General features: G+C 36.1%; 8 protein-coding genes and 1 pseudogene across 16 annotated transcripts; 5 read left to right on the top strand and 4 right to left on the bottom strand.

The window, feature by feature from the left end:
- Positions 1-1,136: 1,136 nt before the first annotated feature.
- On the top strand, positions 1,137-2,687 carry LOC135674398 (protein SRC2-like). The gene is made up of 2 exons (XM_065184210.1): positions 1,137-2,122; positions 2,301-2,687. Exon 1 carries the CDS (start codon positions 1,253-1,255, stop codon positions 2,120-2,122), a length of 870 nt encoding a protein of 289 aa, XP_065040282.1. The 5' UTR covers positions 1,137-1,252; the 3' UTR covers positions 2,301-2,687.
- A 10,269-nt stretch (positions 2,688-12,956) lies between these two features.
- On the top strand, positions 12,957-33,327 carry LOC135674397 (OVARIAN TUMOR DOMAIN-containing deubiquitinating enzyme 1-like). 2 transcript variants are annotated; one of them, XM_065184209.1, is made up of 9 exons: positions 12,957-13,334; positions 16,297-16,362; positions 16,477-16,560; positions 16,686-16,808; positions 31,610-31,662; positions 31,782-31,831; positions 31,909-32,009; positions 32,652-32,914; positions 33,004-33,327. In XM_065184209.1, the coding sequence occupies exons 1-8, from the start codon at positions 13,056-13,058 to the stop codon at positions 32,904-32,906; spliced, it is 1,011 nt and encodes a 336-aa protein (XP_065040281.1). In that variant the 5' UTR covers positions 12,957-13,055; the 3' UTR covers positions 32,907-32,914; positions 33,004-33,327. The 2 variants fall into 2 exon arrangements, with proteins under 2 accessions (XP_065040281.1, XP_065040280.1); XM_065184208.1 differs by having other exon boundaries at positions 32,998-33,327.
- Positions 33,328-34,195: 868 nt separating this feature from the next.
- LOC135584711 (uncharacterized) lies at positions 34,196-39,696 on the top strand. Of its 4 annotated transcripts, none has more exons than XM_065184205.1 (13): positions 34,196-34,641; positions 36,634-36,771; positions 36,932-37,013; positions 37,327-37,403; positions 37,730-37,842; positions 38,023-38,134; positions 38,233-38,349; positions 38,429-38,520; positions 38,614-38,680; positions 38,768-38,846; positions 38,934-39,025; positions 39,143-39,286; positions 39,399-39,696. In XM_065184205.1, exons 1-13 carry the CDS (start codon positions 34,411-34,413, stop codon positions 39,456-39,458), a joined length of 1,404 nt encoding a protein of 467 aa, XP_065040277.1. In that variant the 5' UTR covers positions 34,196-34,410; the 3' UTR covers positions 39,459-39,696. The 4 variants fall into 4 exon arrangements, with proteins under 4 accessions (XP_065040277.1, XP_065040276.1, XP_065040278.1 ...); XM_065184204.1 differs by having other exon boundaries at positions 36,914-37,013; XM_065184206.1 differs by lacking the exon at positions 34,196-34,641 and having other exon boundaries at positions 36,648-36,771; positions 36,851-37,013.
- A 2,989-nt stretch (positions 39,697-42,685) lies between these two features.
- Positions 42,686-50,081, bottom strand: LOC135674396 (DNA replication complex GINS protein SLD5-like). Of its 2 annotated transcripts, XM_065184203.1 has the most exons (8): positions 49,632-50,081; positions 48,317-48,439; positions 48,151-48,230; positions 47,947-48,056; positions 45,973-46,048; positions 45,728-45,891; positions 44,646-44,777; positions 42,686-42,966 (listed from the first exon to the last, which is right to left on the bottom strand). In XM_065184203.1, the coding sequence occupies exons 1-6, from the start codon at positions 49,797-49,799 to the stop codon at positions 45,792-45,794; spliced, it is 657 nt and encodes a 218-aa protein (XP_065040275.1). In that variant the 5' UTR covers positions 49,800-50,081; the 3' UTR covers positions 42,686-42,966; positions 44,646-44,777; positions 45,728-45,791. The 2 variants fall into 2 exon arrangements, with proteins under 2 accessions (XP_065040275.1, XP_065040274.1); XM_065184202.1 differs by lacking the exon at positions 44,646-44,777 and having other exon boundaries at positions 49,632-50,080.
- Positions 50,082-56,793: 6,712 nt separating this feature from the next.
- Positions 56,794-58,242, top strand: LOC135673984 (pentatricopeptide repeat-containing protein At1g59720, chloroplastic/mitochondrial-like). The gene has a single exon (XM_065183390.1). The coding sequence runs from the start codon at positions 56,794-56,796 to the stop codon at positions 58,240-58,242; it is 1,449 nt and encodes a 482-aa protein (XP_065039462.1).
- Positions 58,243-60,570: 2,328 nt separating this feature from the next.
- LOC135674395 (chitin elicitor receptor kinase 1-like) lies at positions 60,571-77,863 on the top strand. 4 transcript variants are annotated; one of them, XM_065184201.1, is made up of 11 exons: positions 60,571-61,259; positions 62,366-62,392; positions 62,618-62,788; positions 66,277-66,431; positions 67,395-67,484; positions 72,614-72,707; positions 72,810-72,961; positions 73,031-73,119; positions 76,954-77,092; positions 77,372-77,470; positions 77,552-77,863. In XM_065184201.1, exons 1-11 carry the CDS (start codon positions 60,587-60,589, stop codon positions 77,711-77,713), a joined length of 1,851 nt encoding a protein of 616 aa, XP_065040273.1. In that variant the 5' UTR covers positions 60,571-60,586; the 3' UTR covers positions 77,714-77,863. The 4 variants fall into 4 exon arrangements, with proteins under 4 accessions (XP_065040273.1, XP_065040271.1, XP_065040270.1 ...); XM_065184199.1 differs by having other exon boundaries at positions 61,119-61,259; positions 62,366-62,399; positions 62,630-62,764; positions 66,241-66,431; XM_065184198.1 differs by having other exon boundaries at positions 61,119-61,259; positions 62,366-62,399; positions 62,546-62,764; positions 66,241-66,431.
- A 1,024-nt stretch (positions 77,864-78,887) lies between these two features.
- LOC135674394 (cytochrome b-c1 complex subunit Rieske-4, mitochondrial-like) lies at positions 78,888-84,918 on the bottom strand. Its single transcript, XM_065184196.1, has 2 exons — positions 84,633-84,918; positions 78,888-79,738 (listed from the first exon to the last, which is right to left on the bottom strand). Exons 1-2 carry the CDS (start codon positions 84,817-84,819, stop codon positions 79,095-79,097), a joined length of 831 nt encoding a protein of 276 aa, XP_065040268.1. The 5' UTR covers positions 84,820-84,918; the 3' UTR covers positions 78,888-79,094.
- A 3,329-nt stretch (positions 84,919-88,247) lies between these two features.
- On the bottom strand, positions 88,248-89,581 carry LOC103985910 (S-adenosylmethionine synthase-like; annotated as a pseudogene).
- A 1,745-nt stretch (positions 89,582-91,326) lies between these two features.
- Positions 91,327-109,023, bottom strand: LOC135674393 (uncharacterized). Its single transcript, XM_065184195.1, has 5 exons — positions 108,679-109,023; positions 106,669-107,032; positions 104,708-104,778; positions 91,716-91,814; positions 91,327-91,625 (listed from the first exon to the last, which is right to left on the bottom strand). The coding sequence occupies exons 1-5, from the start codon at positions 108,991-108,993 to the stop codon at positions 91,530-91,532; spliced, it is 945 nt and encodes a 314-aa protein (XP_065040267.1). The 5' UTR covers positions 108,994-109,023; the 3' UTR covers positions 91,327-91,529.
- Between the last annotated feature and the right edge of the window lie 1,363 nt (positions 109,024-110,386).

Below are 110,386 nucleotides of genomic sequence, written 5' to 3'. Positions count from 1 at the left end.
AAACACCAAGATTTGTGCCTAGTTATAATACTTTTGTATTATTCAAAATAAGTATAAAATTTTAGCTAACCTTTGAATTGGTGTCAGATGGACAATTTTTTTTTTTTTTGAATAAATTCTACTTTTTAAGGGTTAACATCAGTAAAAAAAATATTTTAAAGACTTAAAAATAAAAAAAAAGGTCATATAGATCTTTTAAATTTAGTTTAAATATTTTTAAAGATTTAATTTTTTTTTATATTTTTTTTAAATATATAAATATTTTATTATTACATTATTATTTTTTATAATACTTATGTTATTTATATCTATTTATTTTTTAAATTTAAAATATTTTTTAATTAATTTATTATTTATATTAATATAAATTGATATACAAATTATTAAATATTATTTATTTTAAATCGATCTAAGTTTTGGATTGGTTCAACTAAGTTCAATTAAGTGGTTTGGTTATATTTGAAAAGGGGACAGAGGACAAACTTTTTTTAGGAAAAATATAAAATGTGATCGAAGGTTACCTTTGTCATTTTTAAATTTTAAAATTTTTAAAATATTTTTGAGAAAAAAAAGATGCTAATTAAAATTTTAATAAAATAAGAAACTTTTTTCTAAAAAATATTTTTTAATTTTAAAATAAGTACAAACAAGAGAAGTAGATGTGATAGGGACGATTTGCTGTGCGGACCAAACCAAGAGATGCTCTTGAATCAACGGTGGCCCTTTGGGCAACATCCGTTGAAGCATCACTTTGTGCCGACGAATAATATCACATCTTTTTTCTAGCAAAAGATCATCGCATCTTTTGTGAATGGCATATTATTGCATGGGTACAAGTCATCCAATAGTTTTGCCCCACCTTTCCCCTTCACCCGTCACCGCCGGTGCAAATTAGCCACGTGGTCCGTGGCGACACTTCAACATTTCCGATACTACCCTTCCTCCTGCTGACGTTTCCCTGTGGTCATAACTAGCCGCCAACGAGTGTGCTCCGCCAGATCGACACGTAATGTCACGTGGTTGCGTTCTGTAAGAGTCCAAGAAAAGTGACACGAGTATCCTGGTAATTTCAAGGATGCCATCGCTATGAAACTCGCACGCTTTTGTTGCAACCGCACCTATAAATGCCTTCTAGCAGCGTCTTCGACTGTCGCGCTCCCAATCCCCAATCGCATCGCTCCTCCGTCACTGATCCTCAAACCGTTAAAAGTAAGAAGGAAACCTCTCCGATTGTCGGTTCTCGAACTCGGACATGGCGTACCGGACGCTTGAGATCACCTTGATCTCCGCCAAGGGCCTCAAGGACGTCAACCTCTTCTCCAAGATGGCCGTCTACGCCGTCGTCTGCCTCTCCGGCGACCCTCGCACGCGGCAGAGCACGCCGCCCGACCGCGAGGGCGGTTGCAACCCTTCCTGGAACTCCACCTTTCGCCTTACCGTCCCCACGGACGCCAACCTCGCCCGTGTCCACTTCCTCCGGATCCTCCTCCGCACCGAGCGCGCCCTCGGCGACCGCGACGTCGGTGATGTCCGGATTCCCCTAACGGAGCTGATCTCCCGGGCCGGCGACGGCCCGCAGCCCGTGCAGTTCGTCAGCTACCAGGTCCGCAGGACGACCTCCGGCAAGCCCAAGGGCGTCCTCAACTTCTCCTACAAGCTCGGCGAGCGCGTCGCCGCGCCAGCGGCCCCCGCACCGTCTGCTGCCCCGCCCGCAGGCTACCCGCCCTCGGTCACGGCGTACCCCGCGTCGGCTGCTGCCCCGTACCCTTTTCCGCCCTCGTCAAAGGCGGATGAGCCCGTGATGGCGTACCCCTTGGGGACGAGCTACGGGGCGGCGCAGCCGTGCCCGCCGCCATCGGTCTACCATCAACCGCCGCCGCCGCCGACCTACCAGCAACGGCCGCCGTATGGTTACGGGTACGGGTACGGGTACGGGTACGGGGCGGCGCAGCCTCCAGTGGCGCAGCCGCAGAGGAAGAACAATTTCGGGATGGGATTGGGTGCGGGGTTACTGGGCGGCGCGCTTGGCGGGCTTCTGGTCGGGGATATGGTATCTGATGCTGCGGCCTACGACGACGGGTACGACGCCGGATTCGACGATGCCGCCGACTTCGATTTTTAGGCGAGTCTTCTCCCTCTTTCTTTCTTATCTCTTAGATATGTGTGTGAAAATAGAACAGTTCGATAATTAGGCAATCTCGGAACTTTTAGCTGTTGTTGTGATTTGTGCTTATGGATGATGATTGTACATGACAAAATTTACTTGCTCGGGTTAATGTTATTCCCTCTCTGAGTTCTAGGTAGAGTGGTTGTGCGCCGAATTTGGCTTCGACAGTATACATAGTGCTAAAAGAATCTGTTCGACAATAGAAAAGAAAAATCCAAGGAAACAAAGAGAGAGATGGCTGAAGAAAAGCTGCTTTTAACAAACTGGAGAAAGTCATCTTGTTTAGTAAATTATTGAGAATATTCTTTCTTCAATTGGGGATGAGAGTATTCTTCCTTCCCTCTGGTGCTTTTCGTTTTTGTATTTAAAGTGTATCTAGAAAAGTAAATAAAATTTGTAATATATACGAGTGGTGCTGAAGTTGATAGTTTATTACCCTTTCAATTTGAAAGAGTGAGGAACTTCGAATCTTGCTTTTCTGCCCACTTTGGTGAAATGATAAAAGTTTCTTTGCTTTTGATATGCTATTCCCATGGTGGACCTTCTAAGAACCAAGTCTTCAAATTATTTTTATACAAAGTGACTCTGTGATAAACATAAGAAATTCTCTGTATTGGACTGTAGGAGCTTTTTTAACCTCTTAAGATTAACAATTATTTTTTGATATGATAGTTAATTTTAACGAATTTACCTGCATTTTGAAATACTATAATACTTGGATCTACTTATGTTGGTGGATATAATTAATTATTTTGAGAACACATAAATTGGTATGCATTTTGAAGTCATATGTAAGGATTATCCTTTCCTGTATTTTATGTTTTAATTTGCATTGCTTGTTGGTGTTTTGTAGTTCTGGTTTTGTAAATGTTGGCATTGAAGTCAGAATGCCCCTTCATGTCTGACCAGATTAGCATTTAGATGTCACCTGAATTAGGCCATTGGATTTTCGAGTAACAGGTTTTTTTGTGTATCCTTCAATTTGACGACTGATAAAGACTCATTGACGCAAGCATATACTCCTGCACAGGTTCCTTGATTAATACTTAATCGTGCATATAATTAAAATATTACTAGTGGCACATAAAAAATGCCTTGGGCTAGTGACTTTAACCAAAGTTGGAATACTGAATAACAAGTGCAATTAAGCTGGATTTGAGCCCCTGGTTTATGCCCTATCAAACCGATTTCTCTCGAACATAGACTTGCAAGCCAAACTTAAAACTATCACACCATTCTCTCACAAGAGTACTTTATGCATATAAATTTAAATTGAACTTACCTAGAAACTGAACTGTCTTTTCTCAAATTGTCTATAATATGAATTTTTATAAATTTTGAGCTTCATATTAAGTCTATATTATATTCAATAAAATAATTAAATAGTGGAGTTAATTACATATTGCATCCTATAATTAGACTCTATTAGTATTGTGATCCATGTATTTCAAAAATTTACATTGGATTACTATAATTTTAAAAATAAAATAAATAATCATATTTGTCCTAACATCATTAGCTACATTAACGAAAAACACATATAACACTACTTGCTAGATTGGTGTGAAAATGATGAGCAAAAAGATAATTTTAACATCCTTTCAGTTTTCAGCATGTGGAATGTTGAAATTATTTTTTTGTCCATCACTTTTACATCGATCCAACACGTGATATTATGTATTGTGTTTTCCATCAATACAATTGATAGCGTTAGGGCAAATGGCGTTATTTAGTTCATTTTTAGAACTATAGAGGGACCAATATTCATTTTAGTACAAGGATCGCGATACTAATAGGGTCTAAGTATAGGAGCTAATATGTAATTAGTTTGACTTAAAACATTTATATTTAAATCCCTATAATTATGAAAGTGAAACATTTAGTTCCATCTACTCTAATATCATCAATTTTATCAACGAAAATATAAGAAAAAAGGTAAAAAGATAATTTTAATATTCCAATTGATGGTGGCGAACGATGGTACCATTGGGGGTTGTAGGTGACTATTGTGGATTGTTGGGACTATTTCGGCACTAAAAGGGGGAGGTGAATTAGTATTTTCGTAAAAATATCGGTTTAAAAATTTTTGTTCGATGAAACCATATCGAAAATACGTTTAAACTTAGAGAGCAAATGAGAATAGTAAATAATTGAATAAATAAGTAATGATAATGAAAAGAACATTTTTGCATTTTCTTGAGATTTCAAGCTAGCAATTATCGGTGATGTTCAAGATAGCAATTTTTTCTCTTTTGAGAAGTGTAATTTTTGCTTTCGTCTTGAATTGTGCAAGCTAGCTAGTTTGCCTCTTTTTATGATGTCCACGCTAAAAATTTTTACTCCCCCTTTGTCATTATAAAAAAGAAGGGAAGACCTTTATATCAATTTTCAAAATAATGACAAAGGTAAGTATCAATCTTATCATTATATTTTTAAATTAAAACATGCATATTTTCAAAACCATACATTTCATTTTTCATGCATGATATAAATAAATCAATCATCATTATGAGCATATCATACATGATACTCAAACATTAAAATTTTTAAGCATTTATCAACATGTTGATCATGATATCAAACATTCATCATTTAAAACATTCATGATACACATCATATGCGATACATCATGTACATCATTATCATAAGTATTGCATGCATCATTACAAATTCATGAATATTTCATCATGCATCATACCAAATCATAAAATATAAAATCATTATTAATGCATGATTCCAAATCATCATTTATTTCACATCATGATGGTACCAATTTTATCAAATTACGTCCTACCATGCATGATCAAAACTTCTTATCAAAACAAATTAATGAATATTTCATGTATTCATATCATCGCATAAGGAATATCAAGAAGAATTATTAGGTGATGAGATGTATTTCATTCATTCAAAGAATTTTACATAACAAAATTCAAGTCATAAGCCTTAAAAGATGTCATGAGAAAACATATAAACAATCTTGATTTATAAAATCAATACTCAAGTTATAATTTTGAGAAATCAAGAGAAATCGTGATTCATTTTAGCAAATCTCCTTTTAAATAAATAACATAAATAATTCTTAGAAGATCATGAAAATGATAGAGTTCATTCAATCTTGTAAGAGAACAAGATATTAATTGATGCATATAAAATCTTGATTTAAGCATAAGAAATCTCAATTTATAAATTTCAAAAAATCAAGATAAAGCTCATTTAAATCATCAAATTAAGATCAATAGATTTTCAAAAATGAATTATTAGGATCAAGAAAATCCGAAAATAAAATTTAACACATTCGGATATGGTTTTGCTAAAGATTTTCAAACACAATCATGAAGATAAAACATGCTCATGATCATGAAAATTTTTGTATCCAAAACACAAAATTTCCAACATGTTATTAAGGCATGCAATAGTGTAAAATTCTCATTATAGCAATTATATCCTACAATGCATGATCAAAATTTCTCCTCATTTTATCATTGTAAACAAGAAAGAAGAGGAGAAGAATAAAATAGTATAAAATATTTTAATCATTTCAAGACATACAAGCTATAAATACAATCACATCATCTCACGAAAGATAAAATCTTAAGGATCATATAAATACCAAAAGACATGATTCATTTAAATAATTTCTTTAATAAAATGCAAGAAGTCATGGTGAACAATCTTGATTTACATAAAGTTTCAAAACATAATTATCAAGATCATGATTAGTTTTATAGATCTCCTTTTTAGGAAATGATAAAAGGAAATGTAGGAGATATAAGATTTTGATTCATAAAGAAGATCTCAAGTAATTCCAATAAACTAAGATCATAATTAGGATAAAAATTTATTCAAATTCAAATCATCAAATCAAAATCATTTTCAAGAAATTCATAAAAAGATGATCAAATAGATTCATCACAGTCAATAAAATAGAGAAAAAGAATTTTCAAGAAACATGCTTTTCTCTTTTTAGCCATTTCAATTAATATGATTTATTTCATAGAAGCATGCCTTCTTCATTTATGAAAACATGCATCAACGTTTAGGATCGAAAAATGAATTTCATCATAAAACCATCAAGATCAATAAACCACAAAAATCATCATGTATAACTTTAAAATCTCATGCACAAAATCGTCAAATCATGGTGTCAAAATTTTAATATTTTCATTACAACTTTATGTATTACTTCAAATCAAACATGATTTCATTAAAAATCGAGAAATAACAATGGAAATAAATATGATAAACATTATTACTTCTTAACCATGATTTCATATTTTCAATCAAAATCATTTTGTTTGTTTATCATAAAATATGTAATATTATCATTTTCAAAATTACTAGCATGATCATAATTTTTGTATTTTTATTTTCAAACATGTAATTTTTAAGAAAATTAATTCTAAACGAAAAAAGAAAATACATCATGAAAGCATCAAGTAATTTAAAAATAAATTAGGGAGATTTCGATTACCTCATCATTGAAAGCGGTTAAGGCGTAGTTTAGCACCTCGTCTTTCTTAATTTTCTTCTCATCTTTGGAGGAACTCGATTCATCCCACTTTGTGTTCTTCTTCTTTGGTCTCTTCCTCCGTTCAAGTTCATTATTTATTTTAGATTTTTATTTAATAAACTTATTAAGATTTAGTATTCGAAGTTCAAGTTCATCATTGTCCTCATCACTTGAGTCATCGCTCAAGTAGTATTTATTTGTCTGAAGTTCCAAATCCTTCATGTTCTTTGGAAGGTTGTTTTGTTCATCATGTGTATTGTGCACCATTTCATATGTCATTAACGAACCAATTAGTTCTTCAAGTGGAAAAATATTTAAATCTTTTGTTTCTTGTATTGCGGTTATTTTAGGATCCCACATTTTTGGAAGGGACCTTAAGATTTTGCTTACGAGATCAAAATTTGAAAAAGATTTACCAAGAACTCTTAGATTATTGATGACATCCGTGAAATGGGTGTATATGTCGCCTATTGTCTCGCTTAGTTGCATTTGAAAAAGCTCAAAATTATGCAATAAAATGTTAACTTTCAAGTCTTTGACTCTACTAGTTCCCTCGTGCGTGATTTCAAATGTTCGCCAAATATCAAAAGCCATTTCGCACGTAGAAATCTAATTGAACTCATTTTTGTCCAAAGCACAAAATAAGACATTCATAGCCTTTGCGTTTAAAGAAAAATACTTCTTCTCCAAATCCGACCATTTGTTCATCGGTTTAGAGGGAAGTTGAAAACCGTTTTCAACATTATTCCATAAATCCAAATTCATAGAAATCATGAAAACTCTCATTCTAGTTTTTCAATAAGTGTAGTCCAATCCGTTAAACAACGGTGGACGAACAACCGAAAAGCCCTCTTGAAAGCCATGAAGAGCCATTTCTCTCAGGTGTAAATCCGAAATGAGAAAAACCGGGCTCTGATACCAATTGTTAGGATCAAGAGCACTAAGAGAGTGGGGGGGGGGGGGGCGGGGGGTGGGGGTGAATTAGTGCAGCGGATAAAAACGTCAACTTCGTTAAATCTCTCGTACGATAAAAATCGTTTCCGACGTAAAACCAATTTCGGAAACTTAGCTTGAAAGCATACGTAAATGTATTGAAGGCAGTAAGCTATTGAAGGAGTTTGCAGTAAGGTAATAGCAGGAAATAAAATGCAAACCAGAGAAGATGCGAGTTTATAGTGGTTCGGTCAATCGTGACCTACATCCACTCCTCCGATTCCTTTTCCATTGAGGCCACCGGCATCCACTAACGATCTTCCTTTACTAGGCGAAGATCAACCTCTTTCTTACACCCCTCTTCTCCTTTTACCGGGTTTAGGAGACAACCCTTACAAGCACTCACTCTCCTCTCTAAAATAGAATTCTAACACTTAAGCTAGAGGAGGGATTTCTGATTTCTATAGTGTTTCTTTCCTTTTTTGCTCTCTGTGCTTATGTGTATTAACCATGGATGAGAGGGGTATTTATAGGCTCCAAACTAGTTTGAATTTGGAGCTCAAAAATGTCATCTCCCAGATTTTCGGGGTCCTAGCAGTACCACCTCCTGACTGGGGTGGCACAACCGCTTGACAGCTCGGAGACTGAGCCTTTGGGCGGTGCCACCGCCTGACAAGGGCGGTTGCACCACCCAGTCTCGCTCGGAGACTGAGCCCTGGTAGTGCCATCGCCTGACTGGGGCGGTTGCACCGCTTGACAGAGCTCGGAGACCGAGCTCAGGCAGTTCCACCGCCTGTCAGGGGCTGTTGCACCACCTAGTCTCGCTCGGAGACTTAGCCCAAGCGGTGCCACCGCCCAGCTTACCTGGGAGACCCTCTCCTGGGCGGTGCCACCACCGACCCTGGCGGTGCCATCGCCTATCAGGAATTCTGGTCCGAATGGGTTGATCCATTCGGCCCAATTTGGGTCTGTCAAGGGCCCAATTACCCCCAGATTAAGTTAATGAGATCACTTCCCATTCCTAACTTAATCTACATGCTAACTACGACATTTCTTAAGACATTTACTACAACTTGCTCCGGTGCGTCAATCGCTTCTTCCGGCGAGCTTCCAACGAACTTCCGGCGAACATCCAACGAACCTTTGGCGATGCTCCAACGGACTTCCGGCAAACTCCTAGACTTGCGACGATCCACTTGGCGAGTTCCGACGAGCTTCTTTTGGCAAGCTCCTGGACTTCTCGGATTTGTTCCCGTAGAACCTCCGATGACCGTCCAGACTTCCATCGAACTCTCGAACTCCCAATGTGATCATAGTCTTGACTCTGGCGCAACTCCTACTGCATGTCTTACTTTCATCGTAGTTAATCCTGCACATGTAAAACAAAACTTCGATCGAGACAATTAATCTTAAGCAATTAACCAAGTTGTCCGGCATGTCATTGGTCCCTCGACGCTTCGTCCGATTCTTCGGCACATCATCCTCTCTTGCGGCCTATTGCCCAATCGGCCAGTTGACTCCGCAACTCTGATATCCTTGGCACGATACTCGCTCTTCTTAGCCCGATGCCCGAGTCCACGGCCTGAAGCCTTCTGTCGATACGTCGACCGATCCACCGGCCCGACGTCCAATCTTTTGACATGTTCCTCCGGCACAACATGGTTTTTCCTGTTTTAATTGTCTCATCCTGATCGAAGCATCCTGCGTTACTAAAAATGCAGATTAAAACATAAACATATATCAAGTGGTTTCATCATCAAAATACGAGATTCAATACTTTCGAAGGTGGTTCTCAAGTTCTTTATATGCATTGCACGTCATTTCATAGGTCATTAGAGACCCGATAAGTTCTTCGATCAAAAAAGTTTTTAAACTTTTTTATTCTTGTATAGCCGTTATTTTTGAATCCCAATTCTTAGAAAGCGAGCGTAAAATTTTGTTAACGAGTTCAAAATTAGAAAAGCATTTGCCAAGAGCTTTTAAACCATTGACAACATCCGTAAAACGGGTGTACATGTCAACAACGGTTTCACTTGGCTTCATTCGAAAATGTTCAAAATCGTGCATTAAAAGATTTATTTTAGAATCTTTTACTCTATTAGTGCTTTCGTATGTGATTTCGAGAGTGTGTCATATATCAAAAGTCGTTTCGCAAGTAGAAGCCTGATTATACTTGTTTTTATATAAGGCACAAAATAAAGCGTTCATAGCTCTAGCATTTAAAGAAAATGTCTTCTTCTCCAAATCATTCTAATGGTTCATTAGAAGAGAAGACCTTTGAAAACCATTTTCAACAATGTTTCATGAGTTCAAATCCAAAGAAAGTAAGAAAACTCTCATTCGAGTTTTCCAATATGTGCAGTCCATCCCATTGAAAAAGGGAGGATGAATGAGAGAGTAACCCTCTTGAAAGCCGAAAAGAATTATTTCTCTTAGGTGTTAAACCAAATGAGAAATACAAGGCTCTAATACCAATTGTTAGGAAAAGAGTTGGCACTAAGAGGGGGGTGAATTAGTACAGCGGTAAAAATCACATCGGTTCAAAACTTCATTGCGATTAAATCTGTTTCTAACGAAAAACTGTTTCGTAAAGGTATTAACTTTGAAAGAGTACAAAAGAGCGTAGTGGATGGAAAGCAAGTAAAGTGATTTGTAGGAAAGTAAATTGCACAAGAGAATCACAAACTAGATTTTTATAGTGGTTCAATCGTCATGACCTACATCCACTTCGCCGATTCCTCTTCCATCGAGGCCACCGGCATCTACTATCGATCTTCTTTCAATGGGCGAAGACCAACTACCCTTTTACACCTCTCTTCTCCTTTTCACAGGTTTAGGAGACAACCTTTTACAACTCTCTTTTACAAGACATCTCTCACACACCTCCCTTAGAACTCTCTCTAAGTTATGGGAGGAGGGAACTCAACTTTTTAAAGTTTACAACTTTAGAATCATAGGGTTTTGCTCAATATTTCTTCATTATCCATGCAGGAATAGCTGGGGTATTTATAGGCCACAAATGGATTGAAATTTGGAGCCCAAATTTCAAACCCCCGAAATTTCAAGGTACGGGTGGTACCATCGCTTGCACTGGGTGGTACCATCGCCCAGACTAGCAGTACCACCGCCTAGACAGTCTCGGAGACTGAGTCTGGGCGGTACCACCACTCAGACTGGTGGTACCACCGCTTGACATAGTTTCGGAGACTGTGCCACGACGGTTTCACTTGTTTAGTCACTGTTTGAGCCTTTCTCTTGGCCCAACATAGCCCAAACTTGGCCCAACTGTCCCCTAATTGGGTTGGCCCAATTCTAATTTCAATTATGTACTAACTATGAATTTTAATACATTTACTAAGATAAACAAAGTCCATAAGTCTAGGTTTCTTTTGGCGATCTTCCGACGATCTCTCAGCAATGTTCCAATGGACTCCTAGCAAGCTCCTAGAATTCATGACGATCTTCTTAGTGAGTTCCGATGAGCTTCTTTGGTAAGCTCCTAGACTTCTCGATCAATTCCTATAGAACTTCTAACGAACTCTTGAACTCCCAATAAAATCATATTCTTGACTCCGGGACTTCATTTTGCTTTATGCCCTGCTATCGTAGTTAATCCTGCACACATAAAATACACTTAGATCTAGACAATTATTACTAAGCATGAATCATATTGTCCGGCATGTCATTGGTCCATCAACGCTTCATTCGATTCTTCGATGCATCATCCTCTCTTGCGGCCTATTGCTCAATCAGCCAGTTGACCTCTGCAACTCCGATTTCCTTGGCTTAATATTCGCTCTTCTTGGCCCGATACCCGAATCCATGGCCCGAAGTCTTCTGTCGATACGTTGATTGATCCTTTAGCTCGACGTCCAATCTTCTGACATGTCTTTCATCGGCCCAATATGATTCTTCCTGCTTTAATTGTCTCTTTCTGATCGAAGCATCCTACGTCACTTAAAACACAGATCAAATCATAAATACTATCAATTGGTTTCATCATCAAAATCTGAGATTCAACAGCATTTTCGTTATTATGTCTCATAGGGTATGACAAGAGCCATTACACCTTCATCGTTGGGTGGGTCCAACAGAGGTGGATGCCTCACAGTCATCATTGCACCTTCATAGAAGGAGGCTTTGCCCTCGATGTCCTTGGCAAGTCTGATGGGTCAAAGGGAAGGGAAAGCGGTGGAGGAGATGGTGTAAGGTGGTGATAGAAGGCGGAGGAACATTCCATGAGGCTAGGAGCAAAATGATAAATGATCATTTATAAAAAAGTATGGTCTATGAAATTTTTTTAAAGTTTTATAAAAAAAATTCAAAGAAAAAAGCTTTTTCTCAAAATTTACCCTATATAATATATAATATATAATATATAACATGTAATATATAATATATAATATTTAATTTGTAATATATATCGTATAATATGCAATATGTAATATATAATATAATATATAATATATAATATATAATCTATAATATGTAATCGGTAATATATAATTATAATATGTAATGTATAATGTGCCATATATAATATATGACCACCTATGAATAATAAATACCCCCTCATGAATTTTTTACTCTAAATTTTTTCACTAATATTGAACTATTATGATGTTTTTATTTGACTAATTTGTATTATTTTTCAATAATATTTGTAATTTTTTCATTGAGGTACTAAAAATTCTATTAAGTTATTAAAAAATATTATAAATGATATTACATTATATCTTTTGGTTGTTATTGTTGGTAGACCATTACAGTATAATATTTTTAGACCTGTAATTGGTTTAGTTGATGCTAGGAGTTCATTTGAATCATTTATTATTTTTTCAAGTAGATTTTAAAATATTTTTGTTATGATGAACAAAATATTGTAACAAGATAATGCTTAATTCTTATTTGGGTAATGTTGTTTCTAAATTATTATAAATATCTATGTGAATGATAAGATATATCAAATAGTTTTTAATATGTTTTGATTTTATTTGACTCATTATGATTTTTTTTGTTATGATGATCAAAATATTATCATTGATGAAAAAATATAATACTTTTTTGGTGGATAATTTAGTCATTTTCTTAATTAGAAAAATTATTTGAAAAAAATAAAATAGGACACTATTAAAAAAAGAAAATCCAAAATAAGCATTTTTTAGGAATATATATATATATATATATATATTCCTAAAAAATGCTTATTTTTGGATATATATATATATATATATATATATATATATATATATATATATATAATTGAATCAAATCCGTCCGTGATATTTGATTGAACCAAATCTGGCCAACCGCTTTTAAGTACTGTATTCATCGGCGTGATCTCCTCCAACCGTGCATAATTAAGCGGAACTTCATTTTTCCCTTTTCTTCCCTCTGTCTTCGATTTCTTGTTCTCGAGACCACCAGACCATAACGGGCGACATGGCGAAGGAGGCGGAGGCGAGCGCGCGGAAGCGGAAGGCGAGCGACGATGTCGGCCCCGAAGGAGAGGAGCCCGCTATGCCAGAGCCGTCCCTCTTGGAGGTGGAAACCAAATCGGGGGAGGAGGCCTCCAATTCCAACCCTAATCCCCGCGATAACTTCCTCTTCGAAGACGACTACGGCTGCGCCAGCTTGTGCGACGACAACGTTGACATCATGCAACATTACTCCGACATCTGCGCCGTGGATGCCGTCAAGATTCCCTATGTCGGCGACAAGGTGAGCCGAATCCCCCGACCCTTGGATCTTAGCTTCGTTTATACTCATCTACAGATCTCTCGATGGAGTTTGTACTCTTTCGGTTGTTTTCTTTATTCCATTATTATCAGGTCGTGTTCATTTGCGGATGTTTTGGATGAAACATTTTCCAATTTTAGGATTGACGAAAATGGTTTTGCGCTGGATCTTGAATATGAAGTTGCTTACCTTTGTCATGAAATCGACAGCCAAAAAATTCAAAATCCCCAGACCCTTTTGGATCTTGGTTTCGTTCATACTCATCTACAGATCTCACGACGGAGTTTGTACTCTTTGGGTCGTTTTCTTTCTTCATTATTAGCAGGTCGTGTTCGTTTCCGGATGTTTTGGATGAAAGATATACCAATTTTAGGATTGACGAAAAAGGCTTTTGTGCTGGATCTTGAATAGGAAGTTGCTTACCTTTTTCGTGGAATTGACAGCCAAAAATTCAAAAGATTGTTTTGCCCTTTTTCAATTGAATGTGCAGCTTAAGGGAAATCTAGTGGTGATATCTCTTCATCTTTCTAATCTCTTTGCCATCATGGTCGATCAACTTCCCTTGTTTGATTCCGACCTTTGTTCTTTGTCACGGTTCATATTACATTAGTTTGAGGCTCTGATGAAGCGAAATTATAGAAATTCCAAAGTTGAAATCCAGATAGGTAGGGTTCAGTGGGCTTCCTGGCCAAACTATAGAATATATAACAAACTCAAGTTCCTCATATGATGTTGTACTGTTCCTTTTCTATCTCTGATTTCTTTTCAAGATCATGTGAAAAAGCTTCTACTTTCTTCATGGTTTGATTTCTTTTCTATGTGATATATCGTGCTGCATTAGTTTGCATTCAAAACTCCTTTAATAAGAGTTATTGCATTTTTATGTTGGAAAATTCTTATATTAGGTATTGTTGAGGAGTCACGAGCTCGACATGATTCTTCTTGTCACTTAACTCCTTTGTGTAGTCTCTTCCAAGGTAGCTGTTTGATTTTATTCTCAAAATTGGTTTTGTGGACTCTTCTTTTCATATGCGGAAAAATATGTTATTGGTTGTAGATGTTAGACTGAGTAGAATAGCAAAGAATATGAAACGTTGGTAGATGATTCTTAGGACCTATGATTGATTTAGTTAAGCATGATAATACATAAAGGTAGACAAAATATAATCATGATCTTCACTTTATTTATGCCATTTCTATGTTTGATATGTTATTTAGAGCTCTTCCATATTTTATAATGAGAGGGTCTAAAATAAAATTCGATGACAGTGATAATTTTGAGTTTAAAAGGAAAAAATCTAGTGATGATGAAGTTCCACAGTGTATCACTGTAGTCAAATGTGCGAGGTGCTAATAGATCCCAAGGTGCCAAAATGTGAGACACTTGCAAATATCAAAATTAAAAAAAATATAATTAAGGAGATGAGTGAGGAGGGGATGGGGGGTTGTCGGGTTCCGAGGAGGCTCGATGACTATCGTTCAGGAGAGGAGCTATTTGAGAGAAGGTGAAGGCGAAGGAGCAGGAGCAGGAGGGAGGGGAGAGGGTAATGGCAGAGGAGGAGAAAGATGATCTGTTTAGGGGAAGGATTTTATGATTTTGGACATTTCTGAGTGACTTTGTGCTTTGTGGGAGGATTGATAGGGTCGTTTGGAAGACGAGAGAACTTGAAGAGGAAAAAAAAATCTAGATCACTTCCTGAAGAAAAGGAATATCTAAACACGGATCTATGAAACTTTGTGAGCAACAAAGCTCGGACTTCTCGACCACAAGCTCTGACTTCTTGAGGCTGCAACTTGCTGTCGCTTCCCTCTTTGTTTTCTCTATGCTTTGTGTTTAGGAATTAGGCCTATCGACTTCTGGACCCCCTTTTGTGGATGTGGAGGGGAAGACTTTTAATTAAGTTTGAACTCTCAATTGAAGTCCAATTATCCTTCCAATTCGAGTCTAACTTGGATTGAATTGGGTTGACACTTTGAGCTAGCCGAACTTGAGCTATGATTTTGGGTTTGAGTTGGTCAAATCTGAATTGAATCAGTGTTTGACTTGAACTGAGGTTAAGCTGAATTGGAGTATGACTCGAACTGAGTTTGAGTTTGAGCTGAATTAGAGAATGACTTAAAGAATCTAGAATTGAATATGGGGAAACATTGCTTCATTGGCTTATTTTGTGTACCACCTTGTGGAACTCGACTTTTGCCCTTTGCATCCTACTCGGAAGGTTGTTTTGATGCCTCATCATTTAATAGTGTCCTTTTCGATGATGGTGTCTTTGTCTAGTCTTCTCTTGGGTGGTCACCAAATCATCTATCAAAGGTAGCATCTCGCTTGGCTCATTGCCCAGCATCAATGCTCAAATGCCTTCAAATTCTCGATGTTCACAACCATCTCCATGTATGGAGGTAACTTGAGTTGGCAGGTGTTGTCTCCAATCTGCTTTAAGACTTTGAATGGTTCATATTGGACGGGCTTGAGTTTTTTCCTTCAAATTATCTAAACTTTGCAAATTAGTTGGACATTAAATTGGAGGATGTCATGTTGCCCTTCAGATTTATTGTTATGGTGATCCAAGTCTGAAACAGTAATGACAGTTTTTAGGGATTTAATTTCAGTGGCAAATCAAACATAGTGATGCTAAGTTTTATTAAATATTTGAAACTTAGTGCGATCTGGAGTATAATTAGAAACATAAGACACTGTGTTCACCGGGACAAGTCTAATTTGGAATCCTCTCACCCAAAGCTTAGCAATGTGGTTTTCATTTTAGGATGTGAAAAAATGTCCAAATACATTGTCGACTTGAAATTTCATTAAACGTACCAGATTTTACATGACTTGAAATAACTGATTTTTGTCAATAAGTATTTTTGATAAGATAATTTTGTATCATATTGCATAATATGATCACAAAAAAGAATAAACTCTTTTCTTCTTCTGACCGAACAGGAACCTCTTTCCTCATTGGCCATTGAGTTTCAATCAGGCAGCCCCATTCTTCAGGAGAAGATCAAGGTTCATTGGGATGACAGACAATAGTTACTGCTGCCCTGTCAATTATCCTCATTCATAGTCCTTTTGGCTGATAGTTGTTAGATTTTTTGTGTCAATGTTTTTTTTAATGTGAAGCTCCTTGCTGAACAATATGCTGCATTGAGGCGAACACGAGGAGATGGAAATTGTTTCTATCGAAGTTTTATGTACTCCTACCTGGTAATCTGCTTGTCTTTTCTAAGAAGAGTTCTTGTTGTCTTTGTAATATTTGTGTTCTTTTTTTTCACAAAAGATGCTCTGGGCATGATCCATGAGTTGGTGATATTTGTGAGATGTGAAACTAGGAGCATATTTTGGAGACACAGGACAAAGCTGAGGTTGATCGTATTTTGGCAAACATTGAACAGTGCAAGAAGACACTACAAGTTCTTGGATATGCAGATTTTACCTTTGAGGACTTCTTTTCAGTAAGTGTTGTTACTTCCTATCCTTTGTTTCTGTTTCATGTATTCTTTTTCTGTTTGCACTGCGCATGTCACTGGTGAGCATACTGAAGTAAATTCTGGTGATTGATGCTATTGATATATGTCCTGTTAATTCTTTCATTTTTAAAATTTTGCAGAATTTTTTTAGGACTTATGCATCTTAATTTGTCCTAAAGGGTAAAGATGAACAATCTAAGTTTTCAGAACTGCAGGAACTGTTTTTATCTTTCTCACTAAAACATTTAGCCATTTAGGGATACCATCAGATGGCTCAGGGGAGGGAGAGAAGGTCTCAATGTGCTACAAGAATTCATTGCTTGGGAAGTAAAATAATATCTGATATCACTCTGTTCTTTTGTGTCATTGTATAATACATGGACCTAAATTGATCAAACATGCATTTTTTTGTTTCTGTGGTAAACAAACTTTCTGAAATCGAACAAGGAAATATCAATCAAGCCTTTACTTAGAAAGCTGCCTCTAGGATATATTTTGTTGTTTATCCACTATTGCCTCATAGACTGCCAATTTCCAGATGATTCATTGTCTGTTCTATTTCTAGCTCAGTATCTTCTCTGAATTGTAAGCCTCCACTTTGGAGGTATGTTTGCTGTGGGTAACTTGGGCAACCCATGGAGCAGATTTGGCCGGTTGGAAGGTGTGACTCAGCTTTCCAATCTGAGCTGGTGGTTCACCTTTCAGTCCAGCTTTTGCTGCATTTGTTCTTCAATTAACCTGCACTCCCTCCAATAAGCCACCTGATGTATAAGCCTAGGGCCTAGTGCTCCCTCGAAATCCAAATATAATATCATATGCCTAGGATCTAGCCCTGTGACAGAATTTAAATTGGACCAACCAAACTAACCCTGCTGTGCCATGAATTATTTATATTAAGTTATTAACTAACTAGTAAAAGCACAATTGTAAAGAAAAGAACAATTAAAAGAAACAGTAAGTTTATTGACATCTAGTCAATTCTGTATCAGATTCATATGACATGAGAAAGGACCATTAAAGAACAGAAAATCTAATAGTTGGAGAAAACACATAACGACCTCTTTGGAAGCTTACAAAGATTCTGTTGTTACAACTAACATGCCTCAATAAGGGCTTTGCCCAGGTTAAGGCATTAAGTAAGGTTTTTGAGAAGCCTAATCCTACCAATATTAGGTCCATAACATGAATTTTAATATGATAAGGGAGCCTGCAAGTCTCAAAATTCATTTGGTCACTTGATTGTTCAGAATAGTTTGGTTCTCTTCTACATTTGATTAATCATTTTTGAGTTTTGGAGGGTCTGTTCTGAATAATTTGGTACCAAGGTCATGCAGCTCCAGTAATATAGCCTATTTAGGAGGGTTGTTCATCATTTTGGTCTATGCTAAATTGGCTGGGCTATCATTTGGTTCATTTGCATCCTTATTGTGCAAGGGTTATGCTATGTAAAGTTGAATCTCATAGACTCCACAGTGGTGGGGTGGTTCTTGCATTGAGCTGCCTTTTTATTATGGTTCTGATATTGTTTCCTTCTATTATTTATTAATGCTATTTTATAAGGACTAAACCTGTAAACTGGGTAGCAAATTTTGGCTAGAGTTAATGGTTCTGATAATTTTTGAACTGAGGGATTCCTATCTGATTCAAATGTTTTGATCTTCTCCGATAGGAGAGGATAGGGTTTCAGTTGAAGTAATAATATAGTCTTTTTATCTTTGAAAAAAAAACTTGTAGAATGGTTAACTCTATGTTCTGCTTGTCTAACTCTATGTTACATTATTTGACTCCTATTATTGAATGCTAATGCAGGTATGGACTTGTGAAAACAATCTCTTATATCGTTTTTAAGGTTACAATTAAGAATTAGTTGTTAAGACTTAAGATACATGAACTAATGTTTAGTGTATTGTGTAGTTGCATGCATTCTACATGTGTATCCTCTAGTTTGATATTTATAACACTATTTTAAGTATGGATTGAAATATCAATTGGATGTTGTCAAAAGTAGAGCCTTCTGGTTTTCATTCTTTGATCTAATCTTCTCATATTTTTGTATATATTTCTTGAAGTAAGAGACTAATTTCCATAAACAACAGGAGAAAAAATGAGTCTCAGATATACTACTTGTTGCTTGCCAAATTGGACACTTTTGATAGCTGTATGTAATTATTCCATTTCTAAATTTTACTCAAATTGGGTGAGGCATCATAAGTTAAAGCTTCCATCTAAATTAAATTTGATACATTAGGGCAGAAATTGTTTTTCTAACATAAAATTTTATTGAAGAAGGAAAAAGATTGAAGAAAAGAAAATTAAGTGACTCATGTGAGCCTGTCATTATGATTTTGTCCAAGTATTGCAATAACTTGCTGCTAAGTATCAAAATTGTAGCGTGTACATTGTTGAAGTTGACATAAGGAGCATGACTTGTATTTCGATACAAAAAATCGAACTACAAATTGGTGGATTTTCTATAGCCGGCAAACCCTGCTATGCTGCACTTGGAGTTATCAACTCCTAGTGTTAAGCTGGGTGGGGTTGTGAGACCCTATCATTGCTTCTGCCAAAGTTTTTAGGTAGACATATGGGAGATAGTTGGGTTCTAGCTAAGTTTGGGCCATTGCTTAAGCTTGTCAAGCCTGTTATGTACTCACTTCCCTTGGAGATAAGCCTTGTCCCTAAGATGAACGAAGAATTCTTTCTGCACCTCATGATCCATCACTTTATCTAATACGGAGCATGGTCTACCACATCATTGACTCAACATCATAAATTATGAAGAATCTCCTTTAGAAGATGTGTGCGGTCTTCAATCAGCTTTGCAACAAGTACTGGTGTCACTGCAAGTTCTTAACAAACTTGAGCTTTAAGAACATGGAAAAAATCTCTTAGTGGAAGCACTCTACCCAAGGTAGGAGCTTTAACCACCTTAGGCTCCTTGCTTACATAGCAACAAGAAGTTGCTAGTCCATGATTCAGAATTTCGGATACAAGGATCTAGAAATTGGGCAAACTGGTATGTGCATATGGATGGTACCAATGATTTAAAAAGTGCTAGGTGCCAAGGTCCCAAAACGCTTGAGGTGCTAGGTGCTCGCTCGAGCAAAGTAAAGCACTCCGAAATATTAAAATATAACAAATATATAATATAATTATTTAAATAAAATATGATATTAAAATTTAAAAATACTGTTGAGAGTATATTACTTAAGTTAGAGAGGGGGAAAAATATTCTCTAAAATATTAAAGTATAAAAATAATATAATTATTTAAATTAAAATATAATATTAAATTAAAAATATATTGTTAATAGTATATTACTTAAAGTTAGAGGGGGGGGGGGAGAAAAAATGTTAATAGTAACAGAGGGAGATAGCAATGGTGGTGGAGGATTAGTATAAGATAGTTGCGATAGCGCTGTAAACGACAACAATGGCAGCGACGAAAGCTGTGGACAACAACAATGACAGTGAGGCAAGCTACGAACAGCGGTGGTGACAGCAGCAGCGACAATGGTGGAAGCTGCAGATAGTAGTGGCGACAACGACGAAAGTTGTGGATAGTAGTAGCGACAACAACAGAAGCTCTAGAGGGTGTCCATTGGTCGCGGAGGAACCTACAGTCCTCTCCCTCGATAGTGGAAGGAAGCGATGGGAGCCATCGAACTCGTTTGTCGACAATAGAGGAAGGCTCGGTTCGCTGCGTCTGCAGCGAAGGTAGCGACAAAAAGCATGGCGGCGGAGGCAGAAGTAGTGTTGGGTTCCTCGGGGTCGCGTGAGCGTGAAGTGTGGCTTTTGAGTCAAGAAACTACGAATCGAACCAGCCTTAAATTGGTTCGATCGTCTAATTGAATCGAGCGCTCGCTCAAAGCGCCCAAGCAGCGCCTCAATAAAGCGCATCGCCTGGTGCACACATGAGGCACTCGGGCCTCGCCTCTCCTCGCCTCGCCCGAGCGCTTACCTAAATCACTGGATGGTACATAACGATCTTTACTTTGGAACATAATACGAGAGGTCAAATCCATGTTTTTTGGTAATCTATGCCTCCTGCCCGTCACCAGCATGCATTATAAACATGCCTACTTACTCGCCTCTTTTCATCATCCCCCTTATTCTCTTTCTTCACCTCCTCTTCTCTCCATTTTTTTTGCCATCGCCTCGTCTTGTTCCTCCTATTCTCCTCCTACTCTTCCCTTCTTCTCCTCCCTCTTTTTCTCCCTTCATGGTACTGTTATGTGTGTCTATTGACATATGTGCCAATGTGGACCATGCCTATACTAGTATTGTCATGGATCAAAGCATGTTCAACATTTGAAATGTAGAACTTTGTTCTAAACTTCTAACTATCTAGCGACATAGAGTGTGATGTTATGCTTATCAAAAGCATTTTTCTTTACAATAAAAATAATTAATGCCAGAGAATTAATATTTTTTTTTATCATGGTCGTACCATAGTGTGACAAATCATCTAGTTTCCGCACGTTCTCAATAAACAACTTGGTTACCTATTTTGCTGTGTAGGATTGCAACAATGGAATAAAATATGTATGCTTTGGTAGGAGATCCACCATCACCATGATTGTAAATTTGTTGTCTTTTAGAAGAAGGCCCTTAATAAACATTATGATTATATGTTTTCAAAACTCTTTGTGGCTAGAGTATACTAGAAGGTCCAGTGGCCTTATATTTGATGTGGTTGCAAGTGTCACATTGAGACACCTGTCAATAGAAAAATTTTCACGTCCTAAGCCAATAATGCTAGAGCTAAGATGCTCAAAAGTTTTAAAATTATTCTCATGGCCTCTTCATATGGTGTCAGGGAGTTTGTTAATATTTAATTGGTAGAGGAGTCTGTATTCATGGCAATTAACCGTTTATAGTAAATAAAGGTTGTTGGTTGTTGTGATGAAATAACGAAGTGAGAACTATCACTAGTTGATATCATTGGCCCCATAATATCTTAGGCAATGCCAAAAGGAAAATTGAAAAGTTTAAATTGTACTTTTTATAGGAATCCTAGATAGCGCATCTACCTACACTATTAACCATAAAAAAGAAGACTATTTGGCAAGAGAACTTGGAAGTTTATCTTCTCCAAAGAAAGCAAAATATGATCTATTTGATTAGTCTTAATACAATTGTATTTTCTTCTTTATTAATTTTTATCTTTTCTTCTTATACTTGGATCCTGTAAAAAGATACCAAAAGATTATAATAGATACATCATATAATGAATTAAGTTATTTTTTACACTTTTGTGAATGGTGCTAGGCCACATTTATGTTTCCGATGGGATAATTCTAGTCTTTGTGCGAGACATGGAAGTACGAGGCCTTTCATCTTTAGAGTTCTTTTCTTGAGTTAGTTTAATTTATTTTCCTATTATCTTGTCATTATTATCTTTTCCTCTCTCTTTTTATCCTCTATTATTATTAAAAAAACCTTTCTCTATTCATTATAATATTGTATATGAGATGTGGTAAAAGCCTTTGGTTTAGCCAAGATGTACTATCATCATGACCGACCTTATTTCAATTATATGAACTCGGACGAAGTTTCTATATAATAGAACTAAATGACATAAGACGATTTTATTTTATTTTTAAATAAAATTTATATTGGTTTAAGAGTTCTTTCGTAAATTTTATAAGTTGCCATATGATAACTAGAGTATTTTTAATTGTATAAATTGATTATGATGAAGAAAAAGGAAGTAAAATTAAGAGAAGGATTCATGACGATCCTAGGCTGATCGTCATGAATCACATTTGTCCGAGGCAGCTCTTGAGGCATATATTGGTGAATGTCAAGGCTTCTACTTTCGCTAATGATCTGTTGCTCTGTATCATATCGTTGCTCAGAGAAGGATGACCAACTATCACCATACTACTGTTGCCCGTATGATTCTCCATAATATGATGGTTGTGAATACGATGAGCTTTTTTTGTGTCTACATCATGTAGGCTCTATCGTATCTGCTCAAATTCATCCACTGCCTTCCCCTTCTCCTTCCGCACATAAACTTGACCAGTACCTTGTCGAGTTCCATGATCTGAATCTTGGGTGGCATGTGTAAAATATTGCTCCTTAGTCCATGCACCACCCTCAAGCTATGTAGACGAGACCAATGACTGCCCCGCATCACACCGCTATCATCCGTTGAGGCACTGCTGTTCGTGTTGCTGTCATGTCTCTGGACCGAGTGAGTTGCTGAATGTGACCGTGAAGGTGTCTCGTCACCTGACTCGATTCTTTCCAACGATGCAATTGATGCTATTGCCTTCCCCTTTGCCTTTGCACGCTGGGTGGACGAATGTGGCTGTTAGGTGTCTGTAGTTCCTCGAGCAGTTTGACTCGATGTTGTTTGACTCCTGCTATGTTGTGATCGAGGGGGATTTTCCACCTTTTGGGGTTGCGCTTCTTCTTCTTCTATTGCCTCGGTGATAAAACGTGAAGGACGCTGAGGATCTCCTGCCTCATCAAGTAGAGGATCCTCTTGGTTCTCTATTGCTTCAACCCAATCTAACATCGGCTCTGAATTTTCGTTGTAGAATTGGAGGTCAATGGGATCAATATCTGGTTCCTCGCTCCTTATCCAGCTCAGCACATTGCAATCTTAGCCGTATGTTATAATGGACATATACTAGTTTTTCTAACCGTCTGTAGGAGAGTTTGTTGCGGACCTTCATGTGAATCAATACAAATGTTGACCAATTATGTTCGCAACCACTAGATGTTGTCGTTTGTGAAAGTACACGAACGACAACCTTTCTTATATGTGGTGCATCCCCTCCAAATTATAGCCACCACTCGATTGCAAAAAGATATAAATAAGATTTTATTAGCATAACAAATAATTAACATTAAATATAATTGATAATCAATATGTGTAACTTTTCCTCACTAGGATCTATAGTGTAACGACACGATACAGCTACAACGTCGGAGAATGAACCAACTGTTTCTTGAAATAATCGACCCTCCATAAGAGCATCGACTACATCAGTAGTGTTTGGCAATATTTTGTAGTGTCGTTAGTAAATCATTTTGCGTTCCGAGAGCATATCGATATTGAATTATCGGGTTTAGATAATACGCTACAAGACATAATTTTGTTGGTATGATTTTTTATTAGCTAAAAAATAATAAATTAAAATTTTCTGAATATGAATTTACTTGTATTATGGATATCTTGATCCATATGAACTTCGGTCCGACGATCAATGATCCATACGTATTGGTCGGCCTTAAAATCATCTTTGAATGCTTTCCTGATCTCTTCTCTTACTGAAATTAGTATATATTTAAGATACGGCATCTGTGGACGCTTGTCCATATCGACCTTACGGAGGACAATATAAAGTGGTTCCACACCTTTTATAATTTTTGTCATAGTCTCCCAAAATCTAGAGGAAAGAATGGACTTTTCTATCTTCTTTCCATCGCTCAATCTCAAATATCTAGAATCAAACCACTCTTGTGATGTGACTATTGCCTTCAAGTCACGCTTTTTTTGTTGTAATGACTTTAATATAATAAAATTGGTAGCAAACCGAGTAATTCTAGGTCGGAGTATCTCATCGTTTATATACCTTTGCATTAAAGCGTGGACCCAATGATGATTATACATAAATTTTGTAATTGATTGTGCTCGAGTTACACAATTCTTGACCGCATCCAGGTCATCAATATCCTTTAGCATTAGATCTATACAATGAGCTGCACATGGAGTCCAAAACAAAGTTTTTCTTTTTTCCATCAATTGCAAATCGGCCTTCTTGAAATTCGTTCTATTGTCGGTTATTATTTGTACAACATACTGTGGTCCGATCTCCTTTACTATAGTGTCCATCAAGCTCTCAATGTAGTTTGCATCTTGGATCTTTCAGAAGCATTAACGGACTTATGAAACACCACTCTTCTGTTGCAATAAATAAGAAAGTTGATGATACTCATTCTTGTTGGTCATGTCCAACTGTCACACATCAGTGTCACCCCATATTCGTCTCATTGCCTTTTGAAAGATCTAATCCAATCCTTCAGTTCTGCCACCTTCTCATCTAAGTACATGTCGTAAATCTCCCTCGGTATTGGAGGTTGGATCCTCGTGCCAGACTTTTGAATAGAAGAGACTATGCTCTGATAATATGGACCTTGGTTTGTGTTGGCTGGAATCCCATGGAAGTTGAACCATTTTGAGATTGTCTTCCCAATATCCCATTTTTTTTCTTTCGTGTATGCATCGTCAATCCGTGTTCGTTTCGTTGTTTGTGGGGGATAGGCTTGCAGATCAATGTCAACAATATCTGGTGTGGACCTCTTGCTAAGACCTCTTATAAAACCACGAAGTCCACCATACCTCATGCTACTAGTTCGGCCTAACTAAGAAGGAGCAGTTGGCTGCCTCATGCTGGCCGACCTCTGGATTCTACTACCACTGCCATGCTCCAATTGTGAGTCAGGTCATCGATGCCTCATTGCTTCATCGACCGTATACTGATGCTCCAATGATGCACGAATCCCAGTTATGAGATTCGGGTCGACTTGATCGTCGCAACCCTCATATTGATCATAAACTAGTTCCTGTGTAGCCCTATAATATTCTTTCTCAACTCTTGCCTTCTTTTTTAATGTATCTTCCTTTGCTTATTGTAGCTTACTTTGAAATAATTTACGGATCTTCGTTGGAACCTTCTTGCATTTTGCAACATCAGAATACCCGCTAGCCAAATGTATTTTCACACGAGTTATTCCTTCACCCTTGCCAAGGTAGTCACAATAAATACATTGTCAATGATGATAGTCCTCATCTATCTTTCGGGCATGAACCCATGCATCATCATGTGGTTGTTCCTTTGGTGCATAATTTTACCAAATTTAAATCAAATAAACTTTAAAGTATAAACATATTGAATTGACTAAATATCGATCAAAAATCACTAATCGCAGCATTAAATAATTTTATTAAAACATAACTAATCATATTTTATCATCATAAATATGTTACATAAAAGAAGCATTAAATACATAATTTTGATCTAATATGATTTAAATTATGATAAATCATCATTAGATACATTAATCACCTGATTAACGTAGTTAATTACTTCTCTTTCAATACTATAAAAATGTCAAACACCCTAAGAGGCAAGGTCCGCCATACCGTACCGTACCGGAGTTTCGACCCGGGCTCGGTACGGTACGGTACGGGTGTACCGACCGGTATACCGAGGTGTACCGAGCGGTACACCCGATTTTACCGATTTATCCCTCCAAAATACCTGAAAATTAGAAAAAAAAAGTTATGATAGGGTTTTCAAGTTACAAATAAATATAGTAATAGTATAAGTTTAGCAAAATCAATATAAATTAGATAAAAATAGTATCACATATCTTTTTCAGGCTTTGAGGTAGTCTTGTTCGAGGTTCGTATTTCAGCCCGTTATAGATTGAAATATCTACAGAAAAATCAATTGAATTGTTAGACTATTTTGTTACAATATAAACTCTAAAATTCAAATGAAATAAATTATCACATATCTAGATATACTTGATTGTTGTTCTACCACCAAAACGAACGACGGGCTTCCACGGGTGGTGGATCGGGGTCCTCGATCCGATACATATCAATATGATACGTTTGTTGGACCCAATCATAAAATTGATCCCATGACATAGTGTATTGATACACCGTGTGCCATTGATGCATCAATGTGGTGCTGATCGTAGACTGATCGTCATGAATCATATTTGTCCGAGGCAGCTCTTAAGGCATATATTGGTGTTGTTCTGTATAATGTTGTTGCTCAGAGAAGGATGACCAACTATCACCATATTGTTGTTGCCCATATGATTCTCCATAATACGATGAGACTCTTTCTGTGTCTATATCATGTATGCTCTGTCGTATTTGTTCATATTCATCCACTGCCTTCCCCTTCCCCTTTCGCGCATAAACTTGACCGTTGGAACACTGTAGCACTGCTACAGTGCGGTAACGGTCGATTTCAACCGTTACCGAGTGGTGCCGGACGGTAACGGTCGAAATTTCGATCGTTACCGCTCGATTTTGCCCCGTATCGCCCGATACGGGGGTTTTGGGGCGTACCGCCCGGTAGCGGGCGATCCGCGTACCGAAAACCCATCGGATCGGTACGTACTGCCCGGTACGGGCGGTACACTTCGGTATGGCAGACCATGCTAATAGGTATTAAAGACATTAAATCGATCAAATTTTGATTAAATCATCATTAAGATGACTATCATAGTATTAAATAACTTTAATAAAATCTAATTAAACCTATTTTACCATCATATATATGTCAAACACATAAAAGATGCATTAAATATATAATTTTGATCCAATATAGTTCATATTACGATGAAATCATCATTAGATACACTAATTACATGATTAACATAATTAATTTCTCACTAATTATTTCTCTTTCAACACTATAAACATAGAAAACATCCTAATAGATATTAAACACATTGAATTGACATAAAATCTAATAAATTTTGATTAAATCATCATTAAAATGACTAATCATAGAATTCAATAACTTTAATAAAACCTAATTAAACTTATTTTACTATCATAAATATTTTTTAATATTTAATATGCATGAAATATAAATATTTGACTTATTAAGTATCTAATTTTGAATTAATAAATATTAAACACACTAATCATAATATTAAAGATCTTAATTATTCTCTAATTAAAGAAATAGAATACATACCTCTTGATTAGAAAGTTCTTCTTCTTAATCTTCCTAAATTAGCCTCGATTCAATTCACAAATCGTTGTTTTATAGAGTTTAAGAAAGCACAAATGTAAGAAAAAAAGAATTTGAGAAAGTATAGCTTCTTATTGATATTGTTGGTTTAGGCTTATGATGTTAATGGGTCAGTTAAGAGTCATGACAAATTCTGTCATAGAGGACTTAGTACTAGCATGGAGAGGGGCTGAAATAAGAAAGGGCTCTGTTTGGATGGGGCTACGGGCACATGGCGACATGGAACTACTACTGTGTTACGTTTCACAAGCACCATTCTGCCATTTGATTCTGAGGTATGTGAGGCTCTGATGAGGATGTTAAACCTTAAGTAGAGGAGATTGTAACACCACAAGCTTAGTTCACATTGGATATGAGAAACTACTTGAGTTGGTTTATAAAGGGTCAATCAGTGTACTCTCATTTATTTAAGCTTAAATAATTTGGACCAATTGTTTAGGTTCATCAAGTTAATGGACCAGTCATGTTAGATGGTATCAAAATGAACATAGTATTAGGCATGATGAGGGTCGAATGTCATAATGTGGAGCTACTACTACGCTTATATGCACTATACTATGGTTTAATTCAAGCCTATGTTAGGTTTTAATGAGGATGTAAAGCCTCAAGTTGGGCGAGTTTAGATTTTGATGTTTTCACATTGGATATATGAGAAAATTGAGTTGGTTTATAAAGCCCATATTGGATATAACTTGAATTGGTATATAAAGGCTAAATGAGGATACTACCACTAACTTTAAGCTTAAATATATTTAGACTAAGGCCAGCTAGTAGCACAGATTTGTTGATTGGTGAAAAATAAGCCAAAATAAGTTTGACCTGATTGATCTAGAGATCCACTCTATAGGTGGCAATGGAAATGGAAATGGTCAATCATCATATTTAGTTCCCAACTAACTTCATATAACTATAAACCTTGTCCTTTCCGGTATGTGTACATGAAATCCCTAATATGTTGTGAAATTTTTGTTTAACTGTTTTAGGATAATATTTCTTAAATATCCTTTCTCTATAATAATGACCAGTGCAATTCATGAAATTTTCTTTTCTTTATAATCATTGGGCTACCATTTATGCCAACCTCAAATACTAGGACACTATGACTTGTTGTTGATTTTGACAATAACATACTTTGCTTGTTCTCATGAATGATGTTCAAGGGAGACAATTTTGGAATTTGCTAGGAATAAATATGGGGAAATAATAATTTAGATGATGTACCGAGGGGAAAACAGAATTGGAGTTGATACAAATATTGATATCACTTCCCATGCAGGAATAGAATTGGACTGATAGGTATTTATCGATATGATATGGTATACCTTGGTATATAAATAAAGGAATAGTACAATGTTGTTTAACATGTCAGCATTAACTGATTGCTAAATAATATGCTAGTTTATTATGGTTGGTATCATGCAATATATGATGCCGTGATCAGAGCTAATATGCACCAGATAATTTGCTGATAAAGGTTTTCAATTTCGGGTGCGGATCTGTGCCAATCCATGGCTGGATCCATATGGGTCTGTTCCATTTTGATGTACCGACACACTATATATTGGAACATACCACGGTATTGCTGAGGGGGGATGGGGGAGGGGGGAAGAGGGAAAGAAGGAAGAAGGAAGAAAAAGAGGAGGAGATGTATCGTAGTGGGGGTAGGAGGCGGCAGCAGCAATGGAGAGGAGATGCTTGTGAGTCGTTGTGACTCCTAATGAGCCCCAGCACATCATGCTTGAAAGAACAAAAGAAATGATTTCAAGTGGACAAGATCAGACCACTCAGTTTTAAGCTGTTTGTGTTCTGATTCCTGGCTGGGCAGTAAACATGGGTCAAATGGTACCAAATTAGGCAACATTTAAAATCTTGTGGCTGATTATGTAATAATTTTGGTGCTTGTGGTTAGATTTTTTGGAGTTGCCAATAGACAGTGTGCAGTGTCACTGGTGCAATACTCCTTGCTAGCAAGGATTGAGGACTTCAGAATGAAGAGTGTGCAAGACCAGCACTCTTTCTAATGTATGTGAGAAAAATGTTTATGTAGAGTCTACATTGTAGACGATCAACGAGTCCGAACTAACTTCATCTATCTCTCTTGGATGAAGTCTTAACTTGTCATGATGTATTAGGTCAGTTTTTTCTTTGGTCTATGTGCTATGATTCTCAATATCATATGCTTAGGAGCATATTTATAAGAAGAAAAAATGGCATCATGACCCTTATTTGTTCTCTTATCCGGTTTCTCATTATTTCAGGGAAAAAGCCCAAAAAGGCATAAGATTGATAAAAACAGGGTCTGCGGAGAGAGAGAGGAAGGAAATGGCAGCATAATATTTTCCTTTATATGTGTATAGATTCCTGGATATATTAGGAGTGGTATCAAGTCTTTATATATACAAGTTGCATCAGCTATGTAAGTCAGTGTATTCTCGATGAATCTTACAAAACTTGGTTTTGTCAGTTATTCTTATTTGTGTTCTCTTCTATTCTCTCTGTCTCTATTTTCACTCCTCTTTGCCACCTAAATTTATCCAGCGTAACACATTCTAGTTGCCCATCATGGTATGTCCTTTCTGTCCCTAACCGATCTATATTTTTTCTGATCTGCCATTGCAGCACTTTTGCTTATTTTTGGTGGTCAGTCAGTTCAACATCAAAGTTACGTCATAGAAAATATATCCTTTGCAATTATGTCAACTCAATCAATAATGATAACAATTTGCAGGGAGCAATTTTAATTTCAGCTTCTCCAAGTTCAACCATGGTAAACTTGACCTATTTTTAGAACCACTTGGCAATAAAACTTGAGAGTCTAAATTTAAATAAAGATAATACTTCATCTATGTAAGATTCAGAAGATACTTTTAGGAGATAATAAGGTTAGAAGAATAGGGTTTTATGGGTTTCATCACGTATGAACCATTTGAAACAAATTCACTAGCAGTTGAATCAAATTTCGAGATTTTTGAGATTACAATGATTGTTTGTATATTAATGATCTAACACTACAGGACACCAACTGATTTTATGATTGACTGAAATCAAAACATGAAAGCAAGCATCCTTTCGAACTATAATTGAGATTAAACTTCTTCTTTATCTATGGAAATAACTCTTTGAGAGGAATTGGTTGGCGTATTTCATTGAAAGATGTATCAAGTTGCTCACTTGCATCATGATTTAGAGCAATTTCAGATACATCTAGGAATTAGATAAGGTGAAACTAGATCTGAATCACATCATGAGCTGGTGCAACTTGACACATCTAGGCACTAGAGTGAAATCAGGTCTGAATTGAGTCAGATTTATGTTTACTTCTGGATATAATAGGTTATCTTTTTTTCCTTTTTAGGGATTTTGGTTATTGTTGGTGATTTTGATAGTTTAATATGAAGTGGTAACCACATGATGTACATAATTTTACATTATTTGTTTATGAGATGTAGTTTGGATCTGTAGGTTTACCCTTGTTCTCTTTATTTGTTCTTTTTCTCATTGCACCTGTGTTCCTCCTTTCTGCTTTCTAAACATGTTCAACAGTAGAAGCTGCTCTTTGCCTACCAACACAAACTCCAATCATCTCTCTATGAATTGGTTTCTTCTATGAGAATAGTTTGCTGTAACATGAGCCTTGCTGTTAATTGCTAGAAGGATTCAATTAGATCAGATCAGAATTCTGATCAGCATCAAGTTTTTATCTGATCCAATTTCATGTTCTGTAAACTACAGGCCTTACTTTGTGGGTGGCTAATCAGATTTAGCGGGTCCAGTCTCTGTCATATTTTGTTAGTCCTTTAAAGTGTCAACGCTGTTACAGTTTTTGAAGTATCTAAAATGAACATGAATTGGCATTTAAGGGAGCCCCTTTCCACTAGTTATGTTGGTTCATTCTGCCTTTCTCCATTTATCTGCAATTTATTTCCATAATGAAGTAAAATTTGCTATACAAATCCGTTCATTTATAGCTACAAGTATCTTTCAGATATTTATCGAGCAGCTGGAAAGTGTTTTGCAAGGGAGTCAAACCTCGATAAGGTAAATTTTTTTACTGCAACATTTTGTATTATATAATGCATCAAGTAATGGCACACTATTTTATGAAAGACGAATTTTAAGTGTTATTGATGGTGCAACAAACATGCTTGCATTTATAGTCATGAGGAGCTTCTGCGTAGGAGTTGTGATCAATCTATTTCAGATTATGGTGAGTGCAATTTCCTAGACTGTTTAAATCATTGTCTATATACCAAGCTATTTCTTCTAAATACATCTGCTGGCCAGTTGTTATGTTCTTCAGATTTGTTACTTCTGGTGAAATACGCAGACGAGCTGAGTTTTTTGAACCATTTGTTGCTGGTTTAACAAATACAAGTGTGGACCAGGTTATATGTAATCTCTGATCCTTAGTTTTGTACTCATTTTCATATATTAAGTTGCATTTTTAGGCATGTTTAGCATTATGTCTTTGAACTAGTTCATGTGGCATTGGTTGATTGGTTCTGTCCAAGATCAGATTGATTGGATTTATGCCGCCAATACTTCTTCCCTTCGTACATGTTGGTTCAATAAATCTATACATGTATCTTAGACAATCATTTGGCTGTTGCACCTGCTAGTTCTATTGTTAAGTATTTATACATAATTCAAGTTTGGTGAAATCTTCAACTTGAATATCTCCTTGCACTTTGAACTTGCCATAATGGAATTTTTAGGTCATAACAATCAAGTGCTATAGTTGCATCTGCTACCAATTTGCAGATGTTTTGAGTTCAGCATTATGATATGAGGCAAGTAACCTGCCTTTTTCCTGAACCTGTGGCAAATTGTGGCTCTTGATGGGTCAAGAATTCTCTCTTTTGCATGGCATTCAGCCATACCGACTGATTCCTTAGGTTTTATTGGTTTGTATGCATCATCAATTACCAGATTTGTTGATAATTACATACTTTTTTTTTCTGTCTATTTTTTAGCTGTGAATAGGTAAATTTTCTGCTGATGATTCTTTTCATCTCTTGTGCTTACAGTTTTGCAAGGCTTCGGTGGAGCCAATGGGAGAGGAAAGCGACCATGTGCACATCATAGCTTTATCTGATGCTTTAGGTGTACCTATTCGTGTGGTGTATCTCGACCGGAGCTCATGCGACCCCAGTGCCCCGACGGTGAACCATCACGACTTCATGCCTACCGAGAGCAGTACCTCAAACGTGTGTCTTTTGCCAAGACCCCGTGTGACCTTGCTGTATCGGCCTGGCCACTACGACATTTTATACCCCAAGTGACTTAAAAGGTCCGGTGTTTCTCCAACTGCATGATGTTCTTAACATCTCTAGCTTGCTTTCTGATTGATTGACGTACGCTTACCATCCTTAGTTGCAGACTGATAAAGGGTGGTCGAGCGAGAGACATGGACCAACGTTGCACCACGGCCCATTGTATTGATACGTGCAGTAGGGAGATATTTGGACGTCAGACTTGTTAGTGATTATCATGGTCTAAGTGAATCTTCTCCGCATGCACGAAGTATCGAGTGTTTCCTCCTTTCTGCCATAAAATCTAGTGATACTCCTTTTATATCTTTTTGGTAAGGTTACTTAGATTTTATGACTAAAGGATTGGGAATCTTTTTAGCAAGAGCCTCAACTATTGGTTAAAAAGAAAACGATTGATTAAAGTTGATCGAGCTGAAATTTAGTACCTGCATATCTTCATTGGCTTCAAAATGTATTATAACTCCAGAAACAAAAATGGCTATATTATTTGCTGCATTTGGGTCGTTCAAAATTTACCAGCACGTGTAACGACTATTATATGGTAGATTTCAGAGAATAACAAAAACAAATTAAGTTTATAAAATATTATGTTTATAATAATTTTTATATTGTGTTTTATTATTTTCAAGAATATAAGAAAAATACTATAGTTATGTTTAAAAATATATTTTTATTTTTAATATATAATTAGAGAAAAAGATTTGAGTGAACGTACAATAGTATAATGCCTCGATTGTTTGATAAATAATAAATAAAAATTATATTTTAGATATGTATTAAGGTAAGTGTTGTTTGATAACGACTTAAACATTAATTTTGTTGTATACTAGATCCTCTTATCCTACAACAAGATCCTCTATTGATATAACTAGTTTAGCTATTAAATTAATTTAATAATTTAATAATTTAATAATTTAATAATTTATATATATATAAAGATTGAAAATATATTAAGATGTAATCAGGAGTTGTAATCAAATTTTCTCCAGGTCATTCATATTAAAAAAGATCGCCAACTAGTTACACATTTAGTGTATAATTTAGAACGATTTCAGAGAGAGAGAGATGATAGGTTTAAAACGTATCTAGACAATGTTTAACTAATTTAATTTGGTTAAATAGGATGCGATTCTCAAATCAGACTTTCTGAAATTAAATTTAATTTTCAACGATATATCGGATTAGAATTTAACGATATATATTTTTTTTATTTTCTGCTGCTTATAAGAATAAATCCACATGCAGCGGCTCTACTCTCGTCCTTATAAATAACAGCAGGAGGAGAAGCAATGGGATGCCAAGGCGCGCTCAACACACCCCTCCGCACTCACAAAACGAGCGGTTATGAACGCTGAAGACACATCGTCCCTTCAACCCTGATCCCTCACCGTATCCCTCTAAACCTCTCCCCCTCCCTCGTCCTCCTGCTCCTCCTCCTTTCAGTTTTGGAAGGGGAGGAGAACTGCTCCCTCTCTCCTCCATTTCTTCTGTCCATCTTCCTCTCATCCACGAGATGGAGATGTACGAACTCATCAAAGGCGAAGAGGCCACGGCCGCAGCCGAGCCCGAGAGCAAGATCAGCGTCATCGCCGTCGCCGCCGCCGACGCGCTTCTGTCCCCGCGCAAGGCCGACATCGAGGCCGGCGGTCCGGAGGCCCCGGCGGAGAAGGAGTTGCCGCCGGCCAACCGGAATCGGGAGCCACGCCTCGTCTCCCTCGACGTGTTCCGGGGGCTGACCGTGGCCGTAAGTCCGCTGTCTCTTCCTCGTTGCTTCCATCTCCGCAAAAATCTCGTCACTAATTTATTATTTTTATTTCATTTTTAATATTTTTCATATAATTTTTATTCATTTATTATCTCCTTTAATATTATAATTAATTGCAGTAACGTTTGATGTTTGCCTCTCTTCTCCTCCCCGAATTTACTCTACAGTTTACTAATAGATATCCTAATTAATCACGCTCTATTAGCAGTAAGGTCACCAGTTATATCTCTGCTTCATCATCATTAAGTATTTTCTCGGTATTAGTACTTTTGACGGGTAGAATAAATAATAAGAATAAGAATATCGCCTTTGGCATGGTACCGAATTCTAAATTTGGATGGATAATATTTGATCTTTGTGACTTTATTCCTCCGTTCATGAAGCCAGCAATCGGTCTTCACTCTTCTTGTGTGCATTCAAATCCTTCGCTTCCGCCAACAGCAGCCTCCACTCCCTCTGCATCTCTTTCCAGCTTTCGTCGACACACGCACACAAAGAATAATCCTTTGTCGTCAGCTGAACCCCGGAAGACTCGGTCATCGGCCGACAGCCATCTCTTTTTTATGCCTTAGTCGTGGGATACCATGTCGGGTCAGTCCAAGGCCGTGGATCCTCGCCAATCCCACTTTTAGATGAAATCATTCGATCACGGTATCACTGCCGTTGCTGCGTGCAGGGCAGTCGCTCCTTCCTCCACCATCTTGGAATTCGACTGCTGTACTTGGAGATGGACCAACCAAGGTTATTCACCATGATGCTCTGTGGGTGAGCACGGCCATCCGCCATTAGTGGAGCTCGGGCATGGCTCCTACGGCGGTCGTACCTGTCGAACCCATTAGATGTAGACTTGCTTTCCTTTTTTATCCTTTTCCCGTGAAGTTAGCCTTGTGGTTGGTGACGTACATGAACAATTGAAGTCTATGGTTTGAGATCGAGCTGGGTTGACCCATCCGGCTCCGTAGGGAGAAGTGACCTGGCCAACGCAGCCACTTCTTTCACCTCATCGAACTTTGTTTTGAGTGAACACGACAGGTGCAGGAGCCCACTATATGACAGCTCCACTGAGTGAGCGGGACAGCAAGACAGAAGCTGCTATTCTGCTGTTGCTTTGCTTCCTGGCACCCACCCTTCGTTAAAGAATCTGTACGTACAACAGTAGTTCTCAAGTTCTTCTGAGTTATCAGGATGGCCCAAGTGCTTCACACACTTGTATCATATAGTATCAAGGTTTGGTGCGTCTCTATCTGATGCCTATCTACCTAATGCCTTACTACAGGGATAGCTGTCAATTTGTTTTTGTTTGCACGGTTGTGGAAGTCGGCCTGCTCCCTTTGGCCACTTGCTAAGCCATTCCTTTTAGCTGCCAATCCACTCTTTAATTGGGTTCGCCGCCGGAAGTAGGGTGCTGCTCCTAAAACAGAGTCTCCGGTCACCAAGTTCAAGTGGCGCAGATAAAACAGTTTATTAGAGAGCTGCCACTTGTAAGGCATTTTGTGATGTGTACAACTTTGACTTGCGGCAGTAAAATCCCTGTCCCTTCGCATCCAAGTTTTGAAGCCTCAGTTTTGTGGCTTCGGATTGAGTTTTCGTGTTCTCGATTTTTTTATATCATAACAATTAAATGTTTTCGTTTTCCCAAATGTGATACATTATTCATAGTGACATTTAACAAGTTCAACTGAAGATCACAAACTCCCAATTGATGTGAAAAGCTTCTGATGTTCTTTTCAATAATTCCTCTGGGATAAGGATCATCGAAATGAAACTATATCTCAGATCTGAATAGACATGAGAAAGTTTTGTATTAAGGATTTAACATTGTAGAAATTATGTTTTTGCTCGTTTGTTCAAATGGAATTTATGAAAAACCAAATCGAGAAACATGATTTGACGTACTTATACCTCTGGTTTCGTAGGAAGTTGGGTTTTGTTACATCCAGAAAATGATTATAGAACTGTCATTTGTTGCAGCTCATGATCTTCGTAGATGATGCTGGAGCATTTTTTCCTGCAATCACCCATTCTCCATGGGATGGCATAACCCTTGCTGATTTTGTCATGCCATTTTTCTTGTTAATAGTTGGAGTTGCACTGGCACTTACGTATAAGGTAAGCCTAATGGATTGACAAAAAAATCTTTTATTCTTCTTTTTTTTTTTTTTTGAAGTTTTCATTTGCTAGATATCAGAAGGTAAACTTCTTCAGTGATTATAGAAGTGTTGAAGGATAAAACCAAAATGGTTCTGTTTAGACTCCACTTCATGTGCAGAGAGTCTCAAACAAGGCCGCAGCAACCAAGAAAGCAGTACTTCGAGCAACGAAGCTCTTCGTTGTAGGCCTTATTGTTCAAGGTATACTACTTTTTCTTGTCTATTACGACAGATATATCATACTGCAGTATATTTATTCAAGCAAAACTTGTTAATTTTCTTAATGCCTTGAAATCATATTTGTATTAGATTATGTGATCCTATTTAATTAGATAAAATATATTATAGATATAATTGAATTCTGATTATGGTTATTGATCAATACAAAAAAATTTATTGATCAATACAAAAAAATTTGATGTCAATCTTGACATAAAAGTTTTTCCGCATACCATGATTACAGATTTTATTTTAATAATTTGGTCACTTGCTAAGTTAATAATTATGTTCTTAGGTGGCTATTTCCATAACCTTCACAGTTTGACCTATGGAGTTGATATCTCGAGGATACGATGGATGGGTGTACTTCAGGTAAGACATCAATCATTAAGCTTCATAATGAGTCGCAAACAATCATTCTATTTTAAGCATAATTTCGATTCTAAACTATTTAGTTGGAATTGAATCACATCGCTTCAAAATTCACTAATAAATCTACCATTTTGATTTCTTTGGATGAGTGAAATTAAAACAAAATGGATGAAAATAGATTTTTTTTAACGATAAATTCACTAATAAATCCTGCAGGTCGAAGGATGCAAATGTCAGAACTCCATATCATCCCTTAGATCTTTTAAGGCATTGTTATAATGAATTTTCGCCTTTCTAAGATTATTTATTCAACTGTGTTTTTGCAGAGAATTGCAATAGCCTATCTGCTGGCTGCACTATGTGAAATCTGGCTTAGAAATGATGATGATGGTGATGTTAATTCTGGATACTGCCTAGTTAGGCGATGCCAATTTCAACTGTAAGTATGACTGGGTGTTTTTGTTGATAATGAAGTCGTGTTCGATCATAATCTTTCTAGGATGCGACAGAAAGCTAGTGGATAGATAGAAGAAATTATTGGCAAAAAAAAAAAACTTTAGTAGCCTTTTTTTTATCCATGAATCTCTGTCTCACTTGCAGCTTTCTTTTCTCCACATAGGTTGGTGGCTCTCATTCTTACAACCATTTACTTGGTTCTCCTTTATGGTTTACATGTTCCTGACTGGGAATACCAGATAGCAGTGGCAGGCTCCAAGCCTATGACCTTTTCAGTGAGTCCAATGCATTCCATTACACACTTCTGTCGCCTCTGCAGATGTTTTTTAGTTGAATCATTCAATATAGAATAATCGATATTTCTAAATCTTAGGTCAAATGTGGGGTGAGGGGTGACACAGGACCTGCTTGCAATGCTGTGGGAATGATTGACCGCCAAGTCCTTGGCATCCAGCATCTCTATCGACGTCCTGCTTACGAGAGAACGAAGGTTTCTAACATATACCAACTCTACTTTATGGATTTTTTCATTCCATTCCTAACATTTTAGTTTCTTGCTGTGTCTTCAGCAATGCAGCGTAAATTCACCAGCTAGTGGCCCACTTGCATCTGATGCTCCTCCATGGTGCCAAGCTCCTTTTGATCCTGAAGGACTGCTCAGGTCAGCTGTCGTCACTTCCCTTGGCATCTTAATCTCTAGTCTCTTCCTATTGGCCCTTTTTTCCCCTGAAAATAATATTAGTCGATGCTGCAGTTCTGTCATGGCGATTGTTACTTGTTTGATCGGGTTGCAATTCGGGCATGTTATCATTCACTTCAAGGTCCTGGTATTTCCTTAATCTGTCTTTGAATCATGAGTAACTTTTTGCGATGAATTTATAACACTGTTCCAACGTGCTGGACTGCAGGATCACAAGGAAAGAATTGTCCGGTGGTCGATTCCTTCCTTCTGGATGTTAGCCCTGGCCTTCTCCTTGGACTTTTGTGGTGCCCACCAAATCGCCCCTTCTTGTTCATGTCACTTAGAATGGAGTTCTACGTAAACTTGAGCAACTGAACTTGTCTTCATCACAGGAATTCATATGAACAAGGCTTTGTACACATTAAGTTATACACTTGTCACTGCTGGAGCTGCAGGGATTCTCTTTACTGGAGTGTATGTGCTGGTAAGAGATCCAAAACTCTCTTCTATTTAAACATTTCCATTCTACCATTCGATAAAACTGGTCAGCTGGAATGTTATTGTAATACTGTTTAATGCTTATGGTTCTTGATGGGTACAGGTTGATGTATGTGGCTATAGGAAGCCAACCTTGGCCATGGAATGGTTGGGGAGGCATGCACTAATGATCTACATTCTCATAGGCTGCAACATCTTGCCAGTTTTTATCCAGGGATTCTACTGGAGGGAGCCTCAGAATAATGTTGTGAGTAAATCTATCCAACATACCCTTTCCTCCCTTGCTTGTATACACTAGGCGTTCTAACCACAAGCAGGTAAAATTGAATCAGTTTCTTGTTTCTGTGATCCATGAACAGTTGAAGGTCATCGGCATTTGGATTAGTCGATGTTCAGAAGAAAGTTACCAGCTGCATTGATCAGCAGTAAAATAGCACATTTTTCATGGTCACCATAAGATGAGGATTTCATGGAACAAACATACATGTACTGGAAAACCGAAGAAAGTTTGAAGCAGACATGAAATGAAAGAATCATCAATGAAACAAGAAAGAGAACTATACTGATGATAGATATAATATTCCAAAATTTTTGCCTTTAGTTTATAAAAGATCAATGGTGAAGGCAGGTCTTGGAATTTGCCTTTTTTTCCTGCAATGATAGATTTAACAATTTTTTTTTTTTGCCAGCAATACTCACATATTACTTTTTTTTCTCATAGAATATTGATTTTTTCTGATATTTTTTAAATAACAAAAGTAACTCGAACTACTCGTTTATTTATTTATTTTCTATTTTCCTTCCTCTTTAAATCAGTCAATTGAACCAACCCATGATTTGAACTGATTAAAAATAATAATTTATTTTTATATATATCAATTTTATATTAATAATAAATAATTATTTTAAAATTAAAATTAAAATATGACTTTATTAAATTTAATGTAAATAATAATATAATAATAATAATATTTATATATTTCAAAAAATAATAATAATAATATAATAAAAAATTTAAATGTTAAAAAAATAAAAAAAATAAAAAAAAAGTTTCCATGATATGTTAGGTACATTCAGCATGGTACCTAAAGAAATTTTTTTCTTATTAATCTGATAATTATAGAACAGATATTACATAAAGAAATATTTTTAAATGAATCTTCATTCTAAACAAAGAGCATTTAAACGTTTAATATTTCTCTTGTGTGTGATGAACACACAAAAATTAAAGTGCAATATGTTATGTGCATTTTTTTTTATGTATGATGTGTCCATCAAATATAAGTGAAATATCGGAAGTGCTCCATGTAACTAACCTATTTTTTTTATGTATTATGCTCATGTTTAGGATAAAAAAATATTTAAAATATTTGAAGTGATTAGTATATCTCTCTTATGTATGATACATTTGACACTATAGAAACAAACATTGACCTGAATGTTTTCATTCCGAAATTACAAGATGAATAATTCATTCTGGAGTTACAAAATGGATACTTAATTCATTATGGTCTTTTGATGCCCTCAATAAATAAATAAAAATATCAGCTTGAACTTTAAAGGGGTTTTACTAAATACATCTTCGGTCTAATCACTTGAAGGAATGAGGTAAAACAAAATATAAACGATTTTAATCTCAGTTTTATAAAATTATATACTTCTTTATATATCATCAAACATTTTCTAAATTATTTATGATAAAATGTGCCAAAATGGCTTCAGATTGATCAAAAAAAATTAATTAAAATATGGTTATGATATAGACATACACGTACAAGTCATAGTTGATATGAAAGAAGATTCGATAGATGATAAAGATAAGCCTAATATTTTTGCTTGGGAGCAGCCCTATTTTCCCATTTAGATAGAAATGTATTAAATGTTTTAGGTTAAATGACATTGGGACAATGCAGAATTCATAATTCGCTTCTTTTTGCACCAGTCCATTCTGATTTTGTTATGTTGAATCGATCCATTCTATGCATATGGTTCATAAATGACCCCTCCTCATCCTTTGGCTTCATCTCATCTTCCTCCTCCTCTAAAAATGATTCTAAAATTCAAATTGTAATTCTTCAAAAATCATCCAAAAAAAAAAAATATGAATGAGCATCAAAATCATATGTGGGTGAGAATGTACAAGTTCAAAGTATTTTAGACAAAGCTCACCCAAAGACTAAATTTTGAACTGAAATATACTTGATTGCATAATTCTCAATTAGATAGGTATTGTGAATGAGTATATTTTAGTTCATTTTTAAGTATAATATGATCAACTTCGATCAAATTAGGATATTATTATTAATACCAAATTTTCTATTATTAGAATATTTTATGATAATTATATATTAAATTTTAAATTTGTTAGATAGGTAGTGTATTTTAGTTCATTTACAAGTACAAAATGTCAACTTCAACCAAACCACATCAAACTTTCACCACTCTACTATGACAATATTTTTTTATTTGTAGAAGATTTTAGAATAATTAATTATCAAAAATTTAAATTTTTTAGATAAATTTTGTAAATGAGTGTATTTTAAAATATTCTCGAGTGTAATAGAGTCTACTTCAACCAAACCATCTTAAACTTTCACCAATCTACCAGAACATCATTAAAACATCATTAGTAATATTTTTTTTTCTATTTTTAGAGAATTTTAAGAGAATTAATTATTGAAATTTAATTTTTTTTTATATAGTTATTATGGACGCTTTTAGTTTATTCTTGAGTGTAACAAGATCAACTCTTACCAAACCATCTCATATTCTAGTATCATACTAGAATATGATACTAACACCATTAGTATCTGTTTTATTTTTATAGAATTTTAACATAATTAATTATCAAATTTTGGAATTTGATGGATAGGTTCTATGAATAAACAATAATGTCAACTTCAATCAAACTATCTCAAAGTTTTACTAATCTACTAACTCATCATTCTAACATTATTAATATTTTATTTTTAAATAATTTTATTATAATTAATTTTTAAATTTAAGATTTTTTAAATAGATTATACGAACAAATATATCTTAGTTCATTAGTTCACTATCGATTATAATATGACCAATTTCAATCAAATTAGCTCAAACTTTTAAAGTTCTACTAGAATATGATTTCAACAAGAATTATATTAGTTTTTTCAATTTATGATAAACTCAGGATTATTTTTATATAAAAATTAACATATTTTATACTAGGTTCTGTCAACGAATATATTTGAAGTTATTTTTTTTTTTAGTAACGAGAGTTTTATTTTGGATAAATTATTTGTAAGAGGAGGAAAAGAAAGGAAGGGATTTTTTGATGTAACGAGTGGTTTTTCCTGAGTAACTTAAGAACAGGAGAACGAAAAGGAGAGTGAGGAGAAGAAAAAGGCAGAGGGGGTGACAAAATGGGAGGAGACAAAAGGAAAGGAAGACGACTGAGGAGGATAAGGTGAGAGGATAGGGAGGATGTGGAGGGTTTAGTGTTTTGACCCAAACCAGTTCAAAGATTTTGTGAGGATAAATTTGATATTTATGAAAACGATCATGAGGAATGTTATTTGGTGAAAAACGATTATAAGAAACTTTGTTTGATAAATTGTCCTAAAGAAATGGTAGTTGAATTACAATATCTTGGTCAGCAGCAGGCGTATCATGGAAGTACAATGATATATTGTTAAATAAGAATTTCAAATGTGAAATCTATCTATTTGCATTGACTGGTCGCATCTAAAGTCGGGTTTGTTAAGATAGGTGAGAAGAAATTAAAGGTGAATATTAGACATATTACAAGGATTTTTCTAAAAGGTAGCATCCAAAGTGTCGACACCCTTAATTTAGACAGGAAGCAGATGTCTGAATAATCCAACAAGTTGTCACCTGGAACACTTACAAAAACTCCATAATCCAGCAAATGCTTTCAACGGACAATGCCTGCAACAGATAACTAACATTTAGAGTTCATTAAACTTTTCTGTGATAAGATGATGGAAGCTTTGCAAAACAAGCAAACTATGTACCAACATTGTATTAGCGGCGCACGTAGCTTACATGTAATTATGATCGTGCAGGATACGCTTGTTCTACAATAAGCACAAAAATTAAAAGACGAAATAATGCATTTGTTAGTGAGGTGGTCCACCATTTTCATTTATTTTCTCTTGAATATATTTTATCAATTTAATTGGTCTTTTTACAAATGTTAGACACTTCATGTGAGTTATTCCATGAAAGCGTTAGTTCAAGTATAGTGAAAGTTGCTTATAACAAGAATTTGACCTAGTTTTTGCCCCCCTCGTTCCATTAGCCTTACCGAAGCGACGAGCAGTCTTAGAGCAGACTAGCGCACGACATAAGGTAAAGAGAACAATTAAGATAACCCTAAGACAACTCTTTCTAGCTTGCCAGTTCAACCTGACCATATGTTTACGAAAGGAAGAGCCGACGTAACTGTCAAAAAGAAAATGGAAGTAGCATCATTAGCAGCTTCTCCACCAGCACATACCCAAGGCAGTTGTAATTGTCATATGATGATCTTGTGTTCATTACCATAATTGCCCAAAGAAAACAAAAATGAAAATAAAAAATACGAAGAATGCAAATCTCGGGCTTTATTGGGCATTCCAAAGAAAAATGAAGATGATTTAACTTAGATTTAATTGATTCCATTGCCATTAAGAAGTTATATGATATACAAAGAAGAAAGTTTATTAATCAAAATCTTATTGTAACAAGTCATTTGTCAAAACAAATATGAAACCTATCTACTTTTCATGATTGACATGCCTTCACCTATGAAATATAACTTTCTTTATTGCATCCCTTGTTATTTTTATATTTTTCCTATTCTACTTGTATTAGAGGCCTGGAGAAGTGAAAAAACACAATTGAAACCATGAAGATCACAGAAAAACTGAATGAATGAAGAAACAAAAATCTTGTAATTTCTTGCAAGTGATGTGAGACCATAATCTTATTTCTGACGGGATTCTATTGTCCATGTGTGGAATGTTCAGAGCTACAAGACCTTCATACATGGCGATTAATCCTTGATCCAATGTAGATCTGGTAGTTCTATTTTTTGCTTTTATCTCATCTAAAATATTTTATTCTCTTCAAATCCTATAAAATACTTTCTTTACATCTATGCTTACATCCTCCGTCAAATTCAGAATCAGATAACCTATCCTCCATCAGATTGGTATTCTATGTGTCCTACAAAAGTTGTTGTCAATAAGCTAAGACAACCAAAACCTTAACACTAACCAGGCTTTGTTTTTAACCCATTTGGTGCAACTAGGCTTTTCAATGTGTTGGTGCCAAGTTTTAGCTAAGATCACACTTGGTTTAAAATTTAAATAAAGGTATTAAAATCATGAACTTGACCTAGCCCAGCTTAAAACTCAAACAACGTACACATGTCCAGGTCCAAGACATTCAGGCTTATTCAGACAGGAGACAATCGTGCATGCCTGAGCCTGTATCGCTGGCTATGCTGTGGCATAAAATGTCTCTAGCCTAGCGAAGAGCAACAAGGACAAGCTGTTATCCATGTCATGATTACCATTAAGAATCGCAATTTTAGATAAAGTAACCAGGTAAGATAATAGTACCTAAAGAAGATTGGCTTTTCTTCCAAGTGTTGAGAATTCATTATCAACTCCTTAGAACAAACACCACATGCTAAAGGACACAGCATATAATGCTGTCCTTTAAGACCCTTATAACCCTTCTGTTTACAAGTCCTTCAATGTTATAGGAAGAAAATAAATCAAAGAAAAGGTCATATTGCAAAGTTCATATACACACAAATATATCTTTTTACTGAATGAGTGTTATCATATGGAAAACAATTGTCTTACCAAAACATTCTTGTGATCATAATCAAACAAAGTAGTAGATCAAACAAAACAATTACAGAATAATGTCCTAATCTAATGAAGCATGACAGGCTACAGAACACCAGTATTTAAAAGTCTTAAAGGAATATGGGCATCTCTGACCATAATTTTGCATTAAGCACTCTTGTTTCTTTCAATTTTCTTAATAAGCTTATAATTTCAAGCAAAAGTAGAATGAGTTCATAGTTTTTCTTATCAATAGGTAGTAAGGGTTTTCATCTACAAAGTTATCAAAGATAAGACATGACCAAGATACGACAAGTTTCTAGGTTTATTCTGCTTAAGGCGAGATTCAGCATCTATTTGCACCAATGACCATGTTGAAGTCAGATAATGAGTTGCTCATGATAAGCACATAATTTATGATGTTTTCTGCAATCAATCTAACAGTACCCTACAGGCAGAAAAATATAGAAAAGCATTCTTTCATTAGTAAGCATTAGTTACTAAGAGCATGATTCCATACATAGAGATTGAAATTACAACATAACCACTAACTGTTCAATGATCTATGATTTATGATCACAAAATTTCTCAATCCTTTCATGGGAATGTTAATTGTACAGTAACCACATTATATTTTGACTTCATCTTATTTGCATTGCTGTAAGAAATAGAAAAGGATCAGAGGATAAAGGAGACAACAGCCATAAATTAAGCAAAAATGAAATTGAACTATATTATTGCACATGCTTCGAAGGATGACCACAACAAAAGCAGGAAACACACACTGAAGGCTACCATGGAAAATTTTAAGACAGCACTGAACATACAAAAAGGGTAAACCCTCTTACCACATCCTTCAGCCCCTCTCAGAAGATGCAGATTACTTTGCCCTATATTTAGCCTTTGAATAAGTCACACAAGATCAATCTGGCCAGCCTCCACCAAACCTTTTATGGATTTATAACGGATGACATACAAGTCATCAGCAACCAAGTCCACAATCTCATCCCCACTACAGTGAATTTAAGTATATATAAGCACAACATGCTCAAATAAGAAAATCAAAAGTGAATGCCAGAGTGAAGGCAGTTACCTGTCATCCAGCTGAAAAGCTCCAACAGCATCCTTTGCCTTGCAGAAGACAAATGTATCTAACTGGGGCTCGGGAACTAGATCAAGGATAAATTAGTCAAAGGGGCTGAGGAAAACATCTATCAATAAACAAGTTTATCAATGGTAGCTTTAGTAATGAATTCTAAAACAAATTATAATGTCTCGTAATGCTGAGTGAAATAAGGCTGGTGGACATCAGTTATTCCTTTGTGAGCACAAAAACAAAATATAATATATCAAAAGTCACATGGAAAAACACCAAGGTTATATGAGATCAAGGTTTACAGTTGCCTGTATTTATTAGGGCAACAACCACTCAGGACTTAGCTGTGCATTTTCAACTAGTTCAGTCAAGCATGTGTTGTACTGCCTGCTAAGCTCATTGTACCAAGCATTCTAATACTGAACTGTACCGGACAATGAACTGTAACCTTTTTTTTACTTTTAATAATCGTTAGCTGTGTGTATGTCTTTTTTTTTTTGTTATTCCTTTCCCTCTTTCTCTCAATCTCTCTTGCTCTCATTCTCTTTTTTTTTATCTCAAATGTGCTCCCTCTCTCTCTCACACATGCTATTCGCTTTCTCCCCTCCTCTGCCACCTGCTGCTGCCTCTTGTTCCCTACTGTGTCGCTGCCTCGTCTTTCCTCATACTGCTATCAACACACCTCCTTATACTCCCCTTCCTTCTCCTCCTCCACCTCCTCCTCCTGTACCAGTCCTTCACCTTCTCTTCCTCATCCTACCCTTCTCCTCCTACCCTATTCTCCCCCTCTTCCTCCTCCTCCTAGTCCTTCCATCTACTCTCCCTCTTTCTCTCTCTGATCTAGACATCACCAATCAATACAGTGAGTCAGCTGGTTAATCCATACAGACTCAGCTGCCGATCAATCAGCTCCAAACTGAGAATTTAAACATTGTATGAGATATTGCACTTAGCCATGAACTAGCAATTGCTATTGCAAGTACATTTACTGATATCAGTAAAAAAAATCACTAATTTTAGAACGGGCCAGGTATGATAGTCCAAATTAAAGTTAGTAAAAATGTCAGCCAATTTTCAATTAGATATCTAACAGATAGGGTCTCAAAAGTGTTGCTGGTTGACACAAAGAACTAAGGCCCTATTTGTCCACAAATTATGCTTTTTTAATTTCATATTCATTCATTTCACTAATTTCATTTGTTTTGATTAATTTCATTTGTTTTAATTGCATATTCATTCATTTCACTTTTTTAATTATGCTTTTTTAAAGGCAGAATGTAGGAGCATCTCCTGACGATGAATGGAAAGGCAGCAGCAAGAGCTCTAGGGCGGACCCCCATCAAGATTAGAAAGTCACTACTCTTCCACCAGAAGTAACAGGAAACAGCAGCTGTTGACTTTTACCCTTGATTGCAGAGGATGCTGAATAAAAACCACACACACACACACACAAAAAGCATCATAGCTCTGTTTTTTCAAATATTTTAAATTAAAAAGTTTTTGAAACAAAATGATATGGGGATTGAGGAGTAAGATAAAATAAATATGTGGTGTGGTAATAATTAAAATGGGGATTGATACTTATAATCATTCTAGGGCTCTGTTTTTCCAAATATTTTAAATTATAAAGGTTTTGTAAACAAAATGGTATGGGGATTTAGAGTAAGATAAAATAAAGATGTGGTGTGGTAATAATTAAAATGGGGACTGATACTTACAATCATTATAGGGCTGGTACTTAAAAAACATATCGTAGTCTCCTAGTAATAATGGACTCAGATCAGATAAGTTATGAACCACCATACAACTAGTTTCAATAGTCAACTATAAGCAATAAGATCAAATAATCTCAGTCAGTGTATACAAACTACAAAAGCATGTTGAAGTGCTTAACCAGAACAGGAAGAAGAAGCTTGCTGCAAGAGTAGAAGAATTTACAGAGATAAGTACAATGGAGATAAAACGATATACCCATATCATCTTCTTCACTTGATATTGATTGTTTCAGAAAGGACTCGTAGCCATAGGGCAATCTTGCTAGCACAGACTGCTCAAGAAGCTTCTCCATTATCTCTGTGCACCTTTAAAAGGACAGATTATCTCCAGAAAATTCAGAGCACACCAAGACCGTATGACAAAAATTGAGAATTGAAATAGCATAAATTTACTTTCTACCTTTTTGTAAACTTCTTTTCTTGCTCAGAAAGCCGGTTCCAAAGATTAGTCTTGGATATGTGGATCATATATTTCTCAATCTGATAAAATTTATATTTATAAGAAAGCATCCTCCAGGCTATGAGCTTGCAAATAACTGCCAAGAAAGACAGCAGGTTTTGAATACCTTTTGTAGACGGATTCGAAGATAAGATCTCAAAAGAAATAGGGTGCGATCTAAATCCATTTGGTAAAGAGAAACAACTAGATCATTGGAACCATTCTCCGTAGATTCCTCCACTGTCTCTTCCTAGAGAACAATTAGTCAAACATGATAGTATTAAAACAAAAACTAAGAAGAAATAATATGTATATACACACTACATTTTGACACATAACTTGGTATACTGATACATTTATAAAGCACCATAGTTCAACATAATTCCTTATTTACCCCTGTGAATCATAGGAAAACACAGAAGAACAAGCATGTGATATAAAATCAAAGCACACATAATATTAGATGGTTGTTCTTACAAATTCCAATTTGAGATCCAAAATGTCATTTTTAGACTTGGATCAGCTTGTATACCATAGACTTTCAATTTTAATTGTTCTAAGTAACGATTCAGAGTTTTCAGGTGAATTCAATTTGTTCTTATGTGAACTAGACTGGAAAATTAAGTTCCATGAGTTTCACAGATACCTGGCGAAACATGTGTGTTTTGATCAACTTTCATCTTTTCACTCGAGCAGTTTTCTTTTTTTCCTGGAACTAGTCTGAACAGGTCCAAAGCCCAAAGTCACTTGAATTATCTGGTAGGCAGCATTTTCCAATGTCTTCTTTTGTTCGAAATTGTCATCTAAAGTTTGTTGTATAACATAACAAAAACAAAAGGATTCTATTGGAAACTACTCTAGGAGAGGCCACATTCAAACAGAAGCTACAACTATTTTATCCAAATTCAGATTTGTTTCCTTTGTTATATTAAATCTAGCATAAGGCCAATTCGATTTTACAGAAGCAAGTAAAGATCTATTGTTGCACCATAGATACTTTTTGATAACAGAGGTTTAGCCCTAATATGGTTGCACTTTGTTAATGAAACAAATGAAACATGAAGACAAATCACTTGGGTTACCACTAACATGTTTCTTACTGGCTGTCCATTCTTTATAATATGTTTTCTTAAAAAATGTTCTTCAAAATGACTGAATATGAAAATAATGAAAGTAAGACAAAGCTCTTAAAGCACAGAGATTGCCTGAATGTTTTACTCCGATCAGAACTTGGCCAAAAACCATCAGATGATCAAACATAACAGGAGAAGGGAAAGAAAAAACAAATTTTCTAGTCTTATAAACCAACTCGTAAATATTACTTGGACGCCTTAAGTGTTAAAGCTAATTTGTACAAGCAAGATTGTGGGACGAGACATGGGCATATCTGCAATGCTCATGATTAGCAACCTGAGAGAAAGATAATACTTAGGGTTACTCACAAGGAGCTGGATCTGCTCTCGGACGCGGAGGACGAGCGGACCCTCGAACTGAAGGATCTCGGGGGCGGCCTTCTCGTTCCGCCATGCCCGCTTGATCAGCTCAACGTCAGTCGTCCCTGCCAGCGATGACGCATCCTCCTCCGCCTCCTCGCTCCACGGCCCCGACATTAGCCGCGATAGAGTCAGGTAAAACCAGGAAACTTGTCCAATGCTACGACAAAAGGAAAATACGGTTGCATATCCAGAGCCTAACCGAACATGGTACACCTAACGGAGAAACTCTTGTACGTGGCTCAAGCTGAGTAGACAACAGACGGAGAGAGGCGACGAAAGTGCCGAGGCACCAAATGAGGGAGAGACGGCGGGAGACAGATCAAAGAAGGGGGAAGGTTAGGTCATGCCGAGAAGACGACCGACAGACTGAAATACCCTAAAACAAGGGAGAAATTACATATCTAATCCTTTCCTACTACTGTCCTCCGAATTGAAGTTTATATAGTTAGTTGATTAATATATTATATTGGGTAATTGATCAAATTGAACTTTTACCATATTATTTCCCATAATTGATTTTTATTAATGAATTTTTTTTAATTACGATAATATCTTTTAATTAGATTGTTTGAAGCCACAGATCCACGGATCGGTTCGATTCAATCTAAGCATCACATTTAAATTGATCTATTCAGATTAGATCACCTTAGATAAGAAAGATCCGATTATAATGGATCAGTTCGAACTTTATCAAGTGAACGAGTATAACTCTCGTGTAATAAAGGTATTTTCATCAAATCAATCTAAGTTCTTTTAAAAACTATTAATACATAATTTTAAGATATTTAATTTTTTAATAATTTTAGGTTAAATAAATTTTTAAATATGATATTTTTAGGTTAAATCAATACTCGAATATAATTTGTTGAATTTTCATTAAATATATCTAAATTTCTTCAAATTATTAAGGTAAGATGACAATATATTTAATCTCATTTTTTATTTTTATACGAATTTAGGGTGATTAAATTTTAAAATATATTATTTTGAGTTAAATTTATGGTTGAGTATAACGGCTCTTTAAATTTTCATCAAACATATCTAATGTTAGTCATAGATATAAGTCAATCACGTGAGTAAAGACACGTATGATATGTTACGTAATCTTTTTGTTTATTATCATTATTGATATTTTCTTATAGATCTATTGTATATATTGTGATATTTATATATCTATGCAATGAAAATTAGATCATGATGATATCACGATAATGAGATCGATTCATCTTTAAACATAAACTCTAAATAATCTAGGTCGTAAGTTACTCGATAGGGATATCGAGATAACCGAACATATTGATGTATTATATATCCATCCATATGATGGAGGCGACTGGTCTTATAGTTACTCGTGTAGAGATACTAAGGATACGATGTAGGTGCTCATTCGAAAATAAGTTCACTAATTGATCCGCTCACGAAATGCTATATTATTGATGAAACCTCATTGTCAAACAATGATTCCGTCATTTCAAATATGTATCTGGTCCTTAAACTTGATATATCAATGATGTCTTGTATGAGTACTTCATTCTTTGATACTAGACTTATAGGTTTGAAAGTTCTAGATATAGCATAACTAGTCATCGGGAGTGACAGTCAATTTTACAAGGGCAATTAGGATTATCTCGATGTTCTTCTAAAGTAACATATGACCATAATGATTTAAGGTCTGTAGTTAAAGGTGAATCAATCTCATTATTGTAATCTTATCTCGATGTGATTCCATATATAAAAAAACTTCACAATATACATCTAGATAATATATATAATATGAAAACATATTAGTAATAATAAGTAAAAAAATTGTTATAACGTATCACGGATCCTGACGTGATTAACTTGTAGAATACATGTTAATGCCCATAACTAAGATCTACAACCCCTTCTTATAAACTCTATAGTCTTGATGTTATAAGTTTTTTACATTAGATCTTTGAATCAACCTCTTCTTTTACTATTTCGAGGTACGATTTCTAAATGTGACTGACACCATATTAAAACCTAGTTAGACTCACTTTATTGTACATACGTAGGCAACAAAATTAAATGTTAACATATGATTCCTATAAGTGATGACCTATTTGATGAGCAGCAGAGTTTGTATCATAGACTTCTTCCGGAAACATTTATATTTTTAAGAATAAACTATACAAGTATAGTGCTCAAACTATCTTCCCACCATGATCTAACATGGTGTTCTTAGAAAATAATAGATGGTTTGGTTAGTATAGTCGATCATCTTCTCCGGCTGCTTCTGCCAAAACTATGATGTCATTCATTATTGATCGTACTAATGGCTATCTAACTATCTCTTTTGTTTTCGGTGAGGTAGTTTTAACTGAAAACGAACTACATGCTTTATTTATTTATTTGTTGAAAACAAAGTAAACTTTTTACTGATGAGTTTTTGCATTACAAAAAAGAGGGAATCTTTGAGATATACCAAAAACAGTTCGTTTATGAGCTACACAATTGAGATCTCTACTAAGGTGAGAATATTAATGACTGAGAGTTGCCGGTTACAAAATATGCTACTGCATGTTAAACACTATCTTTTGTCTATTTCATGACCATATATGTAAGATTCAATGTATTAATGGCAATTGTGGCTAAATTATAATGTTCTCTATTTGGTAACCATAGAACCATACGGAGAAAAGCAGCAATTATTTTTTATGATCAGTTTAAGATTTTATAATTGTCTATATGCATATGGAGAAAAGTATCAGTTATTTTTCATGACCAATTTAAGATTTTATAACTATCTATATGCCCCCCCATATGGAGAAAAATATCAATTAATTTTCACGATCAGTTGAAGATTTTATAGCTGTCTATATGTCCCATATGGAGAAAAGTAGTAATTATTTTTCTTGATCAGTTTAATATTTTATAACTGTTTATATGCCCCATATAGAGAAAAGTATCAATTATTTTTCATGATTAATTTAAGATTTTATAATTGTCTATATTCTCCATATGGAGAAAAGTAGCAATTATTTTTCATGATCAGTTTAAGATTTTACAATTGTCTATATGTTCCATATGGAGAAAAGTAGCAATTATTTTTCATGATCAGTTTAAGATTTTATAAGTGTCTAAGGGGACTAACCCTAACAGTAGGACTAAAAAACTTGTGAGAACCACCATCAAATTTATAACTTTCTAAGGGCTTAATCCTAACACAAGACTAAAAGACATCCATTGCATTAAATTATTTTCGGACTCTCCACGTTGCATACATTTGGTTGTGAAATGTACTAAAATCTTCTTAGAACGGTATTTGTGAATATTTTGTAGGGAGAACAGGATGACTCATTCTTAATAAGGTCATTTAGTTCATCGCTATGGAACCAATGGCTCATAAGTCCATCGAGTCTTCTTTATCATAAAAGATATTTTTTGGAGTTCATATGTTCACTTCGAAATAAAACTGTGAGTACATCTATCGTCCAAAACAAAAAATTTCTCACGAGTCTACGGACCACATCAATGAATCCCTTAAATGATTCATTGTATTTCAATTGTTACATATTAAAGTATCAGTTATTTTGTAAAAAGAAAAACAGGTTTAATGAAACTCGAGAATTTTAATCCAAGTGAAAAAAATCTATACGAGGAAAAGTTCAAACTTGACTCACTAAAGGCATACTATTGTATAGGCATTTAACATTATCGAGCATTCAATATTGGAACCTTTAGGGAAAACTTGATTTCCCTTCAATCTCAACTATCTCTCCCTCCTCGAGTCCACCAAAAGGCTTGAAAGAGAGGGCTGACCTGAGCCAATGTGTGTGTTATCCAGATCGGATAAGTTGGAGCAAGCATGGACCATAACTCCAGTTCAACTCAAATATACTCGATAAAATCTTGGGTGATCACTCGTAGGATACTTGCATGAGGTTAAAGAATAATACGCTTTAGATAATGCTTGGACTCCTATTAGAACAAAATAGAATGTTTAAAACAAATTTGTTATCCATTGTGATTTTATTAATCAACATAACATTTTTTTTTCTCTGAAAAAGATGGCTTGGCATAACAAGTTAAGCTTCGTGTTGACATTTTATGAGTATATAAAATATTTAATGGTAAATATCTTATCCTATAAATTTTTTAACAAGAATAATCCTACAACATGACATATACAAAATAAAAAGGTAAAATTTAATGTTAAAATAATTTAAAATACTTATATACATAAGTAAGAAATATAATAAATTTATAAATTTTTACACCTCATATCATAACATATATATATATATATGTATTCTTATACCACCGTAATATATACATGCACTCTCACACTATACATCATAATATATATGTGTACTCTCACACTATATATCATAATATATACATATACTTTTACACATAATATAATATATATATATTTATGCATTACACGTTGTAATATATCTATGCTCTCTTTCACTACATGTCATAGAAAATACATGTCCTCACACTGCACGTCATCATTTATATACTTTTATGCTTACAAAATATATACATTCAAATTTAGCTTATGATAATCATATCATTCAAAATATACTTTTCAAAATATATTATAAATATAATAATGCATATGATCATTATTTTGCAATGAATTAAAATTATACTTATTTGATTGAACTCAAATATGAATATATCAATGAAAGATTATGTTTCTTAATGATTGAGTATACTACGAAGTGGTACATCTATCAAATTGGGAGAATAGGGTCATGAGATGACTTAATTAAAAATCATACTTCTCGAATTATTGATTTATAATAATTTATAGTAAAATTCATAGAAAATTTTTGATAAAATTCCTAATAAAATAAACTATACTTTATCTAAAAATGTATCTAAATTCCACCACTAATATTTTAATAGTTCATTTTGTAATCAAATGAACTAGTTACTATCACTTAAGCTCTCACATAATTATAAGAATAAATTTTATTATACTATTTTAGCTAATTAAATGATCTTGAATTATCATGAAATTTTATAAAAAAACTAAGAGACATGTAACACTAAATACACTAATTTTTAGTTTAAAATAGAATAATTTGGAGATTAAACTATCCTTCTAATTAACTATCAATACCTATTCTATTATGCTGAAATTGGATTAGGACTGTCTCAACTTATAAACGTCACATCTTGATGCAGAAAGGTGGTATTCACCTTATTCTAAATCATATAAAACTCTAATGAAACATTTTAAAATATATTAAAAGGATAGAATATAATCATATCCTATAGGGTCAATTCCATTTGAATAGATTCATTTCTAAAAAAGTAAAAGATTTTAAATACATCAGATTGAGACACTCATAATTTTATGCATCGATCATCTATTAAAGTCATACCAAATATCTTAGGATCATAACAGATTTATACAAAATATATCCTAAAATTAAACATAAATTTAAAGTCTAGATTGCTAAAAAATAGTTGAAAATATCATTTTATAATATGTAAAATCAAAATCCTAGGTATAGAAAGAGAAAAATTAGGTTTTTCTTACCTTAACCCTTTTTAGATATGACATTTCCTAATTTCGATAAGAAAAGATAAGAGAATGATCGAAGAATAAGAGAAATGATCATGAGGTATTAAGTTGGTAAAAAGAACGAAGCTAAAATAAATTAGAGATAGTAAGAGATTACTTTGAGGTATAGAGTTCAATCCAATTAGACTTTATTTTAATTTTTTAATCTTCTTTTACTAATATAATTATAAGACTATAGCAACTTCAATTAAGTCTAATTTGGTTTGACAAAAATGATATTTTTAGTTTGAACTCATATTTCAATCTCATTTATATATCTCAACATTTTTAGTATGACACTTTTCTTTAATTTATATTTATATTTTATTTTTTATTACTTCTTTCATATTTAACTAGCTTATTATCCTCTATATGCATAATTTTTAAAACTTAAACTTTTTTATTTTAATCATGGTTAAACTCATTCACGCCTTGAGATTTACTTAAGATCAATTAAAATTTAATTATCACTTCTAGTTACTATATGCATACTCATTATCAAAACTTAACATAATATTCAAGTCTACTAATACACTTTATCTAGTTGCACCGAAGGATTATGCTTGATTGCTATAAAACATGCTTAAAATAGATATTAATGTTTATGCATGCTCAATAAAATTTTATAGAATATTATGAATAATATATTTTGGGAAGTATATACTTCAACTTTAAAAGAGAGGAAAGCATAAGTATATCATTTATTATATTTATGAAGTATAAGCATTATAAATCATATCACTAAGTGACGATAACATATATATTATTTTTATTTTTATTTATATACTAATTATAATATAATGTGCGTATGACTCGGGCACTACACAATAAATATGATAGTAAATTTCTATCCATTAATATACATATCCATTCAACTTATTTGAACTAGGTTTATCGTATTTGAAGTAGGTTTGGGATGGATTCTCATTCCTAAATACTTAGTCATATATAATATAAATGTAAACATAAATTAAAATCTTAACAAAAACAACTATGATGGAAGAAAATTATTATTTTTTCCATATAACAAAGTTATAGACAAAAAGTAATTGGCATTAGAAGAAAATAAAAGAAAAGAAAATACAGTTAAAAAGTAGAAGAAAAAACAATTTTAAATAATATAATATAAAACAAAAGTTAAAACCTATAAGAAAAATATAGATCTTAAAAGTTAATATATAGACTACTAAAATAAGCAAAATAAAAATAAAATGAGTAACAATTTGAATAACTAATAATAATGTTGATAACTAAATAACTATATATATATATATATATATATATATATATATATATATATATATATATATATATATATATATACACACACACACAATTATATTAATAAAGGTGCCTAATACAAATAGTGCTCGTATCATCAGCACTAAAAAAAGGAAAAAAGAGAAAGGATTCAGCTAGTGATCAGTCTAAAAAAATGTATATATCTCGTCCCTGAATTCAATCTCCTGCTACTCATAAACACATCCCAAGCATCATCAGTTCTAATTCGCCCCACCACCACCACCCTCGCACACTTGCCATCGTATACCATTGTGAAACGTAATGTTTTTAATGGTCATCTGGTTACTTAATATTGTGTTGGCTGCTCTTGCCAAAAATTTGATGTCAACATCTAATCTATTAGGATATCGCGAGGCACGGCGACTGCAGCAAATGAACCAAGCCTACAGGCTCCACGCCCGCCTCATCAAGACCCTCGACCTCACTGCCCTGCACTCCCTCCTCCTCCTCTCCGTCCACCACCCCTCCACCCTCCCCTACGTCCGAGCTGCCTTCGTCCGCCACCAGCCGTCCCTGCTCCGCCACTCCGCCGCATTCCCTTTCAACACGCTCATCCGCGCCTCTGCTGCCGACCCCTCTGGCGCCCTCGCTGCTTTCAACCTCATGCGCGCAGCCGCGGTCCCCCCGGACCTCTTCACGTTCCCCCTCCTCCTCAAGGCCTGCTCGCTCCTCCCCTTCTCCTGCGCCGATGACCCCCGTCGCCACCCGGGCGTCGCCGCCCACGCCCTCGCCGTCAAGCACGGCCTTTCCGCCGACCTCTACGTTGCCAACACCCTTGTTCGTCTCTACGGCGGGTTCGCTCTCCTCGACGCCGCTCTCCAGATTTTCGTCGAAATGCCCCTGAGGGATGCCGTCTCGTGGTCTGCTCTTATTTCCTCGCTCGCGTCCAATGGCCACGACGAGACCGCCCTCGACGCCTTCCGCCTCATGCAGGCTTGCTCCCCCGACGCGGCGCCTGACGAGGTTACCATGATCACTGTGATCACGGCGGTCGCACACCTCGGCGCTCCGGACCTTGCCGCCTGGGTGGACCGCTACGTGGCTCGACGAGGGTTCGCCCTGACGGCCAAGGTGGGCACGGCGCTGATCACGATGCACTCGCGGTGCGGGTCCATGGACCGAGCCGCGAGGGTGTTCGACGGGATGCCGCAGCGGGAGCGAGGCGTGAGGGCGTGGACGGCCATGATCGTCGGGTACGCGGCGCACGGGCGGAGCGCCGAGGCCCTGGGAGCTTTCGACCGGATGGTGGGCGACGCGGGGCTGCGGCCCGACCACGTAGCGCTGATCGGGGTGCTGACGGCGTGCAGCCACGGGGGCCTGCTGGAGGAAGGGTGGCGAGTGTTCCGGAGCATGGAGCGGACGCCCGGGATGGAGCCGCGGATGGAGCACTACGGTTGCATGGTGGACATGATGGGGAGGGGGGGGCGCGTGAGGGAGGCGTACGACTTCGTGGAGGGGATGCCGGTGAGACCCAACGCGGTGATCTGGAGGACGCTCCTGGGTGCGTGCGTCAGCCACGGCGACGTTGCGCTGGCGGAGCAGGTGAAGAGGAGGATAGCGGAGACGGAGCCTGGGCACGATGGGGATTACGTGCTGCTGTCGAATGCCTATGGATGGATCGGGCGGTGGGAGGAGAAGGATCGAGTCCGGTGCGCGATGAGGGTGGCGGGCGTGGCAAAGAGGCCCGGGTGCAGCTCACTTCGTGTCTGAGGGCAGAAGTGTATACTTTCATTATCATATACTTTCATTACATTACATGTATCTTCAAATTCTCACATAAGCTTGGTTTTAATGTCGAGCACACATACCACTCATTTTCAACTAATAAATTTTATGACATACCCCGCAGTATAATGTCCGTTTAGTTTGAGTGGACTATCCGGAAAAATGTGGCTTCTCCTCAAATGTGGTTGACCTTTTACATTTGGCCTCACACGTCAAGTGCAATAACAAGGGCATGAACTGTCTAGAGCGGAAGTGCGAGATAGATGACAAATCAAGCATATGGTCTATCGTAGAGTAGGGACTTCCTCTGCTTCATTAAGACAGTGATGAGTTTGCTCGCAAGCCGATGCAAGATATTTCTTTCAGAAAAACAAATTTCCATTCATTGTATTAAGATGTACTAGACGTTCATGTGAACTCAAATATGAGACTTATCAAATATCCCATAGTGCTATGAAACAATGGTATCTCAATGATGATTGATGTTATATTTAGATTTTTAATTAGAATTATATTGGAGATGACGGAATCATAATATAGTATCATCAATCATCTAGTATTCCGTGAATGGATCAATTAGTGAGCTTATTCTGAATACTTGTGCGGTATCCCTAGTATTCTCACATAAGCGCAATTAAGAGACCAGTTGCCTTCATCATATGAATCAGTATACAACACATTAGTCATCCGCTCATCTCGATATCACTCTCGAATGACCTATGATTAGGATTATTTAGGATCTATGTTTAAAGATGAATTAGTCTTATTATCATGATCTCATGATGATCCGTTTCTCATTGCATAAATCTATGTACATCACAATACATGCAATAGGCAATATAAATTGAGAAAAATATCAAATAAATAATAAGTAAAAAGAGTACATATCACGTTTGACGTGCCATCACTTACATGATTAGCTTGCAGGGCACTTATGACTAGTAACATCTACCATCATAGTAAGATTTGATCTAACTTATGTTAGGCATAAGAAGTCAAAGTCTTTTAAGTAGGAAAATTTGTAACGCCTCGATTAATTTCAAAGCAGACAAGATTAAGATTAATTTATAAGAATGAGTGTACTACTATTAATTTTAACTTATGCATTACTTAGTGATTTAAGGCCAAGATTGACAAGTTAGTGTAGGATTTAATTGGATCACGAACTTATTTCATAAACTTAACATTTATAAAAAAACTCAAGTTGCCATATGCCAATTAAGTGTATATAATGTTCATACTTTTGACCAACTAACTTTTTGCTCTATGTAGCGTATTCAAGCCATAGTTAAGGCCTTATTTCATAAACTTAACATTTATAAAAAAACTCAAGTTGCCATATGCCAATTACGTGTATATAATGTTCGTACTTTTGACCAACTAACTTTTTGCTCTATGTAGCGTATTCAAGCCATAGTTAAGGCCTTGATCATTTCTCTTATTCTTTCTATCTGAAGCACATTCAAACCATGGAATTTTAATTATGAACCACATTCGAAGATCATGGTTAGGAATCTATGTGTGAAATAATCAAAGAAGATCAAGAGAAATTAATCAATATTATTTATTTATCAATTTAACCTATTATTAGTTTAGATAAATAGTTTTACTAATAAATAATTATTTCCAATTAGTTAACATTATTTTTCTTATATATTATCTATTCGCACGATCAATCACATATAATTAGGCTAAAATTTTTAAATAATGTTATTGTCACATATTGGTGGACTTGGATGAGTTAGATCAACCTGGGTTTAAAATCGATTCGTGTTAGGAGACATAAGACTCAAATTAAAAATTTCAAGATAAATTTAAGAGATAAAAAAATCTAACATTGATAATCATACTCGTATTCACCCTTGACAGTGAATTCTCCCTTAACTTAATCACAAGCAAATATAAAAATATTTTTCATAGCGTTGTTGCATATCTAACCTTTGGTTCTTTTATCATTTTTATTAATGTGGCTACCAATGGGTAAGCTTCCAACGAAGGTAATATCAAATAGATAAGCTTAAGAAGAGATTATAACCGGCAAAACCCTTTAAATAGTTAGATATCTCTTGTGGCCTTCCAACTCGATTTATCAGCAGGCCGGTTCCTGGGCCCCAAGCAAAATCAAGCTGCGGCGGGCCCCCCAGATGAGTTTCTCAAAGTTTGACCGGCCTATCGAGCAGCGGACCCACTGAGGCCACGTGGCCATCTCCCATTTCTCACATTTAAAAAAATCCCACCGCCGCTTTGACCTAATGACGTGAAGTCAAGTCAACAAACGACACCGAGAGTCCACCTCTCCCTCTTTTATTCCCTTACAAGGAGATGGGGGATGGACCGTCGTCAGGGTTTCCATCGACCTGCATTCCGTATCGAGTCCAAGATGATCCGATCGAGCTCTTTCCCTCTTTGCTTCCTAATTCTGGCCTCACTCCTCCGACGATCGGAATCCGCTTGCCGAAGAGGCTGCGATCTCGCCCTTGCGTCCTACCACGTCTCCCCCAAAGACAACCTCACCTACATCTCCAGCCTCTTCGGCGTCAAGTACACCGATCTCGGCCCTTACAACCCCAACATCAAGAATTTGAACAGCATCCGGACTGGAAGCCGCGTCAATGTCTTCTTCCGTTGTGATTGCATCGACGGCGACTTCCTCGGCCACAATTTCTCCTACGTCGTTCTCAAAGGCGGCACCTATAACACGATCGCCCGGGATGTGTATGCTAATTTGACCACGGTTGACTTGCTTTCGACGTTCAATAGCTATCCAGTGACCAACGTGCCCGATGGGGCGATCATCGGTGTGGTGATCAATTGCTCGTGCGGGGACGCGTCGGTTTCAAAGGACTACGGGTTGTTCGTGACTTACCCACTCCAACCAGGGGAGAACCTGTCATCGGTGGCTGCCGCGAACGGGTTTCCTTCGCAGGAGGATTTGCTGCTGAAGTATAACCCTGGGGTGAATTTTAGCTCTGGGTCGGGAGTCGTGTTTATCCCTGCAAAAGGTGAGCCTTTTATTTTCTTTATGCTGGTGATTAAGAATCTTAATTTAACCAAACTCTCCTAAAAGATTTAGTTTAACCAAAATATAAACCTAATAGTTGATATGATTTTCTCAAAATTTCCTTTTGTTCCCTAAGAGTATAGGGTTTGGAGGTCAAATTTAGATGGAATTAAATCTCAGGAAAATGAACCAACACATCCCTTTAACAAATTACGACAATGGATGCCTTGTAAAGAAAAAAAAAAAAAGCTAATGCATTTTTGTCCAAAAAGTTCCTTAATCTTGTTGAGTAGGTTCAACTCACCAGTAAATCTAGGAACGGCATCCGTGTGACTGATGTTTGCTGTCTTTTTATGTTCATGTATTTTGAGCTGGCTGAGCTAATGTGTCTAAGGTTTTTCTTTGCCCAAGGACTGCCATTACTCGCTGATCCCTACTAATTAATGATTGGACTAGCGTGTGTCAGTTGAGCATGTATGACAGTTGGTATGAGCATATCATATTGCTAAGAATCTCACCCTCTTGGCATAGCATGAGATCCATACTATCACTCAGGTAGACTGGTATGTTTCAGTTGGTATGGTCAATATGTATCTGATAATTGATTTTTAGAACAACAATTGAAAGTTTACCTTGTAATTGTCCAATTTCTTCATCTTTTTTGAATGTTCTTCAAAATGCTGTATCCTGCTTTCTGTTTACCCCTTTTTTTTGACCTATGCACTGAATGATGGATCTTTTGTTTCTAGGTTCTCCCTATTTGTCCAATAATAGAGTATTTAAAGCAAGTCATCTGTACCTTGAGCATGTGTCAAGATGATTAGATCTACATTAGGCCTGCATTAATGTTACTCTTTAATAAAATTATTACAGTATTTAGGTTGTTATATTTATGTGGCATTATAATGTATGATCTCTATGTGCCAATATTTAGGACGTCAATTCTGGATGAATCAAATTTTTTTATTGAGTTTTTTATGAAAATTTCAGATATTCTTTTAAGTGGTTCTACTGATTTGAATTAAGTGGAACTATGTTTGATCTCTTATATCAGCTTCTCACTGAAGCAGTTTATGACTACTAAAATGTTTTAACATGATTTTGCAGATCCAAATGGAAGCTATCATCCGTTTTCCTCAAGGTGAATATTGATAATTACTTGTTTAACTTTTATTCTTATTTTTCAATGTATTCTAATATGAATATTCTATCACTGTACTATTTCAGTGCAGGTAATTGATCTTCTTAGATCTTGTTAATTAAAGATGCTTATTTTGATCACAGAAGAGTTCATGTCTGAATGTCTGATGGAGGAAATATATCTCATTGGCTTTTCCAACTTATGTAAAGAGCATGATGTGAAAACAACAGGAATTTCTGATGGAGCTATTTCTGGAATTTCTATTGCTGGAGTAGTTCTATTAATACTGGCAACATATCTATATTTTCATCTTCGAAGGACGAAGAAGGCGAAGAATGCCTCATTGCTTTTGTCACCATGTGAAGGTATCTTTTTGCTAAACAGTCATGGTAACTTTTTTTAATGTAATTACATACTGTTGGTGCTTCTAAATTGTGAGCTAGATTTTATATAAAGTTCTGCTTTCTCCCCAAGTCAATTAAGTGTAGGTTTAGCCACTCCAGAAGATGGGATCAAAGAGAACTTGTTGTCCCTTGTACTATGTGCAATGACTTCGGATGGACACGACAAACAATTGGCTTGATCTGATAAAAAACAAACAAAGTAAATGACTGAGAAAGGAATCCTGTGCATACTTAAAAAGGAAGAATGGCAGTTGGATTGGACAAGTATTTAACCCAACGTGTAAAGAATCAAGAATCTTTTCTTTACATTAAATAGGTAAGGAGGTGCCAAAAGCCCCTGTTTGCTAGTAAGGAGGTCGAATTGTGAGGATTTAACCCGATACTATAGACTGTACAAGGTTGTAAAATATGGTATGGACAGCTGAGAGAACCTTGATGCAAACACAATAATGGTTGATCAGGCATAAGGGCCGGTCTAGTGCGCAAACCTCCCACCAATGTGGGCTCTAGAAAAGATTAATCTATGAAACCTTATCCGTGCAAGTAGAGAAACTGTTTTTGGGACTCAAACTCTGACACCAAGATCACAAAAAAGCAACCTGATTGTGACATCAAAACCTACCAAGGGCTGTCAGCTAAACCGTATAAATTAGTTGCAAAACATATCAAATTCTGAAGAACTTATTTAAGTTGATTCAGCTTAATGCTAGCAACCATTTTGCCATATTCTCCCTATGTTGAAGACAAATATAGAAGTCCCATCCAAGGATTTTAATTTTGTCCTGTCTATTCCCTACGAGGTATACAGCATGGTACATTCACCATTCTGCATGGACCACCCAACATGTGATGTACTTCTTAGCAAGGTTTTTAATTTCGAATAATACCGCCCGTACCGAGCGGTACGTACCGGTCCGCCAGCGGACCGGTACACGGACCGCTCGCTACCGGGTGGTACTATCGATTGGGGCTGTTTTCGCCCCGTTATCGTCTTAAATTGGACGGTGACCGAGGGAGAAGAAAGAAGAGGGAGAAGGGGAAGAAAGAAAAGGGAGAAGAAAAGGAGAACTTGGAGATCAGCGTCGCTCTCCCTCCTTGTTTGTTGGTGACTTCTCATCCGCGCGGGGAGAAGAATCCTCGGCGTCGCGGGGAGAAGAGAGGCGACATCACCTCGGCGAAAACGGTTATATATATATATATATATATATATATATATATATGTATATGTATGTATATGTATGTATATGTATACATATGCATACATATGCATACATATATATACATATATATATATATACACACACACACACACACACACATATATATATATATATATATATATATATATATATATATATATAAGGCGACGAGGCCTTGGTGACATCGCCTCGTTTTTCTACGACATCGCCTCAACGACATCGCCCCGCGTGGGGAGAAGAGAGGAGATGTTGCCATCTCGTTTTTTCTGCGACATTGCTTCGACGACGTCGCCCTGCGTGGGGAGAAGAGGCGACGTCGCAGAAAAAAGATTTTTTTACTTATATATATATATATATATATATATATATATACCGAACGGTATACCGGAATTACCACTCGGTATATAGTACCGTACCGTACTGAGCGAATCTCGAAACTCTGGTACGGTACAAAATTTCAATTCTTGCTGCCTAGTATCAATATCGATTCATGGTCATTTTTTATCTAGATCCAACCACATGTGTTATCGATTCATTGTCATGTTTTGGCCCTCACAACAAAAGTTATACCTTGACATTTACCAATATTTTGCACTCATTAATTTGATCCTCTGGCAACCTTTTTAGGCTTTACAATATGATCTTGTACTGAATTCTTACTCTTCTACTCATAAATCTATTCTGGTTGCACTAGCATTAGGTAGGATGCTACAACTCTGCTTTACTACCTAGAGCTTTAACTTTCTGTAGATTGACTAATAAAATTTATCTTGTGAGAATAATTATGAAGAAGAAAGAGAAAAAATATTCATAGAAATGTCTAGGATGAGTAGGTTGTAAGTTAGTACACAAGTGTGCATCAAAATATGTCATATTGTTACGGACAAAACTGTAAATAGGGTGTTCGATGGAATGCTTGTGTATGTACGTGTCTTTCAGTTTTGTTCATGTTTTGCACAACATATAGAGGGCCCGCAGTAGACTTGGCAGCTTTATTTTGGTTGCGTTTTGTGGTTATTTTAGGCTTGTAAACATAGGTTGTGTCCAGTCGTTGTGCAGAGGCAAAACTGCTCAGAAACAGGCCATCCAGGCAGTCATTTTGAGGGTTTTCTAGCTTTGCAGAGTGGTACGAAGTGTCAACCAGCATAGCACCTAGGAGCTACCTGGATGGCACATGGCAGGATGAGCCTTTGGGGTAGTGTCTACGGCTGGTTCACTTCCTTGTTCCATAGTAGTGTCATGTGGGCACTTGTGGGGACTTTTGGTTGTAGCAGACCACCTTGGACCCTTTGTCATGTGATTGTTCAGAGCTTTTGAAGTCTATGTTTGTAATTTGTATTGTCTATCAAGTGCTTATTGAAATGTCTGTTTGTTGGATCCCGAGTTAAACGCTTTCTTTAATCGTCTTCTCTTTTGCAGTTCCAGAGTCATGATAACGACATGAACAACGATGCCTTGACTGACGATGGCTGTGACGCCGAGGAGTCAATGGTCCCATCTACACAATTTGAGGATGATGCATAGATCGAGGAGTAATATTTTACACGTGCCACCTAAGATTTGGATCATAAAGCTCAATGTGATAGTTGGTCATTCTTCTTTAAGCAACAATAAGATGATTGATCTTATGATATAAATTACCAAATTAGTGGCAAAAGTAGAAGTTCTAACATTCTCCATCATGCGTCATGCGCACAAATATATGCCAGAATTGTACTTGCTTCAGGAGCCGCCTTAGGCATGTAGTTCACGACAATTAGGTTACGACTATTACTACATTGATGCACTAATGACATGTGGTGTCTTAGTATATTATGTCATGAGATCAATTTTAGGATTGGGTTTGACAAACATATCAAATTGATATACAGATACATAGGATTAGGGAACCCGATCCATACAAAAAACTTGGGCAATGTATATATTTGTGGAATAGTTCGAGGCAATAAGACACACCAACAAGCCTTGTGATGGACTTAATCATCCAGAGGGATGATTAATATGTTGTCGTAGAACTTCATAAGATTTCTAAAGTTTACATTTTGCAAAAATAACAATACCATCTGAAGTAAATTATAAGACATGACTCCTACAACACTTTGGTCGCTTTGTCAGTAAGACATTAGATAATTATCCTTTAACGTGTTTCAGGTGTCTTTTCTACTTCTGAGATATCCTGGGCATGTTATATACTTGTTGGCTGACTGTCACGACTTTCTTTTCTTATTGGGGTCACAGCTTACATGTACAAGCCAGGAGTAGTTACATCTCGAGCAGAGAGGAGTTCCACAATTGCAGGTATTACTGTTGACAAATCAGTGGAGTTCTCATATGAAGAGCTTGCGAGGGCCACAGATGATTTTAGTCTGGCTTACAAAATTGGAGGAGGTGGCTTTGGAGTTGTTTATTATGCTGAGCTTAGAGGAGAGGTTAGTTTCTCTATGTCATTTTAATGTTTTTAGTATTTTTACAGTGTATTGCATCCATTCTTGCTTGTCTATATCATGGGAGAGATGACATTTACCAAATGAACTTGTATTTTGTACCTACTATTCTTGAGATTCATTCTTTTTTGTAACATACAACAACTATAAGCTGTAATATCCTAACTATTTGGGGTTGAATATGTGTATTTTATACCACCAATGAATTTTGTACAAATCGATATTCTTAGTTGAATGAAAAATATTTGAATATTTATTTATAGTCTCTAATGGAGTCATCCTATGTCTGTCTCTACTTCTCGTCACACCACTAACACTAATTGTATCATCTATTTTAACTACAACATTTATAGGTCTCTTATCATATGTCTATATTATCTTAAACGACTCTCTCGTTTTATTCTCTATTGTAGTTACACACCTAATTATGCAGCTACATCTAATTATTCGTGAACACAAATATTATTTTCTATCTTTCCTAATAACTCTAGACATTTGACTCAACATTCTCATCTCAGTGATACAATTTTTATCTATATTGTTTCTTAATCTTCCAACATTTGGATCCATGAAGTATCACTGACATAACAACAATCTTTTCTGTAAGGACAAGAAATTTTATTACTAAAAATTATGAACTTTGACTTTCATGTAAATTTTTAGCATCTGGAGTAGTTCATTGTTGCAAGTTAAGTTGTCTCCCTCATCTGTTCTGAGAACTTTCTTCTATTGTTAATTGTTGAGTGCTGGATCAGCTTCTTGTTTAATTGTGAGAAGAAAACCTACACTGAGGCATTACTAAATGTTCAGTCTCTTCCATTCAAGATGTACTTGGTTTCAAACTTTCAATAAAAGTTGGCTTTTCCTATCTTCTCCAAATACTCCTCTCTTAATTGCTTCCAGAATTTCTTTCCTGATTCTTGACCTCCTTGATGTCTCTTTCTGCAGAAAGCTGCTATCAAGAAAATGGATGTGCAGGCAACCAAAGAATTTCTTGCGGAACTGAAAGTCTTAACAAATGTTCATCACTTGAATTTGGTAAGTTTCTTCATTCATTTCTTGCATGAATATGGTGGGACCATTTATGTTATATTTTACTATTTAGCTTTTGAATTTACTATTTTGGGAGTCATTTCATGAGTCATCTTACAATATCATTTGTTATCAAATGTCATGATGGTATTATGTTAAATTATCAAGTTAATTTTTACTAGATAATCAATTTTGAAATAAAAAGTTTGGCATCTCTACTTGTTACTTGGTTTACATGCAATTTATCCAATAATGTTCTTTAATTTAGTTTAGATCATGGGACTCTGTAAGGCGAGATTTGATTGTTCAAATATCCTATCTAATCTGGCAACCTTGAAAACTTGCAATTACCTCTGCATAAAACTTGAGTCTTTGGAAGTGTTCATGAAATTCATTTGAATACCTGCTATCTTAAACTTACAGGAGTATCAATGTGCATGGGAATTCGGGCATATATGACCTATATCAGTAGCTTAGCTATTGTTGGAAAGAATTTTTCTCTCATCTATAAGAACTATGTGTAGAATAATACTTTGTTATATCTGCTTGTACAACTCAGTCCTTAATAGTTTTTTCACTTTAATTGCTTTTGCGGTTTGGTCCTTTGAAAGTTAAGCATCCACACATCATATAATTTATACAAGTAGCAAGTTACTCATATGTATTGCCCCAATAAAAAAATTGTGGTTTCTCGTTCTCTGTAATAGTGGATGATATCACATATTCCTTTCAACAAGTGAATGAAAAACCGATCAGTTCAGTACATCCGGTTGGTATTCCCAAACTGTAGACTGGGATATTGACTGCGACCATTTCAGATGCTCCATTTTGGATATTATTATTTCTCTAACACAGGTTTCAGGGCTTGCGATTGCTTTGTACCTTCTGTGCTGGTCGCGAGCCTCCACCATTGCCCAATCATGTTGCCTGCACACTGCCATTGCACGCTGGTGCTTCTCCTCCTCTCCTTCACAAATCCAGTTTCTAAGATTGCAATCCTTATTTTCAACTATGCCCTTGGATTCTTAGCATGTAATTCTGAATCAACATTGAAAGTTTTTAACCACGAATAATCTTTTCAGCTAGCTAGATATCTTTTTATCAGTTTCTGTGGGAAGAAAATTAAATTAAGGTGATTTCTTTATTTGATGGTTTCCCATCTACCTTCTATGATGCCATCACAAATAATATTGTGTTACTGAGGTATTACTTCTGACAAGGAGCAAGCTATGCTTCTTAACTTGTGCCTTTTAAGTTACTGAAACATCTTTTCCTTCCTTCCACAGATAGTGGTGCACATCACCTTCTCTATAACTTCTGATTATGCATGGCCTTTCTCTCACATCTTAGGAACATTTCTTTTCATCGGTTCAATCTTCCTATAAGGTGATGGTTTTGCACCAGAATTAATTAGTTTGGAGTCTTTGGACCATAATGGATGCTAGCCATGTCTTTACCATTATTTATGAATTAAAGAGAACTTGTTATCATCTTCCAACAGGCTTTCAACCAAGGATTGCCTTTTCAGGTACGGAACCCATTTTGGCAATCTATCAGACCAGTCTGTACCGGTGTACCAACATATGGTATGCCGGTATGTACCAGTGTTTTGGCAATGAAGAAGAGGGAGAAGAGGAAGAGGCAGTAGAGGAACAGAGGAGGAAGGATGAAGGAAGAAGGAAGAAGAGGAAGTGGTGAAGGAGGAATAAGAAAGAAGAAGAAGAAAAAAGATGAGGAGAAGCAGCGGCAGCATAGTGCTCATGTTCGCGAGCCCTAAGTTGTTTTTTTTCCCCCTTTTTTAACGCTGAGTTGGATAGGGCCCCACCATGTTTCTGAATTTTTTATTATTTTGATCAAACTGCTCGAAATGGGGTTGGTCTGTGTATTGGCCCATGCCCATGCCCAGATCGATACCATGCTGTTTCGGGAGGTACAACAGTCCTTGCTTTCAACAGTATGTGGTAGGATTGAGCAGCCTACCTGTAGGGTATTAGGTAGAATATAGAATCTTTTCCATTCACATGAGAATGGACCATATAATAATGAAAGTTTTATGATTATTATCAGAATGGATTTTGTATTTGTGTTTTCACATATATTGTAAGTGAATCTACCATTAGAAGATTGCAAGAGGCTCACCTATATAGAGAAAGATAAGATAAGGATGCTTTTGATGTTGGACAAAGGTATCTTTCTCTTTGCTTATAAGGGTAAGTTGTGTACATCATGGTTTAAAAACTGGTTGGACTGGTCCTTACCAATCGGTTTTTACCAGTCTGACCATAAACCAAGATGCGTATTAGGTGATTTCGCTGGTACCATCCGAAACATGGGTTACCACCCAAAAACCCTATAAACCAGGCTTGTCGCTTGATGTTAATGCATAAAATTGGGGTCTAGCTATATTTGCTTAATTTTTTCACAAAAACTATTGTTTTTTCCCTTTTTTTTTCCGCTGTTGCTTTTCTCTCTCTCCTTGCTTTCTCTCATTGTTGCGTCTTCTCTGGTACACCTCCTCCTCTGCATCTCCTCTTCGACTGCCTCCTTTGCTCTTCCTCCTTTCTCATTGTCCCTTACCATCCTTTGATGCTTATTCTTCTCCTCCTCTCATCATCTTTTCTAAATCTCTCTCTCTCTCTCTCTCTCTGTTTGGTCCATGCCGACCAGTACACCAGACCAGTTAACGTCAGGTATCTAAATTTCTAACCTTACTGTACATTGACCCTATACTAGCCAGAGCCTCATGGACTGGCCTTCCTCTTTTTATGAAAACTGTTAAAGATGGAGTCTGATGGGATTTTCGGGTTTTGGTGTTTTCATAATTTCATAATTTCTTAAACTTTTGAGAGACAAGGTGTTCTTTTGCCCTAGCTCTTTGAAATCACACCAAGTCAAGATTTTCATGTGTTGGCCCCTAAGTAAACTAATTATTAAAGAAATTTTGACAGCCAAAAGTTGGCTTTCTACCTACACTATGTTTTATGTTTCAACTTTCAACTAATTTAGAACTGTTTACAATGTGCTCCTAGCCGTCTCCTTACTTTGTGTCGGACCATTTTTTCTATAAAAGCCAACATATGATACCACTCAAATAGCATTGAGAGGCTTGAATAACCCTAAAATGTTCCTCAACCTTATCCCACTAAAGAAGTTGGGATGCCTCCCTCTATGCTTAAGTGTTAATGCATTTCAAAGAAACTATACTCGAGTCTTTGGGGAAAATGATGGTGTTATATCTGTATTTGTACAATCATGAAAATCCTTCATTCTTCTGAAATTGTTGACCCTCATGAAAGGAGCTTTCAAAAAATGATGCTCATGCCTTGTAAAAGTGATCTCCCTGCTTTGCTCTCATTATATATTTTCTGCCTTTTTGATCACATGACTATTTTTGTTATCATCACTTTTTATCTATATATTTTTCTGAGTCTTATATAATATTCTTATTAAAAAAGGATTAGATGTGTTTCCCCAGTTTTTCTAGAAATATTAAATTTAATTTAAGCTTATTGGAAATGCTTTTAATTCAAAAAATATGCAAAACCATATTGCTACCAACTGCAGTTCAGAGAAGGTTAGAATCTTCATGATAACATAGTCTTTAATGAAAGGGCCTAACTTGGATCGAGTATGTCAATGAGTATTTGGGAGATAACATAGTCATTTTGAGACTTATCTACGTGAAGATTGAATGGCCCCTAATGTTGTTAGCCTTATAACTATATCTACCATAATTAGTTTTATTTGATTCCAACAACAAGCCATGATGTCTCAATTATTTTTGGTCCATTATGTGAATCTTTTCCTTCCACTGAGTTTTATTTAGCCAATATTACTAATCAAACTGGGGGCCATCAAATCTCTTGTTATCTTTCTAATTTTTTAATTAATTTTTGTTTGATAGGAGCATATATGATGTATGCATATCTATAGAAAATAACAAATTGAAATGGATATATGTTTTTTTGTCATCTAGGACTATTGCATCATCTTTGTCTTTGCATGGTTGCACCTTGGCAAGTACTTGAAACCACTATGTGTACCTCCATAGGCATTATATAATACATAAATTTCAAGATGTCACCAAAATCTTTAATCCACAATATATTAGTCAACATCAATCTATCAGATAAAGAACTGCTGATTATTATTGTAATTGATCCACTAGAACTCAAAGATTGAATTTATGATTATTTCTGTATTGCCATATTGGTAGCTAATGCCTTTTCTATTATTCAACATAACCTTCATGAAGTTCAAAGAATATCCACACAAAAGTACCCATTTATGTATGTGCCCAATTAAAACCAACAATATATCTGATATTCCAATTAGGAGTTCAAACTTGATCAACATTCCACTAGTGAGCTTAGTAATAAGTTTCTTTTTAAGATAATTATAGGAAGCAAAAAAAATTGTAACATGGCAGTTTCTAAACTTTCCTTGTCAAAATTGCAATTTCCTTTCGTGTTTTCTTTTAAGAAGTAAAACGGATCATGATCCTTATCTCACTAGCAATTGACCCCCCTTTATCTAGCTAGACTCGTTCTATCTCACTAGCAAAGGGATCATGAACCTTATCACTACCATTAGAGATCTCCTTAGTTGTTTTCTGTCACATACTTTGAACATCCTTGTGACTTTTGTACCAGCAGTGCCGTACATCCTGTTACTCCTTTATTATACCATTTTTTAATTATAATGGATGGTACAGGTCAAAGACTGCCCAATATCTGGATGGTGTGCTAGTTTAATAGGTTGGTGAAACAAGTATCTGACTGATATTTAACTTTGTTACCTACAATTGTTTTGTAAATATGAAATCTGAGGAATTTGGACAATATCCTTGAAATTAGACTCAAATACCAGTTTGTGCCAACCATAATGAAATGGTATAATGCACTGTTGTGTGGTTCAGACAAGTATTTAAATATCAACATGAACCTCTCTTTTAATACAATATCTTATGACAAAGAGATGAATGTTCAAAATTAAACTCTTGCATTTTGGATACGGAGTTAATTAATAAATATATAGGACATCTTGGTTTTATTGGCCTGACTTAAAAACTGAATCCTCAATCAGCTGACTTATGGAACATTTAAATTGCCAGAATGACATGGAATTTTATGCAGGTGCGCTTAATAGGATACTGTACCGAGGTTTCCTTATTCCTTGTCTATGAATTCATTGAAAATGGCAACTTAAGTGAGCATTTGCGAGGGTTAGGTAAGAGGAGCACTAAAGTAGGCATTCTGAATTTGCAGCCAATCAATTTTTTAAAATTCTTTCATGAATTACCCTAATGCCAGCAATTTCCATTTGCTATAGGTAGAAATCCTCTGCCATGGGTTGCTAGAGTGCAGATTGCCCTTGATTCAGCAAGGGGTCTAGAGTATCTCCATGAGCACACGGTTCCAGTGTATACACATCGTGATATCAAATCGGCAAATATATTGATAGACAAGAATTTTCATGCAAAGGTTATCGTGATCATTTTGATTGATAGACTGATATTAGTATTCAATGCTGAAAGTTTGGTTAAATTGCAGGTTGCAGACTTTGGATTAGCAAAACTAACTGTATTTGGTGCATCTTTGCAAACGCAACTTGTTGGTACATTTGGTTATATGCCTCCAGAGTAAGATATATGCAAAGCCTCTCTCTATCTTATCACATTTGATCCCTCTCATGTTAGTGTAAACCACTTACCTGTTCTTAAAGTTAATTGACCTACTGAACATCCATCCTCATATATGATAAAATACCCAAGTCAAATACATGGCATATCACATTTATAGGCATAAACAGAAAGTGAAAACAAAGGAAAAATTTTAAATCATACAAAAGGAATTTCGATTGAGGGTGACAACGGATGAATTTTGACAAAAATTGACTTGAGTCAACCTTGCTTCACCCTCCCTTGTCTCTTTCCATTAAGGCTTCCCACCCAAAAGACCTTCTTAAATTGACTTAAATAAGGGTCTCTTCTGCACTTAAAATTTTGTATTTTGATTAATAATGCTTCATGCAGTTTAGTTAGAATCAAGTGCCCTTACTGCTGGATATATCTAATATCCTAATACCAATCATATGCCACAGTAATGATATATATTTTGACATGTCCTAAGGGGAAAGCTGCTTGACATGGTCCTATTCCATGCATTCTATTGGAATAAATCAAGACTGAAAAACCAAGGATTAGCGTACGTGTCAGGTTTTGGTGGTAGTAACTCAAATCCATGTGCTGGTATACAACCAGTTTTGGTTCATTACCACTCCTTGAATACATGTCTAGTTTGACTTATGAAGTCTTGACCCTAGGGAGGTTGATCCAAGTTCAGTATTAAAAAATACATAAAGGTCAATGTGGCTTATTTAAATCAATCCAGCATATTTCTTCTGTGGCTCAGAATTACATGACGGAATCTTCATCCACTTGAGTATCCTGCTGAGATCAAGCTTCTGCTTACACTGAGGTTATGCTGGTCCTTTGTCAACCATGATTAACTATATTCTTGCATTCGCTGCTTCCAATTTGGCATTAGGGATCAGGTATTTAAATTTTTAAACAGTAGTCTTTGTAAAAGAGTGCTTTAACCTGAAAAATTTTCAAGGAATTAAATCTAATCCAAAGTGGGTCAAATGGATGATTATTTTGTTTCCTCCAAGCTGCTTCCAATGACGTTGAGTTAGAACACAATTGACCTGGATAAATCAGTAAAACTGATTGTGTGGTCCTGTGTGTGCTCCCTCACTGAGAATGGCATAAATTTTCATGCTTTATGACGTGTAATCCAGATAAGGGTGAATATCTGATCAATGAACAAACTATGCCTAAAAGGAAGTGTGGAAATAAGAACCAAGGCACTGTAAATTTGATATGAGTCAATGTCTCTTGACAAGGATTAGAGTGTAAATCTTATTTACAAGAATCCAAACCAACTAAGATCAGAGAATCAGATTGGAGGGCATTTAGTAGAACATGTTTGTATATAGTAAGATATAGAATTCGTGTACATTTCTAACTGAATTCATAAAGCTCGGCTGAACCTCTTTTATATGGATACATAAAAATCTATTTAAAAATGACAAAGGATATACTTTATTGATTGCAAAACCTATGTTAGACAAAACAACTTTTTATATATTCAAATACTTGCATGAGGGTGGTGTGACACCCCAATCATCACACACTTGGACTAGTTTATATGGACTTAGTAGCTTATAACTCATGATTTTCGCGTGCCACGGCGACCGTCATGAGCGGAACGAAACGTCAGCCATCTCAGCACCCTAGAACCCCCCGAGTGGCACAGGGCTGGATGGGGCTTTCGTATAGCAGGGAAGGTGCTGCCCCTCGCTTCGCTCGCTGTCCGCCTCTCGCCGCTCGCTCGCTCAGCCAAAAATGGCCTGTTTTGGCCTGTTTTTGGGCCGTTTTTGCGTGCCGCGACTACCGTCGTGAGCGGAGCGAAACGTCAGCCATCCCAGCACCCTGGAACCCCCCGGGTGGCACAGGGCTGGATGGGGCTTTCGTATAGCAGGGAAGGTGCTGCCCCTCACTTCGCTCGCTGTCCGCCTCTCGCCGCTCGCTCGCGCAGCCAAAAATGGCCTGTTTTGGCCCGTTTTTGGGCTGTTTTGGCCTGTTTTTGGGCTGTTTTCGTGTGCCGCGGCGACCGTCGTGAGCGGAGTGAAACGTCAGCCATCTCAGCACTCTGGAACCCCCCGGGTGGCACAGGGCTGAGTTTAAGGAGCCATGTGGCTTGAGGCTCATTGTGTGCCATCTTAAAGGCATATGTGAGTTAATGATAAATGGTCTCTGAACAATATGTAGATTTATAGTTTGATTATGCAGGATGTACATCATGTGCAGTTATATGGGAGTTTCCCTTAATTTCTCCTAGTTTAGATGCTTAGGGATTTTAAGAGATGTTTCTTGCCCTGATGAAGGCATTTGGTATTTGTTGGGGGATATATTGATAATATTACTCCCATGATTGAATTTGTATATGTGGACTCAATAACATACCGCTAATAACTTGAATTTTTGAGCATTTGGAGTCACATGACTAAGCTAGTTGTATAAGTTATTGGATTAATAAGATACTAGGATAAAATTTATTGTGACTCAAGTAGCCCACTGACATACATAGGCCTTGGGCAACATTCCCCCCAAAATGCTTGGGTTAAAGCATTGAAGTAGTAGGATATAGAGATGATAATAATGATGATTTGGCAATTGGCATCATTAGAGCCGAGAGGGAAAGGAACCAGTTTTATCCTAAGAGAAGACAACCTTTCTTTATTTTCTCTTCTTCCTTGTACTTTTGGCTTATTTGTGCTTACAATAATTATGGATATTTTTTAAAGGGAGGAATTGCCTTCCAGTCATGCCATAAGACTATACTTTTTAAGGCATACAATATCATGATCTTGCAAAGCAAACTATGAAAGGAGATTAACTAGGCAAGCACATCCAAATTCATGATCTTGCAAGAGCAAACTAAGGAGATTAAAGCACTGATGTAGAATTGAATCAAATATTCTTTTGTCAAATATTCTAACAAAATAAATAATAGAAGTTTATTGATGACAAATATATTGTCATTTTATTGATGACAAAAATATTCTAACAATGCCCACTACTATAATGAAAATAGGACTTGTACCCAGAATAGTTCACAAAATACCAAGCAACAACAGAATTTTCACCCAAGACGACCTGGCTTTTAGTTGGACAGCGGATCTGAACTAGGCGCTGGACTTACCATTTGGAAATCATCAGTACAGGACAAATACCAGATCATACATTTGGCATTCTAGCCTTATCATGTAATTAGAACAATACTGCTCAGTTTTTGCCAGTTTATTTACTGATTGGTCCAACCCATATTTGATTGCCTAGGTGAGACTAAACTGAATGGTAAGAGCCTAGACTGTTATCTAGGTTTGATCAACACTAACTTCGATAATTCCCTATATAATTAGGTTCTTCCTCTTCATAGGAGTTTAACATAAAGTTGTATTCGTAAAATTCTTATTAATGCTTTAATGTTGCCTTTTCTTTTATTGTTCATTAACTTTTCCTTTCTTTTTTTTTTTCTTCGTTCTGTTGTCTTATAGGTCTCAATTTAAAACATGGTTTAGAACAGTCTGAAGATGATTATGCATAAATTGATATGAATCAGTACTGTTAAGATGACGAATCATCTAATTTGTAGCCAATGAAGCAGGGGAATTATATGATTTTGCAGCTCATAGTGTCAGCAAGCTTACGGTCAGATCATATTAAATGAGTTAACACTAAAGTAGATTCCACACATCAATCAGTTTAATTAAATTATGATTGCTCTGTTGAAATAGCAAGAATCAGGAAGTAGCAAACTTTGCCAATTGAATCTACAGCAGGAACTTGTCTCCTCAATGCATGTCAATGCATGTTGTAGCCAGTAATTTGTCTGAATTTATCATGCAGGTATGCACAATATGGTGAAATTTCTCCTAAGGTGGATGTCTACGCATTTGGTGTTGTTCTTTATGAACTTATTTCAGCCAAAGGTGCAATTGTGAAAACAGGTGGTTCTGTCACACAATCGAAGGGATTGATTGCTCTGGTTGTTTTCTGCTTCCCTACTCAATATAGGCTGTCATCCTAATTTGTCCAGCATTATTAACAAGAATTATGGTTTTAGTTCAAACCAATAACATCTATACGTTTCTTGGATCCTGTTATGGTAATTGCATGATCTTTCTCAGAGACACTTCCTGATTGCATCACCAGTTATTCCAATGTTGAATTACTTCATTCGGAAATCCAGGCTTTTCTTTGCATTGCATAATATTGCTTACTGAGTAATTCAACGATGATTAATTTTCTTGCATGCGTGCTGCAGTTTGAGGAGGCTCTTAGTAAACCTGATCTGAAGGAAGAACTGAGGAAATTGATCGATCCAAGGCTCGGTCAGGACTATCCAATTGACTCGGTCATTGCGGTCAGAAAGTAACCAATTATATGATTTAATCTATGACTGAAAACCTCATACTGTTAAACTATGCTTGTTTTTTGTTTTTAGATGGCATGGCTTGCGAAGAGTTGCACTGAAGAGAATCGTCAGCAGAGGCCAACTATGAGACAAATTGTTGTGTCGTTGATGACACTATCTGCGGGTACGGAAGACTGGGACGTGGGCTCCTACGAGAAACAAGCTTTAGTCAATCTCATGTCTGGAAGATGATTCGCATTGATTCTTCACTACCGTCATCTTTGTTGTATCATTTACCAATAATGAGGTCTATTTATGTTATATTGTGTCTCTCGTCTTGAAGACCTGTATCAGTAGGAACATGATGGCAATGTAAAAGGTGGCATCTGATTAGTTTTTCTTTTTCTTTTCTTTTAGTTATCATCTTATTTTCTAACTGAGTCAAAAAGGCTCAAGTTCGAGACGAACCAAGTCCCACCACTATGTGCCACAATAACGCCGTTGGATTTAGACGATGGCTCATTATCGTATGGAGGAAGTAAATGGATTGCTCCAAGTATTATAACGTGTTTCGTATGGAAAAAAGGACGGAGAGTACATTAAGAATTTAGGACATCACTTCACCGCTACATAGCCACACTAATCACCTCCTCTTAAGTATTAATTAACCATAGACTTCAAAATCCTAAAGACATCTTCATCTCAACTCTCATTGACATTTGATTCGTGGACACCACGTGATGGAGCAATCCACGTAACTTGCTTCATCGCGTCGAGCTCCAACTTCTTTCCATTTGCGCTCAGTATCATTTTTAGAGTTATGTCTCAGCTCGAGGAATACTAGTAACTCCGAGAGTATGGTGAACAAGCACTCATCACAAGCCACTTACCATCGGGATGCATCCTATTTACAGGTGAACCTGATTCATTCCACGTCATGGTTACCATTTTGATACCATCTTTTCACGATGCGAGAACCACAAACCACCCTCATGTGCAAACAAAAAGATAAAAAGATGCTTCACTTTTGCCCCACTCCCTCTCACACTACCAACGAACCCTCTACCGCCCTTCTTTTTCTTGGTGTATAGGGGTTTGATATATCTATAGCATATTTATCCCTCTAAATCTAAATGTAGCGTCTATATCCTTTTGAATGATACCAATGATATAGACGCTACATTTAGAAGATACCTAAATTAGAATGATACCTAAAAAATAATACACGTGTAATATTTTTGAAAGATATTAATGTTTCTGCATTGTATGTTTCTAATAGCAAATTCAACTAACAAGGACGAGGGACCTGAATACCGATGAGAGAGCACATGGAAACAAGCAGTTAGGCTGAACAACTGGTCACAACCACACAGCATCATGGGGCAAGGGAATACGATACAGTAGCTCAAAAAATTTTGCAGGGATCTAAATAAAGTTGACATAATTTAATTCAATAAGTACAATAAATATCGTTCGGAACTCTACTGTGCCGCACTATAATGCACATACTACAGCTTCAAAACTATCTGGTCCTCCAAGGCAAATTGGAGTTATTCATATTCAAATGCCAGACAGACTGGCCAACAAAAAAGATCCATGTCACATGACAATAAAGGAAAGAAGTTTTGCCGATTCAGCCAATAAGCAACTTGTTTTCCTCCAAGAAGCTATACTGGGGCACCTCCAGGTTAAATGGAGCTGGACCCTTGCGGATCCTACCAGAAACATCATAATGTGAACCATGGCAAGGGCAGAACCAGCCACCAAAATCTCCAGCATTTGGTAAAGGGATGCAGCCCAGATGGGTGCAAACACCAACTACAACAAGCCACTCGGGGTTCTTCACCCTGTCTGAATCCACCTGGGGATCACGAAGAGATGAAACATCAACACTGTTTGCCAGCTTGATATCATCCGCTGTTCGGCGCCTTACGAAAACTGGCTTCCCACGCCACTTTACAGTCACTGTGGACCCTGGTTCTATGTTGGAGAGATCAACCTCCAATGAAGCCAGTGCAAGGACATCTTTGCTAGCAGACATGCTTAACACAAACTTCAGAATCAGGAGTCGAAGCAAAGAAGCATAAACAAATCTTCCACCTGTCAAAACAAAGTATGCAAATGCTCGCTTGCTTGGATCGCCTGGGGGGTAACGCTCATGATTGTGTTCATCATAGGTGATCCTTGAGGATGGATTCTTCACAGCAGCCACTGTTGCTGGAAGATCAGCTAAACCCAAATCCTGGTGTCTAGGGACAATGATTTCAGAAACATACCCTATAATTTTTTAAGAGCGACACAAATTAAGCAACACAAAATGAAGGAAAGCAGAACTTTTGGATCATTAACAATTATTTAAGATACCATACATCGATGATCTATTATGAAAATAAAAAAATTATAATAATAGTTACAATCCACAGAACAAACACTAATAAAGCAAAATTCTCATTACAAGCACTTCTAAGAAGTAAAAACTACTGCATACTAAAAGTTTCCTTAATATGCATTTATTAGAACATGTTTTATATATAAAAAAAAAAACCACAAACTAGGTGCAAGATATGCATTAAATGTCACTTGCATGTCCACTCTATCAGGTACAGCAGCATGCTATTGGTGGCATATTAGAAAATTGGATGATTGCAGTCCTCTCACTAGTAATATTTTACGTAAGAAATAAGCACCTCTCGTTGTGCTAGTCATCTTTTATGTCTCTAACTTCACCTATTCTAATAAAGAAATCTTCCTACAAATAAATTCTCAATAGCTGGAATTTCAAGATTTTAGGGGACAGATTTTCAACTTGTCTCACTTCCTCCTTTTTCATTTTAATTAGCAGATGACCATTAGAAATACAAGTCAGCAACACATATGTTAAATCTATACGTCACAAATCAAACAAACAATTGTTCTTAGTTTTAGTATATTAAAGCCTTGATGCAGATGATCTTACATTTCTTGAAGAAACAGAATTATTTCAATGGATTAGCATGGTGTTCAGGAAAAAGTAAACTGCACTCCCTTTTTTTGAACTTCAGTAGCTTAAACTCCATTTCCAACCATAGACACAATGTCAGATTCCAATTACCATCGACATGCTTGTAGTTTCTTTTTACTCATCTCTTTCTATCTCTCCCTGATATTTTATTTTCATTGGAACTCCTAAATTTACAACTTCCATAATCGAATTAACTAGAGAAACTGAGAGAAGTCCCCATTTGGCTTGCTCGAGATAAAGACCAAATTCCAATAACTTGCATTTCATACTGGGAAGCATTAATTACAAGCCAAAGAGGTGCTAAACAGGTAGCTTGACAACCTAAATTAAACCACCAAGACATTGTCATGTCATGCTAAATTTAGATCGTCTAAACCAAGACTCAGAAGTTGCCCATTTTCAAGCTATAGCTACTTCCAATTCTGAAATCCTCAGCAAGCAAAACGTACTGAAACTATCATTATCTGCATTCAGAAAGCAATTTAGTAGGATTCAATTCTTTTCCATATCTTACTATTCTCACTTTTGATGGATTAAAGTCAACAACTGTTGCATCATATCTTAATATTAGATCGAAAGAGACTGTCAACTGGCTTTTTATTTGACTCTTTTCAATCGACATCGGCAAATTTAGTTGCCTAGCCCTAGCCTATAGTGTAGTTTTCTCCGTGCATAAACTTGCAAAGATTTGCTCAAATCTAACTAGATAAACATCATACATACTAATCCCCAGCATAATTTAGAACCTTGAACCAATAACAGTTTCAGAACTTTTTGAATCAATATATACTGGTCAACACAGTATCAGTTGTTCTCTGTAGCTTAAAAAAAAACCAAAATATGAGTTTATTTTGAAAAATGTAGCCAAGACCAACAGGATGGTACATGGTCCGCATGCCTGGTATACCATGAAATTCGATCCCAAGCTCATCATGCAGTAAAATTTGGACCCCACTGATACAACATAGATTAGAAGGTTTATGCTTCACAACATGAAAGATTGACTAAGCCAACAAATCTAAAATTCCTAACAAAAGAAAAACAATTTAGAATCCTAAAAAGACAGAGATAAGGAAATCCAAAAGCCTCTACCACTAAACAGTAATGTAATCTTAATGAACTCAAACATACAAGATTGCATATCAAGTTTCATTTTTTTAAATTATGGAATCATATAATCCACTTAAAGCATTCCAAATGTGTTACTTAGGGACCATGGTCATTGAACTCGGTATTTCACCTCACTGTACCCATGTTGCTATAACTCAACACCTGCACTTTTGTTGTTGTCCCATCCAAGAAACTCAATTTTGGTCACCAGACTCATGTTGGTTCATAACTGGACCTGTGCAGGTCTGATCCATTGTCATATCGACACACAATGCAATAGGACGTACCACGATACAAAGGCGACAAAAATAGAAGAGGAGAGGAACAGATGATGATGAGGCACCAGAGGAGAGGAGGGGAGGCAACAGATGGTAAGTCCTATATCACACGAGGACGCCCCAAAATTGAGTGGTCCACAATCCACATGCTGGTTCGCTACAATTCTTGGCCCATTATCACAAACCCCTACCATCGCTAAGTTGTTATTACAAAAGCTGCTTCTATAGCCACCAAGACCATGAAAAAGTTAAGAAAGCAAGCCAAGAGACATCTCTACCAAAAGGAAAGATGAAATATCTCCCAGATTGGATTTAACTATTCTCCAATTGGAAGAGATATGGATCCCCAACAACACTAGTTCTGAACTATTAGAAATCCTACAGAGTAAGAAGAGAAGAACAAAATAAAGGAGATGAAGCAAGGATAAAAACGATAGAAGATAGGAAAATAACAGGATAAGAAAAGTAACTAAAAAGAAAAAAGAAGAATGAAATATTTGAATAAATTTCAAAATAATATAAATTAATTTAAAAAATAAAAGTTATATAACCTACAAATGATCACTTAAAATTTATGTTTTAGATATATCCTAAAACATTTTAAATCGTGTCATTTCCCTGTACCTCAAATAATTGGAAACTACAGCTTGTTATTGCTGTATCCCATACACTATCTTCAATTTGAACCCTTGTCATTCACATCGACCACATGAGCATGTCACACACTAGACAAATATCATACATACATGTGTCACTTTGCCCAAGTCTGAGCAACGTATCTTAGATATTAAAAGAAAAAGAATGATCACTAGTCTACCTATTATCTTGTGCTTGCAGCTACAAAAATAGTGAATTGAAGAAATTATGGCTCCATAAAACAGAACAAATAACGTAACCGAGTAAAATTAGATCAAAGTTATTGCGATAAGTGGACTAGAAAACTTATAATTTTTTATTAGAGATCTTAAATATACATCTTTACAAAGATGAAAGTCTATCAATCAATAATATCTCAAGAAAGGAAGATTATCCCTCAAATCAAGTCAAAAAATATTATCTTCTTCGAAGGAAGGAACAGATCGTATATTTGATTTGATGTGATTGTAAATTTCCTTATTTCTGTAAGTTCCCTTTTTATCTTTGGACTTGAGCTTATGAAAGGGGCTAGAATATTGTAATGCATCAATTAAAAATGGATCAATGAAATGAATTCTTTTCCCACCTTGAGTGTGAGTGGTGCGAGGCTACATTTATTTTCTAATGTCATGATTCCATCGTCCACGTAAAAGACGTGTAGAGATGCGAGGCCTTCATCTTGGGAGAATTCTCCTAAAGCCAGAGCGAGTCAAGTAGTTATCCATTTGTTTTCCTATTATCTTTCAGTTATTATCTTCTATTCCTCTCTTTTATGTTCCTCTATTATCAAAAAAAAAATCCTGTCGCTCTCGTCCTGCATCAGATTTGGTATCACAGTTATTGGTTTAGCTAAGATGTTCTATCATCAAGGCCGATCCATACTCCAATCATTTGAACTCAGGATGAGTTCCACCGTAGCAGAAGCGTATGGTATAGAATGAATTTAGTTTGTGTTATTTGAATAAATTTTATTTGTTTTGAGATATTTGTGCATTTATCATAAGTTGCCAAATGGCAACATCTACACAAGACGAAGAAAAAGAAAACAAATACAGGAAAATTGAAAGAAATCAAATTATTGATTGAAGATTACAAATTTTTATTGGAGATATTAAATATTCATCTTTACAAAGATGAAAGTCTATCAATCAATATATCATTAAGAAAGGAAGATTATCCCTCGAATCAAATCAAGAATATTATCTTCTTCGAAGGTATAGATCATATATTTGATTTGATGTGAATATAACAATGATTTAAAAACTGCTAGGCACCAAAATGTGCTAATATCCCAAAGTGCATTCTAATGCAAACTGGCCATGGATTTTGATGCGGAGACCGTTCTGTTTGGTTGCAACTTGATGGATCAAAGACTATGTTGGACGAAACAACATCAAATAAACTTTCTAACCTTCTGGTTCCTCTTTCTAATCCTTCTCTGCTGAAAGGCATATCCTCATGTATTATTCATTGTAATGCTGAATAATATTGCTTAAATATTAAACAGGAAACTTGCTGGTTAAGAATGCAATTATTCCACAAATTTAGTAAATCCATGGTTACTGGATACTACAAAATAAACTCAGCAAAAAATAGTCGGCCTACATCTTCATGGCCTATCATGGTTCAACCATTAAAGCCATATTGTCTCCAAAGACAAGCCTACCCATATCACCTAACAAATATTAAAATACGAGTAATATACAAAAATGCATGCTTTTATCAGTTTCTTTTTTATACACACCGGATTTATCCTCTTGTGAAACCTCCTCTTCCAGTTTATCAGTGTTCCTAGTCCACTAAGCATGGCATGTTCTCATGCTGTACGCAGGCATCATTCATAATCAGCAAAGAAAATGGAAATTATTACATAATGTAGTAAAATATTTCTGAGCGGTTAAGCACGCATAGACCACAGAACATAGAATTATAAACACTCAGATCGGGATTTATTTACAAGCCAACCATAGAATTACCGATTCTAATGAATGATGCAGGAATTAGCCAAACTACAAAAAGAAGGTAGAACGATAAAATCACCAAAAGAACCCAACTTTCTCTTATCAAGATCAGTATCTACAAACAATGATACAACTCGGTGACAAATAGATTCAAGTGCAAAACGAGAAGGTTACGAAACCCTGACCTCTCACGGCGCCAAGAAGAGGCGATTGAAAGACAGATCGGGAAGGTCGGTCAAGGACCGTCGTCGGATCTTCGGCAGCGGACGAGTCCCCGATGCCACGGACGGGATCCCGCGAAGAGAGAACAGAGGCTGCGGGGGCCGGCCGCCATGAGCAGACAGCGAGCCTTCTTCCGGCAACCCTCAGCATCTTCTCTGCCAATAGGTGATGATTTCCAAGGTCTCAACCCGCCGCCACGAAAAGCAGAGACGGAAGTCGAACGGGGAACGGCTGGCACGAGAGACGAAGACGTAACTTCACATTATTGCATCCCGGTACAATGTTATAAACTTATATCCCGGTATTCCCATGCAAAACGGGGAAAAATGATATAAGCCAAAAACACTTGTTACGAATGAATCAATCATTAGCCATTTGCTAATATATTTATTGTTAAACGTTAATAAACAATTGCTTTGTTCATATGTTCTAATGAAGTCATGCTTTGTGAAAATTTGAGAAGGCATACTAGGTGGAAGAAGAAGAAGAAGAAAAAAAGGATACCATGGAGCTCTCATTTGGGGATGGCTATGGATAAGATATCATATTATTTTGTTAATTTTTAAGTAATTAGCTAAAAGTTCGAAGTCGAACTTGGTGTCTTCAATTTTGCTATCTATCTATAATTATCATAAATTCAGTTACCAAATAATTTAATTTGATTTAAGTTTATCAAAAAATTAACAAGGTCTGTACCGAAGCGTACCACCTGTACCAGTATGTACCAGTCCGACAAGTTATCGGTACGCGGATCGTCCGGTATTATTACAGTGCTACAATACTATACTGTAGCGGTGCTACAGTACTACACTGTAGCAGTGCTACAGTAGCTACAGTGCTACACTGTAGCAGTGCTACAGTACTACACTGTAGCAGTGCTACAGTACACACTGTAACACTACTACAATATGAAAAAGTATAAAATTATTCGGTACATCAAGGTATACCGCTCGGTACGTCATGATGTACAGTCCCGATACACCGATACCAAGTCCGGATGAAAACATCGGTACAATATGGTACCACAAAACTTGAAAATTAATATAGTGAATATGTACTTTTTATGATGGGATAAGTTGTTTATATCTGATTAATCATTCGATAATTATTCTTAAACATATCAGATTATTTAGATAGATTCGAAATCAAATAAATTATATGTCCAAAAAATTTCGATCCATTGCCATCGCTGGTCATTTTATTGTTCTTGCCAAGGACAATATGCTTAGTCTATCACTAACAAAATTGTGAATATTTAGTCATGATATGAAGTATTTTAGTTAATTAGAACACATCACATCACACCATCCCATACATTATATTATAATATTTTTAGATTGATTTATCGGGGCAAAAGGTGTCTAACTTTAGGCTTTTTGAGGAAGGAATTTTTAAGTTCTCTTTTTTTAAAGTGAAACTTCAACTTTATTACTCAAGACACCTCTATATATTTCTTTTCTATTTTATTTGAGGAGATTAAAACCTCCGGTGCACAACATATTCTTCTCCCTTATTTACATGAGAGATTATAAGTTCCTCAAAGAAATCTATTAGATATAACACCAAATAAGATATTAGCTATTAGAAAATATTTGTATCAAGAGAGTTTGAAAAGAGAACTAAAAGAATAAATATCGAGAAAATTTAGTAACATATATTAAATTTGACCTATAATTAAAAATTTAAGCATGCTTGCATTAGTTTAACTCAAAAATATGTCATTCGACTCTCTCGATATTTATCAATATAAAAATAATTTTTTAATCTCTCATCAAACAAGAATATTTTTTGATAATCTCCTTATTCTTGTATGGCTCAATCATTTTTTAAAGTTATATTGTTAATAATTAGTATATACATATTAGAAGGTTAACATATTTGATATTATTACTTATTACCTATAATGATAAACTAAAGTACACTAATCCATAAAAATAATCGATCATTATCTAATATGGACATAGTGATAACAACCCTTTACAACCCAACCTCGTCTCTTCACTTCAAACTCAATATTAGAATATTTACATATATGAGGTTGTTACATATTATTTATAATAGCAAACTAAAGTATGCTTATTTATAAAATGATTAGTCATCATCTAGTATGCAGTCTACATCCAAGTTTATAGGGGGCATAATGACAATAATCCCTTACAACACTGTCTCATGTCTTCACTTCAAGCTCGATATTGGAAGGTTAATATATCTGAGGTTTTTACTTATTATTTATAACGGCAAAAAAAAAGAGTATACTTATTTAAAAAATGAATCATCTAATATACATACTACATCGAAGATTTAGGGAGGCATAGCGACAACAATCTCTTAGAACATTGCTTCATGCCTTAGCTTCAAACTTAATACTGGAAGGTTAACATATATGAGGTTATTACCTATTATTTACAATGATAAACTAAAGTATACTTATAACATGATTAGTCATTATTTGATATATAGACTACATCTGAGTTAATAGGGGATATAGCTACTAACAACCCCTTGTAGCTTTACCTCATGTCTTAACTTTACACTTGATGATATTGGAATAATAACATATCTAAGATTATTACTTGTTACTTATAATGGAAAACTAAAGTATGCTTATCTACAAAATAATTAGTCATCATCCGATATACAGATTACAACTAAGTTAGTGGGAGATAGAATGCTGGAGGCACCAATCTAGGATTGATTGCGAACCAACTATCAAATGATGGGATCAAATAAGCTAATTGAATAAAAATAGACTCGTTAACTCCTATAGAGTTCCAAACACCCATGGGTCAACTTAGAAATGATTGAATGTTCAATTACACTCAAAGGATCTATGCATAGTTGTGCAGCAGACACAACTTGTCCCTTACTGATCGAATGTACATAAGTATGGGGTTTCCAATGACCACCAATGTGTTAGCTCTAAATCATTGGAGATGTAGAGCGAGTGCATAGACTTCACTTGTAATTTAAAATTTGACTATAGTGGTAGCACAGGTAAAAGTGAGGTGTAGCTGAATTACTTGGGTGGACTGAAAGATGTCTAGTAGGTTGCCTGATCAAAAGGGACCGTAAAGCTTGGAGTATAACTGACGCAAGTGAGCTTGGGGCATAACCAAAAGGGATTGGTGGAGGTTGGAGTTTGATTGATGCAAGTAAGTAACCTTGGGGCTTGACTAGAAGGGATCGATGGAGCTTAGAGTCTGACTGATATGAGTGAGCATGGTGCATGACCAGAAGGGATTAGTGGAGGTTGGAGTCTGACTAATGCAAGTGAGCTTAAGGGCTTGACCAAAAGAGATCGATGGATCTTAGTGCTTGACTACCGTGAGTTTAGGCCTGACCAAAAGAGATGAAGCAGGACTAGGACTATAAGGGGTTACCATTGATAAATATTTTAACACAGATTCTTTTCTTCTTTCATCAAACCATTTGTCAATGACTTATACCATTATAACAAAGAAACAAAATAAACCATCCAACCAAAGAAAAGGGAATGAACGATAATAGTCTTGCTATGACTACAAGAGCAATAACAACATCACCTTTTAGGGCATCATGACCAACATATGTGGCTTCTCTCACTTGAGGGGCTTGATTATCTCTCAGGAGAAGCTTGGCTTATTCCTACCAAAATATCTATATATAAGTTTCTATCATCAGATATGTGTCCTCACCCCTCTTTTAAGTCAGGTTGGAGATTATCCCAAGTTTGAAATCAAAATTCTACTTCACAACCTTCAAAATCTCTTTATCAGGGATCTTGCCTATTTCATAAGTATCAACAAATATAGATAGTGGCTAAACCTAGATGATGCAGTCATGAGCAAGCTCATTAGCCACAATGATAAGATCTTAGCTACTTGTCAGGCAATATAGGCAACATTACGATCGACCTTGATAAGATCTTTGCCTGAAAAGACACTATCTTTATATGTAAGATCTTTGCCTAAAAAGTCACTACATTGATGTGCTCCCCAGCCATCATAAGTGTCAATAATGATCTTGCGGCCAACAAGATCAGCATCATCATGAAAGGGGTTCGTATGTAACAAAATGACCAAAGGGGTTCGTATGTAAGATGGTATTTTCATCCAATTATTGCTCCGAGATGATAGGCTTGATAACATGCTCCTTCAAGTCAACAATAATCTCATTATTAATCACAGTCTCATCGTGTTCGGTGGAGATAAGGATAGTGTGTCCTAGGATAGGAACCACAGCACCATGATCGTCCTAGTACTCGATAGTAACTTTGGTCTTGCCATCGGGCCACAACCAAGGATAAGTTCCATTTATGTGAACCTTAGTGAGGCAAGCACCGAGTTTTGTAGCAAGGACATGACTAAGGGCATCAACTTAGAAGTCTCATTAGTTGCATAGCCGAACATGTGTCCTTAGTCACCAGCACCAATCTCCTCAGGGATAAGTTCGATTCATGTGAACCTAAGTGAGGCAAGCACTAAGCTTTGTAGCAAGGATATAGCTAAGGGGCATCAACTTAGGAGTCTCATCAGTTGCACAGCCCAACATGTGTTCCTGGTCGCTAGCACCAATCTCCTCAAGGCACTTTTTGAAGTGACAATAAACACCCTGAACCATGCCAGGGGATTGTTACTCGATGTTCACAAGCACCTCATAGTGGTCAACATCAAGGCCTACATTCTTAGATGTGAACTCGATAGCATGATAAGTGTCGTCGACAATCATCTCATAGTCAATATTGCAGTCGGTGGTAATCTCACCAAAGACCATGACCATACTGGGTCTTGGTGCAGGTCTCACAGGCAACCTTGTTGTTAAGGTTCTACTTAAGGCATGCATCAATCATCGCATCTAAGATATGGTATTATAGTTTATTGGGGTGACACTCATTGATAGATTTAGGGATGGAAAGGAAGGTATCGTCCATCTTAGTTATATCTTAGAGCGAAACTAAAGAAGATGAAGCGAAGAGGTCGTAGAACCTTAATATCCACTACCCTCTCACTGGTTCCAAGAGAACTTGACAAATGGTTTTATCAAAGAAGAAAAATATTTTCCTGCTTCGTGTCTTTTGAATTGGTGTCTGATTTGATATATATTAACCTTATTTAATTTGACTTGACTCGTTGCCAATACATATTTAACTTAATATTAGACCCAAGGTTGATAAATAAATAAAAAAGAGTGTAAAAAATAATTGAAAAAAATTAAATTGACATGAATTATTGAATAAATTGAATCAAAATAAACTTAGTAACAAAAGTCAAGCTTGTGATTATGGGACAGAGTTAGTTGTACCACCTACCAAACTGTAGTTGTGGACAAAGTCACACTAACCAAAATGAGATTGGTAACCAAAGTCAAGTTTGTGGATGTGGAAAAAGTTTGATCCATAATCTAATAGCTTGAGCTTGAGCTTGTTCTTGTTGATTGAATTAGTATATGACCTGATATATATCGATCTTGATCAATTTAACTTGACTCATTATTAATAAATTTAAATTAACATTATTAATATATGGAGGAGGGACTTCCTTTGCATTCAGTAGTTGAACAAGGGTTTTCACATTGCTTTCAATGTCCCTCTTCTGTGCCTCCGATGTCACTCCTCGGATGGCCGACGCTTCATTGTGAAACCTGGATCTAACCATCCTGCTTCTACAACATACACAGTATCAATTCTTATAAAAAGGCCTTTCGAATGTCCCTGTCCCAACGTCACTTCTCGGATGGCCAACACTTCATTGTGAAGACTCGATCTAACCATCATGCTTCTGCAACCTGCACAAACAACGCATACAGTATCAATTCTTAAAATAAAGTCAATTATGGCTCTAAGGATCAACCAGTTAACCTGAGTACTATAATTTCCCTCCTTGAGCCACGTTCCATCCTCTAACCCTCAAAATGTTGAAAACTGCATAGATAATTTCTCCTGACAAAGATGCCAAATCCTCATAGCAAACTCACATTGAAAGAGCAAGTGTTGGTAGCCATGCTGCACAAAACACATTGTCCTTCGTTTCCAATTCCCATCTGAGCCAACCTCCGAGTAGTAGGAAGTCGTCCATGCAAAAGTTTCCAGCACAGCCTTGCAACTCTAGGTAATGGAGGTAGAGACCAAAGCACTCGCCAACCATCCCTATAATCTTCAGACCAGCCAGCAGTTAGAAAAAAGAGACTCGTAAGCAGATTTGGTTGATGCTAAGCCCCTGATTTCATACTTCCAAACCCACAAATTGTCCCGATTATTAGGGATTCAATTCTAGCAATTTGATAAACTAATTCAGGTCCAAACAATTCATTTAAATGGGGAGTATTCCCATCTTGACCATTAAAAAGATCTTAAATTAAAGAGTAAGAAGTATCAACAGAAATAAAAGTAGGTTTCATACACGGGTGTTAGACACCCAACTATCATTCATAATACTAGTGGATCTGTCATCACTAAATTACTTATACATATCCAGATGTAATTTGTACAATAGCAGTCAAAAACAAATTCCAACTCCAAGTCATTCTCCTAGGTTATTGAAAGCTCTTAAAAGATTAAAAATCATATTTAGCCATGACAAGATTATTACAAACAATTTCCTCATGGTTAAGTAAGCTTTTAATCCTTTTGTTTTGAAGGGCAACCTTGAGAACATGCAAGTCCCTAACTTCAAGTCCCCCTTCAGCAGAAGAGTAGCAAAAATCATATTGATCCATAGTACTTTGTGACACAATACACATGCCTGTCATTGATCAATAAAGCATCATGGTATCAAATGCAACAGAAAAGTCACCATGCAGCTAATCAGATCTAAATGACAAGTTTCAGATATCCTTAATTAATCAATAGGCCACTACTAATCCATTTATCTTTAATCCAGTGTCTATTCAAGTTGTCCATCAAGATTCTGAAGCAAAGCCTTCTTCTCCTTTTCAGGAAGAGCATTGAACATGAATATAGATTTGTCACCAATATCATCCTACAAAGAAGTGGAAAAACAAAGAAGATCAGAGAAAATCCAAAATCATAAATTTGATACTTCAGATAGTGGCAACGTCCAATATAGAACCTTAATGGGCTGTTGAAACTTCCTTGCTGCAAACACCATGAAAAGAGCCATCCAAGTACCCAATAAACTCAGTTTTGCTCCATCATCAATAAAACCTGTCTGCACATACAAAGTTTCTATTAGATGCACTGTCACAGACTAATCAATATCGTCTTCAACATTTTTGAGCAAGAATGTTCACAAACATCATCATGCACATAAAAGAGATAAAAAATCATTCTACTGAAAAGAAATTGAATAGGATGTTGACCAGCTTATTATAACAGGATACACCAATTTATACATCTCCTAATGTTAACAGCAAAATCCAAACAAGTGTGTTAATTGCCTTCCTAGATGCCCCATTGGGTGGAATTTTTTCCTGAAAGTCTGAGAATTGTTTTGGTAAAAGTAAAAAAAAAAAAAAAAAAAGTTCTAATCATGTTTTCTTTCCAAACAAGCCATTTGGAACATCCATGAACCTTTAAGTTAATTGTTATTCATCAAACGAAAAGGTCTTGAAATCAATATGGGTGAGTAAGAAATCCTTGAGGGACTCGTATATATGCACATACGGTTGTCTAATGGAAAATTAACAGGGCAAGGATTGTCTTTTTTGGCATGAGAAACACAATGTAAGTTGGAGACAGTCATGGTACATTTTTGTGACAATCAGGAATATAAATAATAATCAGACCAGCATGTACCAGCTATATTAAGCAGTCTGATCAAGTACCAATACCCAAACATGTAACCTGATACATGTGGATGTACCATTTTCTTCTTTTTTCTTTTTTTAATTTTTCAACGATACTGGACAAAACAAGCTGCATATTATTTCGTAAATCAACACCACAGAAATGGGAATCGGACCAGTATTTAGATCTCTAACATGTAAAATCAAGGTGGCAACACGAAATATGTAAAAAACAAGTTGACGACACTACATATTAAATACAAAAGGGGAGCAAACGAGCAAATATGTATAAAACCCTTTAACAAACAAAAATCTTAATAAAAAATATATATTGTTCGTGCCAGCAACCCCAAGGAGCAATAGAAGAAGCCCATACAATTTTTTCTGCATCGTCCATGATTGGCATGTTTAGGAGTGACTTCCTGTCATAGAATTAATTTAATTTACCTAAGTCATGAGAGACCCTTATATCCATCCACAAAGGACCAGCCTAAGTGCAACATTATATAGGTTTCAGAAATATAAAATAGAAAATTAATTAGTTTCAAAAACAAGTGGCGGACAAATCTCGATATAAGGGTTTGCAATATCGTACCATACCACTCGGTATGGGTGGTGCGTATCGGTTTGCTAGCAAACCAGCATGCAGACCTCCCGCTACTGAGCAATATCAACCATCTAGCCCCGTATCGGGCGGTAATAGTCGAAATCGACCGTTATCGAATGGTAACAATGCTCCAATAGTCAATTAGCCTCCTCAAGGGTTTTAAAACCCTTTCCTCCTCTTTATTTCAATCTATTTTACTCTCACACTATCTTAAACTCTCTCAAACTCATTTTTTCTCATATTCTCTCTTTTATTCTCACATTTTCACTCTCCTAAACTCAACAAAGCAACGATTTGTGGATTGAATCAAATTTAGGAGGCTAATTTGGGAGGATTAAAAGGATCAACGATCCAGAACGAACCGAAATTGCGAACTTTGCATAAAGCTACTCCTCAAAGCCCGAAAAGAATATATGACACTATTCTTACCTAATTTACATTAGTTTTGCTAAAACTATACTAAATGTATATTTATTTCTAACTTAAAAATCCTATCCTAACTTTTTTTTTTTTTCAGATATTTTCGAAGGGTTTTATGCCTATTTTAGGCGTATCGCTCAGTACGATACAAGATTAAGAACCCTGCTCGACATCCCGAACAAAAGCACAACAAACCAAACTAGCAAACAATTGAAAGGAAAAAAAAAAGGACTCTAAACAATAAAAAGACAACCACAAACCCAACAACGACTACTTAATCAGTTGTTGGATTGTTTGGCAAGCCTATGTATAATTTACGTACAAGGTTGAGAGTTTCAAACTGATCACCAACGCTATCCCAAAGTTCCATCTAGTCCTATGCCACCTGAGCAATTTTATAGACTATCTTGGCCTACAAAAAAAAGGAAAAAACACATAAACCAAGCAAAAAATAAGTCAAGCAACAACACAAAAAAATAAAAGTGATGAATGGCCTGTTGATAAAGGTGGGGCATACGACGACCATTCGTGACATTCTCCCCCACTTAATCCTTGTCAGTGCTCGCTAGTAGGCTTTCATGATCACTACTTAATTTTGCAAGTCTTCTAGTTCCTAACTGGCTTTAGTTATGGGAAGTTTACGCCACTTTGTGACAATTGCCTTTTATATGATGCTCGGGTCGAGATGGTCGAGTTGAGACGTTCTGGGATAAGTCTTGCAGATCCGAAAGGTAGGCTTTTAATTCCTCACGTGGAATACACAGTGAATGTTAGCAATGTCGAGTGCTACAACTTGTAGGATACATTGCCTACTATGTCGATGATGAGAAAGGGTGCTTCATATTTATTCACCAATCCTTTGTGCACTTTCTATCAAAAGATATGGAGAGATGCTAGTTCAAGCTTTACCAACATGGAGTTATCGACCTTGAATTCTTGAAGACATCTTCTAATATCTTCCCACTTCTTTATCCTTTAAGAAGCTTTCTCCAAGTATACTAGTACAATATCTATTTCTCATGTCATTCTTTTGCAAAGTGATATGTTGATAAGCTAATTCCAATGTACCTGATCACCAGTGTGAAGAGTCGATGAACATTGTCCAAATAATCTCGAAGGGGCTCTTGTTTGATGCAGAGCTTTGCTGCAGATTGTAGGAGAATTGGCTTATGTCCAAGAGTTATATCCAATCTCATTGATTGACACTCATGTAGTGCCAAAGATATTGCTCCAAAAGGAAGGTTGGTATTCGCCTAGTTTAACTATCCATTTAGGGGTAGAGACTTCCAGAAAAGTATATTAGAGCCTAACAACTTGAACAACTTGATCCATAATTGCCCCAAGAACCTTATATCTTAGTTGTTGATAATATTACATAGAACACACTAGTAATTTACCACATTCTTCATCATCAACTTCTTCGCCTGCTTAAATGTAGGAGTGCAACAACGAATCTTATATACTTTAAAAACCAATCAACTACCTTTAGTATTGTCCCAACTAGGCTTGATATGAAGTCTAGTGATATGCTCTCCCACAGCCTCTAGTATAGGAAACAACTCTGCTTCATCTTGTCATGTTGAACCATAAGGCATGTCCAAACATACTATTCAACATTAGTCCCCTCTCAATGAGAGTCAAATTTTTGCAAAATACTCAGGTATCCAACCCAAACGGAATCATGACACTCCCTCAAGAATTTACACCTCAAATTATCCGCTCATTATTATTAACTCTTTTCCTTTAGATATTTTCCTTTAATGTATATGAGTCCCTTCAGGATAAAAAATTATTGTTTTCCCTTCTTTAATCAACTGGGTTGCTTATTGTGGTCACTATACAATCCCCTTGATCTTGTATAGAAAGTTGAATTGCAATTGGCTTGCCTAGCCTCTTCTTCAACTCAACTTTTCTACGTAAAGTTAGCAATGACCGTTTGTACTTTATTACTATATCAAATTTGCTTGTTTGGATGTATCAAATATTGTTCGTGCTTAACACAAATCATGTATAGAGAAGGTAGTGTCTCCACACTAGCACACTCATACACAATGAACCACTATTGTCATCTCCTTCTCATACACGATACAGCGCTACTTGGTCTCGTTAAGCTTGCAACTCTCATAGGCCAACCTAGTGACTCTCCAATGTCAGCACTCCTCCAATAGCGAAGTCTAAAGTATTTGTGTGGACTTCGAACAAGCTTCATGCGATATGATAGTTTGAGTACTAGTTCCTCCAATATTATAGCCCTTAGACCCATATCGCTTAATACTTCTCAAACCACCGCTTAAGATTGTTCACTATTTAGCAACTCCATGAGTGGAGTTGTGCTCTTTATTTGGTGATAATTGACGAAACCAAGGAAGGATTCCAACTCGAGCACCTTATTTGATGTTTGCCATTTTTTCATAGCGCATCTTTGATTTATCGATTCGAATTGACCCTCCACCGACTTGGTACCCCAATAACAAGATTTTCGTTTGAGCAAAGTAAAACTTCTTCCTCTTTACGAATAAACTATTTTTTCAGAGAATAAAGAAGCACTTTGCCTCTTTATGAATAAAGGTGCGACACATCCTCCTCCAAAGGACGACATTGTAATCCAAATTAACAAACATAAACTTATCCAACATTCATTAAACCAAAAAGCATCACTGGGAACTTGAACACTCCACACATGGTTACATAAGTAGTCTTCATCTCATCACCGTCAACAATCCGCCCACACTAATATCCCCGACCACAAGTCAAGTTTTAAGAAGTACCTTGCTAACCTAATTTATCAAATAAGTCCACAAAGAGCAGAATAGGGTATTTGTTCTTCACTATCACTTTGTTAACGGCGCGATAATCCAAACATAATCATAAACTCTCATCTTGTTTCTTCTTGAAAGGATCTAGAATTTCAAAGGGTGCTTTCAAATATTGGATGAGACCTCCGTTTAGTAGCTCATCTATTTCTTTCTTAGTTCTACCAACTCAGATGGGAACATGCGATAGGGAGGTCTTCTTAGACGCTTAACTCCCACCTCTAGGTCAATGCAATGGTCCATGCCCCAATGTGGAGGTAGTCTTTGGCAACTCAAGTGGCATCACATCCATGAACTTCATTTAATATGTTCATCACCGATTCACTGCAATAGGTTTCTATGTTATCTCCCGACCCAAGTGACTCCAACTTCAGCCTTTAGTACCCCTTTTTAAGTTGTAATGTTGATAGTTGCTATGGTTCCTTTGCCACTCCTTAAAAAACTAGGACCACATAGGGGTTGTCATTGCCCAATAGGTACAGATAATAAGGAACAACATTGGCACCATCTTAGCCACATGCATTAACACCATTCCAAGGATCACTAGGTAGTTGCCTAGCGACACTACCATCGTGATGGTGTTTCCGCTCAATGTTCCAGTTTTAATAGGACTCCCTTTGCCAATCTGGAGATCCTCTTGGCCTCCTTGTTCACTGCTTTTATTCCACTTGAGTTTCTCCATATTCAGCCCAGGTCTCTTTGCTTCACAATCAATGACGAAATTGTAAATGGTGCATGTGTCCACCACAGCATGTGTCGTTTGACCGTTAAACTTGACGTTTGCAACAGGGTTTGTTGTACCGATGCGTACTGCATACGTACCAATCCGACAAGGGACCGATACATGGATCGCCCTATTCCGGGTAATACCATTACATGACCTAATATTGAGCAATACAGGGTATGTACCGACATGTAACAATCAAAATCGAACTGTTACTGGTTGGTACAGGTCAGTAACAATCAAATTTTGATTGTTACCGACCAAGGACTGAGATTGCCCTATTTCAAATAGTCAAATTGATCGTTTGAACCATGAGAACGGATTTTTAAACCTTTTCTCCCCTCCTCTTTCAACTCATTTCACTTTCTCAAACTCTTTCTCACTCACATAGCTCTCTCATTTTTATATTTTCACCCTCCCAAACTCAACAAAGCTATAATTTGTGGATTATATCAAATTTGGGAGGCTAATTTGGGAGACTTAAGAGGAAGGACACTCTCATCAAGATGTATGTATTCTCTTATTAGATTTTTATTGATTTATGAGATGATTAAGCCTATTCTATATGGTTAATTAGTTAATGTCTAATATGTTGTTTGATATGTTTTTTATGGTCGAATAGTGTTAATTAAGTAGTAATTAAGGCTTCTAATATTGTGATTAGTGTATTTAATGCTTTTTGTTTTTGAAATTAGACGCTTAATGAGTCAAATCTTTATATGTCATGCATATTAAGGTGATTTATATGTTTGTGATGGTCTAATAGATCTAACTAGGTTTTAATTAAGATTTTTAATGCTATGATTAATGATTTTAATTATGATTTTAATCAAAATTTGATCAATATTAGATCAATTCAATGTCTTTAATACATATTAGGGTGTTTGACATATTTATAGTGGTGAAAGAAGTCTTATTAAAGATTAATTAACTATGTTGATGCTATGATTAGCATATTTAATTACGATGATATCAAAATTTGACCCATCTTGGGTCAATTAAATATCTTTAATTCTTATTAGAGTGTTTGACATGTTTATAATGATGAAAGAGGAATAATTATGAGGTAATTAACAATATTAATTGTATGATTAGTGTGTTTAATGATGATTTCATCGTAATTTGATTTACATTGCATCAAATTTACGTATTTAATGCTTCTTAGGGTGTTTGACATATTTATAGTGGTAAAATAGAGCTAATTAGGATTTAATTAAGTTTTTTATGGTATAATTAGTGTATTTAACGAAAAATTTAATGATATTGAGTTAATTCTACATATTTAATGCAGAATAGGTTGATTGACATGTTTATAATGACAAAGTAGGGTTATAATCACAACTTGTTATTTTCAATTAGGGCTAATCACAACTTGTTTATTTAATTCAATGTTGGTAGGAACATGACACCAAAGGAATAGGCACATGATGACACTTGGGATTATACTCGAAAGATAGACGGTAATCGTCATTATTGGCAATGCATTTATTATGACTACATCTTTAAGGGTGGAGGAAGCATCCAAGTGAAGATGCATTTGGCCGAGTATCCTATTATTACAAAATACAAGAAGGTTCTGATGGAGGTCCGTAAATCCCTTCAAAACAAGTTACAATAGGTAAGGGAAGATACAATAAAAAAGAAGGCAAGAGTTGAGGAAGAATATTATAGGGCTATGCAGAAACTGATTTATGGCAAATATGAGAGTCGCAATGATGAAATCAACTCGGATCTCAGAGCTGGTATTCATGCATCACTAGAGCATTGGTACATATACGATAAAGCAATGAGGTATCGATGACCTGACTCACTATGAAAGCGTAGCGATGGCAATGAGCCTACGCCATAAGGAATCCAAAGGTCAACAAGCATGAGACAACAAATTGTCCCTCCTCAGTTAAGTCGAATTAGTAACATGAGATAGAGTGGAATCCATGGTTTTATGAGAGGACTTGGCAGGAGGTCAGCACTAAATATTATTGATATTGATCCGTAAGTCTATCATCAATAAACAATGAAGCAAACACGGATTGATAATGCATATACAAAAGAAAAGACACGGGATATTGGGAAAACAATTACAAAATGGTTCAACTTTCAAAAGATTCAAGGAAACATTGCCCAAGGTCCATATTACCAAAGCAATGTCTCCATTCAAAAGTTTGGCATAGGGATCCAACCTCCAACACTGAAGGAGATCCACAACGTATATTTAGATGAGAAAGTGGCAAAAATAAAGGATTAGATCAAATCATTTAAAAGGCAGTGGGACAAATACAAGGTGGCACTGATGTGTGCCTGTTGGACAAGGCCAACAAGAATAAGTATCATCAATTTTCTTATCTATTACAACAGACAGATGGTTTTTCATAAGTCGGTTAATGCTTTCGATAAGATTCAAGATGCAAACTATATTGAAAACCTAATGAAAATCGTAGAAAAGGAGATCGGACCATAGTACATTGTCTAGATAAACATCGACAATGGAGCCAATTTCAAGAAGGTCAGTTTACAATTGATAGAAAAAAGAAAAACATTATTCTGGACTTCATGTGCAGCTCACTGCATGGATCTAATGTTGAAGGATATTGATGAGCTACCATTAGTCAACAAGTGTGTAGCTCGAGCATAGTTAATCATAAAGTTTATATATAATCATCATTAGGTCGATTCTTTAATGCAAAGGTATATAAATGGTGAGATACTAAGATCTGAAGTCACTCAATTTATTACAAATTTGATTGCCTTAAAATTAATAGAGCAAAAGAGGTCGGGTCACAAGGCAATGGTCACCTTACAAGAATGCTCCGATTCCAAGTATTTTAGATCGAGTGATGGAAAAAAGATAAAAAAGACTATTATTTTTTCTAGATTTTAGGATACTATAAAAGAAATCATAATAAGGGTAGAATCACTTTATGTTATCCTCCGTATAATCAATATAGACAAGCATCCTCAAATGTCTTATCTTAAACATATGCTAATTATAGCAAGAGAGGAGGTCAAGAAAGCATTCAAAAATGATTTTAAAGCCAACGTTATAGTTGTATCGTGTTATTACAATATGAATCCTAGTGAGCAAAAGTTACACACATATTGGATATAAATTATATTTGATATTAATTATTTGTTATGCTAATAAAGTCATATTAATATCTTTTTGTAGTCGAGTGGTGGCTACAATTTGGAGAGAACACACCAAATTCAAGAAAGATTTTCGTTCATGTACCTTCGCAGACGACGACATGTAAACGTAATTGGTCAATGTTCACATTGATTCACACAAAGGTCCGCAACAGACTATTGTATAGACGGTTGGAGAAACTGATATATATCCACTATAACATGCAGTTACGATTGCAGTGTGTCGAGCTAGACAAAAAGCTAGAAGAAACAGAGATTGATCCCATCGACCTCTAATTCTATAACGAAGGTTCAGAGCCGTTATTAGAGTGGGTCAAAGCAATGGAGAACCAAGAGGATCCTCTACTTGATGAGACAGGAGATCCTCAACGCCCTTTGCATTTTATCACCAACACAATAGAAGAAGAGAAAGCACATCCTTAGCAGGAGGAAGATCCCCCTTGGTCAAAACGTGGCGAAAGGCGCCAGACAATATCAAGTCAGACTACTCGAGGAATTAGAGACACCCAACCGTCACAATCGTCTTAGTACGTACCGTACCGATAGCTGATTGATACACCAGTACAGACCGGTAAGGCAAACCTTGGTTTGCATACATCAACACGTTGCTCATTGCTTGAGGTTGCCTTTGCTTTGTTGGCTCCCCCACTTGACCCCATGATGTATTCAATAAACACATTGCTCCCATTCGAGATCCTTGCAACTCCTCGTCGTCATTGTTGAATTCGGAACTACTCAAACTAAGGGTGACAACTTTACCCTTGTCTGATTTCGATGGTTGCATAGACGATGTTAGCACATTGAATGGCCACCTCTAAGGACACTCTCACAATGTGCAACTCTTTACACAAGAAGCATCCACCATATTTCTAGACTTTGCCTTTTGGAATTGGCCCTTTCTATGAATTCTTCTTTTTGTTCTACAATAGTTTCTGAATACTTATATGACCAGTTGCCCATGACTCTTTCTTCTTCCTCAATTCCTCGAGAATCCTTAAATGGCTAGTTCTGCAAATGTCAATTGGTTGATCAATAAATCGACCTCATTTGGTTGATATGGCATTCACCTTTGTAAGCCTCTCTTTATGGTTCTTATGTTTCACATAAGTCATTAGTTCAGACTCCATTTCCCCCACTCGAGAGTTGCCAACTTCTAGATCACTGTTTGAACTGTCATGCTCCTATTGAGCAACTCCAATAGTTTGCAATTCATGCACAAGTCTGCATCTAGCCCTATTGTGGTCATTTAGGGTCGCTGCCCCCTTATGTAGCCTTACTTGACTCACCATGGTGCTTCGCTATAGTGAGTGCACGAATTTCGTTATTTGCTCAAATCGCTTGTTGGCCCTGATACCAAATATCATGGACTTAACTAAATTTAACTAAATTTGACCCAATCATAAGGCACCCTTCTAATATCCATCCGCAAGGCCAACCTAAATACAACCTCACCTTGTTAAGGTCCGAAACACCCGCAAAACAAAAGGTTGATTAGTTTCGAAAACGAGCGACGGAAAAGTCTTAATGTCTCGACAAAATGCAACACTCGAGCAATTCAACAAATAATTAGAAGGTAAAGAGAATGCAAAGACTTTGAACAATAAAAAGACAATTACAAGTCGAGAAATAGCCATTTAACCAAGTGTGGGGCCACTTGACAAGCCTATACATGATCTGCGTGCAAGCTTGAGAGCTCCAAACTAATCACAGACAACACCCAACCCTGTGCCACCCAAGGGGTTTATAGGGGTCTGAGATGGTTGTCTTTTTAGCGGCACACCATTTTGGTCATGTTGCTAACTCAAGAAATCAACCCTAACACGTAAAAACAAGACTGTTATGGCTCATTTCCACCCTGTTCGATAAGCGATTATTACACAAGATGCAGTCTTGCAGACAATCTTGGCCTATAAAAACTAGGGGAAAACACATGAAAAACAAGTAAAACATGAAGCCAAGTAGTTGTACAAGATAACAGAAGCAACAAACAGTTCATTGATGAAGGTATTGTTAATACGTGATGGCCAGAGACCAATGAAACATTTTACCTTCTAAGATGCGATCTTGTGAACAATCTTGGCCTACAAAAACTAGGGAAAAACATGAAAAACAAGTAAAACACAAAGCCTAGTAGTTGTACAAGATAACAACAGCAACAAATGATTCAGATGAAGGTGTTGTTAGCACGCGATAGACAAACCAGGGTTTGCAATACTGTATCGTACCACACGGTACGGGCAGTACGTACCGGTCCACTAGCAAACCGACACGCAAACTATCCACTACCGAGCGGTATCAGGCATTTGGCCCCATATCGAGCAACTCGGGGCTGTACTGGGCGATAACGGTCAAAACCGACTGTTACCAATTGATAACAGTTTTCAAACGGTAAATTTAATCATTGGAGGCATCCTAAAAGGTTTTTAAACCATTTTCTCCCCCTACTTTCAATCCATTTCACTCTCACACTCTTTTAAACTGTTTTAAACTCATTTTTACTCACAATCTCTCTCTTATTCTCATATTTTCACTCTCCTAAACTCAACAAAGCAACGATTTGTAGATTCATGACAATCAACCTATGACCATCACCATATTAATACACTAATGGCATACGGTGTATCAATACACTGTGTCGTGGGATCAATTTCATGATTAGGTCCGACAAACATATCATATTGATATACAGATATATAGTTATGACTTACGAGGACCCCGATCCACCACCCGTAAAGGTCCGTCGTTCATTTTGGTGATAAAATCAGGTATATCTACACATGATTACTTAATTTATTTGAATCTCAAAGTTTAAGTTGTATACAAAATAATCTAATAATTCAAATAAATTTTCTGTAGATAATTCAACATTAACGGAAGAACGATCCAGAATGGACCAAAATTGTGAATCTTGCACAAGGCTATTCCTCAAAGCCCGAAAAAGATATATAGCACTATTTTTACCTAATTTACATTAGTTTTACTAAAACTATACTAAATGTATATTTATTTCTAACTTAAAACCCCTATTCTAATTTTTTTTCTTCTATTTTTTAGGTCTTTTCAGAGGGTTTTATGCTTATTTTAGGCGAACCGCTCGGTACGTCGTACCGTACCATACCGAGCAAAGCTCAATACACCAGTACGATACAAGCTTAAGAACCTTGAGCGAAACCAATGAAATATTTTACTTTGAAGGAACCCATTTTTCAATTGGATCAACATATATTAACGAATATTTACCGGTCCGAGCATGAACTAGTATGTGGATCATCGCATTTCAAGCGGTCCGATTCAGTCTAATTAGATAAAAATAAATAAAAGGGATTAAAATTAGAGTTCACAATCGCGAGCCCTCTTCTTGCTGTCGTCTACCACCGCCTACCTCCTTCCTCTTGCTATATGCCAACCTTGTTGCCCTCTCACACGGAGTATGTTCCTCCACTTCTTGCACTGTGTCCTCTTCTTCCTTCCTCTTCCTCCTCCCTCCTCTTCCCCCACCACCTCCTCTTTGTCTTTCCTCTTCCTTCTCCATTCAACTCTTCCTCCACTGCCTACTCTTATTCCGTTTCATCCTACCTCCCTCATCCTCCACTGCCTCCCCTTTTTACTTTTCCTCCTTCCTCCCACCTACTTCTTCCTCCTCTTTCTCCACCTCCTCCTCTTCTTCCTTCCTTTTCCTCCTTCCTCTTACTCCTTCCTCCTCTTCTTGCATCACCTCTTCTTCCTCCTCTTTCTACACTGGTACTGATTGGTACACACCAGTTCGGCCTAGATCCAGTACTGCTTCCACTGTAAAACTGCAAACCATGCTTTTAAGTGTACTACTCTCTTTCCAATGTACCCCAAAACTTTCTCATGTTTTTCTTCATTATTTCTACTTGCTACATTTTCTTTGTAATGGGGCAAACTTTGGTGCCACAATAAGATTATTCCACTGAATAGGGTTCGAGTCACAGAAACATCTCCTTGTAGAGGTAGGACAGTGCCCTGTCCCCAAACCTCATATTAGCTTGGACCACCATTTTACATTTTGCTTGGTTTCTTATCAATGTCACACAAAGTCAAACCCTAGGCTATGATATCAATAGTGTTGTACTTGCTCAATTTTTGTGTAAAGAATATCTTGCAAAGCATTTTAAAGAATAACAATGGACTTTTGTGATTGTACCGATTTGATAGTCGCATGCCAAACAACATATCTATGGAAATGAAAAAAGCAATGCAGAAGATATTGAAGATCATTTGAGATATTTGATATGGTAAGATACCAAGTTCAAAGGTATACACACAAGTACAGAGAATGAGGATTTGAAATGGACAAAACAACTGAAAGTTACGCATTCATGATATAATGAATGCAGGTCATAGAACCTGATCAAAGCTAAGAATAAAATCTTCTAATGAAGTTAAGAGAGTAGTAAACATGTCAGAATGCTACAAAAGGATTTATTAATTAAGTGCAAGGACATATCATGGATTAGAATGAACTATGGATGATGTTTCGTTTTCTTTGGCCTTTCAATATGACTGGTTCTGACTAAAGAGTTCTCAGAGGCAAAAGTTCTAAACATAATTTAGCATCTGATAAATAAGTTGTAGGAAATATACGAGATGTCCTAGAAGAAGTCCAGGGATGATGAATGTCAGGATACCAGCTTCCAACTTCCCATAACAGAGACCTGTATGGTGTCCAGTGGCAACAAATATCAATAGAAAAAAAACCAAAACAAAATATAAGATGTGCACAAAAGATTTATTATGATATACAGCTACTTGCACAGAGCAAACATGACCTGACCAAATTGCAACAGTCAGAGGACCTAAACCAATTTTTTCTTGATAAATGAACTTGGATGTATGATTTCACTGACAAATATTCCTAAGAAATCTAGTTTCTTCCTAGCTTAGAAATCATAACATATGCCAATGTAAGAATATCCAATTGAATTTATATGCAACAGAATATAATAAAGTATCCATAAGCACAAAAAGATTTGGATTTCTTGGATACTCAACAACAAGATAGATTCAAATATGCATCAGAACTTAGGCTATTATATAATATTGGAGTAAAGTACAAGAAGCTTTCATATAATATTCCAGATTAGCTTAGTTTACACTATTTACCATAAATATCCTGCCATATAGGACCGGATCTTGATTATTGGTCCTATTCTTGCATAAATCATTCTCCTTTAATGATCTTCAATTAGTTTGGAAAGGAGTTAGAGAAAACTGAGTGAGTTTTGAAAGAGATTAAAAAGAAAAAGAGAGTGAGAAAGAGAGGGAGTGTGGGAGTGTGTGTAAGGGTTAAGATTGAGGTGTGGAGGGGATATTTATAACCCCCGCAAAGGCCCCAGTGGCTACCCAACTGCTATTGGGTAGCCTCACCATATCAGCCCTGTACCAATCGGTTTGGGCTGCTCCCTTATCAAGAGCAGTAAAGACCACTTGGATCATACCATACCAAGCAGTGGATCATAAACCCCATTTGCACCTGCTTAAAGTTGCATATGCTTTAAAAAAGATTATTCCCTCAGCTATATAGATTCTAAGAGTGAAATTCCTTTTTGTTCTTGCTAATTTTTGGATCATAAAAAGAACACTCAAGTTGTCTAAATTAAAAGCATGGAGAAATTCTTTGCAGGATGGGGGCCACAGCAAAAATGAAAACTAGATGTCTTAAAGACTTCGATCGATATACCTTGTGATGATCATTTTATTATTCATAAGAAAGTCGGTAATAGGGATATAATAGATAGACATATGGACATATAATAGGCAAGTTGGTAATAGGCATATGGAGATATACTTCAGAAAAACATAAGCAAGTTGAATTATAATTGCATGATTACTGCACAAATTTGGCTGCCAATTAGATGGTAATAGGCATATGGAACTTTGATCAAGAGAAAGTATTAAACCAGTTAATTCATCTCTGGCAAAGATATCAGAAAAAGAAAACTCATACAACCATAATAAAGCTAGTACAAATCTTTGAAGTTAAAAACATGGATCATTCAGCAACTTAACTCGAGAAAGACTGATAATATGTCAAATGCACATCTGCATGACTAAAACAACTGCAAATACCTTAACTCACTGTTCTTTTTTTTTTTTCAAGAAATTACATTAAACTACTGCATGGATTAAGCTGCAAAGCATATGGAACATTGATCAAAGAGAAAGTGGAAAACATGACAAATTGATATATGTCAATAATAAAAGAATGAGCAAAGACTTGCACAACAATAAGAAGCTTCTATTATGAACATTTGAGGTCAGTATACATGACTGTGAAAGAAATGAGTTGGTAAATCCAACTGCAAGTTTCTTGATACACAGGTTACATTTAACACAACAAGCCAGACTTTTCAACTTGCACCACATCTTAAAAAGAGAAGAAAGGAGGTGTGTTAAACATAGAAACAAAGTTCAGAAACAAACTATTTAAGCCACATCCTGCTATTTGATGTTCAAGGTATTTACACAATGTAAGTTAATAATACATGTTTGAAAACTAATGCAAAATTTTTGAATAAAATTGCATTGAAAAATATTGCTTATACCTTCTTTGAAAACTACACCAGTCAGTGCTGCAAAGAGAGGTCCAATGAACCATACACCGACCGGGTTACTTATGACATATTCTATCAAGCTTTGGTTCAGAGGCTTAGCAAACATTATATAGGTTCCAACAGACCCGATAACACCAAGTACCCAAAGTGACTGAAGGAATCGCTTGATAGGAGTCACGTAAATGTGAATTAAAAGTAAAGACAGGCCTAGTCCTCCAGCTCCAATGATGAACAAGAAGTCGACATCTTGCTTGATGATATCACCCAATATGTTGCCTTCAGGTATAAAAGCAGCAGAAGAAGAAATAACAAATGATGCAGCAGCAGTAATCAATCCTAACCTATATAGGATAACCTGCAAGCAGTAAATGAAGCAGTCAGACAAATAAATATACACACGCAAAAGGCAAATTGTGTGTCATCATATGTGTATTACTTCAAAATAAGAATTTAATATTGACACATAAATATCATAAGAGATTTTTGTTACAGTCTATAGATATTGTAAGAGTTCATTATTTGTTTAATAATTAAAATAACTTAAACTTATTATTAGTTCCAGGTGTCTGATTTTGATCTATTGCTGCAGCTACCAAAACCAAGCTGATGTTGAACATTCAAGACATGAGAGAAGTAATCTACTTCTTATACAATTGAGAGCAATGAGAGTTAGAAAGGCTAAATGTCCAAAATTTGGTGGAGGCGCAAGCATAAGTGGAATGCTTACATACTTTGAATATCCCCTAAAAGCTTTCAATGGCAAAGTGGTCTCTATGGATGATGAGAAGGGTTCTTCTAAGGTGCATGGCTTGATATCACCAAAAGCTCTAGAACAACGAACAATTCTTGTGCAAGCTGCACAAGCAATCACATTTATTCAAAAGAAAAATAAATCAAATCTTTCCTCCTCATTTCATCATATTCACTCCTATTTGCTGAGTATCCACCTCTTAGCTTGTAATAGTCTCACACAGTTACCAATTAAATAAACATAAAACTTCTAATTTTCTTTCTTTGTTCTTCTGCAATTATCCAGTAGCAGTTGATGTCATCCTTGGATTGCATTGAATAAGCAAGCTTTCATGTTCAATACCTTAACCTAAATTCTGAACAGACACATTCCTGCTCAGATCTTATGTGATTATGTCAACAATGTGCCAAAGATAGACAACCAAATAAGACTTAACTGGTGCATCTGAGTTTCCAACTTAATCCTGAACAGTATGGCAGAAGGGTTAAATGGGTTGCATCATATTTCCTCATAATTCCAAATTTCCATAGAAGAATGAGCAGGCATATGGAGTCTAGTAGATTAAAAATGATCCATCAGGAAATTATTCTAGATGCAACCTAGAATAAACTAATAAGTAAAATTTTCCAGATCTGAACCTGATGCTCTTGAATGAGTGGTTTTTAACGGTCATTTCTTAGATGGGTCAGGTAAAGATAATGATCCATGTCACCAATTTCTAGCCAGATTGCCTTGTATGCAAATTTGAGCCTTTATTATCTTCCTCATGTCTCATCCAAGTAAAACACTTGACTGAGCTCCAACTTTCGGCCTTTCATCAACTAGAAGAAGGTAAAGCATCATAGTTCAAATTCATTGAATGCATATAATATTAAAAACCTTTAGAAATTGCTTCAGTAGACATTAGTAATAGAGCTTCAACCCACGGCTGAACTAGAACTCCATTTATTTTGGATGGATAAAGAATAAATAGAACCTAAAGAAATGCTTGCGAACCCTAAATCTAACTCTAACATCTCTATGATAAGACCACTTTATCTAGCTGTAATTTAGTACTACATAAAGACAATAAGAACAAGAAGATACGTTCAACAAAAGCTTCTTGCCCCAACTCATTTCTAAATCTTTATGTTCAAAGATCACTTCTTACCGAAGGAAAAATACAAAACACAGAGACAAAGTCACCATGTTAGAACAACAAACAAACGTGTCAGACCGAAAGGGTAGAGGAAACGAAGAGGACATCGTACCTCGCGAATGTCAGAGGAATCCACCGTCCAGGGGCCGTAGACCCCTTGATAGACCATCCGATCATCGAAGGTCGACTGTGATCCCTCGCCGGTGGCGCGGCACCTCACGGATCCGATCTGGCCCGAGGACAAGTAAGAGGTGGAAGCCGAGTACGAAGAAAGCTTCCTCGAGCATGAGGAGGAGGAGATAAGATGAGGAGCAATTGAGCAAGAATTACGCGGTAGAGACGATCTTTTGGGAGGAGGAAGAGAGGTGGGAGTGAGGAGGGCGGAGGCAGACAGGGGCACCGAAACCATTATTGCCGCCATTACCATCGCGATCAAACCTCGGTTTTTTTTTCTTTCTTTTTTTCTTTTTTATCTTATTTTATAGCGTAACAAACAAAATGGATTCCAGCCACACACGAGCAACGCTTGGGTCCCACAGACATGATAACTCTGTAAAAACAAATTAAAAAAAAGGTTTTGTTTTTAGCGGTAGATTTTTCTTTTCAAAAAAATAAAACTATATTACACATTATTATTGTGCATGACTTATTCTCTTCTTTATCTACCTGAGAAATTTCTACTCTCAAGAAATCAATTTCGAAAGACATTGACAAGGTGATATGGATATCAATTTCTACTCTCAAGAAATCAATTTCGAAAGACATTGATAAGGTGATATAGATATTGATTGTCTGTTTCAATTAGCAAGTCTGATCCTTTTTAGCAACAGTAATAGTTGATTGTCAAAACAACTACAATCCTTTCGAGAGACATAAATCATTAGAGTTTATTGTTTAGCAATAGAAGTTACTACACAATCTAACATCTAATTATCAATCAAACACTGTTCTATTATCTCATGAAACCATCAAATTTATATAATACAAAAAAATATTATATCAATTTTATGATATATATCTTTTAATATTATCTGAAAAAGATCTTTTTGTAATCTATAAAGTCATCATCTGCCTTTAAATTCAAAATCACTATTAATCTATACGAGAACAAGATTCTCATTCTCTTAACCACCGTTAATATGCAGGAGAACTAGACTCTCCTTCTCCATTCTTTATAGAGATTTTGTTTATTTATAGACGAGATTAGAGAGTTAAGGACAAGTTATCATGAAAGTTCCTCGCAAGGATATCCCGTAAAAAATATGAACTTCTTTGCTATTAATCAATAACTATAATTAAAATTTAATTATATTCATATTATATCTTATTTAATTAAATAGGAACATATAATCTAATATTATCTCCTTCAATTAACAAATCTGATCCTTTTTTAGCAACATAAAATTGATAATAATTGATTGTCAAAACAACTACAATATTATCGAGAGACATAAATCATTAGAGACTTGTTCTAGTATCTCACGAACCATCAAATCACATTCCACTCGTATAATCATGTTTAAAATTAGTGTAAATTTAAAGATTTGACTATGATTATATTTCATTATTTATATCAACAATATATTACCAATGTAGAAGGATAAATAATACGTACAATTGCTTTTTGTTATTCCAATATGCGCAAAATTTAGTCTAATTTTGTTGTGCAATCTACACTAAAAAGTCAGATAATAGTAAGAATTTCATTTTTATTTTTATAAGTAAAGTGAAAATATAGTATATATAAAATAATTAAAAAATAAAAAAAAAAATCATTCCTTTCATCTTGGATCCGAAAATTAAGAGAGAAAAAAAAAAGA

This window comes from Musa acuminata, chromosome BXJ1-5 (assembly GCF_036884655.1).
Source record: "Musa acuminata AAA Group cultivar baxijiao chromosome BXJ1-5, Cavendish_Baxijiao_AAA, whole genome shotgun sequence".
NCBI classification, from domain to species: Eukaryota; Viridiplantae; Streptophyta; class Magnoliopsida; order Zingiberales; family Musaceae; genus Musa; species Musa acuminata.
This window is presented reverse-complemented; position numbering and strand designations above follow the sequence as displayed.

Bases quoted from the DNA above. Each gene is read 5' to 3' on its own strand.
- LOC135674398 (XM_065184210.1), top strand. From the start codon at position 1,253: ATGGCGTACCGGACGCTTGAGATCACCTTGATCTCCGCCAAGGGCCTC.
- LOC135674397 (XM_065184209.1), top strand. From the start codon at position 13,056: ATGGCGAAGGAGGCGGAGGCGAGCGCGCGGAAGCGGAAGGCGAGCGAC. The intron at 31,663-31,781 runs GTAAATTTTTTT...TTGCATTTATAG, and splicing joins GGGAGTCAAACCTCGATAAG to TCATGAGGAGCTTCTGCGTA. The intron at 32,010-32,651 runs GTTATATGTAAT...TTGTGCTTACAG, and splicing joins CAAATACAAGTGTGGACCAG to TTTTGCAAGGCTTCGGTGGA.
- LOC135584711 (XM_065184204.1), top strand. From the start codon at position 34,411: ATGGAGATGTACGAACTCATCAAAGGCGAAGAGGCCACGGCCGCAGCC. The intron at 38,350-38,428 runs GTTTCTAACATA...CTGTGTCTTCAG, and splicing joins CTGCTTACGAGAGAACGAAG to CAATGCAGCGTAAATTCACC. The intron at 38,681-38,767 runs GTCCTGGTATTT...GCTGGACTGCAG, and splicing joins ATGTTATCATTCACTTCAAG to GATCACAAGGAAAGAATTGT.
- LOC135674396 (XM_065184203.1), bottom strand. From the start codon at position 49,799: ATGTCGGGGCCGTGGAGCGAGGAGGCGGAGGAGGATGCGTCATCGCTG. The intron at 48,231-48,316 runs GTATTCAAAACC...AAATTTTATCAG, and splicing joins TTCGAATCCGTCTACAAAAG to ATTGAGAAATATATGATCCA. The intron at 46,049-47,946 runs GTATATCGTTTT...TCCTTGATCTAG, and splicing joins AAGTGAAGAAGATGATATGG to TTCCCGAGCCCCAGTTAGAT.
- LOC135673984 (XM_065183390.1), top strand. From the start codon at position 56,794: ATGTTTTTAATGGTCATCTGGTTACTTAATATTGTGTTGGCTGCTCTT.
- LOC135674395 (XM_065184201.1), top strand. From the start codon at position 60,587: ATGGACCGTCGTCAGGGTTTCCATCGACCTGCATTCCGTATCGAGTCC. The intron at 66,432-67,394 runs GTTAGTTTCTCT...CTCTTTCTGCAG, and splicing joins ATGCTGAGCTTAGAGGAGAG to AAAGCTGCTATCAAGAAAAT. The intron at 77,471-77,551 runs GTCAGAAAGTAA...TTTTGTTTTTAG, and splicing joins CAATTGACTCGGTCATTGCG to ATGGCATGGCTTGCGAAGAG.
- LOC135674394 (XM_065184196.1), bottom strand. From the start codon at position 84,819: ATGCTGAGGGTTGCCGGAAGAAGGCTCGCTGTCTGCTCATGGCGGCCG. The intron at 79,739-84,632 runs GTCAGGGTTTCG...AAAAAATTATAG, and splicing joins TCTTCTTGGCGCCGTGAGAG to GGTATGTTTCTGAAATCATT.
- LOC135674393 (XM_065184195.1), bottom strand. From the start codon at position 108,993: ATGGTAATGGCGGCAATAATGGTTTCGGTGCCCCTGTCTGCCTCCGCC. The intron at 91,815-104,707 runs GTATATTTCCTA...TTGTATGTGCAG, and splicing joins GACTTCTTCTAGGACATCTC to ACAGGTTTTATTGATGATGG. The intron at 91,626-91,715 runs GTTCTATATTGG...ACTTCTTTGTAG, and splicing joins AGTTTCAACAGCCCATTAAG to GATGATATTGGTGACAAATC.